This window comes from Bos javanicus, chromosome 13, assembly GCF_032452875.1.
Source record: "Bos javanicus breed banteng chromosome 13, ARS-OSU_banteng_1.0, whole genome shotgun sequence".
NCBI lineage: Eukaryota > Metazoa > Chordata > Mammalia > Artiodactyla > Bovidae > Bos > Bos javanicus.
Window position 1 is genome coordinate 77,123,037 of NC_083880.1, and position 136,123 is coordinate 77,259,159.

A 136,123-nucleotide genomic window follows, 5' to 3' on the forward strand; every position below is an offset into this window, starting at 1 on the left:
GGGTGTGGAGAACAGTATGGAGGTTCCTTTAAAAAACTAAAGACAGAATTACCACACCATCCAGCAGTCCCACTCCTGGGCATATATCCAGAAAAGACAAAAATTCTCATTCAAAAAGATACATACACCCCAATGATCATAGCAGCATGATCTGTAATAGCCAAGACATGGAAGCAACCTAAGTGTCAACAGTTGAATGGATAAAGAAGATGTGGTATGTTGTTTGTTTGTTGTTTAGTCGCTCAGTCGGGTCTGACTCTTTGAAACCCCACAGACTGTAGCCTAGCAGGCTCCTCTGTCCACGAGATTTCCCAAGCAAGAATACTGGAGCAGGTTGCCATTTCCTTCTCCAATTCCTTCCAACCCAGGGATTGAACCTGGGTCCCCTGAGTGTCTCCTGCAGGTGGATTCTTTTACTACTGAGCCACTGGGGAAGCTGGGTAAAGAAGGTGTGGTATACACACACACACACACACACACACACACACACACACACACAGGAATATTAGCCATTAAAAAGAATGATATAATGCCATTTGCAGCAACATGGATGAACCTAGAGATTATCATCCTAAATGAAGTAATAAACTTAGAGTTATCAAAGGGAAAGGAAAGGGGAAGAAGGGATAATTTAGGAGTTTGGGATTAACATATACACATTACTGTATATAAAACATTAAACAACAAGGACCTACTGTATAGGAAGTGTGCTCGTTGGCCCCGCGGATCTGTCTCTTGCTTCAACAGTGCTTGGACGGAACAGACCCAGGGATGCCCCTTGCTCCAGCCTCCGACCACCGTCCAACCTTTTTTCCAGTCGCAACTTCCGGAGTCAGCCACTGAGCTGTCCGCGATCACCGGGACCAGCCACCATTTTTTAACTCCTTATTATTACCGACCAATCATGAGCTCCCAGATTCGTGGGAATTATTCTACCGAGGTGGAGGCGGCTGTCAACCACCTGGTTAACATGCAACTGCGGGCCTCCTACACTTCCCTCTGTCTGGGCTTCTATTTCGACCGCGACGATGTGGCCCTGGAGGGTGTGGGTCACTTTTTCCGCGAATTGGCCAAGGAGAAGCGCGAGGGCGCGGAGTGACTCTTGAAACTGCAAAACCAGTATGGCGGCCGCGCCCTCTTCCTGGACGTACAGAAGCCATCTCAAGATGAGTGGGGTAAAACCCAGGACGCTATGGAAGCCGCCCTTCTCGTAGAGAAGAACCTGAGTCAAGCCCTGTTGGATCTGCATGGCCTGGCTTCTGCCCGCGGAGACCCCCACATCTGTGACTTCCTGGAGAACCACTTCCTAGATGAGGAAGTGAAACTCATCAAGAAGATGGGTGACCACCTGACCAACCTCCGCAGGCTGGCTGGCCCCCAGGCTGGGTTGGGCGAGTATCTCTTCGAAAGGCTCACCCTCAAGCACGACTAGGAGCTTCTGGAGACCAGTGGCCATTGAAGAACCCACCTAACATCAGGGCTGCCTGAAGCCCCTCTCTGCAGCCACTAGGCAGCTTTTTAACACCCTGGAGCCCTCTCTCAAGCCTTGGACCAAATGGAAACAATAAAGCTTTTTGCAGCAAAAACAAAACCAAACAAAAAAAGGACCTACTGTATAGCACAGGGAACTATATTCAATATCTTGTAATTACTTACAATGGAAGAGAATCTGAAAAAAATATATATATATACATAAATCACTTTGCTGTACACCTGAAGCTAACACAACATTGTAAATCAAATATGAAAGTGAAAGTGAGAGTCGCTCAGTCGTGTCCGACTCTTTGCAACTCCTTGGACTGTACAGCCCATGGAATTCTCCAGGCCAGAATACTGGAATGGGTAGTCTTTCCCTTCTCGAGGGGATCTTCCCAACCGAGGGATAGAACCCAGGTCTCTCACATTGCAGGCAGATTCTTTACCAGTGAGCCACCAAGGAAGCCTCTACACTTCAATTTTTTTCTTTAAAGGCACAAATTTGTGACTTCTTTAGAGTTCCACACTTGCTCCTGCCTCCGAGCCTTTGGTCCTGCTATTTCTCTTCCTGGATGTGTTTTCTCTGAACTTAATGGCTAGTTCCTCCTCCTGGATTCCAACTCAAAAGCTAACTTCTTGGAAAAAAAAGAACAAACCTCACCTCCTGTTTGCCTACCTAGTCCCTGTCTGCATCCCTCACCTCCATTCATCCCACCCACCCACCCCTTTTTTTTTTGGCCATACTGCATAGCAGAGATTTCCCTCCACCTGCAGCCTTGGTGTTCCCTTCAGGCCTTCCCTGAACAGGGATCTCACACAAGGGAAGGGCTATTTAATGCGTTGGAAAGTGAAGTGAAAGTTGCTCAGTGGTGTCCAACTCTTTGCGACCCCATGGACTATACAATCCATGGAATTCTCCAGGCCAGAGTACTGGAGTGGGTCGCCTTTCCCTTCTCCAGGGGATCTTCCCAACCCGGGGCTGGAGAGCAACTGAATGAATATAGCTCCCTGGGGCAGTGGCTCGGGAGGGCGCACATAGCCCACTACTGACATCTGGTGGCTCTGGGCCAGAAATACAACCACCACGGGCTCATGCAGTTGGCCCTGTCACGTCCTACTCTGCAACCGCATGGACTGCAGCACGCCAGGCTTCCCTGTCTTTCAGTGTCTCCTGGAGTTCACTCAAACTCAAGTCTATCGAGTCGGTGATGCCATCCAACCATCTCATCCTCTGTCGTCCCCTATTGCCCTCAATCTTTCCCAGCATCAGGGTCCTTTACTTTACCAATGAGTCAGCTCTTCGCATCAGGTGGCCAAAGTATTGGACCTTCAGCTTCAGGATCAGTCCTTCCAATGAATATTCAGGGTTGATTTCCTTTAGCATTGACTGATTTTATTTTCTTGCTGTCCAAGGGATTCTCAGAGTCTTCTCCAGCACTACAGTTCAAAAGCATCAATTCTTGGGTGCTCAGCCTTCTTTATATGCTTCCCTGGTGGCTTGGAGGTTAAAGCATCTGCCTGCAATGCGGGAGACTTGGGTTCGATCCCTGGGTCGGGAAGATCCCCTGGAGAAGGAAATGGCAACCCACTCCAGTATTCTTGCCTGGATAATCCTATGGACGTAGAAACCTGGTGGGCTGGGGTCGCAAAGAGTCAGACACGACTGAGTGACTTCACTCACCCAGCCTTCTTTATGGTCCAACTCTCACATCTATACATGACTACTGGAAAAACCATAGCTTTGACTACACACATGCAGTGAGTCTAAATATTTCAAAGTCAAATATCAAGGTATGAGCTTTCAAATAAAACTCATCCTAACCTCCTTTGTTGATGCTGGGAAAGATTGAAGGCAGGAGGAGAAGGGGACAAGAGAGGATGAGATGGTTGGATGGCATCACCAACTTGATGGACATGAGTTTGAATAGGCTCTGGGAGTTGGTGATGGGCAGGGAAGCCTGGCATGCTGCAGTCCGTGGGGTTGCAAAGAGTTGGGCACGACTGAGCAAATGAACTGAACTGAACCTACTTCCTCCATAAATACTTTTATAATACCTGCAAGTCTCGGTTCAAAAGTTGCATTTTCAGGCTCCCCAGCGTTCCGTGCCAGAACAGAGCAGGGCAGGGAGAACTGGCCTTTGTCCTGCACCCTGTCTCCTCCTCAGGCCACAGGCAGCACCACAGGGCTTTGAACTTGTGTATAGATACTCAGCTCCGTCCAAACCCGCTGCGAACTCGTTTGCCTCTGTCACACTTCCAGCTTTGGGGCACTCCCATTGGCTGTACATTTGCTCTCAGAACTGACCCAGGCAAGAGATTTCTACAGATATTGGAAAAGGACTCAGGGCCTAAGGCTGGGGACTTCCAGGGTGTTGGGCGACTGGAACATGACCTGAAAGGGAATGGCACAGGTTCTGGGGGAGCACAGAAGCTCCCGCACTTGGTCCGTGGACAGGGAGTGGTTGGAGGAGGGCCAGTGTGGAGCCTCTAAAATACAGGGGCCAAGGGAAGGGTCCAAAGGCTTGCCCAGGTCTAAAGCAGCACCACCTGAGAAAAGCCGAGGGCGGGGACAATGGGAGGGCGTCAGGAATACTCTCCCGGGACTTCCCTGGCACCCAGTGGTTAAGACTTCACCTTCCAAAGCAGGGGATGCAGGTTCAATCCCTCTCAGAGATAAGATCCCACATGCCTCTCAGTCAAAAAAAACATAAAACAGAAGCGATATTGTAATAAATTCAATAAATACTTTTAAAATGGTCCACATCAAAAAACAACTTTTTTTTTTCAAACTTTAAACTTTTTATTTTGATTGGGGTGTAGCCGGTTAACAATGTTGTGACGGTTTCAGGTGAACAGTGAAGGGACTCAGCTGTACATGTGTATGTATCCATTCTCCCCAAACCCCCACCCATCCAAGCTGCCACATACCATCCAGTCGAGTTCCCTGTGCTGTAAAATAGGTCCTTGTTGATGGTATCCATTTTGAATATAGCAGTGGGTACATGACCTTCGCAAACTCCCTAACTATTAATATCCCTTCCCTACCCCCGGCAACCATAAATTCATCTTCTAAGTCTGTGAATCTCTTTCTATTTTGTAAGTAAGCTCATGTGTATCATTTCTTCTTAGATTCCACATATAAGGGATGTGGTTGCTGTTGTTGTTCAGTCGTCAAGTCGTGTTGGACTCTTCACGACGCCATGGACTGCAGCACACCAAGGGATGTGGTATGATATTTGAAAAAAAAATACACTTCAACTGGTCATAAGAAATGGTCATAACAGCTAACACTGTTGGGTACTGTTTCCCAGTTGCTTTTTCATGGGCCTCATACATATCATTTTTTCATACTTATCATTTCTTCATACATATCATTCTTTATCTTTACAACCACCGTAAGAGGAAGAATCATATTATTACCCCTGTTTTAGAGATTAGGCAACCAAGTTATAAGTAACTTACCCAGTGTTACACAGATGGCATTGGGGTCTGAACCTGGGTAGTCTGGCTCAAGTTCACGCTCTTAACTACTATGATATACAAAAGGATTAAAGAATTCTGGCAACAAAGAGAGGCTGAAAAGGATGTCCATTATACTTCAATAAAACGGGGAGGAGAAGACCCAGGAAACTCTTGCAGAAAGAAAGCAGGTCCAACAGTGTTGATATCAGACAAGACTGAATTGGAAGAGGAAAGCTCTGAAAGGGCCAAAGAGGTATATTTCACATTATAAGATGGTAGACATCATCAAGAAGAAACAGCAGGAACCCTGTATTGACCTAATAGCTTCAAAATATAAATCAGAAGCTGACGTACCATTTAACACTGACAAAGTCAGAATCACGATGGGAGACTCGTATACCATTCAGAGAACATTGATAAAGAATATTTAAAAATAAGAAATAAAGAACTTAAATATTCAATAAAGTACCTACAGCTAATGTCCTACTGTGGCCACAGGACTGGAAAAGGTCAGTTTTCATTCCAAAGAAAGGCAATGCCAAAGAATGCTCAAACTACTGCACAATTACACTCATCTCACGCGCTAGTAAAGTAATGCTCAAAATTCTCCAAGCCAGGCTTCAACAGTACATGAACCGTGAACTTCCAGATGTTCAAGCTGGATTTAGACAAGGCAGAGGAACCAGAGATCAAATTGCCAATATCCGTTGGATCATCGAAAAAGCAAGAGAGTTCCAGAGAAACATCTATTTCTGCTTTATTGACTATGCCAAAGCCTTTGATTGTGTGGACCACAACAAACTCTGGAAAATTCTTAAAGAGATGGGAATATCAGACCACCTGACCTGCCTCTTGAGAAATCTGTGTGCAGATCAGGAAGCAACAGTCAGAACTGGGCATGGAACAACAGACTGGTTCCAAATAGGAAAAGGAGTACGTCAAGGCTGTATGTTGTCACCCTACCTATTTAACTTATATGCAGAGTACATCATGAGAAACGCTGGGCTGGAGGAAGCACAACCTGGAATCAAGAGTGCCAGGAGAAGTATCAATAACCTCAGATATGCAGATGACACCACTCTTATGGCAGAAAGCAAAGAACTAAAGAGCCTCTTGATGAAAGTGAAAAGAGGAGAGTGAAAAAGTTGGCTTAAAACTCAACATTCAGAAAACGAAGATCATGGCATCTGGTCCATCACTTCATGGCAAATAGATGGGGAAATAGCGACAGACTTTATTTTTTGGGCTCCAAAATCACTGCAGATGGTAACTGCAGCCATGAAATTAAAAGACGCTTGCTCCTTGGAAGAAAAGTTATGACCAACCTAGACAGCATATTAAAAAGCAGAGACATTACCAACAAAGGTCCATCTAGTCAAAGCTATGGTTTTTCCAGGAGCCATGTATGGATGTGAGAGTTGGACTGTAAAGAAAGCTGAGTGCCAAAGAATTGATGCTTTTGAACTGTGGTGTTGGAGAAAACTCTTGAGAGTCCCTTGGACTGCAAGGACATCCAACCAGTCCATCCTAAAGGAAATCAGTCCTAAATATTCATTGGAAGGACTGATGCTGAAACTGAAACTCCAATATTTTGGCCACCTGATGTGAAGAACTGACTCATTGGAAAAGATTCTGATGCTGGGAAAGATTGAAGGCAAGAGGAGAAGGGGACAACAGAGGACGAGATGGTTGGATGGCATCACCGACTCAATGGACATGAGTTTGAGTAAAGTCCGGGAGTTGGTGATGGACAGGGAGGCCTGGCGTGCTGCAGTCCATGGGGTCAAAAAAAGTCAGACACAACTGAGTAACTGAACTGAACAGAATGTTCTACCTGGGCTTCCCTTGTGCCTCAGTGGTAAAGAATCCACCTGCAGTACAGGATATGCGGGTTCCATCCCTGGGCCAGGAAGCTCCCCTGGAGAAGGAAATGGCAATGCACTCCAGTATTCTTGTCAGGAAAATCCCATGGACAGAGGAGCCTGGAGGACTGCAGTCCATGGGGTCACAAAAGTCGGACATGACTTAGCGAGTAAACAACAATATCCCAGTTAGTGAAAGACCAAAGGCTATTTGTACCATGTGAATATTCCACCGTGTGCCCAAGAAAGGAAGTTGCCTTCATTAAAAAAAAAGTGAGAGAGATTTCCCTGGTGGCACAGTGGTTGACTCCCGTCTTCCACTGCAGGGGGCACAGGTGCAGTCCCTGGCGGGGGAACTAAGATCCCACATGCCATGCAGCACACCAAAAGAAAAAAGATGCTAACATTAAAAATATAATCAATAAAATAAAAGGTAAGAAGCAATCAGACCTGTCTCAACTTTAGATATCAACACTCTTCTGGATCTCAACTGGACTTTTTAAAAGTGAGACAAAATCAAACTTAGACTTGTTTTCCAAGCACAGTCAGATGTGTCCATGCTTTTCTGAATCCAAATCAAATGGAAGTGTCTTCCACTTTCAGAAAGTCTTTCCATAGAGTATACATATAATGTATGTACTATTTTATCAGGATTCGGAAGGAAAGACGACTACATGCGTACTGACTTCGTGCTCCTGAAAATGGCTGAACTGTTTTCTTTGGTTTTCAACACAGCAGCAGTTGTAGCAAACCTAAGAGTGTGTGCATGTGGTGAGCGAGCAGGATGAGAATTCCCAGGGAATTTTCACGGGTCACCTGGGCCCCACAGAGAGTAGAGAGGGAGGACAAGCCTTTCCATGGCCCTCACCTGCATGGTTCCTCTGGCTGCTAAGGGCGAGGGGAGATGGCCCTGCTGGAGCCACTTCCACAGACTTAATAAAAGTGGCACAGCCTGCGGGCTTCCTATGTGTGTGCTAAGTCACCCCAGTTGTGACCGACTCTTTGTGACCCCCATGGACTGTATAGCCCACGAGGCTCCTCTGACCATGGGATTCTTCAGGAAGAAGACTGGAGTGGATTGCCATGCCCTTCTCCAGGGGATCTTCCTGACTCAGGGATTGAACCTGAGTCTCCAGCATTGGCAGGCAGGTTCTTCACTATTAGCGCCACCTGGGAAGTGTGGGGCTTCCTACAAAACCTGGTAATCATGCTAGACAGACACAAGATGCCAGCCAGCTTCCTTCCTGATTGGCGTTCAGGGATGAAAAACTGTTAAGTCACCAGGGTTGCTCTCACCCGTACTAGAGGAAAATGTCCAGAAAAGCGAACTAGTATGACCAAGATGATTGCTTGTACTACTGCTGCAATGGTAGAAATACATCTTTTCCACCAGTGTTCTAATAATGTACACTTTTCGCAATGGACTTCACCTATTTATATACGGCATTTAATTCAACATTCAGCAAATATTTATTGAAGTTACCTTGTGTTAGGTGCTGGGATACAGCTGTAAAGAGAATGCCCTTGTTTGAACAGAGTCCTTAGGTATACAGTTGGGGGACAGTTTAAAAAAGAGACAATTAATTGCAAGGAGTGATAAATGCTGTGAAGAAAATATAATGGAGATAGGACCACCAAATAAAATATTGGACACCTGGTTCTATGTGAATTTCAGATAGACAGTTTTTGTTTTGTTTTAGTGTATGTTCCATGCAATATAGGCCTACATCATCTGGCCCCTGCAGATCTAACTCCTCCTGTCATGCTCCACTTTATTTTTTAAGCCCCAGTGTAGCCGGGTCCTGTCTCAGAGCCTTTGCTATTAGCATCCCCTCTTCCTGGAAAGCTCTGCAGGCTAATCCATAGCTGTCTTCTTGTTGAACTTCAGGTCACTTGTTTAGAGATCTCCTCTGGCCATCCCCTTGACAATCTACGTCACTTATCAAATCTGAAAAGATCTTGTTTATTCCTTTCCTCTCTTTAAAACAAGCTCCACGAGGGGCAGAAAAGTTCTCTTCTATCGGAGATGCTTTGGCCATGACTTTGGACAGTTCCTTCGATAGTTGTATAAGACCCACTAGATGCCTGACCCTAGCCCTAACATCAAAAGAGGACACAATTCAGCGGACACGCGCCTCATGTGTGCCCTTCTCAGAACCGCGAGAGGGATGCCCACTAGCGCGGTCAAAGACCATTGCCGCGCATGACGTCAGCCCCCTCAGAGCGGGGCCGTGATTGGTGATTGGAATCTGGGTGGAGCCGAGCGCCCTTGGCCCCGCCCCTTACCCGGCCCCTTGTACGCATGCGCCCCGGCCGCAGCCTCCCTGCCGCGCCATTTTGCCGGGGTTTGAATGTGAGGTGTGGAGTGGCGGTAGGAGTGGAGAGTGCCGGCTACGGTCCGTGACTGGGCTTCCCTTCTCCGTTCCCGCGTCCCCACGAGGTGAGGCGCAGGCCTGCACGGCCTAGTGTCGGGGCTTCTCGGGACCCGGCTGGGGGAGGGTGGAAGCGCTCCTTGCGCTTCCGAACGTTGGGAAGCCAGGACCGCACCTCCGGGCGAGAGCGGAACATTGGCCCATGTCTGGGGAAGCGTCCGGGGGCAGGGGCTTCGCTTTCGCGTCTCGCCTGTCCTGGCGGCATCCCAGGTCTGAGGTGCAGGCTCGGGTAAGCAACCCCACCCCCGCCTGGGCCTGTGAGGAGCGAGGACGGCCCGGGCTAGGCCTGGCCCGTGCGGCGCGAGCGCCCGCCTCTTCCTCCTTAGCGCCGCGCTGATTGGCCGCGCTCTCGGGGCGGCCTGCTCTCATTGGTCGCACCCGTGCGTCCGTTCTCGGCGCACCCGGCCGCCCGCATCGTGAGGCGAGTGCGGCTGCGGGGCCTGGCCGGCTGCGGAGCGGGCGTACGAGCCGCCGCCCCGGCCGCCGCTGCTATCCTGGGCCTGCCTTTCCCGTTAGGGCGGCGGCGGTGGTGGCGGAGCGCCACACCGCCGAGGGCTTTGGTCTCCGCGGCTGTGAAACGGGCCCGGTGATCTCACTTTGCTGAGTTGCTCGTGAGGGTTAGACTGTGGTCTGTGTCCCCGAGGAGGTCCGTGCACCTGTCGGGTTACCAGGGTCCACCTCTTGAGGGAACACCTACAATGTTCGGAGCTTTGGGATTCAGCTTAGGAACGAGAAGGCCTGGATTCGTTTTCAGATTTAACCCCTCCTTAGGGCTGGCCACTTCATCTCTCCGAGTCTCCACTTCCTCATCTGGAAAAGCGGGGTTGAAAACATTTACCTCATAAAGTGGCTGCGGGTCCCCTGAGTTACTACCCTGGTTTACCAAGCCCCATCTGGGGTGACCGTTGTCCACCTCTCCCACCCACCTCTTCTCCTTGACCACTGTAGCCACGCTGCTTACGTTTTCTTTTTATTACGTGTTCCGAGCGCATGTCCTCCAGAAAGCGTTCGGACGCGCCTTTCGTTTGCTTGGACATGCCAACAGCAGATCTTTGCAAGGCTGGTTCCCTGTCCTTCAGGTTTCACTCACGTTACGCCTCTTTTTGACCAACCTTTCAAAGGATCTCTTTCAACTGATCATATCACTCTAGTTTTATTTACTTCATAGTTTTTTTTTATCATGTTCTAGAACCACTAATAGTTTACTTGGTTATTGTCTTTTTCAAATTTCAAAGGCTGATACCTTACCTGTCTTGTTGCTGCTGTAAGCAGATGGCCAGTGCTTGCCACATGGTAGATGCACAATTATTATTCCTCGGAAGAGTCATGCATGAAAAGGGACTTTTTACTTTTGGATCCTGCCAGTGCTCTTTTTCGTCTCCTCTTGGACCACCACAGTGAAGATTTTGGCCCTTTTTTGTGTGTCTGCATTTTTCACATAATTCGTGGGACTGGATCTACCCAGCCTCTTACTTCTTAAGACCCTATATCTTTCATTTCTTTACACCAGTGCAGGGGAATTCTTTATTCCCCTCTGTTTACTTTGATTTTTGCTATGAGAGCTAGGATAGAGGAGAACCATTTTCTGTACAGTATTAGATAGGTTTGGGGGCAGTGCTGTACCTTTGGTATTAATTTGTTCCTTTATTCATTTAATAACTTGGTAAATAACTTCATTTAATCCACTTAATCTCTTTGAATACAGTGAAATTTATCTTCTTTTGTCTCAAACAAAATGGACAGAGTTCCTTCCCTTGGGGAGCCTATATTCTAGAGGGGGAAAGAGACAAGGTTACAAATAAATGGCTTAAATAATTCCAGACAAATGACAGATGAAGGCGACTTCTCTGAGGAGGTGGCATTTGAGCTGAGACCAGCTATGGAAAGATGAGGGAACAGAACATTCCAGGCAGAGCGAATAGAAAGTACAAAGGGTTCGAGGAAAATCTAGCTTTCACAGAGTAGTATGTGAAGGAACAGGTGTCTGGAGGTCAGATCACATTGGGCTTTGTAGACAATGTAAAAAGTTTGGCTCTGCATCTCAGTGGTACGTTCCTGTGATGAGAAAGCAGAAGGTGGACTGAGGTGCTGCAGTGTGTTCTTAATGTGTGTGTGCCAGATGGTTTTCATTTATTGGATCTCTCTCCCTTCCCCCAGATGTAGGGCCTCTGGAGTGGTTCTCTAATGCAGAGGAAATATCTTAAGGAAAAGGCATACATCTTGGGTCAACTTACGTCACAGATTTCTGTGTGGTGGCCTTGGAAAGCAAAGCTTTTATTCCAAATGTCTTCATCTGTAATTGAGGACCTTTGAGAAGAGGCTAGACTTAGGTCCAGCCAGTCTTTCAACAAAAAGTCTGGCATAATTGATTTATTGTGGTACATAAAGCAAAAGTCACTCATTTGTGTCCAACTCTTTGCAACCCCGTGGACTGTAGAGTCCATGGAATTCTCCAGGCCAGAGTACTGGAGTGGGTAGCTGTTCCCTTCTTCAGGGGATCTTCTCAACCCAGGGATTGAACCCAGGTCTCCTGCATTGCAGGCAGATTCTTTACCAGCTGAGCCACCAGGGAAGCCCATTGTGGTACATGTTTTTCATGTATTTTTGGGTAGAGATTTCCAAAAATAGCTCAGTGGAGAAGTAAAGTATCAGCCTTCATTTAAAGGCAAAAGAGTGAATTTTTTCATTTCTAGTTTGTCTTTAAAGTCAGTAATGCTTTTTACATTTATATATTGCACATATTTCAGAATGTCAGTGTACCTCCACCTCTGGCAAATAAAGATAACTAGACCTTAATCTTGCTGCCTCTGGAGTATTCTCTAAAATTACCTGATGTGTCATATTTTCACAAATCAGGACTTAAGCTTACAATTTGGGTTTATAGACACTGTCACTGAGGAGACAGAAAAGGGATTTTTGGACAAACGTTTAGTCCCTTAACATTAAAAATATAAGATTTATAAAGTATTTTAACTTTTGGGGGTTGTAGCATGCGTGCTTATATTCCTCCACCAGCACCACCACCACTGCACACACACACACAGTTTCCCGCCATACACTTTTTTTTAACCTGGCCCTTCAGCTTCGCCGTTTTGTGGGGGTCACTTTCGTGTCTCCTACAGTCGGTTGGCTCCAGCCCTTCTGTCTCACAGGCAATTAACTGAATAAATGCGAAGCATGACTGCTTTTTGATGGGGGAAAAAAGATCAATAAAGGGTATGTAGCTTTTGAAAATAGGGCACAAATACACAGTAGGTGCTCTTCACTGTTTTAAGAATCGAGGGAGAGTGCAGTGAACAAAACACAAAGTCCTTGCTCCCATGTTGCTGACAGTCTAATGGAGGGGAAAGCATAGTAAACAAGAAAGCAGTTTATAGGCCTGATAAAATTGGAAAAGCAGAACCAGAGAATGGAGAGTGACTGAGCTGGGTGCTGTTTTAGATAGGATGGTCCAGGACAGCAGCTCAAAACAGAAGTGACATTTGAAAAGAGACCTGAATGAAGCAGGGAGTGAACTACAAAGCTCTCCAGGGGCAGAGCCGTCTAGGTGGAGGAGACAGTGAGTCCTGACCCCCGAAATAAGCACTGGCAAGTATGAACAATATACAGGATAAAGTTCAAACTCCCATCTTCTTTGAAGCATTTTTGAATGAACGGAAACCAATTATGTCAGTATGTTGGTCACTATTTATCTGACAGATATAATTGAGTTCCTACATTATGTCATGCTTGCTAATAACTGATGCTCAGAGGATAGTCTCCAATCCAGACTGGATCCATGTTTTAGCCGCTTGACTGACATATTAGCTTATCCATTAGTTCATGCGGCAAATGCTTAGTGAATACTGTGTGCCAGGCAATGTTGAAGGTCCTGGGCTACAGAGGTGAGCAAGACCTACAAAGTCCCTGCCCCAGGGAGCTTACAAATAAGAGATGACAAGTCAAAGATACCTCAGATGAGAATAAGTGCTGTGAACAGTGCAATAGGGATGAGGTGGATGATGATTGTGGAAGGCTTTTTTGAGGAGTTGACAGTGGGCTGGATGATGCCTGATGTCAAATTAGAAGGAAGGGTTATTACAGTCAGGGAGAACTCTTGTCTGGTTTGAGGAACAGAAAGAAGGCTTTGGTGGCTGGACAGCAAGAAGGTCAGAGATAAGGTTGACAGGTGCCAGCTTGCATGGGACTCTGTCATGAAGAAAGTTAGTAAAATGCAAATTTATTAAGGAGTGTATTTAAAATTTAAACTCAACAAAATAGGTTCAGTTACCTTCTGTAATCCCCCAAACACACATGCTGCCTTGTGTAAATCCCAAAAGGTAGAATAATTTGCATGTAGTAAAGACTTTTTTTTTTTATTTCATATATACTGGTGTAAATGGTTTTCCTTGGCAACAGCAAACTTTCATGTTTTCATAACAGATTCAGCATTTCAACACAGAAAAAAGAATGGGAAATAAATTGATTAAATCACTGCTTTCCGGCCTGTGTTCCATAATAAAATGGTTCTGTGGCCAGGCTCTGGGTTCTTGAAGCTTTAAAGCGCATCTCCAAAAGAGGGTGAATATGATGCATAGCATTTTCCAAACCTTTGGTGTAAAAAACAGGAAGAGTTGCTTCTCAGTGAATTGTGTGTGTGGTTGAGTGGAACTCCATAGAGTGGTTTGCCCTGTATCAAAGGAAGTAATATATATAAGTGGTGGAGTCTACCAAATCAGCCATCATGTTGGCTTCCCTTGTGGTAAAAACGAGCATGTTGAGGAGAATACAGATAGCTTCAAAGATTGGTCTCCTTAGAAGGCTGTGGTTTCTGGCTCTGGAGGAGTACTCTTCACAACCTCAGCATTAGCTGTAGCCCTTTATAAAGCCTATTAATCATTTGTAATATATTAGATGTGGATTTTTTTGGTCAGTCATAGCATATTCTGTGATTTATATTTAGTTTTAAGCTTTAAATATTAGAAAAGTTGCTTTTTATTGAGATATAATTAAGATGTAACATTAATTTCAGGTGCACAACATAATGGTGTATATATTGTGAAATGATCACAATAAACCTAGTTAATTAACGTTCATCATCACACATAATTACAAATATATTTGCCTTTTTTGTTCTGAACTTTTAGGATTTACTGTCCTAATAACTTTCAAATATACAGCACGCTGCTATTAACTGGAGTCTCTGTGTCGGACATTACATCCTCCTGATTTATATATTTATTTTGTAACTGGAGATTTGTACCTTTCTACCCACCTTCATCCATTTGCCCCTGCCATGCAGTCAACCACCAATCTGTTTGTTTTTTTTAACCAATCTGTTTGTTGTTGTTTTGCCATGCCCACCAATCTGTTTTTTTTGTTATTGTTTTGCCGCATACCACAGTATGTGGGACAGATAGAAGCCATGCCCCCTGCATTGGTAGGCAGAGTCTTAGTCACTGGACCACTGAGGAAGTTCCCTAATCTGCTCTTTTTATCTATGAATTTTTGTTTTTAAGATTCCACATAGAAACATGATCATGTGGTATTTCAGTTCAGTCCTGTCTTAACTCTTTGTGACCCCATGGACTGTAGCATGCCGGGCTTCCCTGTCCATCACTAACTCCTGGAGCTTACTCAAACTCATGTCTGTCGCGTCAGTGATGCCATCCAACCATCTCATCCTCTGCCATCCTCTTCTGCCTTCAGTCTTTGCTAGCATCAGGGTCTTTTCCAGTGAGTCAGTTCTTCGCATCAGGTGGCCAAAGTATTGGAGTTTCAGCTTCAACATCACTCCTTCCAATGGATATTCAGGACTGATTTCCTTTAGGATGGACTAGTTGGATCTCCTTGCAGTCCAAGGGACTCTCAAGAGTCTTCTCCAACACCACAGTTCAAAAGCATCAGTTCTTCAGTGCTCAGCTTTCTTTATAGTCCAACTCTCACATCCATACATGACTACTGGAAAAACAATAGCTTTGACTTGATAGACCTTTGTTGGTAAAGTAATGTCTCTGCTCTTTAATATGCTGTCTAGGTTGGTCATAGCTTTTCTTCCAAGAAGCAAGCATCTTTTAATTTAATGGCTGCAGTGATTTAGGAGCCCACAAAAATAAATTCTGTCACTGTTTCCACTGTTTCCCCATCTATTTGCCATGAAGTGATGGACCAGATGCCATGATCTTAGTTTTCTGAATGTTGTGTTTTAAGCCAGCTTTTTCACTCTTCTCTTTGACTTTCACTAAGAGGTTCTTTAGTTCTTCTTTGCTTTCTGCCATAAAGGTGGTGTCATCTGCGTATCTGAGGTTATTGATACTTCTCCTGGCAATCTTGATTTTAGTGTGTGCTTCATCCAGCCCAGCATTTTACATGATGTACTCTGCATATAAGTTAAATAAGCAGGGTGACAATATATAGCCTTGACATAACTCCTTTCCTGATTTGGAACCAGTCTGTTGTTCCATGTCCAGTTCTAACTTTTGCTTCTTGACCTGCATACAGATTTCTCAAGAGGCAGGTCAGGTGGTCTGGTATTCCTATCTTTTGAAGAATTTTCCACAGTTTGTTGTGATCCACACAGTCAGAGCCTTTGGCATAGTCAATAAAGCAGAAGTAGATGTTTCTCTGGAACTCTTTTGCTTTTTTGATGATCCAGCGGATGTTGGCAATTTGATCTCTGGTTCCTCTGCCTTTTCTAAATCCAGCTTGAACATCTGGAAGTTGATGGTTCATATTCTATTGAAGCCTGGCTTGGAGAATGTTGAGCATTATTTTGCTAGCGTGTGAGATGAGTGCAATTGTGTGGTAGTTTGAACGTTCTTTGGCATTGCCTTTCTTTGGGATTGGAATGAAAACTGACCTTTTCCAGTCCTGTGGCCACTGCTGAATTTTCCAAATTTGCTGGCATATTGAGTGCAGCACTTTCACAGCATCATCTTTTAGGATTTGAAATAGCTCAACTGGAATTCCATCACCTCCACTAGTTTTGTTCGTAGTATTTTTGCTTCCTAAGGCCCCTCCAGGATGTCTGGCTCTAGGTGAGTGATCACACCATCATGATTATCTGGGTCATGAAGATCTTTTCTGTACACTTCTTTTGTGTATTCTTGTCACCTGTTCTTAATACTTTCTGCTTCTGTTAGGTCCATACCGTTTCTGTCTTTTATTGTGCCCGTCTTGGCATGAAATGGTCCCTTGGTATCTCTGATTTTCTTGAAGAGATCTCTGCTGCTGCTAAGTTGCTTCAGTCATGTCCGACTCTGTGCAACCCCATAGACAGCCTCCCAACCAGGCTTCCCTGTCCCTGGGATTCTCCAGGCAAGAACACTGGAGTGGGTTGCCATTTCCTTCTCCAATGCATGAAAGCGAAGACTGAAAGTGAAGTCGCTCAGTCGTGTCTGACTCTTAGCGAGCCCATGGACTGTAGCCCACCAGGCTCCTCCGTCCATAGGATTTTCCAGGCAAGAGTACTGGAGTGGGGTGCCATTGCCTTCTCCGAAGAGATCTCTAGTCTGTGGTATTTATGTATCATTTATTTCACTTGGTATACTGCCCTTAGGATCCATCTATGTTGTCACAAATGGCAGGGGTTTCCCTTTTTGTGTGTGGCTGGATAATCCTCCATTCTGTGTGTATACTACGTTGCGTTATCCATCGATGGATGCTTAGGTTGCTTCCATGTGTTGACTGTTGTTAATAGCGCTGCAGTGAACAGCAGACAGTGGGAGTACAAGTATCTCTTCTAGTTAGAATTTTCATTTCCTTCAGATAAATACCTAGAAGTGGAATAGCTGGAGCATGTGGTAATTCTGTTTTTAATTTTTTGAGGAACCTCCATACTTACTTCCAGAGTGGTTGTACCAGTTTACATTCCCACCAACAGGTACCAGGGTTTCCTTTTCTCCCCATGCTCGCCAAATGCCTGTTATTTCTTGTCTTTTTTATTATAGTCGTTCTAACAGGTACGGGGTGCTAATCTCATTGTGGTTTTGATTTGCATTCCCTTGTGTTTAGTGATGTTGAGCACCTTTTCATATTGTCTTTGGGAAAATGTCTGTTTAGTTCCTCTGCCCATTTTTCAGCTGGACCCTTTTTTTCTGAGTTGTATGAGTTTTTTTTTTTTTTTTTTTATGTTTTGGATATTAATTCTTTATCAGATATGATTTGTGAATATTTTCTCCTATTTAGTATGTTGCCTTTTCATTTTGTTGATGGTTTGCTTTGCTGCGCAGACATTTTTAGTTTGATGTCATTCTGCTTGTTTATTTTTGCTTTGACTTAGCTTTTGTGTGGAAAGTTGCTTTTTAATTACAACTGCAGCTGTCATCTTAGGAACCCAAAATTATCTTCCCAGGTGCAAATTCTCAGTATATAGTGTGTTGTCAATACCTATGGCTGCATGTTGTACACAAAAGAATTTACTCTAGTTTCTTTAATCTCAGAACTCAATGGGATCCTTATTTTATTGTGGGTTTTTAAAAAAATCTAATAATTCATATTTTTAACCTTTAGTTTGTGATATGTTTTTTCTTCTGTATCTCAAAATTGTCTCATCACTGATTCAAAAAAGCCCGTCTTCTGGAACCTTGTCTTGGCTAAGAATAAAGCTTATAGGTGATACCCAGAGCATATCAAGTAGATGACTTTCAGAGAGGGGGACATCCAAAATGTAAAATGATTCTCTTCTGTACATCCCTGTGTCCTCATGTGATCAATTACTCAAACCTCATTTTTGTTTTAGGCTCAATGGCAATGGAGCTCAGTGATGCAAATTTGCAAACACTAACAGAATATTTAAAGAAGACTCTTGATCCTGATCCTGCCATCAGGCGTCCAGGTAAAGTGAATAAATACTCTCTTGTGGTTGATTTATTCTTAAAGGACAGATGAGAGAAACCTTCGTGCAATCTGTTTGTAAAATTTTAAAAAGAGATTAACACTTGAATTCTTAGGCATAGTTTATTTTTCATTTATAACATATGGCAGTGGGTTTTTTCCTTCTTTGTTTGTTGTGTTTTTGTTTCTTGAGTAAAATAACTTTTATCCCTTTTGGAATAAAAAGGACTAGTAAGTTTAGGATGCTTTGTTCATTGACCTTCCTGAAAATCCCTACACCTTCCTGTTTTAGAGATACAATAATCAGAGCATAGAGGTAAGAGTTAACTGCCTTAAAAGTGATTAAGTGAATGAAACTAGGTAATCCCCATGTTGGGTTTAATTAATATTTTAAGACCTAGGGTTCCTCCCCTTCTCCTCCTCCCAGATTTGACCAATTTTCATTAGAGATTTAGTGTAAGCTTAAAATTGCAAACTTGAATGCCTGTAGGAGTTGCACATGAAGGTAAAAGCCGGGGGTGAGGGGGCAGGCTGCGGGGTTAACTGCCTTGGTTAAGGGACAGATATTATTAATATTTGGAACCATCTAACTCGGGGGGATTCAAACCAGTCTTGCAAGATCAGATTTCCAGCTTTGCTTGAAAAATAAGGATACTTATATGAAGCGTTCTCATTTTTAAATGATAGTGATTAACATCAAAAACTTTTGAAATAACACGCAAACCAACAAACTACTTCTGGGGGCCACATGTGTCTTGTGGGTAGTACGCTAATGATCCTTGTTGTAAGCCATATTAACCAGAAATGCTCTTAATCTACTTCTTCAGAATTTACTGATGTGCATTCTCATAAAGAGGATTTTGGAAGCATTCCATGAAGACCCAGATGAATGTGTGCACATATGTGTTGTATATTATATATAGTATATATTATATTGTTGTATATTATACATGTTGTATATAATATGTTGTATATTATATATAGTAAATAGAATTATTTGTTTATTATTTACATGTTAATGCATCCATCCTAGTCTAGAAAGGCTTTTGTGATTTCTGTGAGGGAAAATTGTGATTTTCCTGTTAGTGCTTAAAGAAGTAATTTATTCTTGGATAAAAGGAAATTAATGGTTCTAAGACTTCCCCAGAAAGCCTCTGCCAACACTGTTTAATGAAAATTATTTTTAATAACTGTGTCTTTGTAAGGTGGAGGTGCTGTTGTTTTATGAATCCAGGACAAAATGTAGGAATAAATTGATGTTCTGATAAGAGTTGCAACCATACATTTCACAGGGATTGCCGGATATGAAATATTGACCAACCAAATATTGAAGCAACCAAAGCTTTCTATAAAACCATGTAAACCATAGTGTGTCCCCTCTTGAAAAATTTTTTTCAGTTCAGCATTCTTTATCTTTCAAGAAACACATGGTAGACACAAAGCAGGGAGGGTTTGAGGGTGGAAGTTAAACTCGGGACTTAATTTGGAAAGAAGGTGTTAAATCATACTAAATTGTAGAATAATAGATGCTAACCGCTGACCTTTTCAGTAAATATTGAAACCTTGGACTGGATGCTGCCTTAAGAAGCTTAAGATAGGGAAAAATTGGAAGTGCTATAAATCATCATGGTCTGATCTGTAACCCAGGAGATTTATTATCCCTAACTGTAGTATGAGTTTAAAATATACGAGTAAAATCTTTGTATAAGGTTATTGCTGATATTAGAAATGTTTAGTTTGAAAGGAATACTCAGAGCTAGTAGGATAGAATAAGGACTGGACTAAAACTTTTTCAGTGATGAAATCCGCTAGCTGTGTGATCTTTGACAAGCTTACTTAACCTCAGTGGCCTTGTCCTTAAAGTGAGGGTAATACTACCTACTTCTCTGGGCAGTAGTGACAACGTAACAGATGGGAGTCAAACATCAGACCCATATGGTTAATAATAATATACATTAAAATGAATCAACAAATTTAATCTTAGTCACAGTCCTATAAAAGAAATGTTACTACCATTACTAATAGTACTCATAATAATCCTTCTGGAACAAGACAGGGTATATGACTTTTTTGCCCTAAGGTCACTTACTGTCTCTGAAAAGCAGATTCTCCTTCACATGAGGTGATCATCTGATCAGGCCACTTCATAGGTTTGTGAGATGAGTTAATGGATGGTAAAGTGATCTGAAAACTGAGATACTATGTAAATTTAATGTAACATCATGTACAATCCTAATCTTTCCATTTGTTGATGCTTCAGTCAGAAATATACATAGTTCACATATACATACAGTCTTAAGATTTGGTTTTAATAACATATCTTCTAACATGGGTATTGTTTTCCAGCTGAGAAGTTTCTTGAATCTGTAGAAGGAAATCAGAACTACCCATTGTTGCTGTTAACATTATTAGAAAAGTCCCAGGATAATGTTATTAAAGTGTGTGCCTCTGTAACATTCAAGAACTATATTAAAAGAAATTGGAGAATTGTAAGTATTTTATGAGTGCCTAGTTTAAGACCCTGCATGTTTAAAAGATTTATATGTGCAGTGTTCCTGAGTGATTCGGACACAGATTAAAGATAAAAAACAGGACCCTCCTCACCAAATATTAAAAAGTCAAACCCAAAAACATACAAAAAGTATAAAAATACCATAACCAAGTGAGATTTATCCCAAATATGCATGGCTGTTTCAGCATTCAAAAACCTATAGACTGAGAAAACGTAAATCATATTATTATTTCAATAGGTGCAGAAAAAGCCTATGTCAAAGTCCAACATCTGTTCATGGTTAAAAACAGTAAATTTGAAATAGTGGGGTCTTTCTCAGCATGATAAAGACTGTGAAAAAGCCATAACTAATATACATAATGGTGAGAAACTTGAAACCTTCCCACTAAGGTCAGGTGCAAAACAAGGCCACTCTCGCCACTCCTTTGCAATATTTTGTTGGAGGTCCTTGATAATGCAGTAGGTAAAGGAGTATGCCATTTGGGAAGAAAGATATTTTTAAAACTGTCTTTGCTCACAGAGAGTTCCCGTTTTATTTAAACTCATATTGAGTCAGCTTCATAACCTGGGCTGCTCGAGAGAGTGAGACTTTGCTTTAACCTCCAATTTGTGTTCTGTTGTTGTTGTTTTGGTTTGTTTTTTTGTTTGGTCGCGCCCTGTAGCATGTGGGATCTTAGGGATCAAACCCGTGCCTCCTGTATTGCGAGCATGGAGTCTTAACTACTGGACCGAGAGGGAAGTCCCATGGTTGAAATTTAACTTTAGCTCTCTGCTGAAGAGACATTATGTGGAAAGTTACACAGTCTAAATGAATAATTGAAGCAGTTTCTATTGTGGACAAAGAAAAATTACATAAAGCTGGAAAAACCACATTTTAAATATATATATATATATATATATAATATGTATAATGCACTTGAAGTTTTTGGTAAGGGATTTGTCCTCTGTCTTGGATATGGAAATATTTTCTAATTATAAGGTGAATCTTAATATGCTGCAAGTTTAATGGGGGCTTTCCAAGTGGCTCAGTGGTAAAGAATCTGCCTGCTGAGCAGGAGATGTGGGTTCGATCCCTGGATCAGAAAGATCCCCTGGAGAAGGAAATGGCAGCCCATTGCAGTATTCTTGCCTGGGAAATCCCATGGACAGGAGCCTGGCTGGCTACAATCCATGGGGTCACAAAGAGTCAGACATTACTTCGTGACTAAACTGCCACCACTCCAAGGTGAATCTTACTGTGCTATAAGTTTAATGATCAGTATAAAATTATACATTGAGAAACAGAAATGGGTATTTTCCCTAGCTTAGCTTTTGACAGAGATTCTAAAATTGGGGGTGGTTTTGCCCATCCGGGGGTATTTAGAGATTTTTTGGTTGTCACGGAGGATGGGGGGTGTTTCTGACAACTCGTGGGAAGAAGCCAAGGATACTGGTAACCATCCTACAATGCACAAGAAAGACCCCCACAACCAAGATTTATCTGACCCAAAATGTCAGTAATGGCACGGCTGAGGTAAACCTGGGTTAGGATAAAGAAAAAGGGAATGTTTTTAGTAATAATCACATTTAGAAGGATATTAAAGTTGACAGAAATGGTCAGTTTTTCTAAAAAATCAACCTGACATCTGCTTATTCACTGAGTCTCTTTTCTTCATTCCGTAGAAGAATTTAAAAATAGTAAAAACTGTTCTTAAACTTGTGTAGTCAAGTGTTCTCACATGTAGTGAAGAAATGAGTTGGTGAATTTTAGAATGTTTAAAAATCCACGCGTCTACGTGTAGACATTCAAGCCCCCTCTGTCTTGATTTATAAAACTAGTGAGACTCAGAATCTCTTTGGGTGATGTAGTCCTGGTTGCATTTGAACTGGTAACGGTCAAGAAGTTTTCACTGACTAGACCTTTCTTTAACTTAAGGTAATGATCAAATTGAGGATGAATATGGGCTGAGTAGCATATATCTATGAAGATTTTAACCACATTTTGGTTAATTATCATATAGAACTGAGATTCTCAATTGACATCAGAGAGTCAGAGAAGCTGATTATTAAAGAAATCTGTGACCCGTTCATACAGAAGAAAGGCCCTGTCTTCTTCTGTTTTTCTTAGGAAACCAGGAAATAAGAAATGGTTCTGTTTTATCTACAAATGCGTACAGTCATGGCTATGAATTTATGTTACTTGCTCATTAATGTTTTGCTTTTAGGTTGAAGATGAACCAAATAAAATTTGTGAAGCCGACAGAGTAGCCATTAAAGCTAACATAGTGCACTTGATGCTTAGCAGCCCGGAGCAAATTCAGAAGCAGGTATGTGAGGCCCTGCTTGTTAGGGGGCTTGTTTGTAGAGGTTTCATCTAATTAGTCTCTTTCCTGCCCCCAGTTAAGTGATGCTATTAGCATTATTGGCAGAGAAGATTTCCCTCAGAAATGGCCTGACTTGTTGACGGAAATGGTGAATCGCTTTCAGAGTGGAGATTTCCATGTTATTAACGGAGTCCTTCGTACAGCACATTCTTTATTTAAAAGGTATTGATGTGTAAATTGGTATTTTAAAAATATTTTTTTCAGGTGTTTTTCCTTGTGTGTATTTTTGTGACTGTTGTCATTCTTTTATGATAATTCTAGAATAAGAACAGAAGCCTCTCAATTCATTATCATGTTTATTTCTTACTAAGTGTAGGGTTTTAATTTCATGTTGCCCTATTACTTGCAAAATACCTGGTCTTGATAAACTGTGCTTGAATTCCCTTTTTATTTCAGAAAGCTGTCTAGCCATAGATTTTTGTCTAATCTAGCCTTGAAAACCTAAAGTCAGTTAACAAAAATTTGTGGATTTACCTATTTTACATTGATTTTTTAGATATCGCCATGAATTTAAGTCAAACGAGTTATGGACTGAAATTAAACTTGTTCTGGATGCCTTTGCTTTGCCTTTGACGAATCTATTTAAGGTATACAATAACATTTTGGTGGTATTTTTTAGTTAACATTTTAGAGCACTTTAATATTTGTATACATTTTAAGAGATTGCTTTGAAAGCTTATTTGATAGGTCATGGTTTAGAGCAACATTTCTTTTGAAAATTTTCAAACCTATATCTAAATAGAGAAGATGGTATAGTGAATTCCTGTGTATTGACTGCACAGGTTTAACAAGTTGCTAGCATTTTGTTTCTTTTTACTTTGTTTTATCTTTTGATTTTGTATGAATAGTTAAAAGCAAATTCCAGGCATCATAGTATTTCACTCAAGTATTTGTGTATCTCTAAAGGAATAGGTTTATATTTTGATTTTACTGTTTATGAAATTTAATTTATATACACCATTGTATAGTACATAAGCAACTTCCCTAAACATGTTCTTCATCTTTCTGAGAATCCTTTAAGATTGAAAAAGAAGTAATGTCAACCTTTTTTTTTCCCCCCGATAAGGAAAGAGGAGTGTTTAGTCTCACAAACAATAAAAAGAACCATGCCTCAGTAGTTTTTCTAACTCAAGAAAAGCTGCTCATTTCCAGTTTTCAAAAAGGAAAGGTTGTGTGATTGTCACAGCTTCTAAATTATAGAGTATGCACAGAATTTTTCATGGTTAGGATATCTTACTGATGGTACATTCTTATTTTCAAAAATAAAATTGGACAAATGTGATCATTTTTTTCACCTGTTGGATTGGCAGAGATTTTTTATTTCTTTTCAGTGACGTTAAAAGTTTTAGCCAGGAACAGGTAGAACTGGTGGGGGGCATCTTTTAGCCAGAGTGCACTGAAATGAACACTCGTGTCCTCCCCGTCAGATTATAAATGGTACTAGCTTTCTGGAGTTTGACACTTCAGTGAGAAAACCATAAGATTCGTATTTCCTGACTCCAGGATATAGTTAGCAACATTTGTTGTGTATGTTTTACATAATAGACGTGCACAAATTACCAAGACCTTTTATGTATATCTTCGCATTTGATATATATTAGATAGGTATTATGCTTAATTACAGATAAGGAGATGGGGGCTCTAAAATAACTCAGAGTCATGCTCATTGTGAGTAAGAGTCTGGGTTGTATCTAGATCTGTCTGGCTTCCAAAACCCTTACTCACAGCATACCATTCTGCATTGGTAATAGTTCTAGAATCTCAAACTCAGAAAACTAGAAGTATGTGCACAAAGTTTTGTAGATAAACTTGTTTATTGCAGTTAGAATAACAAATAGTTGCAAACAACCTAAAGGCCAGGTTGCAGGAAATTATTTAATGAACACATATGAAGACATTTAATAGTTACATATATACACAGAGGAGAATAGAAGGATCTAGTCCAAAATATTAACATTGGACTTTGCAGTAGTGTTATTATGGACAGTTTAAAAATATATCCTTTAAAGTATTTTTCAAAAATCTTAAATGAGTGCACACTACTATTTAAAAGCCAAATTTTGGAGAAGATATATAAATATTGAGTTGGCCAAGGGGTTCAGCATAGTACAAGGCTTTTTCGCTAAGGTTTATGATACACTAAAGCCATCTTCCTAAATTCTTTTCCAAGGCCACTATTGAACTCTGCAGCACCCATGCAAATGATGCCTCTGCTCTGAGGATTCTATTTTCTTCCCTGATCCTAATCTCAAAATTGTTCTACAGTTTAAACTTTCAGGTAAGTTTTATTTCTTGGTTTTGGTTCTTATTCTTTGATGTCAAATGTAAAGTTTTTCACTTGATAAAGACTTCTTTGCTAGCACTGATTTCACCTCCCGCCCAAAGAATAAGTATTAGTTGTTTTGTTTTCTCATTCCCTCCACTTTTAACTACAAATTGTGTTCTATTTTATAGTAGTTCCTAGACATGCTAGTGGGTGGATATATAGAAAAGTAGCATTCTCTTAGTCTGGTAAGTTAGGGAAACCCCACATCCTAAATGACTGTTGGAGTGTCTTCCTATATTCTGTTTTACTGAAGACACAGCACATTTCCAAGCCTTCCTCTAGTTCGTTTAAGTGGGTGTTTACGCTGGGGGAACCATGTTTTGATTAGAGGCCTCTAGGTAGGTAATACCAAAAAAAGCTTATAGCTTTTAATGAAAGCTTATCTGGGAGACAAAACAGTGAAGAAGCAGGCTTGGGAAAGTGTAAGAACCAGAACCTCTGTGTTTCATAGGAAACACAGCTACAATCTTCGAGTAGAAAATGCCTGGTCACTCTGTTGCTAGTGAGGTAGTGGCTCCAGTCTTTGTTTCTGTTCTTGCGTCATTACTTTAAATAAGAGTTGGGGCTTCAGGACAAGAAGGAAGTCTTACTGGTACAGATTCCTATACTGAGATTTAAGAGGAAGGATGTGGCCTTTTCGTTGACTTTAGCCAGAGCCAAGTACCAGACTTGATCCTCCCAACATTACTCTCTCACAGTGGTAGGGACAGCGTTCCTGAAGAGAATAGATAGAATGAATAGGAGACAAATAGCCCAAAATGGCATACCTTCATCCGTGTCCAGCTGGACAGCAGTTTGAGAAATTCTTAAAGGATATCACTGGGTTTTTGGTTGGTTTGTTTTTTTTTTAACACCTTTGAATTCTGCTTCCTAGAAGTCGGGTAGAATGAGGTGCTTAATAATTTGTTAGTCACGGAAGCCTAAGTAGGAAGGAGGCATAATCTTTACCCTTGGGGGATTATTCCTCATTAAGAGGGCAGTTCTGTGCCATAGGAAATCAGTAACTATCAGCCAGGAAGCCTGACTTAGTGGTCATCTTAAAAAAAAATTGCAGTAATTCAGAAAGGAAAAGAAATGTATTGGTAATCACTGTGTTGTGTAAGGAAAGTCTTTAGCCTTAGCTTGACCTTAAAGGAATAAGTAGATTTACATTGGGACAGGAAACAGGCGGCATCATTTGTGATTGAAAGCTTACGGAGACGGTCAGAATAGTTTACTCAGCTGCCAGACCCAGCTGGAGCAGCGAATTCTTGTCAAAGTAGATATTGGTTGACACAGCTGAGAAATGTGGACTTGAATCTATAGGCATGTGGAAAACATTTGCTGTTGCGGGGAAAACTTACTGAAATATAATTATTTCAACCCGGAGTCTCAAGTCACCATTTATTCTTTAGGATCTCCCTGAGTTTTTTGAAGATAATATGGAAACTTGGATGAACAATTTTCATACCCTCTTAACATTAGATAATAAGCTTCTACAAACTGATGTGAGTACTATTTATTTCCTAAGTAGGCTTTTTTAAACTAAGAGTTATTTGGAATACAATATTAAATGTCAGTTGTATCTCAGTATTTTTAAATGTTGAAAGAACTATTTGAGTACCTCTGAGAATATTGGAGGGAGGATAGTTAATTCTTCAGAAAAATGAAAGTTATTTGAGAACATTTAGCATTGTGGTTCCTTATAATTTATTTACTCTTGCATCGTTAATAGATAAAATTCTAAGAATGCAAGTGAAATTTGATTATGTGGGGTGTTCCACATTTGATTATTTATAATGTGCAGAATTACTCTTATAATACTGACTTATGTCACAATTTATAGGTAAGGCTATTTTATTACATTATTGAAAGTAAGTCTTCAAGAATATTCACATTGTGAGCATTTTATGAAATAGAAAATCACTTGTCATTGAAGATACTAAGAAAACTTCAACCTTTGTAATAACAGCCTCTCTTGAAAAAGTCATCTACAGTGCGGGAAAGAGGGTATATGAAAGTTTGTAATGTGTGTAAGTTTCTGATCTGGGTTTTGTAAAAAGTGATTTTCAACATAATAACGCTTCTTCTGTGTTACTTATTTGCTTGTTTATTATTATATTTATGATTTACCTCTTTCTCAAGAAACAAAAAAAAATGTAAAAGGTGATATAGTAAGAATACTTCAACACCAGATAAAAGTTACAACTGATGATGCAGATCTGTTTGGGGAGTGGTATACAGAGGAAGAATATTACTGTGGGTATACAGCACGTTTTACCTGAGATTTACAGAGGATGCAACCAAGAAAAATAATTCCTTCAGTCCACTAGGGAGAAACCAGTCCCTCAGAAAACAAGCTTGTCTTTACACTTAAGTCTAAAGGAAGTTTCTCACACAGGATTCTTAAGGGAGCTGTTTGCCCATTTAACTGTGTGTCATAGGTGTGTAGCATCCCTGATATTTATGCTTTGAGGAGCTGTACTTTTTATCTCTTCTCAATTTGAGTTCTTTGGCACATAATATAGCTCAGAAAGTATTTGTGGATTGCTGCTGTATGTCTTAAGGATTATTCTGTTAGCCACTGTCATGGTTGCGAGTGGGGCTGGCAGACTTTCCTGTAAAGGTCCAGGTACTTTGGACTTGGGCACTATGTGCTCAGCTCTGCAGTTGTAGTTGAAAGCGGCCATGGGCAATACTATAAGTTGTATAAATGAAAACAAAGGATGAGTGTAGCTGGGTTTTAATAAAACTGTGCTTCAGAAATTAGGCAGCAGGTCGACCCCTGCTTTAGGTGGTTGTTTAACATTTTACAGTAAACGTGAAGTGTTAGTCACTCAGTCACGTCCGACTCTTTGCGACCTTCTCCAACATTTTATAGGGCTTCCCTGGTGGCTCAGACAGTAAAGCGTCTACCTGCAATGCAGGAGACCCAGGTTCGATCCCCGGGTTGGGAAGATCCTCTGGAGAAAGAAATGGCAACCCACTCCAGTATTCTTGCCTGGAAAATTCCATGGACTGAGGAGACTGGTAGGCTACAGTCCATGGGGTCGCAAAGAGTCAGACACGACTGAGCAACTTCACTTTCAGGTGGCACCGTAGTAAAGAATCTGCATGCCGATGTAGGAGACCTGGGTTTGATCCCAGGGTCAGGAAGGATCCCCTGAAGTAGAAAATGAAAACCCATTTCAGTACTCTTGCCTGGGAAATCCCCTGGACACAGGAGCAAACCTATTATTTGTGAGAATGTTATAGTATTAACTTATGGGGAAGAGAACACATTTTAATATATTTGAAAATGAGAACCTTTTGAGAGATAGTAAGACTATGTTAGAAGTGGAAGTGTGAAATGATTGATGTTTATTACTCAGGTTTTTTAAGGAATATATTATTTTCAATTTAATACATAAATATTTTGTAATTCAGCAACCAGAAGAAAGGGCTTTAACTTGAAAACTTTTGATAACTGTTCTCATTGATGAATAAATAAGAAGCATTTTCATATTTTATTTATTTGAAAGACCAGGTGAACACATTTGCAGTGGCATAGATGTGTTTACAGCACTTTGAATTTATAATTTTTGAAGACTCTGGCGACTCTCCATGTTTATGGTAGCATTGAAGTTGTATGTTTGAGTTTTCTGTTTTCTCTTATGTGAGGATGAAGAGGAAGCAGGCTTACTGGAGCTCTTAAAATCCCAGATTTGTGATAATGCTGCACTTTATGCACAAAAATACGATGAAGAATTTCAACGGTACCTGCCTCGTTTTGTCACAGCCATCTGGAATTTACTAGTTACAACAGGTCAAGAGGTTAAATACGACTTGGTAAGATGATGGTGGAGACAAGTAATTAAGGCATCCCCTCCCTCCCCCATGAAGCAAATGGTTCAGTTTGCTCTTAAATATGCTTATTTTTGTGTTTTATTCCAGTTGGTAAGTAATGCAATTCAGTTTCTGGCTTCAGTTTGTGAGAGACCTCACTATAAGAATCTCTTTGAGGACCAGAACACGCTGACAAGTATCTGTGAAAAGGTTATTGTGCCTAACATGGAATTTAGAGGTAATTGTAAAAAGCTTTTTCAGGAGATTAATTAAAAGCTCATTTTTTAAAAGAGTGTATTTAAGAAGTCTTCTCTGTGTTGCTTTTAGTAACAAATTCAGTCTACATTTTATTGGATTTAGTATTTAACCAAGGCAAAAGCTATTTTTGAATAGCTGACTTGAGACTAGAAGTGACTGATAACTTTTAAATACAGAATTGAAGCCCACCTAGTTCGTGCTTTAAGGTTAAAATAGTCCTAAGAGACTATTTGTACAGAATGTCTTTCTTATGAGTAGGAAGAGCAGACATTAGATCATTCAGTCTGGAACAGAATGAGGAAATAAAAGTGTAACATGGGGTTCTATTTCCTTTCCTTTTCATAAAACCATATTTAAAGGACAGATCTTTATTCTGATACTGTCCTCCTTATTTTGGTGTTGAAGTGACTTTTCTGAAATAATGGTGATGGTAGTGGTTAGGCTGTTGTTTATTGTCTTTACTTGTCAGAATAAAGAGCTGGCCTCCCTGTATTGATCTCCAGCACTTGTGAAAGTTGGTGATAAAGTGCAGTTCTGTGGACGCTCACATTAAAACAGTGAGCCTGTCTCACAGTTGTGTAAATTACCTGTTACCTATGCTTTCAGGGTAGCATTTACTGCTCTAAGAACAATTAATAAGAATATGTGAAATAGTCATTGGTTGGGAAAGAACACTTTGCTGCAAAACACAGTGGTTCCACTTGCTCTTCTGCATACCCAACTGTAAAGCTAGAATGACTTGCCATGTCTTGTAAGAGGTGATCTGAATGTCATCTTGCTTTTGCAGCTGCTGATGAAGAAGCCTTTGAAGATAATTCTGAGGAGTACATAAGAAGAGATCTGGAAGGATCTGGTATGTTGATTTTTAACTGTTGGTCTCTTAGGAGCCAGTGTTAAAGTTGCGCTTTTTTTGAAAGATTCGGGGAAGTAAGGGAGTCAGGGTAAGCGGGTCATTTCAGTTGTCTTTTTCTGGAGAACTGTTTTCCTTCTTTAACTTGTGCGTGGTAGAAAGCAGCCCTTATATGAGCTATATCAAAGTATCAGATGGTGAATCATTTGTCTTCTCTTTTTTTATATACTTATTAGTATTTATCATACTATGATCTTTTAGTTTCATTATCATTTTTTTGTTTGTGGGGAGAGAATTTTTTTTCATTGTTTTTTGTTGCTTATAGCTATCAGATGGCAATTTGTTTTCTTATAAACTTAATCAGTTGGTTGGTGGTTGCTTCTTTCTCCCATGATGTATTTCCCTTTGATTTTGTAGATATTGATACTAGACGCAGGGCTGCTTGTGATCTAGTTCGAGGATTATGCAAGTTTTTTGAGGGACCCGTGACAGGAATCTTCTCTGGTTATGTTAATTCCATGCTGCAGGAATATGCCAAAAATCCATCTGTCAACTGGAAACACAAAGATGCAGCCATTTACCTGGTGACATCTTTGGCATCGAAAGCCCAAACACAGAAGGTAACTCTTTTCAGTTTATTTTTGTTTCCAAAACATAGTTGTCCTTTAGCACAGAAGTCAAAAAGAAGTGATATATTTCTGGTTATATAGCCTACTCTGCTAGATAATGTGTTCTGATTAGAATTCATAGTCTCCAGAAATGACTTTATATTGATTTATTAGTTACATGTTTCTCATAGACCAAAGTATAGATGGTACATTTGTTTCTTTAGGTGAGACTCAGTATAAGAAACTTGCTAAGCTTAAGTTTAGCTGTTCTTTAATTTAGGGAAGTTTCTTTATTATCTTTTAAACCAGTCTTATTTTATATGTAAGTAGTTTATGTTTTGAAGTATTTATCTCCATCTTTAACCTGGTTTTCTAAAGCTGCCTAAATTTCCATTGTGGTAGATTTATACAGGTAGTTCATGTTACTGTTATGAATTTGTTTTTTAGCATGGGATTACACAAGCAAATGAGCTTGTAAACCTCACTGAATTCTTCGTGAATCACATTCTCCCTGACTTAAAATCAGCCAATGGTGAGTTGTGAAATGTTTTTAATACAACTTACAGTGTACCTGTAATTCTTACGTGCACTGTTATTTTAAACTACCAAATGAGTGCTGTCGTGGCTCTGTATCATTCATGATACTGAAAACAGTGGCTCCTATCCTTGCAGTTACTTCTGTCGGATAAAATTTCTAATGGGTGCCTTCAATCTTGCCCAGGTGAAATTAACTTTGCCTAAAGAAAATGTTGTTTATATAGAAGGAAAATAGAAACAAGTGAGACTGAATTGTCATTCAGCTTTGTTACCCGAATAATTTCACACTAGAAATCATACTTTGGTTTTTGTTTTCCTTCTTTCTCATTAAAAAAAAAAAAAGAACTCTTGGGAATTCCCTGGCGGTCAAGTGGTTGGTACTCTGTGCTTCACTGCTGACGTCCTGGGTTCAGTATCTGGTCAGGGAATTAAGAGCTCACAACATGGCCAAAAATAAAATAAAACTTGAAAAAAAATGAACTCATAAAAATGGAAGTAAGTTTAAAGCAGTTGAGACTAATAGATGCTCAGGATACTTCCATGTGTTTATGAAAGTATGTTAATCAAGACAGACAGACATGTAAAGTTGTGGAGACTTAAAATCACTGCACAGCGGGCATAACATAGAGGACTCCCTCGTCACCGTCACTTCAAGAGCTTTGACAACTGCCCGATACTCTGTCCCTTTCACTAGTCAGCGTGCTTCCCACTGCTCGTGTAAGCTCATCTGGAGAGGCCTGCTCCTGATTCAGAATAGCTTCGGTTCTGGGAAGAGATACTGTCATTATTTCCTGTGGCCCAAATCATTTTTGTTCAATTACATAAGTAACGTATGTTCCTTTGTAGTGAAAATTAAAGGTAAAGGTGAAAAAACAGAATTATTCATAAACTTACCCAAGTTAATAGTTGTGTGGTGGATCGTTATATAATTAACTTGACATTATATAACTTAAATATAACTTGATGTTATATAATTACTTGACATTTGCTTCCCAGAACCATGTTTTTAAAATCTGATAATATTGTGACTGATTTGAGAGTAGCAGTTAAATAACTGTGACTTTTTATTTCTTTTAATAGTAAATGAGTTTCCTGTTCTTAAAGCTGATGGCATCAAATACATTATGATTTTTAGGAATCAAGTAAGTAGCTTTTCATTTATATGTTACATGCCACTTACTCTCTTAAGAGCTTTATTGTATGCCAGCTTCTCTTCCCTTCTACTGTGCAGTCATATTTGATATCCACATCTAACAAAATTAATAATATCTTCTTAAGAACTTAGGATACTAGGCCTTGATTAATTTTTCTCAGCTTCTCAAAAATACTGTTTACACATTGCTTACGGTTGATATGTCTCATGTCCCTTAGTTTATAACAGAGGGGTCCTTCTTCCCCTTTCCTACGCACCCTCCCCTTTTTTTGTAAAGAAACCAGTCATTTATCTTGTAGAGTTTCTCATTCTACCTTTGGCTGATTGCATCCTCAGTGGTATAATTTACCCCTGTTCCTCTGTTCCCTGTATTTCTAATGTGAGGTTAAGAGTGATGATCACATTTTTTGAGATATAGGTAACCTTAATATAGAATTCACCATTTTTAAATGTATACTTGTGTAGTTTTTTAATACGTTTATTCTTTTGCACAACCAACATTACTGCCTCATAGGTTAATTACCAGTTTGAATAGGGAAAACGGGATACATGTTTGTGTGTTTTTCCCCTTTATAAGTTCAGAGTAGTGAGTTTGGTGCCTTACCAACCTCCAGAGGACAAATGGAATTTATTTTTTGACTCTCTAGTGTCATCTTCCGGAGAAGGCAATGGCAGCCCACTCCAGTACTCTTGCCTGGAAAATCCCATGGACGGAGGAGCCTGGTAGGCTGCAGTCCATGGGGTCGCTAAGAGTCGGACACGACTGAGCGACTTCACTTTCACTTTTCACTTTCATGCATTGGAGAAAGAAATGGCAACCCACGCCAGTGTTCTTGCCTGGAGAATCCCAGGGACAGAGGAGCCTGGTGGGCTGCCATCTATGGGGTCACAGAGAGTCGGACACGACTGAAGTGACTTAACAGCAGCAGTGTCATCTTTGGCCAGTAGGGGTACCATTATGTAGGGTTTCGTTTCTTCTTTTTTTTTTTTAATTGGAGGATAATTGCTTTATAGTATTGTGTTGGTTTCTGATGTACATCAACATAAATCAGCCATAGGTATACATACGTCCTTTCCTGTGTCTTCTTGACATAAATTTAGTAACTTTTTAGCAGCTTATTTTCTTTCATATATGGCAATATTTCAGGTTCATCTTGTATATTTCCTGTCCCAGACCTGAGTTTGCTACCCTTATAGGTGGGAAATGTTATTTAGAGACCATAATCTAGATGCTGGGGAAACTGATTCTAGGCTTTTTCATGAAGATACCTGGGAAATAAGTAAAACCAATATTATCACCAAAGTAATACTGCTGAGTGCCGTTTGATTTCTTTGTGCATCTTATATCCTTAGCATATTATCCTATTGGATGGATAGTCAAGAAATAACTGTTTAAAACAACTTGAAATTATTCTGCATTTTTGCCACTAACTTGATAAATAATTAGATTCCCACTTTGTGGGGTTTTGTTTTTTGGCGGGAGGCCTGAGAAAGGTTACTGTCCATGCCTCCAGAGTCAGGCGGGCTACATTCAGAAAGGTCTAGCTTTCCTCCCTGTTCCTTCTCTCTTCCTGAAGGTAACCATTTTTTACTGAGTTTTGGTTTATGTTTCCATTATTTAATTTTGAAAATATAACCTAAAATTGTCCTATATCTGTTTATATATTTCCTGCTCTCCTACACAGGGGAGTATGCTAAACAGTTTTTCTCCGTTTTTTTCTTTTTTGGCTATACCACATGGCTTGTGGGATCTTAGATATTCCAAAGTTTTAGAGGTTTTTAACGAAGAGTAGTATGCTTATGTTTATGCCTCCCTTCTCCACTTTGTTTTTTGAAGAAGAGAAAGTGAGGCACAAAGAGCTTGATTTTTCTAAGAAACTTCCTAGTGGGAAGTATAGTTCCTAAGAGGAGTTAAATCAGTCTGCTTCTCCATGATTTTTTTTTTACCCTTAAGTCATAGTTTCATGCTCAGAGCAAGAGAATTGATTGGAAAAGTGAATGTGAGTTGAACCGTTGTGTGGAGGAAGAAGTTTTGATTTCTCACCCATATCATATCATCTCCAATATAATAGTAGCTGGAAATTAGAATCAGATTCTGATTTCTAAAATTAGGTTCTGACTTTTTAGAGTCAGCAAAGCACTCTCTTCCAGTTGGCTTTACTCAAAGATGGCATCAGTAAGTTATGGCATATATTGTTGGCATGTATATGGCATATATATTGTTGTTTTTTTCAGGTACCAAAAGAGCATCTTTTAGTCTCTATTCCCCTCTTAATCAATCATCTTCAGGCTGAAAGCATTGTTGTTCATACTTATGCAGCACATGCTCTTGAGAGACTGTTTACTATGAGAGGGCCTAACAGCGCCACTCTGTAAGTATTTGATGTGTGTATTTTTTCATCTTGGGGTGTAGACCATCAGTACTGGTTAGAGATAGCTCAGTGTATTCATAATTTCATTAGAAGTTAGAAAAATAAATGTGAATATTTCACTCATTTATACTGTGTCTCATTCCGAAAGGATTTGAGACTGCATGCCAGAGTAGCTGTGTTACGACAGTAAAGTTAAGTGGAGGCAATTGGAGCAAAGGAAAATAACTGAGGTGTGAGGTTAATAAAGAGAGGTTTGTCAGAGGATCCTGTATAGTAAAGAAAGTCAGGAGTTTTATGTGGAATCCTCTAGCAGCCAAGGCAAAGAGAGAAACGTGGTGAGTTAAAATGTCCATAATGTCTATGAGATTAAAATTAAAATGGTTTCTCAGAAGGCATCTCAGAAGTAGACCTTGATTAAGGGAATACTGTGTAGTACCCCTTAGACCTGGCTGTTCTTGTCATCTTACTTAGTGCTGAGACAAGAGACAGCTGAGTGAAAGTAATTCTCTGGGGTTCAAGGTAGTGGCTCTTGAGGCCTATTACAAGGATAAAAAGAAGGGGGGATTGGATGGTCTGCGTGCCTTTCAGGCCTTTCTTCAACAGTGTTATTTCTTGAGAACTGAGATGGAAAGCATTCTGGGTTCTTTTCTTCATCAAGAACTTGAATTCCAGATATACTCAGTGGCTAGTTAAGGGTTAAAAGGTTATCCTTCGAGGTAAGTTAAGACAGTACTGTCTTCAGGCTCAGAATTTATGCAGAAAAGAGTTCTGAACTTGCTCCACCCCCTGGAAAGCTAGATGATTGAGAGTCCAAGTTCCATTCTCAGCGTTGACAAATGTAAACTAGTTATGGCCTCAGCAGTTTAGACAGTGTTGGGTTTGCCTTGTTTGGGGTTTGTTTAATTGTGTTTGGTCTCAGACATGCCTTCTTAGGAACTTAACTTGAGCATATATAAAAGAAACCTTTTCCTAAGTTGTGTGCCAGTTGTCTGTGGTGGGAGATGGCTCGCTTTATGCCAAGAAGTGTGATTCCGTAGTTGCCAAGGGTATTCCAGAGTGACCGTCAAGAGTTGGTGGTGACTGAAAGCTGTTTTTTCATCTATAGTTTTACAGCTGCAGAAATCGCACCGTTTGTTGAGATTCTGCTAACAAACCTTTTCAAAGCTCTCACACTTCCTGGCTCTTCAGAAAATGAATATATTATGAAAGGTAGGCCATTTCCCTGGTATACAGACTCTAAGTATCTAATCTCGTAGACTGCAGGGGTGGTCAACACTGAGTTGTAGTTCAGGTTATATTGAGAATTTGATAGGTTTAGATATTTTTAAGTGAAAAATACTACTGTTAACAGTGTTTTCGGAGAAAGGTTTACCCTAACTTGATACAGAACTCCTCTTATTAAAGAAAAGGTATCAAACTCTTTTTTTCTTTTCCTTGACTGACATTCTCGAGGGCAGAGATGAGCTGGGACTACATTTATTGACAGCATGCTCTGCTAGGTCTGGGTGTGAAACCTGGGTGTGTCTAATGGACCCCACACAGATCTGCCTTCATAGACAGCACTGCCGAGGAAGCAGGCAGCTAGCTGTAGGCATCTGTGCTGTGTTAGGGGAGTGTCTTAGTAACAGTTCTGGGACATTCCAAGAGTCCAGCACAGTTTATATGACACATAGGAAATGTTCTCGAGAAGGAAATGGCAACCCACTCCAGTATTCTTGCCTAGGGAATCCCGTGGACAGAGGAGCCTGGTGGGCTCCTGTCCATAGGATCGCACAGAGTCAGACAGGACTGAAGCGATTGAGCAGCAGCAGCAGGAAATGCTTTTCGAAGAAACTGTTCCCAGTGCCTCTGGCTTGGTTGGTCAGAACCCTTAGGTGGATGGGTGGGTGTGTGTGCATGTGTTTCTGTTTGTAAGTGTGTATCTAGGTGTATTTGTGTTTTCAGCACTGTATTTCTCCCTACAGTGATGTGTAACTACTGTTGTTTAATGTCCATTTTTTTGAGGCAGCTGACTGGTCTGTGGCCTTCATTGCTGTGTTCCTAGGGTGTGCAGGAGCGTGTATGTAGTATGTAGCAGCTTCCCAGTAAAGACTGTTGCATGAGTGAATGCAGGGATTCTCTGCCAGCCCAGTGGAGGGACGCTGATCCATCCTGTAACCTCAGCTTTCTAGCAAGTGGTGTCTAAGCTGAGCTGCAGGATAGGGAGCACTTAGCTACTTGGAGGATGAGCCTTGGGCATCACAGCAAAGTTTAGGAGGAAAGAGCATAGCTTTCTGTTCTGTGCACCTGGCATATCATAGATGCTCTACTCGGTAAACGTCTATTCCATTTGTGTAGAAAGAGCCATCATATAATTTTAGCCTAATAATGTATTTATCTCCAATGCCCAGTGTGTTTTGGGTGTCTGTTAATGAACAGTTAATTTCACAACATGGACCCTCTATCTCTTGATGTGTATTTCTGGATTTTTCTCAGGCTCCTAGTCTCTCTCTTGTGGGAAGATGGGCAGGTGGCCTTATGTTTCAGCTTGTGGTGGGCTGTGATATTTCCAGTAGACTGCGGGTAAAATCCCACGGCCCTGATTGCTGATGGAGGGAGCTCCCTCCCCACTGCTGCTCCGTGTCCACCTCCTGTTTCACTCGCCTCCTCTCTACCTGCCCCTGTAGTCACTTCCGTGTTTCTTACAGTCCCTTAAGCCTTCTGGAAATAACATAAATACATTTTGTTGTCGGATTTTAAAAGGAAGGGAAATTTTAGATTATTTTTAAATGTAGAGAGCTATCTGAGGGTTGTTTCAGAGTCTTAAAATTTTATTTTATGAATCAAAAGACTTTTTTCTCCCCCTAACAAGTGTTATTCTGAGGTTTAACTAAACTGTTTATTTCTGCTCTTATATTTTACAGCTATCATGAGAAGTTTTTCCCTCCTACAGGAAGCCATAATCCCCTACATCCCTACTCTCATCACTCAGCTCACACAGAAGCTATTAGCTGTTAGTAAGGTAACAGAGCCAGTTTTGAAAGTGCGGTTGCTTTTTAACCTAAATGCTTCAAACTGTTTGAGCCTCAGAACTCCTTGGCAATCAGTCGGACAGGGAAAGATGTATGAATTCTTCCTGACCAGCAGTTAATATATGATTCTGAAAGTGTGGGGTGACATAGATTGGAGACATGGCAGCAGTCACCTTTAAGTGTAAGCTTGGAAACTTTAAAATGTTTTATTCTCACTTTAAAAAGTAACGTGTTCATTGAAGAGAATTGAGAAAGTACAAACAATCTGAAATAATCTTAGATGGAAGAAGTGGGCTTTGCCCCAAATGGACACAAAAGAGGCTATTCAGATTAATGTCCTTTTGTGTCTCTTCTTTCTGACTCATTTCCTCAAAAATAAAGTTTACTCCTTCTTTGGTCAAAAATGTTACAGATATTTTGATCTGTATTTAAATATAAATACCAAGTTTTAGAAAAGAAAAATTGGTTTAAAGCCAATAAAATTCTTGTGTTATTGTTAATTATTCTATTAAAAGTCATAGGAAGTATAAGGGAGACTTTGAGAATAGTGATTATTTTTCCACTGAATCCTGGGTAAGCCTCTAGGGCCTACTTGGGTTTTGGGGAATTGAAAGAAAAGAGACGTAAGGTCTCTCCACTTTGACCTGGCCCTGTGATACACGCTCATCTTCAGTTCATCAACTTTGTATGGCACCCTTCAAAGGATTGTGGTTGAAAGAGAAAATTGAAAAACGCTGGTTTGAAGGATAGCTACTGCAGGTGTAGGCATACTGAGGCCTGCAGAGGTTAAGATTTGCCTGAGGTCCCACACCAGGCCAGAGGCAGGGTCGGGCCCCGCACGTCCCTGTCCATCTCCTCCATCACTATTACAGTGACGGCTCTGGGGGAGCACTCAGGCGTGAAAAAGCTCCTTAGAAACACTGGGAACTGAGGTTCGTGCAGTCACCTTCCGGTGCCTCTGAAGTATTTTTCATAAGTAGACATTTGCCCATTAAAAATAAAGTCCAAACTGGCATTAGTATTACTATTTCATGTTCTGAATTTTCAAGTCACTATAAAATTTTAACATCTAGGCTTTTTCGTATAATTGGTGTTTTTTTCTTAATAGTGTTTTCAGTAAGGTTAAATGTATTTTAGGTAGTGAATTAGATTATTAGACATAAGCTTTTTCTTTTTTTTTTTAAATTTCAGAACCCAAGCAAACCTCACTTTAATCACTATATGTTTGAGGCAATATGTTTATCCATAAGAATAACTTGCAAGTCTAACCCTGCTGCTGTTGTAAATTTTGAGGAGGCTTTGTTTCTGGTGTTTACTGAAATTTTACAAAATGATGTACAAGGTAAGTGAAGAAAGTTATTTTCTTTCTGGTTGATTAAAAATTATTCAAGTGATTATAAAATGCAATCTGCCTAAGAGATATGTGTCTTTTGTGTCAGAGCCATTAATTCTGAAGCTGAAAGCTCTGTTTTTACTTCTATCAACAGAATTTATTCCGTATGTCTTTCAAGTGATGTCTTTGCTTCTGGAAACACACAAAAATGACATCCCGTCATCCTACATGGCCTTATTTCCTCATCTCCTTCAGCCAGTGCTTTGGGAAAGAACAGGAAATATTCCTGCTCTAGTGAGGCTTCTCCAGGCATTCTTAGAACGAGGTTCAAATACAATAGCAAGTGCTGCAGCTGACAAAATTGTGAGTCAGATTTATTTTGATATAACTAATTTTTAAGATAACTGGGAAACTAGAGATGGCAGATTCTTTTTAATTTTTTAAAAATTTCTTAAAATGAACGTACTCTAAGGGGAATTCATTAGTAGAAAATGTTAACATACATTTTGTTAGAACTAGGTATCCTTTAGTTATTTGTCTCTTTGGTAGAAACTTAACATTGCGGGCTTATTATTTGGGATTTTTTCCCCCCTCTATACTTCAACAGACAGACGGAGAAAATGCTATTTAGATAATTACAACATGCACTCTTTTCTAAAACAGATCACCTGTTTTACTTTTAGAAAAATTAATCCTTGCCTCTTTAACTAATTATTATTTAATCTAATTTGTTGTAGCCTGGGTTACTAGGTGTCTTCCAGAAGCTGATTGCATCCAAAGCCAATGACCACCAAGGTTTTTATCTTCTAAATAGTATAATAGAGCACATGCCCCCGTGAGTATGAATACAGCTTCATTGTACGTTTAATTGAGGATTCTGTTCAGGACTCAGAAAAATGCTGGATTTATTTTGTTGCTTTTTTCTTCAATTCTTTAGTGAGTCAGTTGACCAATACAGAAAGCAAATCTTCATTCTTCTATTCCAAAGACTTCAGAATTCCAAAACAACAAAGTTTATCAAGAGTAAGTAAAGTCATTTAAGTTTTCCTACAGAAATTTTTTAATCATTTATAAATTTTATATATAAAATATTTTAAGACGGTTCTATTCTCTAAACGAAATCATTTTCAATATACTATGCTCCAAAGGTTAGTTTCTAAGTTTAAATATCAAAATATTTTTAATAGAAAAATCATAAAGAAATATAAATCAGAGAGAGACCATATGTAAACCTTTTGTCCCTGGTGGCTCAGATAGTAAAGAATCCACCTGCAAATGCAGGAGGTGTGGGTTCGATGCCTTGATCAGGAAGATCCCCTGGAAAAGGAAATGGCAACCCACAGCAGTATTCTTGCCTGGGAAATCCATGAACAGAGGAGCCTGGTGGGCTACAGTCCATGGGGTTGCACAGAGTCAGACATGACTGAGCAACTAATGCTAAGTTGTATTAAAAGGCCAGTATTGGGGGGGAAAAAAAAAGGCCAGTATTGATGCCAAACTATTTGTCAGACTTTGACTAAATTGCTTATTCAGTGCAGTCCTCTATATTGATACTCTGCATCTCCTTTCGACAGGTTTCTTAGTCTTTATTAATTTGTACTGTATAAAATACGGGGCGCTGGCACTGCAGGAAATATTCGATGGTATACAACCAAAGTAAGTCTGCTTTTATTATTTATCATCCTGTTTTTAAAAACAAAACATCTGACCTCTCAGTCTCTGTTTTACAGATGACTGTGGAGTTCTTGATGCAGTGATAGTATCTTTGTGGTTTCCAAAATATTCTTGGGTGGAGGGCGGTGGTTGGGCTGTAAAGAAGAAAATACCTGCAAACATTTTTCTAATTCCTAAAGGTCCCTGCCCCTACCCGCTGTACTCTTTACAGCCAGGGCTCTGTGTTGTGTTAGATGTCTGACGTGTCTCCAGGAGCCTCCCTCTGTTAAGGCCGACAGTGGTTTTTCAAGTGAGAATAGTTTGGATCAGTGAAATTTTGCTCTTGACTTAGTGTATATGCATTAAGAATACAGTTAAGCAGCATTACCCGTTTACTAGGGAAGGAAGGCAGTAAAGTAATGATAGAGAATAACTTCTTGGAGAAAAACTTTATAGATATCTGTAGTAAATCAAAAATAATTCCTGATTCAAATGTGAAAAATGAATTAACCTGAGAAGTACCAGAAAATGTTTTCTAGCTATAGGAAGTCATGAAGAAAGGAGCAGTTTGACTCAGTGCTCATGGCGCCTAAATTAGCATGGTCTTTCCACAGAGCAAAAAATACGCACTTGTCCAGAGATCAGAATGTCCACGTGCCTTGTTATTTACCATTTCCACTTCAAAGAATTTAATAAGATAAATTCTTAATAACAGGAGTATATATATAAACTTAAGAATTTATACCATGTAGAATTATGGAAAACTTTAATTCCAGGATGTTTGCAACAGTATTGATTAGCCAAATCATTTTTTTAAAAGACAGCCTTTAACATTCACATACTGAGAGTTATGTAAGCATAGAAAGTTGGAAAGTTTATAATCCAAAAATGTTAAAACTGGTCATTGCTGGATGGTGAGGTGATAGTGATTCTTTTTTCTTCTTGCTTATCTGTGCTCTGATTGTTAGTTTTTTAAAGATTTCTTGAGTAATTAAAAAAAAACATGCAAGACCAAAAAATGGCTCTAAAGAATTTCCTTGAGCATGGCTTAAGGTGGAGTATTCACAAAAGATGGTGACAGTTGGTCAGAGTGGCGGTTTGATTTTTTAGGTCTCTTTCTGTTGACCAAAATTAGCAGCCTTTTTTGGTATTTTATTATATTCCTAAGGAGTCACTGAGTGTAAATAATTTAGACTACTGTAATTAAATAGTGAGTGAATTTATTTTGATTTAATTAACAGAATGTTTGGAATGGTTTTGGAAAAAATCATTATTCCTGAAATTCAGAAAGTATCTGGAAATGTAGAGAAAAAGATTTGTGCTGTTGGGATAACCAAATTACTAACAGAATGTCCCCCAATGATGGACACAGAGTACACCAAACTGTGGTAAGTACTCCATTCTGGAGTTTGGGGAAATTAGTTTCCTTCCCCTGTGATGGCAAAATTAACCAAGCTTATTCTCTTGGGGGCCAAGAGAATGGGTTTTGACCTTAGCCTCCTCTGTAGCTACCATCAAATCCAAGACATGACTTGTGGATTCTTCGGGCCCTAGAAAGATTTTGTTTCCTGATTATTTTTATTTCTTTTGGCCATGCTTAGCAGCATGTAAGATCCTAGTTCCCCCAACCAGTGATCAAAATTGTGCCCCCTGCGGTGGAAGCGCAGTTGTAACCACTGGACCGCCAGGGAAGTTTGTGGGGGATTCATGGACCCCTTAGAGAGACTGCTGAGAGTGCCTGGTCTACACAGTCACTCCGTTAAACTGGCCTAAGTCTTTAGAAGGAGACACTGAGTAGGCAGAAGATCCTACGTGTGTGCTTGATGTTGGCCTCCATGACGACCTAGCTTTCTTGACCTCTTGCTTCTCCCTTACGGTTTCAGTCATGATCTGACAACTGGAAGCTTATTTCTTCTAACTTAAAACCATTGAATCTCAATTTGACTTCACACACATGGCCTCCTAAGTAGCCTGGGTCACACAGCCAGCACAGAGTTCTGGGCAAAGGACATCAGCATGCTGTGGCCCAAAGAATTGAGGAATGCTTTCCAGTTAGACAAAATCACTGGTGTCCATCTTAATCTCAAGGATCCCTTCCTCCTCCTGAGACCACGTGTCTATAGTTTTGTGTCTCTGAAGACATTGCTCCTTTATTAATAATTTAAATCTTCTAAGAGCTTACTTAAATCTTGTCATTTTCCAATCCAGGACTCCTTTATTACAGTCTCTGATTGGCCTATTCGAGTTACCCGAGGATGATACCATTCCTGACGAAGAACATTTTATTGATATAGAAGATACCCCAGGATACCAGACTGCCTTCTCACAGTTGGCATTTGCTGGGAAAAAGGAGCACGACCCTGTTGGTCAGATGGTGAACAACCCCAAAATCCACCTGGCTCAGTCACTGCACAAGCTGTCCACTGCCTGTCCAGGAAGGGTACGTGTCTCTGTTACCTCGGAGAACTCTAGTCTTCTCTGAATCACTCTGATTGGTTCCCAGGCCCCCATGGGACGGCGCTGAGGGTAGCTGCTCTGGTGCCTGTCTTCCTTGCTCAGCACAGTCACCCTCAGGCAGTTGCATTCAAGGTCTCTTTAAGTGATAAGACTCTTTTTTTCCTTTATGATGATGTTCAAGTAACTTTAGGAGTAAAGACAAAATGGAGGATAAAACCCTTGACTAGAAATGTATTTATTTCCCAGAATGAAATAATCCTGCCATTTTTAAAATGGAGGTATTAATGTTTTTAAGTGCAACATATTCAGAAATAACGAACCATAGAGTAAATCTAATAATAATGGCTTTATATTGCGTTAGCCAGAAACAGTCTTAGAAATTTTGTCAGAAAATCTATATTTTTGATTGTTTTATTATGGAAAATTTAGAACATAACTTAGAAACTGTAATAAATACTTATATTTATTACAGACCTTTACTAAGTAATTGGAGAACAAGCCTTAGGCATCATGTATTCACCATGAGTACTTCATTAGGTTTCGGTAACCAACGGGACATGATTTAAGCAACCATAACACCACTACCACACTGAACAATAGAACAGTAATTCCTGTGGGCCCACGTTTTAGACCTGTCATCTGTTTCCCATCTGTAGGTCCCCTCAATGGTGAGCACCAGCCTCAATGCAGAAGCGCTCCAGTATCTCCAGGGGTACCTTCAGGCGGCTAGTGTGACGCTGCTTTGAACTGCCTTTTTTGAATTGTCTTAGTCCAGAATGGTTTCTGAGGACATCATGTAGACATCTGAGCACAGCTGCATTAAAACAAAAGGTGTTCGTTTTGAACTTGTCTATTAAATGTTGTTTTAAGCTGAACCTTGAGCAGATTAGTTTGTGTGATCATAAATATAAGTGAGTGACTTTTTCAGTTTGCAGCTACAAAGACAAGTATTACTACTAGCTTAGTGTATGACATTGATTGGAGCATTTGCACTGTTTTGGCAATTCTAAAGTTTTGACGGACACTGACTGTGGAGACATTTTTTCTGTTACCAAGTCCTTTTGTTTCGAGGCTGCTGCCGTTCCTGTTTGTCCTGTCCTTTGTGGTTTTGTCCGTTTCCTTAAGCTTTTACTGGAAATGTGAATAAGCAAAGAAATCACTTGTGTAACTTGCCAAGAAATGCACATTTCATAGTTTTAAATCTGTAATGAGCAATAAAAAAGAAAAAGCCCTAAAATATGTATCTAAGAACATCTTAAGGACAGGTTTTTGGTGCTGCTATTTTTATAATGAAGAATTTCTTTCAGTTTTTCCTCTCCTGGACTCCATAAAATCCTAATTTCTAAACAATTCCAATTCAGATTACCTAGTCTTTTTTTAAGAAGGGAAAGGGAACCATCACTGCAGGTTTGCGGCTTGTGTGTTAGAACTTTCAGTTAGCCCAGGTCCTGGGTGGCACCGTGAACTGTGGGAAATGGTTTCCTCTGAATTGGGAAGAAATGCTTGGCCTGGCTTCACAAGGCTGGTGGGACTGCTTTAGCTGGTGCAGGCGTTTGCCCGTTACAGTGTCTTCTCTGCAGATCACAGGCTCCTTGGAACTTTTTGAACCATGGCATCCATCTTGGCAAAGGCTGCCAGCCCGGCTCCTCCTTGGCAGAGTCCAGGGTTCCGTGGCCTCTGTCTTTAGAGGATAAAGAATCAGACTATCGACGTGGGGAGGTGCAGTTTTTACAGAGGATGTGGGGATTGTCTGTTTAGTGCAGTGAGACCGAAATCTGATTCTGTACAGATATGTCTGTACAGATTATGTGGTGTTTTTTTTCCCACCTGACTTGAATGCTTTATTTTCTTCATGTTGGTTTTGTTGTGTTGCTTGAGAGATTTCCAGTTTACTCTAGTGTACTCATACCTACCAACCTAATAATTATTTTTGATTTGAATAGTAATGGAAGCATTAAATCATATTTACTATGTGGCTTAAGTCGTCACTGGCAGATGAATATTGAGATAGCACTGAGATGTTTTTGAACTATGAACATGATCTGATACGGGTGAAACGTCTGGAATGGCAAACAGTTGGTGCTGCTTTGGCACTCGGCGGAGCTCTGGTCCTGAGCTTGCTAAAGCTGCTGGGTAACAGCTGAGGGGGGCAGGCAGGCCACTGTTCTGGAGGACCCTGGGCTTAGCATCCTCATCAGTCTTCTGAGTTCGAGTTCTGAATTTTTTCCTTTTTCGGTTAAAACGAATGAGAAACCATTTCACTTTGTAACTGCACCTCTTAAAATAGTTTCTGAACAGGAAGGCTGGTTACTTGCATTCTTTTACTCTAGCATAATTCATGAATATTTTGTTAAATTTTGTTTTAATGTTTAAAATTGAGATTTCCTACTGCATCCAAGATAGTTTTTGTATCTATCTTATAAAGAGTTTAAAGATGGGAGGCTGGAGTTGCTATGGTGTGTTTTCAAGACTTCTCAGTGACTGTTCCTCGGTGGGGCCAGCTCTCTGTGTGTATGACGAGCTGGGTTCATACTTTGGGATCAGGCCAACCTGGGTTTAAATCACATGTCTGCCACTGAGGCCTTGACCTCCACGGTTCTATTTCCTCTTCTGAAAAAGGAGAATACCACTACTTACCGTCAGGATGGTTTTAACAAAACACTGAAGTACTTAGGAGAACCTGTGGAGGACAAATCAGTACAAAGCTGTTGGTTGAGTTGTTTAGGCCGGGGTGTGGACATGCCTGGGAGGCGGTGTTTGCCTGCACAGCAGCCCCGTAGACGGGAAGACGGGGCGTCCTGGCCCAGGCAAGGCCCTCTCTCAGGACGGTTCTAGACACGGCGGCCATTGTCACTGCAGAGTCCTTCGTTAGAGTCTCCTGCTGGACCCATTGAGTCTCCCTGCTGTCTGACTGTATCTTTCTCTTTTATAAATGTTTTCCTTGTAGCAAATACAGGAAAATATTTTAACAATTAAAAATCATTCATATTCCTAACTTCAAGCATTTTTATTCTCTTTCTAAGCAAAGTTTAGATCATTCACAAATAAAATTTTATATGCTTTTTAGAAAAACCTTTTACCATTTAAAACATTTACTTGGCAAATAAAATTTTCAGTGGTTGTAGTTTTATCATTTGGATATATCAGTCCCAAATTATACAATCATTGTTAGGTATGTAGAGTTTTTATTTTATAAATCTTGAAGTAGACAACCTTTTAGGTCAATCTTCATCTCTTTTTTTCCTAAAGGTGGAATTATTGGGCCAGTTCTCCTGTGGGAAAGGTTGTGCCAATTTCTGTCACACGTCCCTACCCACACTGGGCATTACTTCATTATTTGTGGGGCACAACAAATCTGGCATTCAGTCAGAATATTAGCTGCATGTGGTAAAAGTCTAATAAATAGGGCGTCTAGCTCAGCTGGTTAAGAATCTGCCTGCAGTGTGGGAGACCTGGGTTGGGAAGATCTGCTGGAGGGCATGGCAGCCCACCCCAGGATTCTTGCCTGGAGAATCCCATGGACAGAGGAGCCTAGCGGGCTACAGTCCGGGGTCGCAAAGAGTCGGACACAACTGAGCGACTAAGATGGAGCTGAGCGGTGCGTCTCTGCCCTCCCAGAGGCAACACCTTTCAACTCACACTGCCTGTAATTCTTTAATCTTTACAGTTTAATTATCAACCATAAGGCCTCATCCTTCCCTGCTGTGACAGATAAGAACGTAGCTCACACCACTACTTCCAGCCTACACTTTGTAGTTCTCCTCTCTCTCTAGTAGTCCTAACTCTCGTCCCCATCAGCTGTGGCCTTCATCTCTGTACTGTCCTCTGGATTGATGTCTCCCTACCCTCCACCTCTGACTTCGTTTTCACACTGTTAACAGCAGCTCGCATTTCATCCTGTGCAGTAGCCCTTTTCTGTGCTTCGTCTGTAGGGCTCTTTTAAAAGGTAGAAATGGATAATCAGTAAGTGAACTATTATAATGGTATAAACAGTGTTCAGAACTGGACTTGGCAGTGTGTAGAGATTGTTTTTTCCTCCCAAGGTCCAGTGTTTGTTTTCCCTCAAAAGAGGCCATTCTTAGAGTCAAGGTCAAATGGATTATTTTTCCTTCATATTCCATGAGTTGCTCAGAGCAAGCCATGCCCCATTTTATCTTGTGATATACTTGGATCCTGATGGGTTTTTATTAGCCTTCTTCATTCTGAGGGTTACATGGAATCCTTTCCACTCTTCTCTGAGATGTTCTTTATACAACTCACTGGCTCTTGTGGGTCATGCAGGTTCTTTAGGCGAATTGCTAGGAGTTCCAGTTGTGCCTCCTTCATCCAGTGTCTTCATGGAAACTTGAGAAGCAGGTGTGAGGCTTTGGTCTGAGAGGCCACACAGCTGGCTGGCACTGGGACTGAAACCCGTGGCTTCACGAAAGTTAGAAACAAGGCTTCCCAGGCGGTGCTGGTGGTAAAGAACTCACATGCCAATGCAGGAGACACAGGTGACGCATGATCCCTGGGTTGGGAAGACACCCTGGAAGGGACGTGGCAACCCACTCCTTGCCTGGAGAATCCCATGGACAGAGGAGCCTGGCGGGTTACATCCATGGGTCACAGAGTAACACGACTAAAGCATTGTAGCACACGTGCAATCTGTTAATACAGGTGTGACTGCGAGGCAAACACCAGGAATGTTGTTGGCGGTCTCTCCCCTCTGTTGGGTTGTGATCTTTCACTCCATTTCAGAAAACCTGAGTGTTGGCTCTGTAACCCAACTCATTATGCTCCCTGCTCCCTGGTTGAGAAACATGACCTACATGTGCAACAAGGCAAGATACAGCTTTGGGTCCACCCTGGCATATTCTTGGTAGGAGTATTGAAATCCAGTGAAAAGAATGTACAAGGCAGTTTCCTGTGGATCTTATGAGCTAAGAATGCGATAACAGACGAACACGCTGCCCCTGGGCAGGCAGCCGCCCTCATCCACCCACCCTTCTCTGGGGTTGCTGTGTGACAGACTTTTTTAAAAGTTAGAAAAGTCCACTTTCTCCCTCAAAGTGGATGATGTGAGAGCAAAACGTGGCAACATGGAAGGAAGAGCAGAGCAGCCACTGTAGACAGGGAGAAGCTGCTCAGACCTGATGTGAAAGGGAGGAGGACTGGAGAGGTAGGGAGCGAAAGGAGGGGTTTACCTTGTGTTGGGAAGAGGGTCCGGCTCCTTGCAAGCAGTTGAGTTAACCTTTCAGAGTCTAGAGAGGGAAATGCTCCAGGAAGCTGGGTTTCTCAGGAGATGTCCCCTAAGGAGACAGATCCTAAAGGGTCTCCAGGTGGGTCCGCAGAGCAGCGGGGAGGAACCTTGCTCCCACCAGGTCCCGCCACTCAAGAAAGCAGAGCTGGGTGTCCTCGGAAGGCCGACAGTCCCACTGAGCCATGGCTGAGCTGAGGCCACCCCCACTGTCCTGACTGCAGGTCTCAGGCTGGAAGAAGTCCCTGCAGAGAAACCTTCCCAACAAGAGCCGGGGGTGAGGGCTGGGGATGACAAACGAAAGAAGCCAACTGCAGCAGGCTGAACATTCCAAACCCCTGTCCTAACAGGCAGCTGAGAACACTGCCTCCAGTCGCTGGGACAGTGGCCTGCGGAGCCCCCAACAGTGAGGCCAAAGTCATCTTTCCTGTTTAGTCAAAGGTACCACGTCTTGCCATAATTTGCAGAATTTGGGGGTGCCATCCAAAGAATCATCCATCATTTAGAGTTGTATTTTTTATCAGAATAAAAATCACTAGCAATGTCGTGGTCTTGCTGCACAGGACACTAGTTCTAGAAGTACATGTACAATACCTGGGACCTTATTAGAAACGCGTTCTCGAACCCAGACCTACTGAGACAGAACCTCTGAGAATGGCACCCAGCAGCCTCAACACAGTCTCCCCGGGGAGTGGATGCTCGTGCTCAAGCAGCTGAACAAGGACTGGATGAAGTAAAAGTGAATTGGAAAGACAAGTGGGCATGGCAGAAGCTGTGAACACGGTCAGTCTCAACGTTGTATGGGCTCAAAAGGGAGAAGGGATCGTACTTCAAAGATACGGAATGAACGGCTTCAGTTTTGCATAAAGGGTGGCACACATCACAGCTGTGGGCCGACAGAGCCGCAGGCCTCAGGGCCTCTTCAGAAGTCATCCATTCTCTCCCACCGAGCTGAAACGGACAGGAACTCTTGCTTTCGTGGCCCTGTTTCTTGGGAGAGTCTCAGGAGTAAACGAGGGTCTGCGTCCCTGAGAGGAAAGCCCTGAGCACGGGACAGGAGGACAGAATGAGGGCGTGCCTCAGCCCCCAAGAGGGGGGACTATGAAATGGCATCCGCCTGGGCTGCAGAACGGTGGAAGGTGCTGACTAAGCCGTACCAGCCCTGCACGCTGCGGAGCTGCTTCTGGAGCAGCGTCCACCCGTTAAAACATCTGGGCCCTTCACCAGGCGATCTAGTTACAGGCGCTCTTCACAGCACAGAAGATATGGCCACACACAACCACCATCTACCGGGCTGTCCCGCCTCCGGGGCCTCGGGAAAACGCTGCCTGGCTGCGGGGAGCGATGACAAACCACTGCAGAGAGAACCAGGCCGGGTCTGGGCCCACTCTGGCATTGGGGATCTCGGACACGCTTACCTGGCTGCCCACACAGTCTAGGCTTAACCCCCACTTAGCCACCCACTGTTCCGGAAGTCACGGTCCCTGGGCCGTGGGAGGTCTGAGTGTTCCCAGGTTTCTTAGCTGGATTCAGCCTGGTTTACACTATTCTTATCCGTGAACCCAAGGAGCCAGTCGACAAAATTATTACAATCCAGAGAAGCGTTTTCAGGTACGCATTCTGAATCCACCCAGTGAGCATATGCTTGGCATACAGGACAGACAGGCAGACGTACCTGGACCGGGGGACACGCACAGAAAAACGAAGGCCCAGGGGAATCTTAGGTCATTTCCCGCGTAAGACTTTGGCAGCTGGAGCCAATACACAGTTGAAAAATTAGCCAAGGGACTTAACTGGCGGTCCAGTGGTTAAGACTCCAACTTGCCGTGTAGGGGACACAGGTTCGATCCCTGATTGGGGAACTAAGCCCACAACTGAGCTCGCACCAGAGAGTCCAAACGCCACAGTGAAAGATCCTGCACGACCCAACGCAGCCAAATAAAAACACGCAGCAGGGAAGGCTGAAGAATGCCGAGGTGCCGGAGGCATCAGCAGGCGTGTGTACATATAGACAGGTGTGTACATATAGACAGATACAGATGCTCTTCCCCAACAGCCCACTAGCAACAAGCTCCACGCGCCCCTTGCTGGCAGCTCCGCCCCCAGCACCATACTTCATACCCTCACATCTTCCCTTCTTCAGTTACTGCTCGACAGGACCACACGTTCATTAGTAGCTGTTTATTGATCAATGGTTTGATATAAAGTTATTTCAGATCTTCAGAATTTTGCCCAAATGGAATCACAAGCATTACAAAGTTTTTCTCTTAAAAATAAAAAAGGGGTCAGGGGCAGGTTGGGAAGGACCAACCTAGCAGTAGTGGCATTTGAGAATAAATTAACAAAAAAAAAAATTTAGTATTACCATTTATTGGTGACAAACACTAAGTTTTACTTACATTCCATGGGGAGAAAAAATTCAGCATAAACAACGAGTCCAAGCAGTGCTTAACTCGCCAGGCTGCCGTGCTTGTCATCTGGGCTGTTACGCGGGACCTCGCCGCACACATCGCTGTGCACAGCAACACGACTTCAGAAGCAACAGTTAGAGAGAGAAACATGGGCTATTCTTTCCAGCCCTCATGGAGATGTAATCAACAGTATAAAGCACTCAAGGAAGATCAATCTGCAGTTGTATATGTGCTACATGGAGACCATATCCTGTAGTGTAGTGAGAGCGGTGTGTCCTCAAGAGTTGTATTATATACACACAATTTGTTTACTAATCTTTAAAACAAAGACCAAAGTTCATTTAAATCCTGCTGCATTAACAAAAAAATAAAATAGAAAAGGAACCAAATGATCGGTTAAAGTTTAAAATTCCTAAGTTGTCCAATTTATACCACTGTGGGAGACTTCATCAAGGTTTCATCAAGGCCAGGACTGTTTCAGCTAAACCAGAGGGCACACAATTTGCATCACTGAAATGGTCCTGGGTTAAGTCCAATGAAATAAAAGTGTATAACCACACACACACGGATATGATCTTTGCCGGTTAGATTACTGATAAAGTCCGTCTCAGACAAGTTTCTGAACTGTGCTATGTAACTAGATACAACTGAGAAACTCTCGAATGAAAATTTATATAGTGTCATTTCAATCAAAAGAAAATAATGAAACTATAAGAATACATATCTCTCCTGGAAGAGAGCAGTGGCGACAGTGTGGGTACCGCGGGAGGCGTGGGCCAGAGCGTGCCGAGCTCAGCTGCGGCCCAGCAGGAAGCGTATGTGATTTTCTCTGGGGCTTTCAGCCCTCTCTCTCCAGCGCGGGTGTCCAGGGTTTGTCCCAAAGTGTTCCGAGTGAGCCAGTCTGAGAAGAGGCGGTGCTTTCTGTTTCTTCTTTCGCACAGCAAGAAAAAAAAAAAAACACCCAAAACAAACAAACAAAAAAACCCCACCAAAACCAACACTAGGCTGCCTGGGGCACAGGCCTGCGGTTTCCCAAGGGAGCCAGGGGCGGCTGCAGACCGCCCGGCCCCCAGCAGCCACAGCCACGCGCCCCCATCCACGCCGCTGCCTCCTCCGGCCCCGCCGTCTTCACCACTGCCATCTCCAGGCCTTTACCCATCGTGTCTCTCGGCCCACTGGAGGTATCAGAAATTCCAAATGTTCAAAGCAGTTTCAGCATATTCAGTATACATGTTGGGATTTTTCAATGATTCACGGCCAGATAAAGTTCAGCACCTCCCACACCTTTAAGGAAGAAAAACATGAAAATGATCTAAGTTTTAAAATTTAAGAGAATTAAGCCATGTTAAAAATGGAACGAGCAGACATCAAGAAGCCTGCTATTCAGGCCCCAGTTTATGATAGCTGATGCACACTGGGGGCTGGAGGGCGCTTCCCTGCTAGCTCAGCTGGTAAAGAATCTGCCTGCAATGCCAGAGACCTGGGTTCAATTCCTGGGTCAGGAAGATCCGCTGGAGAAGGCATAGGCTACCCACTCCAGTGTTCCTGGGCTTTCCTTGTGGCTCAGCTGGTAAAGAATCTGCCTGCAATGCAGGAGACCCAGGTTTGATCCCTGGGTTGGGAAGATTCCCTGGAGAAGCTATAGGCTGCCCACTCCAGTGTTCTGACCTGGAGAAGTCCATGGACGGAGGAGCCTGGTGGGCTATGTAATCCATGGGGTCACCGAGAATCGGATATGACTGAGCACCCAACACATACAATCAAGAGACAACAGCAAAGAAGAGAATGGGTAGATAGTCTGTTATCTCCAGGGGGGAAAGGAAGAAAATAAGGAAAGAAATGTATTTGCATTAAAAACAAAACATAGGAAAGGTGCACAAGGAACTGGCACAGACGGGCCCTGGCGGGGGCCCTGGCAAGCAGAGCGCACGGGCCGCGTGAGGGCGGGGCTCGCCGCCTTGTACATGGTTGTGACTCGCACCCTGTGACTGTGCTACCTAGTCACACATTTCTTTTCTTTAAAGGTGGCACCTCTGCCCGAAACCTGGAAACTTTCAGGGGAAAGGGACAGAAAGTGGCTAAATCAGCAAGTGTTTCCCAGGAAGTTGAGCAGACAATTTGAATTTAATGCAAATGAGGAAGAGAACTGCCTTTCCAAGTAAATCAGCTCACTCACACAGACATTGGTCCATTTCCTGTTCTTGGCATCTCTGTATTCTGTTGGTCCAACTCAGACAGCAACTTTAAAATGTTCAGTGCAGCCTGGTGAGAATGAAAAGTCAAAGTCAAACCGTGGCCACCGCTCAGGACTCGAGTACACGACATTGCACAGCGACCCGAGGCTTCTCCTGCCCAAGAAAATACACGGGCCACTGAATAACCCTCTCACGCGTGCATCTTTAATTAAAAATATAAATGTACAAAGTTATCCAGGGTTACCTCACTGAATCATACCCTCTGTTAATTTTATTATGTATCACATTACAGTATTTTCATCCTGTGGTCACCAGACTACAAATTTTATATCCCCACTTTAATGTAAAACCTCTGTTTCTGTGTTAGCATTAGAATACATTCCCTCAGTGACATATCATGAATGCATTATATTCCATTAGATGAATATACCATAGTTTATGTCTATTAATTTAATCAATTCCTTTTCTTGGTTTTAATATTTCTTAACAGTAACAATTTCATCTGAACAGAACATTAAAATGAGAGTCTAAGCTGCTAGAACTTGGGGCTGCAATTCCTTGTTCTGGTCAGAGGTGAAATGAATTCAGTATCTGGAGCCTTTCAAGATTCGGGTCCCCCTCAGGTCAGCAAGGAAAGGCAGGAGAGGGTTGGCCAAAGCCCCTGAGTTCTGACAGAATGAGACATCGTGCCAGTAATCTAGGAGCAGTCTTCAGAAATATGACATCCACAGAACAGCCAACTGTCCCCACAGTCCGCGGACAACCCTCTCCCTGTCTCTGAGGCCAGCAGCAAGCTGGGGCCGGGCCCCGCGTGGGGGACGCACCATGTCGTGGCAGGACTCCACGTCCTTCCCGATACCGTGGCTGATCAGGGGCGGCTGAGAGGAGCAGTTGATAAGAGATACAAATTCGTTCTTGTTGTTTTTGGGGAAGTCTTTGTATTCAACCTACAAGGGAAAAGAGAGCTGAGGCGAGGGACTGGGAGAGGAGGCGAGGTCGAGGGGGCGCAGGGCTGTGGCTCTGGGTCTGTGCCCCTGTCTCAGCCCAGCGTGTCTACACCAGCTCCTGCTCTGCAGGCACGAAAGGCCATCCGTGGGGCCTGCTGTGAAGGGGCAGGCATGATACCAGAGCCTCAGCTTCCAGAATCTCCGAAGAATCTAGACATCTACTCAAAAACCCTGGTCTGGAAGAACCCGTGTCCCTTCCTAGCCCTGGAAAGGGCCAGCACAACACATCTGTTCTCACTAAAGTCTAAATTTGTAATGACCACTGGATTAGAGGCTTCATTATTATGGTTGCCCTGGAATTTTAAAATTCACCAAAGATTGAGGATATTCTTACTGTCCAGGGTTCTAACACTTCCCATGCCTCCTCCGTTCCTCAGAATCCCCCTTCACCAGGCATCCCCCAACCATCCACCTAGACCAAGAGCTTGCTTTAAAAAACAAGGTACTTGATTCTCAGAGAAACCAGAGAGGACCACAGAGGTACAGACCGCACAGCTCGGGCTGAACGGTTACCTGGAATCCCTGGACTGTGCACAGATAGTCCAGCTGCTCAGAGGGTCTCGTCAGAGGTCCGTGGGGTGCGTGGCCTGAAGAGATGTTACTCTTTAAAATGGTCTCGGCTGTAGGCGAGGTGCCCCCATACAACAATTCTCGGGCTATCATGGCAGTTACCGTGGCCTTGGCAGGATTCGGAGCTACCCTGGCGAAATCTTTGGTGTGATGTCCTTGACTGACTCCTACTGCCTGGGCAACCTCGGGCACCATGGGAAGGATTCCAGCAGGCAGCTGCTGATGACTAAGATAAGGCATCCTAAACTCATCTTCTTTATTGCCTGCAGAGGGACAAGGACAAATCAACTGCCTGGAAAAATGTTACATAGCCCCACCCTGGCCCGCCCTCAGCACAGCACAGGGACAAGGCGGAGCCCAACACCAAACTCTGTACCTCGCTCACCAGGTACCTGCTACCACCGGGAACCACGCAAAGGCCAGAAGCACAATCAGATCAGGACAGTGTTAACATCACACTTACTAGTCCCATTTTCATCCCCAGAGCCAGGTTCAAAAAAGGTTACTTTTCTTCCATCCCCTGGTTTCTTTATAGGTGTCTTAAAAAAAAAAAAAAAAGGCCATGAGCATCAATGAAACCGTTCAAAAATTAGTTCCTGCTGTTCAAAACTACACAAACTCCAACCAACAACTCTTGGTTTATTAACTTTTAAATAAGAGGGCACAGGCAGGAAGGCCTGTGCAACGTGCCCCCCAGCAGAGCCCCTGTCTCCTCCCCAGGCACACATGCAGCCACGTCAGCCTGTCCGTGAACAGCATCTAACAGAGGGGCCTCTGCTCTGTGCTCAAGAGAGGAGAGGGGAACGTTTAACGGGAAAGAGCCAGAAGATATGAGACTGATAGAGCTGACCAAGAAAGAAACTTTTAGGTTGATGCTAAACAATTAAATAAAGACTATTTCCTGAAGCAAATGTCCAACTAAAGGATAAGGTGACAAATCAAAGGTTAACAAATAGAGGGGGAAAATATTACACAATAAAAATTATGCCAAACACAGCAGTCTCCTTTCTGGGAAGACAAAGGTGCCTGTGATGCCCTGCAAGATTTTGGAATGAAAGCCCCCAAAGCCAAGTCCAGGATCTCTACAGGTTCTCTGGTGAGTGCTTGGGATCCCCGTTATTAACTATGTGGCCACAGCTGATGCCATCCATCTGTCTCTGCTGACAGCACTGGCCGACAGAACTCAATCAGTCCTGGTATTTTCAAGTTTATCCCAAAAGGACCATCCAGTGTCTGGAAACAAGGTCAGCCACAGCTTTCGTTGCAGGTCCTGCTTACCAACCTCGGCAGAAGTGCAATTTTCAACATGGGATCATTTCTATCTAATGTTCAATTCATAATGAAAAAGAAACCGCAGGCTGAGACTATGATCTGGCCCTGGATCTAACATCTCGCTATCCCCATGTCCCAGGAAAACTAAAGCCTGCTCTACAACAAAAGCCTAAGGTTGATGAGTCCTTTATGGAGGCCTCATTCTAGGAGCACAAATGACAGAATCATACACTGGTTTGGAGCAAGCTGCCCTCCAGCAAAGCGTCCCACAGCACGAAGACACTGGCGCAGTAACGACCTAACCCAGCGCCATGCCTGGAGCCGTGGACACGCACCTCCCCTCCCGGGCACCCTGCAGAGGTGCAACGGCCAAGACCCTGCTCAGCACGGCGGCTCTGCAGCCAGAGGAGGCGGCCGTGCCCCAAAGCGCTGCCCTGGAGGAGCCAGAGGCCCCGCAGATGAGCTGAGCAGGTCATCCTGCAGTTAGAAGGACACAGAGCCCGAGCGCACCTTCTCCTCTGACTTGAGGGCAGGTTTGGAGGGCTGGGCCTGCGGGACTTTGAAACCGAGGATCTCCAGCATGTTCTCGGCCGCGTTGCGTTTGGCCACCTTCTTGTTGGTGCCTGAGCCTTCTGCCGTGTGGTTTCCCACCTTGACCTGCATACGGAAGGCAGGACTCGGATCAGTGCTCAAACCTTCAGAATAAAGACCCGCCAGGAACGGAAGAGAAGCCACAATGATCAGAACCCGTATGGCTTCACAGTGCTGCCCTGGAGCTGGTTTGCACCAGCCCGCAAGAGCGCATCATGAAACACTGAGGAATTGGTTGGAGGGCTGGTGGTTAAAGGTAGTTATTATTAAACTAACTGCCTCCCCTAACAGCGGCCGTTACGTTAAACACACCAGCACACCACAGCTCAGCATCCCCTTCCAAGCTGGTCTTGTTGCTGCTGTGTGTGAGTCACTCAGCCGTGTCTGACTCTGTGACCCCACGGGCTGTAGCCTGCCAGGGGTCCTCTCCATGGGACTGTCTAGGTGAGACTAGTGGAGTGGGTTGCCATTTCCTTCTCCAGAGACTCTTCCCGACCCAGGGATTGAACCTGTGTCTCCTGCATTGGCAAGCGGGTTCTTTACCACCGGGCCACCTGGGAAGCGGGTCTTGACGACAGACCAAAACCAAAAGCCCCGTGTCACAAACGTTAAGGAAACCCTGGCCTGTGAGGAGAGCTATGAGGTTGAATCCCAACCTGGCATCCACCAGCCATCTGACTCTGGGCAAATTACTGAGCATGCTGCAGTTGTCTCTTGTATGTGGAAGGATCATTCCTCTTCTTGCCCTGACAGTGGAGTGAGACACCAGGCTAACTGCTGGTGCTCTATGAGCTCTAAACTGCTGCACAGAGTTTTCTGTTTTTCTCCAGAAAACACTATGAAATTCCCATCACAAATTCAGCTGCCTGTAAGAGTAACTGTTCCCTCTGCACAATCTGAAGTGTAACCCCAGTCCATGGATTCCAGATCCTACGGAAGGATCAGGAGGAGCGGGAATAGATCCTTTACACAGTTTATAAGACAATATAAACCTCTGAGGGGTAACAAAGAAGAAACAGGCGCCTTCCTGCTGACACAGCAGCACGTGTGCTGTGCAGCAGGTGTTAAGGCATCAAGTTACGGCAAGCAGTGATCTTAGAAACACTGGGTGGCAGGGCGACGCGCTGGGCCCGGCCTCCTGGGGGAGGGGCCCGGCCCTGGACCGCTTCCGGCCGAGACGGGAGGACGCCCACAGCCCGGCTGGCCCACCTGCATGACAAACTCCCTGCGTCGCGGAAGGCCCCGCTCGGCGAGCAGCAGGTACTCCGGCTCCTTCTCCTTCTTCGCCTGCTGGATCTGGGCCAGTCTGCTGATCGGGTTCATCCCCTGGCCACACTCGGGGCCGCCCTGTAGCTGAGAAACAGTCCGGGTAGAAACCATGTGCTGAGTTAGTCACAGAGAAGACCCTGCCGATTCAGAGACTGGGACACGACAGCTGAACACCTCTATGTTGATCTAATGGCTGAGAATTAATCACATTAAAAAAAAAATTTTTTTTTCATTGAAAGATACCTCAATGATTTTGATTGCTCTGAGGTGATTTTAGGTCTTCTTAGCAAACCAATGTCACCATTCATCATGAGTAGGCAAGCATCGTTGTAATGTGTGCTTTTGAACAGTAAGTCAATGGATGATAATAAATGAAGAGGTAAAAAAACTTAACAAACACTCCCTAAAACTACCCCAAAGCCTACATTATAAGGATGGGTTTCCAGCTTTCTTAACAATGACTCAAACTCCAGAGATCATTTATATTTATATAAAATATATATATATTCCTAACGTTCCTACGCAAAGAATGCTAAGTCGTGTGTGAGAAAAACTTGTATTCTGACACAACGTGAGACTGTACGGACAATGACAGCAAAACGGACCCTGGCATTCCTAAACGCCCCACAGGGACCCTCCCTTCCCTGGGAGGCTGGGGGACAGTGCAATGCTTGAATGGCTCACGAGCATGACTCAAAAGCCTAGCAGAAGGTACTGTACTGTACGCGTCTGACTCCTGGCCGCCCCGGACACCCCTCTGCCCAGGAGTCTCCCGCTCACGCAGAACCGTGCAGCGGGCACAAGACAAGCAGCCGTGTTTCCTCTCCCCGCAGATGACCACAGCTGCTCGCGGGGTCCACACCCAGGGCCTCCGCCGAGCCTGGCACTGCGAGACCCGGGGCTCCTGAGCGCGGCACCAGGCGGCCCCAGAAGGACTCGCGAGGCGGGCGTGTGCAGGCCGGTGCCCTGCCTCTCTCACCAGCCTTGCAAACCCCCAGCTGTCTTCAGGCAATGGAAACGCCCTCTTCTTTCAGGCACATTCTTACCCTGACTATGGATTTTGTTTTCTTTTTGATTCTAGGCTTCACCCGCTCCACTGTAGGCAGGGGTGGTAACTTCTTCAGCTCCTCGAGAACAGCTATAGCAGCATTTTTCTTTGAAATCTTCTTGCTCTTCCCTTCACCTTCCCCCACAAACTCCCCAACCGACACCCTGGTCACAAAGCTCTTCATGTGGGGTGGGCCGCTCTCCCGGGCAACCTGTGTTGGAGGGAAAGACTGAGTGAAAGCGTGACAGACACGCATTACCGGCTGCGAGGCACACTGCTCAGCGTGGCAGCCGGGAAAGGGCGCGTAAGGACAAGACTCACTAAATGAAGGCAGTGTCAACGTGGAGAATTCTGAATGCTTTTTTCCCCATTTCTTTTACCCCCCCTACTTGTTAAAGTTCTCAGGTCTGATGAGTCCAAAAGAACCATGGAACAGGGCACCATTTTCTACCTCCACCACCCAGGATCACAGACGGTCCTGAGTTTAGCGTGCTCCCCTGCAAATGGCAGCAAGGCAGCTAGCCCAGCAAAGCCCAGAAATAAACGCAGCACTGAGAGTTCAAGTTTAATGTTTGCGCTGAGCCACCAGCCAAGACCAAGCTTATTAAATACTGGCTGCTCTGAGCTATAAAAAGGAATGAGAAAATCTCCAAACACGTAAAGTGATTTCTAGCACTTGGTAAGTAAAGAAAGCAAACTGCAAAGAGTGTTTAAAAAAAAAAAGGTGCGGCGTATTAAATCTATATATACATACACACACATAAATAGACATACGTATGTGTTTATATGCTTCTTTTTTTGCAAAAGGAAACTCAGGAAGGATAAAGCACAAACCAGTGGAATTAAACAGTTTCCTACAGTAGGTGGGGGGACGGACTGGGGTAGGCGAACAAGAGGACACTTTTGAGAATCTTTTTGTGTAGTTTTGACACTTTGGACCATTTACTGTTACACATATTAAAAATGTAAGCCAAGAGAAATGGGGGAAAATACTAAAATGGATTATGAACAGAAACCTAACTTTATATTAAAGTGATTACATAATCACACAGAAGGAAGATAAAAATCAAATCCAACCTACATTAGGAAAGATACCCTTGAAAAGAACAACTGAGTTATCAGACTTACAATGCCAAACGTCAAGACGTCCTGTAGTTACAGAATCTGTGACATCATGGTATTGTTTAGCGATAAACCAATAGATCAATAAACCAGAATGCAGAAAGAGACCTGCACATATACAGCCTCTTGATGTTCAGCAAACACGAACCAAAGCAAAAGCAAAGTCCCTCTCTTTTTTTAATGCCACTGGAGCAACTAGATAACCAAGATCTCAAATTCTACCCAAAACAAAAATTAAGCTAAAACAGACACAAATATGAAAGTTAAAACTATAAAATAGCTTTCAGAAGAAAACATAAGAGAAAACTTCATGACCATGAGGCTGGCAAAGAATTCTTGGACACAAACCATAAAGTAAAATTAGAATTCCTCAAAATTAAAATACTGCTCATCAAAAGATAATATTTAAAAAGTAAAAAAGGGGGAGTTTGGGGAAGAATGGATACATGCATATGTATGGCTGAGTCCCTTTGCTGTCTACCTGAAACAACCACAACATTGTTAACTGCCTACATACCCCAATATAAAATAAAAAGTTTAAAATCTTGGGCGGGGGGGGGGAAGAGGTAAAAAGGGGAACTCAGAGTATGGGAGAGAATATTTGCAATATATGTACCAAACAAAAGAATTATACCCAGAACACTGAAAGAAATCCTACAAGTCAATAATAAAAAGACAAATACTCAATTAAAAAAATACTTCAACAGGCACTCTTGGCAAGGACAGGGAGCCAGTGGTAGAAGTGTATCACTTTGGGAAATAGTTTGATAATTTTTACATGAACACCTGCCCTCTGACCTAGCAGCTCTGGCTGCACATGCACCCAGGACGACTCAGCAGCCTCATTCACAGCAGTTCCCAACGATCCAGTGTCCACCAACAGAGCAACGGACACGCTGCACTCCATTCATACAGGGGAACAGCACTTGGCATCAAACTACTGAAACATGTGGATGGGACCTAACAGCAAACAATCCGTACTGTACTCGAAGTCTAAGAACACAGAAAACACGGCTACAGAGACTGCAGAAAGCAGCTGTTTCTGGGTGGAATGGGGCACAGGGACTTACAGAGGTTATGATAAAGTTCCATATCTTGATCTGGGTAATGAACTTTTTTTTTTTTAACACACACTAAAATGTAGTAGGCTGTGCACTTAAGATACCTACATTCACTATATAATAGACTTTAGCATAGAGGAAGAATAGTCAAGTCACGAAAGCAATGCTCTGAAGACACGTTCAGTGTGCAGATAAAAAGCTCAGATAACTTGGACTTTACTTAGGACGCTTGCGGGTGAGGGTGTGGATAAATATATTGATGTTGTTGGGAGCCCGAGTCTCATGATGGGAAAAGATCCAAACGTGGAGGAATGAAACCGAGGAAGAGCCCTGTGATGATGGACTGAAAGCAGAGGGATGAACCTGTGGTTCTGTCAACAGCGTACCTATCTCCTAGTGCCATCTTCTGCTAACAGGGTCTGGAAGCAATGACTTGCAGCAGCAACAAGCTAACCTCCCCTCAGTCCAGCCCTTACATGCCACTCTGTTAAAGGGAACCAGAACTCCTTGGAAGAACAGTTGAGACCATTTGTATTCGAATTTCCATTTCTGCCAGGGCCAAAGTTAGAACAGGGAAAGTTCCAAGTAAGGCGAAAACACTGTTGTATCACAAAGGAATGAAGGTCTCTCAAAGTCGGAAAAGGGGAGTTGAGAGCCAGCACACACGGACACTAAGACCTCCAAATACAAAACACAAAAGAAAAAAAAACCTTGCCTATTACCTCACGGTACACATAAAAATTATAACTCAAAATGAACCATAAATCTAAACTTAAGAGACAAAACTTCTAGAAGAAAACAAAGGAGAAGGACCTTAGATTTGGCAAATTATCTCAGATGGATCACAACCACCATGAGCCATAAAAGAAAAATTTAGCAAACTAGACTGCTCCAAAATTAAATTATTTTTGCTTTTTGGGAAAATACTGTTTAAAAATGAAAAGACAAGCCACAGACTGGGAGAAAATACTTGGAAAATACCTATCTGAGAAAAGAACTGTATTCAGAATATATAAAGAACATATAAAATCCAATAATAAAAGATAACTCAAAACCCTGACAAAAGATAAGAACAGACACTTCTCCAAAGAAGATGTACAGATGGTAAACAGGCGTATGAAAAACATGCTCAATACTGCTAGTATGCAGGGAGATAAAAATTAAAACCGTAAGTTACGACTACACACCAACTAGAAACGGACCACACTGAGTGTGAGAGAGGGCACAGAACCACCAAAGCCCCCACACACGGACAGTGCTGTGCTTTCAAGTAGCTCAGTCGTGTCCGACTCTCTGCAACCCCATGGACTGTAGCCCACCAGGCTCCTCTGTCCACGGGGATTCTCCAGCCAAGAATATTGGAATGGGTTGCCATACCCTCCTCCAGAGACTCTTCCTGACCCAGGGATTGAACTCAGGTCTCCCGCATTGCAGGTGGATTCTTTACCAGCTGAGCCACAAGGGAAGCCCAAGAATACTGGAGTGGGTAGCCTATCTCTTTTCCAACAGATCTTCCCAACCCAGGAATCGAACTGGGGTCTCCTCCATTGCAGATGGATTCTTTACCAACTGAGCTGTCACGAAAGCCCATGTATACAAGTATCTTGTTGCCCTTTATGTGGCTTCTTTAATGTAGTGCAGATTCTGAGTCCATATGTTGTATGAATCAGTAGCTCATCTTATTTCTGAGTAGTATTCTACTGTCTGGATTCACCACAACTTATTCACTCCACGTTCAAGGTCAGAAGGGGCGGCGGCGAGGAGATACCCCTCGTCCAAGGTAAGGAGCAGTGGCTGCGCTTTGCTGGAGCAGCCGTGAAGAGATACCCCATGTCCAAGGTAGGAGAAACCCAAGTAAGACGGTAGGGGTTGCGAGAGGCTTCAGAGGGCAGACACACTGAAACCATACTCACAGAAAACTAGTCAATCTAATCACACTAGGACCACAGCCTTGTCTAACTCCATGAAACTAAGCCATGCCCGTGGGGCCACCCAAGACAGGTGGGTCATGGTGGAGAGGTCTGACAGAATGTGGTCCTCTGGACAAGGGAATGGCAAACCACTTCAGTATTCTTGCCTTGAGAACCCCATGAATAGTATGAAAAGGCAAAATGATAGGATACGGAAAGAGGAACTCCCCAGGTCAATAGGTGCCCAATATGCTACTGGAGATCAGTGGAGAAATAACTCCAGAAAGAATGAAGGGATGGAGCCAAAGCAAAAAGAATACCCAGCTGTGGATGTGACTGGTGATAGAAGCAAGGTCCGATGCTGTAAAGAGCAATATTGCATAGGAACCTGGAATGTCAGGTCCATGAATCAAGGCAAATTGGAAGTGGTCAAACAAGAGATGGCAAGAGTGAATGTCGACATTCTAGGAATCAGCGAACTGAAATGGACTGGAATGGGTGAATTTAACTCAGATGACCATTGTATCTACTACTGCAGGCAGGAACCCCTCAGAAGAAATGGAGTGGCCATCATGGTCAACAAGAGAGTCCGAAATCCAGTACTTGGATGCAATCTCAAAAATGACGGAATGATCTCTGTTCGTGTCCAAGGCAACCATTCAATATCACAGTAATCCGAGTCTCTGCCCCAACCAGTAACGCTGAAGAAGCTAAAGTTGAACGGTTCTATGAAGACCTACAAGACCTTTTAGAACTAACACCCAAAAAAGATGTCCTTTTCATTATGGGGGACTGGAATGCAAAAGTAGGAAGTCAAGAAACACCTGGAGTAACAGGCAAATTTGGCCTTGGAATACAGAATGAAGCAGGGCAAAGACTAATACAGTTTTGCCAAGAGAACGCACTGGTCATAGCAAACACCCTCTTCCAACAACACAAAAGAAGACTCTACACATGGACATCACCAGAAGGTCAACACCGAAATCAGACTGATTATATTCTTTGCAGCCAAAGATGGAGAAGGTCTATACAGTCAGCAAAAACAAGACGGGGAGCTGACTGTGGCTCAGACCATGAACTCATTGCCAAATTCAGACTTAAATTGAAGAAAGTAGGGAAAACCACTAGACCATTCAGGTATGACCTAAATCAAATCCCTTATGATTATACAGTGGAAGTGACAAATAGATTTAAGGGACTAGATCTGATAGATAGAGTGCCTGATGAACTATGGACAGAGGTTCGTAACATTGTACAGGAGACAGGGATCAAGACCATCCCCATGGAAAAGAAATGCAAAAAAGCAAAATGGCTGTCTGAGGAGGCCTTACAAATAGCTTTGAAAAGAAGAGAAACCAAAAGCAAAGGAGAAAAGAAAAGATTTACCTTTTGAATGCAGAGTTCCAAAGAGTAGCAAGGAGAGATAAGAAAGCCTTCCTCAGCGATCAATGCAAAGATATAGAGAAAAACAACAGATGGGAGAGACTGGAGATCTCTTCAAGAAAATTAGAGATACCAAGAGAACATTTCATGCAAAGATGGGCTCGATAAAGGACAGAAATGGTATGGACCTAACAGAAGCAGATGATATTAAGAAGAGGTGGCAAGAACATACAGAAGAACTATACAAAGATCTTCACAACCAAGATAATCACGATGGTGTGATCACTGACCTAGAGCCAGACATCCTGGAATGTGAAGTCAAGTGGGCCTTAGAAAGCATCACTACGAACAAAGCTAGTGGAGGTGAGGGAATTCCAGTGGAGCTCTTTCAAATCTTGAAAGATGATGCTGTGAAAGTGCTGCACTCAATATGCCAGCAAATTTGGAAAACTCAGCAGTGGCCACAGGACTGGAGAAGGTCAGTGTTCATTCCAATCCCAAAGAAAGGCAATGCCAAAGAATGATCAAACTATCGCACAATTGCACTCATCTCTCACGCTAGTAAAGTGATGCTCAAAATTCTCCAAGCCAGGCTTCAGAAATACGTGAACCGTGAACTTCCAGATGTTCAAGCTGGTTTTAGAAAAGGCAGAGGAACCAGAGATCAAACTGCCAACATCTGCTGGATCATCGAAAAAGCAAGATAGTTCCAGAAAAACATCTATTTCTGCTTTACTGACTATGCCAAAGTCTTTGACTGTGCGGATCACAATAAACTGTGGAAAATTCTGAAAGAGAGGGAAATACCTGACCATCTGACCTGCCTCTCGAGAAATTGGTATGCAGGTCAGGAAGCAACAGTTAGAACTGGACATGGAACAACAGACTGGTTCCAAATAGGAAAAGGAGTTCGTCAAGGCTGTATATTGTCACCCTGCTTATTTCACTTACATGCAGAGTACATCATGAGAAACGCCGGGCTGAAGAAACACAAGCTGGAATCAAGATTGCTGGGAGAAATATCAATAACCTCAGATATGCAGATGACACCACCCTTATAACAGGAGAGTGAAAAAGTTGGCTTAAAGCTCAACATTCAGAAAACGAAGATCATGGCATCCAGTCCCATCACTTCATGGCAAATAGATGGGGAAACAGTGGAAACAGTGGCAGACTTTATTTTTGGGGGCTCCAAAATCACTGCAGATGGTGACTGCAGCCATGAAATTAAAAGACGCTTACTCCTTGGAAGGAAAGTTATGACCAACCTAGACAGCATATTAAAAAGCAGAGACGTTACTTTGCCAACAAAGGTCCATCTAGTCAAGGCTATGGTTCTGTGGTCATGTATGGATGTGAGAGTTGGACTGTGAAGAAGGCTGAGCGCCGAAGAATTGATGCTTTTGAACTGTGGTGTTGAGAAGACTCTTGAGAGTCCCTTGGACTGCAAGGAGATCCAACCAGTCCATTCTAAAGGAGATCAGCCCTGGGACTGATCTAAAGCTGAAGCTCCAGTACTTTGGTCACCTCATGCAAAGAGCTGACTCATTGGAAAAGACTCTGATGCTGGGAGGGATTGGGGGCAGGAGGAGAAGGGGACGAAAGAGGATGAGATGGCTGGATGGCATCACTTACTCAATGGACATGAATTTGAGTGAACTCTGGGAGTTGGTGATGGACAGGGAGGCCTGGCGTGCTGTGATTCATGGGGTCATAAAGAATCGGACACAACTGAGCAACTGAACTGAACTGAATTCATCCATTTCTCTGCTGAAGAGCATCTTCATGGTTTTCAGTTGTTGGTGATTATGAGATGATACATGTACGTGATCGCTTTAATCATAATCACTAAAAACCATGAAAATGTTCTTCAGCTGGGAAATGGATGAGTAAGTTGTGGTGAATTCAGACAATGGAATACTACTCAGAAATAAGAAATAAACTACTGATACATACAATGCATGGACTCAAAGTCTACACTACATTAAAGAAGCTGCGTAATAGGCAATAAGATACTCTTGCCAGGAGATCTGTAATCTTTTCAGATTATAACTTTCTAAAGGGACAACACTGAACACACTGTACCTGGTGGACCATCTGTTACAACATGAGAGGCCTGAGGGCAGGAACAGAACAAGGGACGATGGCCTTTCTTATCATGATTTACAATATAATTACAGAAAAAGGTCATGTCTGGGTTGTGTTTTCTAAGACGGCTTTATATTTTTACGTGCTCTTTCCAGGCTTCTCAAAATGTTATTACCCATTCCTGTTAAATAAACAGACAAAGGGAAAGCCCCAAAAGACCAAAAAAAGGCAGTATATTCAATAACTCCATGTATGTAATATTTTGGAAACAAGCAAAAGGTATGGACAGACATCAGATGGATGCCTGCCCAAGGGTGAGGATGGAGGGAAAGGGACTGACCGCTAGGGGACTAGGGGAAACTTAACGGCGTGAAAGACGTTCTTTATCACAGTGGTGGCAGCAGTTACACAACTGCACTATCAAAACACATCAAATCAGACACATAAACAGGACCAATTTTACTTCATGTAAATTATACTCAAGAAGTCTGACCTCTCATCCCCTCACCCCCCAAAAATAACCTAATAGAGGCATGTCAAAGGATACCGGAGCTAGTCTGAAGGGCAATCTGAACATTAAAATGACAAGCGAGAATAATGGAGTAACATGTAGAATTAATCTATACTAATATAAATTAACGCATTCCCTGGTGGCTCAGTCAGTAAAGAATCCACCTGCAGTGTGGGAGACTTGGCTTCGAGCCCTGGGTTGAGAAGATTCCCTGGAGGAAGGCATGGCAACCCACTCCAGTATTCTTGCCTGGAAAATCCCCATGGACAGAGGAGCCTGGGGGGCTGCAGTCCATGGGGCTGCAAAGAGGCAGACACAACTGAGCGACTACGCACATTAACAATATAAGGCAGGAGGAGATTTTCTTTGGACATGCAGAAGATGAACATTTGACATCCACCGCAGTGATACCTGGTGCTGGAAAGAACCATCAATGACTGCTACAAACACTGAGGAACTCTGTAAGGACATACACAGCCTTCAAGCATCTTCCCACAGGCTGTGGGTGAACTACAAAGGGAAAGAAAGTCTCCTTGGAGGGGCGCACATCTGGTGCAGACAACGGAATTAGCGTCACTAACTCAGGTAAAACGACACCATGCAATGCTGAGAAGAACTGACGTCAGTTCTTCAGTGCTCCTGTTTAAAAAAAAAAAAAAGCATAAACTGAAACTAATCATGAGGCAAAAAATCCAACCAACCCAAATTTAGGGCCATTACATAAAACTGACTTTTAAAAATACCAATGTCATAAAAGACCAAAAAAAAGCCGAGTGACAAATTAAAGGAGACTAAAGAGATGCACCAGCTAAACGCAATGTGTGATCCTATACCAGGCTCAAGACCAGGAAAATAAAGGAACACCATGGGGACGATGCCAGTATGTGAATCTGGGACGCACATTAGGAAACAGTACTACAGCAGTGTTACGCTTCCTGTGTGGACAATTAGATGATAGTTATTTAAGATCATGTCCTTGCTCTTAAGAAACACATACTGAAATATTTGGAGTCAAAGATCTGCTTCTTGCTCTCAAATGATTCAGCTAAATAAACTGTAGAAAAACATGTAGGTTTAGAGAACAGAAGAGCAAAGGTACTAAAACGTGGAGCGCTGGTGACCCTGGTGAAGGCCACAGTCACAGCCCTAGCCTTACAACTTGCCACTGGCCACAGTCACAGCCCTAGCCTTACAACTTGCCACTGGCCTGAAAAACTGCAAAGTAAAAAGTGGAAAAGGCGATGAGGGAAAGCGTGTGAGCCCACATGTGCTGTGCTCCCGAGGGGAGAGCAGGAGCACCTCAGCTCAGGGAGCGGCTGGCTGCCCTATGAAGGAGGCTGCGGAAAAGAGCCTCGCTCCATGGCACCCGCAGGCTGACCTCGGCAAGCCGGCTGGCTGCCCCCCACCCCGACAGCCCACCTGCCGAGCGCTACCTCCCTGAGCAAGGTTCTCACGTCCTCAGACGAGACCCGAGAATTAACAGTATCCACCCCGATGCTCACGTCAAATCCACGCCCATCCTGGGCCCACTCTCACTGCCTGCTCACATCATAGCCCCGCCACCGAGCCCATTTGAATTCAGTGGGATCAAGTCACGACTGCCTCCCAGAGACTTGTCAATCAGCACAATACTTTTAACTACAACGATTTTATCAAAAAGCAAGCGGTCTCTACTTTTCTGAAAAATTATACGAGTGGTTCTTGTTTTCTCCTATTGCTTCCAACATGACATATCTTGCTGTCGAAAAACGAAAAAACAAAAAAAAACTATTCTTTTCATTTATTTAGTAACTGTTCCCTGAGCATCCAATATCCAATATTTGCCAACTAATCTTCCAGGTGCCAGAGACAGAACTGTGGGGAAAAAATGCAAGCTCCTGCCCAACCTAATAATGGAAGCTAACATTTGACTTTTGATGAACATTTGCTCCGTGAGAGCTAATTAATAATAAAAGCACTCATACTAACAAACTCAATGCTACACGTACACACAAACTGTCATGTTTTAAAATAATTACCTTAAGAGACTCAGTCACCACCAGAGGGAATTCCCACAATTTCTTTTGTGACTACTTGACAAATCCCTGCTGTATGTTATTTATTCCTGAACAGCAAAGTCTGAAAGCCAAATCTAAAACCTAAACACAAGTAGAGGTGGGGCAGAGGCAATCTCATTCCAAATTCCAAAGCAAAAACAGAAACTGGCAATCCCTTACTGAGGTCCAAGGAGCTCGGGGACCCTCAGGCAGAGCAGAGGTTAGTGTGAGCAGGCGAGACACATCACCAGGGTCTCGGGCCCTGGCCAGCAGTCATCTCTGTGACCTTTGTCTGACCTGAGAAGGCAGGCCTCTCCCACCCCACAGTCTTCGGATCCCTCCCTCCGGTCTTTAAACAGCCACTCGTGTGCCACACTAATTCTTCAGCAGGGATTAGTGTGGGGAAAAGTGTTTCTTCCCTTTTCCACAACAGGTTCCCAGGGAGACCTTGTGGCTTCCTTGGGTGGAGCGCCCACCTGGTTCCCACCCAGCAACAGCCTTGTTATTCTGAATGTCCTGTCTCATTGCCTCCCTCCCAGAACAGAGAAAGGCTGGAAGGGATGCAGGGCCAGGGAGGAAGATGCCAGCCCCATCTGGCATGCTGTGCTCTGGAAGCGGGGAAAAGACACTGGTCCTGCCTGCTGCGACAGGGCGGGGTACTGCCGCAGGATGCAGGGTGGCCCTGTGACCCAAGGGCAGCTCCCCAGCCCCATCTGGGCCTCATGGCAGCAGGTGAGCACGGCCAGCTAGGTCAGAAATCATCTCTATTCGAATGAGAGAGTAAGGACTGAACTCAGGAGCCAGCTTAGGGTACTAGTACATAACAGGAGATATCCTATAAAAGTCATATAACTCAGACATGAAATCTGGGGATTACCTAAAACTACAGAGCTAAAGTATTTTACAGGATAATAAATTTCAGGTAGGCTTTTTAAAACAGAAAAAGGCCAAAAGAACTTATGAACCACTTAAAATTGTTTTAAGCAGATGTGCTGTGCTTAGTCGCTCAGTTGGGTCTGACTCTGTGACCCCATGGACTGGTAGACCACCAGGCTTCTCTGTCCATGGGATTTCCCAGGCAAGAATACTGGAGTGGGTTGCCATTTCCTTCTCCATTTAAGCAGATGTCCCACCTCAAATTTCATTTGTCTCAAGTAACTAGTATGTTGAGCTTAAAGCTCTTTGGAAAACTAGATATATACATACTTTATAATTTTGAAAAACCAAATAATTGATTAAAAAAACTATTAAAATACAACCCTGCATAGCCAAGCACAGAACTCAAATGAAAGAATTTACAAAGAATTTTCAAAACCTAGGGAAACCTAAAATAAAAAAAATTCCCCCAACCTGCCTAATCTATCTGGACTCACTGTGCCTTTGAAGGAAACATACACTAAATGATCTTATTTTCCATTTTGAACTGGTAATTGTTAATTACTGTTTTTAGACCACAAAGTCTCCAATAACAGACTGAGGTTACTAAATGGGCGAACTGGGAGGCACACACCACACAATGACAAAACCTAAGTTCTTTTAACAACTACTTGGACACTTGAGCAGAGTCTTGATATTGGGGGGTTGCATATGCTTCTGAGACTCTTATGAAGGCAATGGACCCTCCCTCCAGAAGAAAACGCATGGGAACATAAACACGATCCCCTTCAGACCATTTTAGGAGGTTCACAGACATACTGAGGCCACCTACGGACTGTCTGGAGATTCATGGCTGCCCTAGGACCAAATACTGCTTTGCTAAATATGAAGTCTGAATCTTAGATGTGAAGATTTGCATATATGTGATCATCATTCCAATGTTATTTAGGAAAAATACTATTCTGATGATGAACACTAGGAGTATAACAGATGCGTAAAATAAGCTTACCTCAAAATTCACAGGCAAGTTCCGTTTAAGTGCAATCTCAAACACTTGACTTATTTCAGATTTATTGAGATTTTCTTCTTCTGACTCTCTTCCATTTACCTAAAGGAAGAATAACCGGTTAGAGTTAACTCATGTTAAAGCTGTCAATATCCCAGCTGCAATGATAAACCTTAAAATCAAAAGCACTGAACCAAGGCTCTATGGACTGAGCACTAACCCCATGAACACAGCAGCACATGGACTGTGCATCAGTGAAATTTAAAAGGTTTTAAAAAACGTCCTATCAAATTCTGGTCAGTTTACACCTCATAAATCCACCATAAGCAATCTACACATAGCAGGGCTCTACATATAATCAGCCTGACGGTGAGAGCCACTGCCACTCAGGAGCGGCGCTCCCGAAGCCCCCTGGATTTGTCCCCCCGCCCCCGAAGGACAGGCAAGCCACACTCTAGAAACAAGCAGTCAGTCTATGTGGGCCACAGCAAGGACAAATGGACGTCTCTCCACCTGGGTATGTGGGTTTCTGATTTGGACGAAAAGTCGCTGGAAACCACTTTAAAAAAAAAGCTGCAGTGGAACAGTTATAAAACCACTATGGGTCTCACACTTCACTGCTGCTGGTGAAAACGCAAGATGCAAACCAACAAAACTGCCTGCCGGCTTAGTTGCTTCAGTCGTGTCCAACTCTTTGTGACCCCATGGACTGCAGCCCCCCAGGCCCCTCTGTCCACGGGGTGCTCCAGGCAAGAACACTGGAGTGGGCTGCCATGCCCTCCTCCAGGGATCTTCCCAACCCAGGGATCAAACACATGACTTTTATGTCTCCTGAACAGGTAGGCAGGTTCTTTACCACTAGCACCACTAGCCTTGAACAAAAGCTGCCTCCAGCTCTGTAACAAGGTCCATTTACAACCTGCAGGGGCTGGACTAAGAGGGGCAGAGATCTCTGTGCACGTGGCCCACAAGGATTCTACACTGTGCAGGGGTGGTAATATGAGAAACAAGATCAGCAGTGATCCTAAACAGGGCAATGCACCGTGCTTTTCTTATTCCTGGGGATTCTTTAATCAAAGAACTTGTAAAATCTTAGTTTCAAGATCAGGATTTCTCTGACAGGAACCTGTGGCTGAAATTACTGAACAGGCAATGTGTAGCCAAATCCAGGATTCGATCTGTTGTGTATTTCCTGAGGTAGAGTCTAACCCTAACCTAGGATCCATATTTCAAGCTACAAACAAAAGAAAGTTCTAAATTAAAAAAAAAATTAAGAATTAAGAATAGGATCCTATAAACACAAATTTAACCAGACAATGTAATTTCGTCTCTCCTTTCATGATAAAATTTTCTTTCCATCTGGTTTCATTTTACCCCTGCCTGGTGATATACTGTTTACATAGCAATTTCTGATGGTTTAATAAGCTGAACACATTTTTACACTTGTTGTTTAAATCCTAAAGAGAAAGAGGGCCTGCCGTTTTATGAGTGAATCTTTAAAGCCATAAATCTCCAAGCAAGGTATCTTAGAATTCTAGGTTTCCACAGAGGTTTGGTTTGAAATTTATTTTTTAAATAGGTTTAAACAAACCTATTAAAAAGCATTTTTAAAAGTAATCCTGTTCAACAAATAGTGCTGGGAAAATCAGATATCTACACACAGAAAAAATGAAGTTGGACTCTTACCTCATACCACATTCACAAATTAACTCAAAATGGATCAAAGACCTAAATGTAAGGGCAAAAAGTATAAAACTCTTAGAAGAAAACACAGGGGGAAAGCTTCATGACACTGGATTTCGCAATGATTTCTTGGATAGAACACCAGAAGCATACGTAAATTCTGACATCATCAAAATTTCAAACTTTAGTACAAAAAAACTACCCAAAAAACGCTGGTACATTAAAGGACACAAGAGAACAAAGACAACCCATAGAATGGAAGAAAATACTCACAAAGCACATATTTGATGAAGAATTAATGTCCAGAATACATAAAGAACTGTAACAACAACAAATAATGCAATTCAAAAATGGACAAAGGATTTGAACAGACATTTCTCCAAAGGAGACATGCAAATACACAACATCACTACTCAAAGAGATCAGATCAGTCGCTCAGTCGTGTCCGACTCTTTGTGATCCCATGAATCGCAGCACGCCAGGCCTCCCTGTCCCTCACCAACTCCCGGAGTTCACTCAGACTCACGTCCATCGAGTCAGTGATGCCATCCACCCATCTCATCCTCTGTCATCCCCTTCTCCTCCTGCCCCCAATCCCTCCCAGCATCAGAGTCTTTTCCAATGAGTCAACTCTTCGCATGAGGTGGCCAAAGTACTGGAGCTTCAGCTTGAGCATCATTCCTTCCAAAGAAATCCCAGGGCTGATCGCCTTCAGAATGGACTGGTTGGATCTCCTTGCAGTCCAAGGGACTCTCAAGAGTCTTCTCCAACACCACAGTTCAAAAGCATCAATTCTTCGGCACTCAGCCTTCTTCACAGTCCAACTCTCACATCCATATATGACCACAGGAAAAATCATAGCCTTGACTAGACGCAACTTTGTTGGCAAAGTAATGTTTCTGCTTTTGAATATGCTATCTAGGTTGGTCATAACTTTCCTTCCAAGGAGCAAGCGTCTTTTAATTTCATGGCTGCAGTCACCATCTGTAGTGATTTTGGAGCCCAGAAAAATAAAGTCTGACACTGTTTCCACTGTTTTCCCATCTATTTCCCATGAAGTGGTGGGACCGGATGCCATGATCTTCGTTTTCTGAATGTTGAGCTTTAAGCCAACTTTTTCACTCTCCACTTTCACTTTCATCAAGAGGCTTTTGAGTTCCTCTTCACTTTCTGCCATAAGGGTGGTGTCATCTGCATATCTAAGGTTACTGATATTTCTCCCGGCAATCTTGATTCCAGCTTGTGTTTCTTCCAGTCTAGCGTTTCTCATGATGTACTCTGTATATAAGTTAAATACACAGGGTGACAATATACAGCCTTGACGAACTCCTTTTCCTATTTGGAACCAGTCTGTTGTTCCATGTCCAGTTCTAACTGTTGCTTCCTGACCTGCATACCAATTTCTCGAGAGGCAGATCAGATGGTCTGGTATTCCCATCTCTTTCAGAATTTTCCACAGTTTATTGTGAGCCACACAGTCAAAGGCTTTGGCATAGTCAGTAAAGCAGAAATAGATGTTTTTCTGGAACTTTCTTGCTTTTTCGATGATCCAGCGGATGCTGGCAATTTGATCTCTGGTTCCTCTGCCTTTTCTAAAACCAGCTTGAACATCTGGAAGTTCACGGTTCACATATTGCTGAAGCCTGGCTTGGAGAATTTTGAGCATCACTTTACTAGCGTGTGAGATGAGTGCAATTGTGCGGTAGTTTGATCATTCTTTGGCATTGCCTTTCTTTGGGATTGGAATGAACACTGACCTTCTCCAGTCCTGTGGCCACTGCTGAGTTTTCCAAATTTGCTGGCATATTGAGTGCAGCACTTTCACAGCATCATCTTTCAGGATTTGGAATAGCTCAACTGGAATTCCATCACCTCCACTAGCTTTGTTCATAGTGATGCTTTCTAAGGCCCACTTGACTTCACATTCCAGGATGTCTGGCTCTAGGTCAGTGATCACACCATCATGATTATCTGGGTCGTGAGGATCTTTTTTATACAGTTCTTCTGTGTATTCTTGCCATCTCTTCTTAATATCATCTGCTTCTGTTAGGTCCATACCATTTCTGTCCTTTATCGAGCCCATCTTTGCATGAAACGTTCCTTTGGTATCTCTGGTTTTCTTGAAGAGATCCCTAGTCTTTCCCATTCTGTTGTTTTCCTCTATTTCTTTGCATTGATCGCTGAAGAAGGCTTTCTTATCTCTTCTAGCTATTCTTTGGAACTCTGCATTCAGATGTTTAAATCTTTCCTTTTCTCCTTTACTTTTAGCCTCTCTTCTTTTCACAGCTATTTGTAAGGTCTCCCCAGACAGCCATTTTGCGTTTTTGCATTTCTTTTCTATGGGAATGGTCTGGATCCCTGTCTCCTGTACAGTGTCACGAACCTCATTCCATAGTTCATCAGGCACTCTATCTATCAGATCTAGTCCCTTAAATCTATTTCTCACTTCCACTGTATAATCATAAGGGATTTGATTTAAGTCATACCTGAATGGTCTAGTGGGTTTCCCTACTTTCTTCAATTTAAGTCTGAATTTGGCAATAAGGAGTTCATGGTCTGAGCCACAGTCAGCTCCCCGTCTTGTTTTTGCTGACTGTATAGAGCTTCTCCATCTTTGGCTGCAAAGAATATAATCAATCTGATTTCGGTGTTGACCATCTGGTGATGTCCATGTATAGAGTCTTCTCTTGTGTTGTTGGAAGAGGGTGTTTGTTACGACCAGTGCATTTTCTTGGCAAAACTCTATTAGCCTTTGCCCTGCTTCATTCCGTATTCCAAGGCCAAATTTGCCTGTTACTCCAGGTGTTTCTTGACTTCCTACTTTCGCATTCCAGTCCCCTATAATGAAAAGGACATCTTTTTTGGGTGTTAGTTCTAAAAGGTCTTGTAGGCCTTCATAGAACCGTTCAACTTTAGCTTCTTCAGCGTTACTGGTTGGGGCAGAGACTCGGATTACTGTGATATTGAATGGTTTGCCTTGGACACGAACAGAGATCATTCCGTCATTTTTGAGATTGCATCCAAGTACTGGATTTCGGACTCTTTTGTTGACCATGATGGCCACTCCATTTCTTCTGAGGGATTCCTGCCTGCAGTAGTAGATATAATGGTCATCTGAGTTAAATTCACCCATTCCAGTCCATTTCAGTTCGCTGATTCCTAGAATGTCGACATTCACTCTTGCCATCTCCTGTTTGACCACTTCCAATTTGCCTTGATTCATGGACCTGACATTCCAGGTTCCTATGCAATACTGCTCTTTACAGCATCGGACCTTGCTTCTATCACCAGTCACATCCACAGCTGAGTATTGTTTTTGCTTTGGCTCCATCCCTTCATTCTTTCTGGAGTTATTTCTCCACTGATCTCCAGTAGCATACTGGGCACTTATTGACCTGGGGAGTTCCTCTTTCAGTATCCTATCATTTTGCCTTTTCATACTATTCATGGGGTTCTCAAGGCAAGAATACTGAAGTGGTTTGCCATTCCCTTCTCCAGTGGACCACAATCTGTCAAATGTGGTCCACTGGAGAAGGGAATGGCAAAGAGAAACGCAAATCAAAACCACAGTGAGATAAACCTCACACCCATAAGGACAGCCACAGAAAATGGTAGTGTTGTCAAGGTTGTGTAGAAATTGCAATCTTTCTGTTGAAAGAAACTGCACATTTCTGTTGAAAATGTAAGATGGTATGGCCTCTGTGGAGAACAGTATGGTGCGTTTCTGAAAAATTTAAACATAGAATTACAATATGATCCAGCAATTTCACTGCTAAACAGATACTCAAAAGAATTAAAAGTAGGCATTCAGATACTTGTACATCAATGTTCACAGCAGTATTATTCACAATAGCCAGAAGATGATAATCACACAAATGTCCATCGACAGATGAATGGATGAAAAAAATGTACAGATACAACGGTCAGTCTTAAAAAGTAATGGGGTGCGGGAGGGAGACTGGAATTATAAAACAAGCTACAACACAGAGGAACCTTGAAAACATTATGATAAATGAAGTCAGTCAGACACAGAAGACAAATGTGCACTGACACAAGGTATCTCCAATAGTAAGCACAGAGACAGACGCAGGACAGAGGTTCACCACGGGCCTAGGACAGCGGGTGTCCGTCAGTCCTGCAGTTTGGGTGTGACGTGGAGAAAGGGTCTTGAAAATGGACAGTGGTGATGGAGGCACGCACCGAGAATGTATTTAAGGCCACTTTTTGTGCATAACCACGTCTGTTGATAGCTGTTTATTTGAAGAGTTCAGAGATTTTTACAATACATGAGCTATTCACACACTCTCATGATACATAACTGTCAATGAGAATGTTTTCCTCAGGTGCAACCAGAACCAAATCTGGAAACAAACCAGGTGCTGCTGACACAAGACTTGCACCCCAATTTTCCATTTTTTTTATTTGTTCATTATACCAGTTCAATTCCTTTTAATTTTTACTTCTAGTTATGACCTGTTTCAAACATACAGAAAAGTACAGATAATAATGTAACCCACAACTCTACTGGATATAACAAACGGCAACACTAAACACCACTGACATTATTTTTTTCCTTTGATAAGGAAAACAATTAAGTCCTTCTCACACTCCTTCCCACAGGAGAGTTAACCACTACTCTAAAATGGGACCGGATCTTTCCCAGCCATGTGGGTTTTTTGTTGTTGTTTTTTAATGGACAAAAACAATATATAGGGTAATTTGGTGTTGTGAAAATTCACATAAATCATTCTCACTGACTGCCTTTATAAATACTCTAAAATTCAAACTGACAAGTTCTACTAATGAACTTACTTTTCTACTCTGCATATTGAGGTTCCACCTAAATCCATCAGGAACTACCTAAGTCTACTACTGAATTCTAAACTCTCAGCCAGTGTTTCTCAAGCATAGCAGCATCAGGGTTACTTGGGAGCTGTACAAACACAGATGCCAGAGCCCCGCTCCAGATACGTGAACTCAAATTTCCTCAGGTAGGGCCTGGATATCCATTTTATATATGGTTTCTTTTAAATCCCCTAGCGACCAGAGTTGAGATTCACAGCTCGAAGCTACTGCTTCAAACAGAACTGCAGATTGGACAAAGCAGCCAGTAAAATAAAAATGCAAAACAGAAAACAAAGATATAAGACAGACTATATTGCTCTTTTACATAAATAATTTTAATATTATCTGGACTGGACAAAATGTTGCAATGGGGGAAGCAGCAAATGACTCAAAAAAAAGAAAAAAAATCCACAAATACCATTCCCAGTGAGATGAAGAAACTGTAGCGGGCTCTCAGTCTTACCTTCAGGAAGTGGGAATTATTGTTAACATCAATCCCATAGTGCATGGTTCAGCAATAAAATCTAGGCAACATTAAGGAAAAAAAACAAAAACACTGAACCATGCTTAACCCTCAACATGCCAGGGAAAAACAATCATGACCATTTACCATCTGGCTCCAATGGACCCTCTAGATTTTTCTATATTTAAAGTCATTTTACAAGTAACATACAGAATAAAAGGACAACAAAAAATCATTCCATTATAGATTTTCATAAAAAAAAATAACAAACTTAACTTTTTATTCCAGGTTTGTGGTCAGGAATGAAGGCAAATATACCCAAAACAGGCAAAGACACTAAACACAGCTAACAGCTCTCCAGCTGCCACGCCTGAACCTCAGAGCACAGCCCACAGTAACGCCGCCAGACTGCAAGCCCACTCCCGTGGGTGCCAGCCTATCGTGATTCCAATTCTTCTTGTACTCGTATTGTCAAAACATATTACTTTTGAAAATGACTCATAACTGTTGAAGGGAGAACAGCCTTCTCCTTTGCTCCATAACTACAAAATGCTTTCATTTCCAGGTTTATAAACACCAAGAGAAGGATCAGCCTAATGATCTTTTTGTCATTATTGTATCATCAATTTCCTTCTAATACACACACCTCCTTCTGCATGATCCAGTTATTTTGTAGATATTAAGTGGCAAGAAAATTCTGGTGGCTAAGCATCATATGCAAGAAATCTGTCATACAAATATTTTTAGAAAGTCAAAACAGGATGGTTCAGTTCTTGGAAAATACTGCGTGGTAAAAGTCCTTCCTGTTGAATGAGTGACCAGGAGAGAATGCACATCTCTTTTTCATATACCACAGAAACACAGTCCCCTCGCAGACTCCTGAGTCTGGGCAAACTTATCTAAGGTATCATCTGAAGACCCCCAGTCCGAGTCACATCCACACTCAATCTCCCTGTCCCCCTGAGAGGCCAGAGTGCTGCTGTCTGTCTCTCTGCATTCATCTTCCAATTGGTCTAACAAGGAAAATGTCTTCCTCCATCAGTTTTCTTTTGTTTGCCAATAGGGATGGAAAAAAAAAATTCTGAATTCTCACCTGGGTTCAACAAAAGCTAAAAGCAGAGTAAAAAGACAGGTGTCTCCAGTCTTCCTTTGTATCTTCTTGAAAGATAACATGATACATTAGGCAATGCAATAAGAGCATTAAAGATGATGCAACAGTGACAGTTATTTCACAACCATATCATCCATTGAGGGATTTCATCATTCTGCCACTTCCTTATTATTTTAGTCTTGTTTATTGCAGATTTGGGAATACATAATAGTGCTGAAATAGAATGTAGGATGACAAGCAGCAAAATGTTTCAAAACAAAAGAAAATTAAGAGTCCATAATGTTAAGATTTATAAAAGGGTCCAAAGGACCCTCATGATTGTAAGACAAATTATCATTCTACTTTCAAAATTAAGTATATTTTTACCTTGTTCTTTTAAACCTCTAGAAAAAGAATAAGTCACGTAATATCAACTCTTACAGAACTAGAAAAAAGCTCAAAAATAAAAATTGGGTTCAATGGACCTTGAGTGTATAGTGAAATATAGATAGTATAATGAAAAATAAGGTCTCCAATTTAGTTTATTCCTACTTAAACACATCCCTGGCTCAAGTGAAGATAAGAACTCAAGAACAGGAAGAGCTACATTTATGTATTTTTACAGAAGTAGTATTTAAAAACCAGGGCTTCCCTGGTAGCTCAGCTGGTAAAGAATCTGCCTGTAATGCAGGAGACCCCAGTTTGATTCCTGGGTCTGGAAGTTCCTCTGGAGAAGGGATAGGCTTACCCACTCCAGTATTCTTGGGCTTCCCTGGTGGCTCAAACAGTAAAGAATCCTCCTGCAACACGGGAGACCTGGGTTGGGGAGATCCCCTGGAGGAGGGCATGGCCACCCATTCTAGTATTCTTGCCTGGAGAATTCCATGAACAGAGGAGCCTGGCGGGCGACAGTCCATGGGGTTGCAAAGAGTCAGACACAACTGAGTGACTAAGCACGGCATGGTATTTAAAAAAAGAAAACTTTAAACAGTACAATTTTAAGAAGTCTGTCTTCTAACACTACCACCAAGAGAAAACTAATTTTAAAGTTTGATATAACCTTCAAGATAGAAACTGCTGCTGCTGCTAAGTCGCTTCAGTCGTGTCCGACTCTGTGCGACCCCAGAGACGGCAGGCCACCAGGCTCCCCCATCCCTGGGATTCTCCAGGCAAGAACACTGGAGTGGGTTGCCATTTCCTTCTCCAGTGCATGAAAGTGAAAAGTGAAAGTGAAGTCGCTCAGTTGTCTCCGACTCCTAGCGACCCTGTGGACTGCAGCCTACCAGGCTCCTCCGTCCATGGGATTTTCCAGGCAAGAGTGCTGGAGTGGGGTGCCATTGCCTTCTCCAAAGACAGAAACTATGCACATCCAAATATACAGAGATACACACACACACAGCTGGCGCCTGCATTTACTTAACTCAAACAACAGCACTATACTTGCAATAATAGCTCTGCATCATGGCTCCCCCGCCCATTCAATAGATTATACGCCTTCTTTTAGGTCTGCGTAAATAGATCTACCACACTCTGGTAGTCTTAGGATAAATGTATTCATTTATTATATTTAACCATTTCCCTAAGAATGGCTATATGAGGCTAGCTCCTGTTTTTCCCTATCACAGACACTGTCGCTATGACCATCTTACTCCTAACACCTCAACACTAAGTCATCTTTTATTAGTACAAGCCATAGAGGGAAAAGAAAAGAAAGGAATAGAATAGATAGAACAGAAAAGAACCGCTTTCCCAACTCAGGACCTTTGCACAAGCTGCTCCCTCTGCTGGGAATGTACTTGTCCTGTTCTCTTATTCATCTTCACCCTGAGCTTAAATGGCTCGTCCCTCAGGGCGCCATCAGTACTCCAACCTGAACAGACACTCTATGCTCTCGTGATACGTGCTACCTTCATCCAAGCACTCGCTGCACTTTTTGGTGACACTCCATCCAACCAAGCTCCACATGGGGAGGGGCACTGCAGGGCTGGCCAAGCTCAGGGCCTGTTGTCAAGGGGTCAGACTACACCTGTCTTACAGAGGGAAACTGCTGGCTTTATTGGCTATGCTCTAGAGAAGATGAACTGATCCACCACACAATCACAAATGCTAAAATTATCAAGAACAATTATGTAAAGTTTAAAAATAAAATAAAATTTAAAAAAAATAAAAATAAAAAAATAAAATTATCAAGAACAAAACAGACTATTTACAATGAGAACTTCCAACGCAGCCAGGCTGTGGGCAGACAGGCTCCTCGGGCCCTGTTGGCAGAGGCCTAAACAGGTACCATCTTCCTGGTGGGGAACCTGGCCACATACATTACCAGGCAATTCCACTTTGAGGACTATGGCTCACAAAAATAACCACAGACATACACAAAGGTTTCATGACAACAATGTTCTTCACTACCTATTTTATAACAGGAAAAATTGCAAACAACCCAAAAATCAAGCCTCTTTTGTTGAAAAACTAAACTGGTATGCTCACAATGTGGAGCACTCTGCAGCCCTTGAAGATGGCTTAGAGGCATGCTGAATTTGAGTCCTCCATGGAATTTTAAGTAAATAGCATCAACACATCATAATAAGCACTTCAGTGGGGAAAAAAAAAAAGCGGTTATTATACAATATCATCCCATTTGTGTGAAATAGATAGGAGTGTGTGCTTACTTACATATGCCCTGATATACACAAAAATGTTTACAGTGACTACCTACAAGTGGGAAATTTATTTTTTCTTTTTTTGAAGTTAAAAATTGTTATAGTTTACAGGCATTCCTTGTTGAGAACAAAAAATTAAAGCTATCTTTTAAAACTGTCTTTCTTCCTTGCCCTGCTGCCCACTCTCCGGAGGGCCTGGTAGACCAGCGACAGCTCAGTCAGGTGGAAAGCCAAGCGTGTTTCACTTACAACTTCAAAGAAAATGTCATTTCTGAAGCACTGTTTGGGCCAGTCTTTGCACCATTTCTTAAGGGAACTGTCTCTACTTCAAATCACACAGAACTAGAAAACGGGCAAAGAGGAGGAAACAAGGGGACAAATGATGCCCGTGACTCCCATCCAAGCTGCCTACAGAAGTCATATGAGCCGAGGAAAGGGCGTCCGCTGCTCTAGCCTCTGCCCTCAGGCTTGAGGCAACCAACTGCTCCAGTGGGCGATGGGTCACTCTAAGGCTCTGACAGGCACTTTCCCTTTGCAGCAATACAGTGAGTTCAAACTTCCAAGCAGGATTCAAAGGCCGAAAACTGCCTAAGAACCACTGACAATATTTAGGACCTGTGATTCCCAAACCCTGACTGTTTCAGTTACTCTAAGAGCTTGTTAAAAAGGAAAAAATAAAATAAAAAGTCAGACTTCCCTGGCAGTTCAGTGGTTAAGACTCTGTGCTCCCAATGCAGGTGGCATGGGTTCAATTTCTGGTTAGGGAACTAAGATCCCACATGCCACGTGGCATGGCCAGGAAAAAAAAGAAAAAAAAAGCCAGATTCATGGGTCTTAGCCTACTGCATTAGAATCTAGAATCGTGTGGGTTAGGCCAAGGAATTTTTTTTTTTTTAATTCTCAAGTGATTCCGAAGCAGACGGCCCACATACCAGTGTTCAGTAATCGTTTAACAACTGCTGGCTAGAAGGAACCAAGAAATACCCACTCCATCTGATTCCAATTAGATTAGCACCAAAGTCAACTCAACAAATGCAATGCCTCCAAAAATGACTCAGATTTCACTACCTTCAGTACTTTAACAAATTTCACCACTAAGGGCCTCATCCTTTCACTTCAATAAACCTTCCTAAGTTATAGTCCATTCCTTTCTATTTGGTCCTCAGTGAACTCTGGAAATAGAACATCTCTGTGAAAATGCACCGAAACAAAAGGAAAATAAACCTTCCCATGCGGCTAGCCACGAAGCCACAGAGCACCGCCCTGAGCTGGGTCGCCCTAGGGGACAGCTGGACACAACAGACCTCTGCAAGCACCCCGCCAAGGGCCCCCCGACTTCATACCTATCATCACCCATTTGGCTCAACGTTCTGTGCAAGATCTTCTGGTTGTTTGAGAACTTGTTTCTCGAGCAAGAAAAGTAAAATGCTTCCAAGGGATGTGTTCAGGAGGCATTTCCCGCTGTGATAAACAGAACCATGAAATCACAACGTTTTCTACTCAGTGGGCTCTCCTGGACCTTTGGTGATCCAACTGCTTTATCAGAGCCAGCCACTAATGCTCTGGCCGCTCAATAGCATGGAGTCATTTTAGTGATGACTTAGTGATGTTCTAAGACCTATATTCCTATTTAGTCACAACATCCTATACCTATCATGATCATTTTAAAACACAGCCCCCAGGGGAGTCCCCTGGGGGTCCAGTGGACGGGGCTCCACAGTCTCACTGCCCAGGGCCTGGGCTGGATCCCTGGTTGGGGAACAGTTCCACAAGCTGCACGCTGTAACCAAAAATAAAAAAAATAAGTCCCCAATTCTTTGATACTCCTCTCATCCACAAGTGGGGTTCTAAACATTGTGAACGTACCAATGGTCACTGACCTGTATACTTACAACGGTTAAAACTATGAAATTACGTGAATTTTGTCTCAATACAAAAATAAACCAATAAATAAAAGTGAGCTCCTGTAGCCCCTTCTTGAGTCTGGGGTCCCTGACTGTTTGACCTACAAGATACGGCAGAAGTGGTGCTGGGCTGAATTCTAAGCCAGGGCCCTGAGACACTGGCAGCGGCTTCCACCTCCTGTCTTCCAGAACGCGCCCTCCTGGGACCAAGCCACCATACCGTGAGGGTGTATAGAGAGTCTCTGCTCAGGCCACAGAGGAGGGGAACTGAGGTCGCGGGACCGAGGCCCCCTCTTTGATCGCAGATGACAGCACAGCCAACTGGCTAGAGCGCTGCCTTGGAACAGACCCTCCAGCCCCGCAGCGCCACATCGGCGCAAGCTGCGCAGCAGAAATGAGGTCTCCACGCCACTCTCTCCCTAGACCGCAGGCTTGTGAGCAGGATAAAGGCCTGGAGGTATCTAAGCCACGAAGTCTTGGGACAGTTCGTTAAGCACAAATGGTTAACAGGCATTTCAAGATAATAAAGAAAACATCTGGTCAAAATGGCTTCAGAAAATTCCCTGATACCATAAAACAGATTCCGACAAGAATAATGTTCAACACGGAAGAGTTCATCGCATGCTCTTCACCACTCAAGTGAGGCACAATCTTTCTAACGCGTTCAGAACTACGCCACTGAGTGCACAAGAAGGCACCTGACGTTCCTGCGAAAGTTCCTGAGGTGGGAGGAGGGCAAAAAGGCAAGGAACCTACAGGGCACAGAACTTGTACGTTATCTAACAACAAATATTAAGCACAGCTCTCAATGCATCCTCTTAGAAAAACCAACCTGAAGCGATGTCTTCCTACCACCCTCCCACTCCACCCCAAGCTCCAGGGGCCCCGGCTCGGCCTTCGCCTCACCTCCAGCCTCTCAGAGGGGGGCTCGCTCTGCAGGATCCTCAGGGCTTTCGCAGCAGCATCGTGTTTTGCAGCCTGTCTCGTCTTTCCTTTCCCATTAAATTGCTGTCCTCCCACAGAAAGTTCAACTTGATAAAGTAAAGGTGGGACTGGAAATGGGTAAAAGTACCTAAAAATAGAAGGGGATGAGGAAAATTAGTCTCAGATAAGTCACCATACCATCTCTGACAAATTCCAGGTATTTCCTTCATCACAGGTCCTAATTACAGCAGTGTTTGCTCGCCAATAATGAGTCCTCATCAGCACATCCAGAGATTTCATACGTTTATGCTAGATTAGAACTGCCACACAGTATGAGCAAATACTGTTTACATTTCACAAAATAAACTGCCTTACAAATTACATGAGTTCAATGTATAAAGCTAGCCCATACTTACAAAATCTAAACTGGATTAGACTTTGGTTAGCAAAGAAAACTTAACTTGCTCTACTTTCTCATACCTGAAATTCACACTTTCGTGTCTCCAGAAAAGAATGGGAAGTTTTTAACCAAAGTCTTTTAGTCTTTATTTTGTCTGACATAAATATAGCTATTTCTTCTTTCTTTCAGTTTCCATTTGTATGGAATATCTTTTTCTCTGCCTTCACCTTTGAGTTTGTGTGTTCCTGAAACTGCAGTCTCTTATAGACTGCATACAACTGGGTCTTTTGTTTCTTTAAATTCAGTCGTCCACTCTTGTGTCTTTCAATTAGACAACTGGATCCATTTATATTTAAAGTAACTATTGATTAGACCCGCATTTCTAGAAATCCCAACAGCCTAGAGCCTGGCAGAGGCTGGTTTCTATTTTTAAAATGGCTTTGGCCTCCACCTCACTCCCACCCCAAAGTAGGGCAGGGAAATGAAGACCTCCAGTTTGATCATCAATCTCTCCACTAGTGTCTTAAGACCTCGAGCAGAAGGTTTTAAATGCATGGCACTTTCAGATTTCAACTAATGTTGCACTGCACCTGTATACCAAGGCTATTTACAAAGCACATAAGTAAGTTCAAAAGTAAAAAAGTACCCAGTAAAAATAATCAAGAAATCGATGAGGGCTGAGAACTGTGGTGTCACAGGAATTATGTTCAAATATGACTCAGCTGCACAAAGCAGTTACACGCGGGTGACCTTTAACCAGACTGCTTGGGGCACGAGCCGCACTGCTTGTGAGGAATGTGCCCAAGACCTTTCCAATGACAGGAGTTCAAAGAGCATCAACATGCAGTTCCAGTGACAGCAGGACAATTCAGACTGACGGTAGCCTTTGGCAGGCAAAGAGGGCCAGACCATTACGCACGCTGCAATCTATACATCTCACCATTCTACATGAAAGAGCAAATATATTTTCACCTGGATTTAAAACAAAACAGACACGTACCTTGGGGGATAAGCACCTCCTCTCATGTTGTAGTTATAGGTGGACTGCATCCGAGAGTAAGGGTCGACAGGCTTATACATTGGTTTTTTCCCAAGTTTCATGCACAGTGCATTTAGCTCTACAGTAGGGGTTATGCTTTCTGCAACACAGAATCAAAACAAAGAACTTTTTTTCCGATATGAGAATGACACTGACTAAAATCAAAGAGAACAGGATGCTTTCTACTAATGGACTCATGATGCATTTCGTGAAAGGCTCTAAGTACTTCACTGCTAGGCATCAGGTCAGGAAATCCAAGAATCTGCTGTGATTTCTAGGTATTAATACAAAATCAACAGCACAAAATATATGGTAACAGCTATTGAGGAGCAGCAATATAACACAAGATGTTAGCAGTGAGAATCAGTTGTCAGAAATAGGTTTCAATACACATCAAATTTCATGATTAAAAAATCCCACAGGACTGTCCAAATCATTTGTTTGGCAGTACTCAACCAATATAACTCTGGTTGTACTGACTGACTGCCTTACACTTAGAAGGACGTCCATACACATTATTTCATAGGACAATGCATTTATTCAGTACTAACTGGAGGCAAAGCACTGTGCTGAGCTTGAGAAACACAATTCTTGTCCCAGAGGAGTCCAGAGAACACAAGACACACTCAAGAACTCTGATACAACATTATGTGTGCTGTAAGGAAAGGTGCAGAATCGCCGAGGAGAAGACTGTAAATTCTATCTGGAGAAGTCAGATGAGATCCACAAAATACTTAGATGCTTTCTTTCTTAATATTTATAATTGGATTTGATTTGTGGTAATACTTGTTAGAAAAATGAGTTCTGTTTCCATATACAACAGGAACAAGTATATCTTAGGTTATCTCAAAATTATCAATTTTAGAAAATACTCATCATTCTTCCTTCTCTTTTTTCCCCTCTAAGTTCATCCAATTCATAAACCTTTAAAAATCATTTTAAAGGAAAACCAACCTGGAAAGATTAGCATCAGTGCACAATCACATTTAAAATCAACAGCTTCATATCAAACACAGAACAACACTAGCAATGGCAAAGTTCAATTGAAACGCACACAAAAATCCACTTGAAAATGCATCTTTAGGATGTAGGTAGAGGAAAATAAAAATGACTTGATTCTGTACCGTAACTGGTTTCATTAATCTAGTGCATAAATCAAACTTATAAGAATATCTTTAAGTCTGCAAAGTCAGAGGGTCACATAAGTAATTAGGCTCTCTCTTTTTCTTTCTTAGCTAACATATGAACTATACTTTTTACACAATTCAAATAGTTGTGTTTTAAGTAAGAGCATCTCTGACCCATAAAATTTATCTGCAGCAGAAGATAAATGTCGGAGAAGGCAATGGCACCCCACTCCAGTACTTTTGCCTAGAAAATCTCATGGACGGAGGAGCCTGATGGGCTGCAGTCCATGGGGTCGCTAGAGTTGGACACGACCGAGCAACTTCACTTTCACTTTCCACTTTCATGCACTGGAGAAGGAAATGGCAACCCACTCCAGTGTTCTTGCCTGGAGAATCCCAGGGACGGGGGAGCCTGGTTGGCTGCCATCTATGGGGTCGCACAGACTCGGACACGACTGAAGTGACTTAGCAGCAGCAGCAGAGGATAAATGTGAAGCAAAGATCCCACAGAGAAAGCAAAAGGACAAGAAAGGCGTGGCCGAGGCCTTCCCGGATCATTCCTGCATGCGAAGGGCCTGGGTGACTTCACACACTTGAGGGTGACTCTCCTCAAACAGCCACTACTACCTACAGCTGCCAGGTCAGTGGTCCCCAAGCTTTCACAGGACACTCCTCTTTAACAGTATTCTCCCCAACTGGGACCCTTGCCTGAAGAGATATCTATTAATCTGAATTTAAGAAATAAATATCTATTTTCTCATTCTTGCTAATTATCAAGAGACATAAAACCGACAATTGGGGTTACGATCAACATGTTATAATCAATATTACCACACAAAGTTGAAGTGATTTTAGTTAAAACCCACATTCTCATAATCTATAGAACCCTTATCAAAAGAAAAAAAAAATTCCTTTCATTAAGCTTTTCTGAAAGTCTCCGAAATCGTTTGGTGACATTCCCCACCTCCCGTGACCACCTCTCCAGATCATCAAGCATCAAGGGGCTGAAGACTGGGAACCACTGCTTTAGAGTAAGGTTAAGATTCCTAAAAGATAAGCATTTGCCACTGGTAGTGCAGACTCTGTGCTTTCAAAATCAACAAGTGAGTTAAGAAAGAATTCATATACATACTAAACGGATACCTCTAGACACACTTTTGAAAGGAACCTGTCTTGGCCCACGCATAATACCTGGATTTCTTCCTTCGCTACGAAAAGGGCGGACTATAGGTTTAGGAAATTTTGCTCCTTCCAAAGCTTTGGCAGCAGCTGTGTGTTGGGCCTTTTTAATACTAGTTCCTTCAGCTTCCCAGTGCTGATCTCCAAGTGTTAGCTGTACTGTAAACACCTACAAATGAAAATTGTGAGCTCTCAATTCAGGAAACCTGATATTGACTAAAATATGTCACTTGGACCTTGAACATAATTTACGGTCATGGTTTAAAAGGCCTGTCATCATCTTTGTAATTTATCCCTTCACCCCCTTTTCACTGTTTCTAGAAACATGAAAAGATACAAACATCATCAACTTGTACTGCACAGCACTCCATGAAAAAACATCTTTTGAAAGATGGGTATAAGTACAGAAATTAAAAACTGTTCTCTTATATATTAAAATATTAAATGCTAATTATCTGGAAGCCATCCAAACAAAAATTGTCTTCCCATTTCTTCTCATGGAAGAAGTTTAGCAAGCTTAATTTAGACACGTAATAGTACCTCATACAAATGAAGACAGCATTTGTTGTAATTTGTTCACTGATTCTTGTCTGAAAATACAATCTCATTAGGCCAAAACCTCAAATGAATTTGGGAATGTCATTCAGGTAGTGCAATGCTACCTTCTACTTTTCTAAGACTGTGCTATTCAGACACTGCCCCCTCTTTCAGAAGATGAGATTCACTGCAAGCAAAGATCTAACATTTCTGAACTCAATTCTAAGGAGGCATTCAAAAGAGCTAATTTTGCCCTTAACAACTGCGGACAATGACAAGCCTCTTTTTTCCTTTTTAAGTATAAAGGGAACTTGTGTGCACTCTCCATTCGTAAAGTTAGGTTATGTTAATCCCATCAGAATTGGACAAATAATTCATCCAAAAAACACTAGGACCCACCACAGCACAGTGATTCTTTAACACTTGTGTGCATCTGAAGAATAACCCAGGAAGCCTGGTAAAATACACGTGCCAGGAGTTTTGACTGAAAAGAACAGCATGAAGGGAGGCCTGAGCCTGTGTATTTTCAATAAGCTCCCAAAGTCATTCTGATGCACTTCAATGGTTGAGATTCACTGCTCTGGAGCTTTTATTCTTCTGATTTTCTTTATCACGGAATCTATCACTTTATTTAACTTACAAATAATTCACATGAGAAATGGTGATTTGAGTATGTCCAGGTCATTTAACGGAGAGGGCAATGGCACCCCATCCCAGTACTCCTGCCTGGAAAACCCCATGGACGGAGGAGCCTGGTGGGCTGCAGTCCATGGGGTCTCTGAGGGTCGGACACAACTGAGCACTTCACTTTCACTTTTCACTTTCATACATCGGAGAAGGAAATGGCAACCCGCTCTTGCCTGGAGAATCCCAGGGACGGGGGAGCCTGGTGGGCTGCCGTCTATGGGGTCACACAGAGTCTGACACGACTGAAGTGACTTAGCAGTAGCAGTAGCAGTAGGTCATTTAAATTTGGTGCCTCTAGGGATGGGGGCAACTTGCCTTTACAGCTGATTTTTCTTGTAGGTCTTAACTTCAGGATTCCCTCAGTGCACAGTTTCCACTACAGGGCGAAAAATTAAAGAATCCTTCACCCTCCTTGAAATATTAGGGGTCTCCTGTATTTATGTTGCAGTTTATAAAGTTACTCATTAAAGCACCGTAGCATGAACTCAAAACCCTGGCTGGTACGAGAAGTCAAACAGCAGAAGCAGCCTGCAATGCTGTGCAACCCCTCAGTCATTTTCGTGATCCTTTCACAGAAACACATCGAAGGGGTAAAACGCTATAAGACAGAAAAGAGTTAATTTCACGGTCAGTCTTGCCTTTCTCCACGACCGTCCCGATGGTGCTGCTGCCATGCTGCTGCCTTCTGTGTGGGGGGCAGTGGTGAGGTTAGATCTCAGTTCAGACAGAATTAAAAGTACACCAGACCTCTGACTTTTTAAATAGTCTAATAATCATCTAGGAGGGAATAAAATTTTCTCTTTGAACTTGTAGGCAAAAAAAAAAAAGCAGCTACAGACTGAACACACAGCCAAATTACCTAAAAGGTACCAAAGTTCAAGTGAGACAGTACGTATTTCCAAAAATACCAAAAACAGTTAATAAAGGGAATCCCAAAGTTAAGATCTGCAAAAAAAATCCTGTAGAAGAAACAGAACAGTTACCAAAAAATTGGCTAATTGCCTTTTAAAAGTAAAGAAATATTTCAAATATAATTATGCTTTAGAATAATATTAAAACTACCTTCATGAGAGTGGGAAATTTCTGTTTTTCTTAAATGTATAATTGCTTAATTGTAATAGCTACCATTTCTCAAGCATTTACTATGTGCCAGACACTGCACTCCACACTTTGACATATATTCTCACAATAGACCTATCAGGTAGGTACTATTATCTCCATTTTACAGATGAGGAAACAGAGTTTCAAAAAAAGTAGTAACCTGCACAAGGTCACCCAGTTAGTAAGAAGCTAAGATTCAAACCCAGATCTGCCTGACTCCAAAGGCAACTAACCAAAATGTGCTACCCTATGGGGCCTGTTCATAATTGTGGTCAATGCTACTTTTAGTCCAAGAAAAAAGAGAAACTTGGTATCATTCAAGGCTTGAGGTTTGCATGTCAGGAAAACTGAGGCACAAAGAGACAAACAACTCATCCTTATAAAACTGTATTATCTTACTTCAAGGCTAGAATCAGAAATAGGCCTAATTCCTTCTCTCTCATACTGTAGTTGCAAAAGATAAAACCAGATACACAAACATTTAGGGTCCAAGCACATTAGCACAGATATCAAGCAAGCTTAAAAGTCTGAACTCCTGAATAACAAATAGTAAAAATTCAAATTGCAGTCAGTCTTTCATCCTTTAAGGTGACAGTGACAAGGGAACCTGAAATCAGAGATAATCCCATGTACTCACAAGGAGATTAATTTCCACCTCTCACATTCAAACCTTGTATCTGAATCTGAACAAGAAGCAACACTGATTTCCCATTCACCTCCTCTCCCTGCCCGGACCTAAGGTACCTATGCATGTGCAAACGAACAGGAAAGGAGCCAGACGGAGGCTGCAGCCAGGAGGCCCAGAGCCCGGAAAACTCACAGGAAACCATTCACAGGTGCTTGGGACTTGTCTTGATTCAGAATCCTAAACAACTACATGCTAACTGAAGTTTTAAAAGCCAAATATCCCCCAGAGAAGCATCTCTTTTGTTTGACCCACTCTGCAAGGATGGAAAAAAGAAGTGACTCGCCCAAAATCTATACTTCTGCATCTCTTTAAAACCACCTCAGCAGTTTCAAATATGTGTTTTGAATCACTGCATCACTTGCAACTGTATGAAAAGAAAGAAAACATTCCTAGTGGGTTATAAATGCACAAGCAGTATGGACAATATTTACCTTACAGTGAGCTGGACCTTGCTCACGCAAAAGCTTATACTCAGGCTGAATCTTGTTGAAACGGGCTAACTCATTCACAAGACACATTGGGGTTTTCTCTTTAGGGTGTGCCATGTTAGAAGCAACTGAAAAATAATGTGAGAGCGTTGACGTCAACTAGCAGTGTTAGAGACGGCGGCTCTCCAGGGCTATGAAGAGAGGGAAAACAAACGCAACGTCTAATGATTTAGAGCCAACAGCAATGCAAAACTGCAAACCACACTGAGGGCACGTATCTGAAGACACAGCTGGGATCCTTTCTGAACCAGTTGAAGTCAGGTAACCTAGGAGGGGGTGTGTCTTCAAAAGAGAGAGAACAGAAAACACAGGAATAACTAAACCATGGCAAGCACACAAGATTTGAAATCGGATGAGGGACTGCTATTATAACCAAGGGAATAACAATGAGGTCTTTTGAGCAGAGACACATACACACACTGGTTACTACAACAGTTGTCAGCTGTACCCTGTTCATTATTTCACAAAACGCAATATGCCAATACCATTTCTCAAACGACTGTCTTTTTCCAAATAGTTAACTTCTCCTTCCTGGGACATCTTCTCGTCTTATCTCCAGAGGCTGCCATCCTCAGACTTTACCTATCTTTAATAATTATGTAAGTAAAATAAAATGGTCTTGGAGGGCGGGAGTTTTATAAAGTCAACAAAATGTGGATATAAGAACACATTAGAAGAGATAGCAGTTAAATCCCAGAGGACTGAACTAGTCCGTGCCATTGCCTATTAAGATGGTTTTCAAATGGCAAACAGGGGGAACCCTGAGCCTCTAGGGGACTGTGACAAGTCAGGAACGCCATCTGGGGAGCTGGTCCAAGAAGTCCAGAGGCAGCAGCGTGACCGAGTCTGTGCAGCTGAGAGTGGGACGAGCTGAAACCCTAAGGAGAGAGGTACAAAGGAAGGAAGCGAGAGGATGGAGGAGGAAATGCAAGGGAGGTGTCAGGCATCAAGGGCCGCGAAGAGCTTATTATAAGGCGACTCCAGTACAGAGACACCTGTGTGGACACCCCCGTTAACTAGCTTTGCAACTTGGGATGAGGAGAGGGGGAGATATGGGGAGCAGAATATTGTTTTTAAGGGTTATTTCCCCAGGGGTTCCAAGTCTTTTCCAATCCATGGATATTTTTATTTCATTTTTGTTTTCCTAATATTCAAATTTGAGGCCTTCCTTTTTAAACATCTCTGCTGCTTTGTTCAATTTCTCTTTGGCCCTCACTGTGATTTCTCAACCACCTCTGGATGGCAATTTAAACTTAGTCAAAATAAAAATTAGCAAATGCCAACACATTCTTCTGTATCCCAAAATCTGGCTGTCCCCTTGCTTGGGATAAATCTTACAGACCTCCAAAAAGGGTACTTACAGCTACAAATCAGTTCTGGGAAATCATTTTAACAGCAGAATTTTCCCATATAACAATGAATATCCCAAGTGGTATTTATTGCTCAATTTTTTTCTGCCAGCTACCAGTTTATAACAGAGTAGGCTTTACAGTTTGGTTTCCAATTTTCTCCTTACACTTTGAAATAGTCTGTAAAAGGCCTCTATTGAGCCAGTATATTATCAAGTGTGTTTTATATCTGATATAAAGAAGTGTGGGCAGTATACTTTCTCCTGCTTCTTGAAGGTAAATGTGCAAGAGCTCCCTGTATCTGCAATCTACTTATCAGGTCAGCAAACAGGCTAAGAAAACATTTGAAACAGAAGACACTTGGATCACACGCTTACCTGCAGCTGCACTGGTGGAGGTAAGAGATGCAGAGGGTAAAGCAGAGTTTTGAATAGGTCTACCTGCATTTTCAGAGGGCAGAGAGCTAGCAGTAGAAGGAATACTCATCAAAGGCTGTGAGAGAAGAGACTGGTTCTTGTTCAGTATTTGGCTCCCTGAGAGAGCAGCAGATGGGTTCTGAACTTGCACTTGAACTTGAGACATGGTCACTTTCAACAAAAGTGAACAACTGCAGGTAAACAGCTTTCAGTGCAGGTTAATTCAGTGCTATGAAGTCTAAAGTTCTACCTGAAAGTTGTAAGGGAAAGAAAATAAAAAGATAAATTATAGAAGAGATATGTAATTGCCAATATTCAGTCAAAAACTGGTGTCACCTACTCAAGTATGAAAACAGCCCGTTCAGTCTGTAACTGTGATGTACAGTAAGATTCACTAGCTTTGTGAATTTCTCATAGTGTTTTTTCCCCCAGAGTGTTTTAAAATTACTTACAACACCCACATACCCTGCACGCTCATTTTACAAAGACTATCGGCAGGGTACAATAATACTTATTGTTGAATACTAAGAATTATAAACTATAGCCTGCATTAAAAAATCAAATTAAAAACATGAAGAGCTTTTCCACTGAATATGGGATATGGTAAAGGTTTCTGGGCTCAAAATGATAAGAAACTGAAAGTAAACTGGGTTTGTAACACCATTACTGGTGAACGTAAACACGGCTTCCATTTTTTGGCCATGTGCTCAGAATGGCACCTCTGGAGCTCTCCTTTAAGTTGACTGAAGAAAGAGAATTAATTCCTCCTTTTTGCCATTTCTTTTTCCTTATGATGATAAAAGACCTTTTTGTTCTCCTGTAAGGTTTGTTTGAGATAGTCTCATTTATTTACAGATTCCAAACAAGAATTGTTGCACCCACAACCATGCTCATGGATCCTCAGAATAGCAAAGAACATTCTATAGTATGTTTATTATTAAAAGCAAAAGTGGAGAAGATGCAGAAGAGAGGAACAGATTTCAGGCTGACAATTTTACTAGTGTGGCTTGTGAAGGGAACAGAGAAGATTTTTATTGTATCTTGTAAGTTCCAAAGGTATTAATTCTAAATACATTTAAATTTCTGCACCAGTCAAAAATAAGGACAGTTCTGCTCATTTTCATGGCCATCGTTCAAAAAGCTGAAAATGTTTAAGCAAATCAAAAGTACTCAAAAATAACCATTAAGCAACAAAGAACAGAAAAAGCCAAGCAAGGCAGAAACCAGCAAACTAACAAATTAGAAGTTCTACTATAAAGTAATTTGTTACTTTCGTTTTTTGTTAAGTCTCAAAATGATTTTTAATTAAAGCCAAACCTCTACAAACAGATGAATGACCAAAGCACGTAAGTTACTTGAAGTCTTAGAACACCCTCCCTTGTGGAGAGCAAAGTGAAAAAGTGAAGTTGCTCAGTCGTGTCTCCACGGACTGTATGGACTGTGTGACCCCATGGACTGTAGCCTGCCAGGCTCCTGTGCGTGGGACTTTCCAGGCAAGAATACTGAAGCAGGTTGCTCCTGCTCTTCTCCAGGAGATCTTCCTAACCCAGGGATCAAATCCTGGTCTCCCCCCGCACTGCAGGCAGACTCTTTACCATCTAAGCCACCAGGGAAGCCCTTTGCAGAGAGCAAAAAGGACTACAAAACTCAAAACAAGGCAAAAATCAGAAACAAAAGCACCTTGGCTAAACTACGACTTTGGTTAGTAACAGGCATAAATACTACCTTACACGACACAATTCTCCAACATTACAGTTGTTTCCTGTCTACTTTTGAAATCAGAACAAAATAACAGAGGAGATGCACTGAAGATTTGGGTACTGGTCTTAGCAGACAAGTTGCCAGTGTCAAGCAACAAGTCCAAAACCTTTTAGAAGGCAGCTATGACCTCCTTTCATTGTTCAATCAGCTGCCAAAATATAAATATTTCTCTCTCAATCTTCCCCTCCTGCTCTTATTCATTCTCTCCCTCTCTCTCAACTCTGTCCTGACGGCATTTTTCTACCCTCCCGTGCAAAAAAAAAAAAAAAAAACCACTGAGAGTTGTACTCACAACTTCACAACACCAACCACAGATCACAGGTCCAAACATAAGCCAAAAGCACAGTGTTTGCTCCAGAGTCTACCCCGCTTCCCAGAAAGTGAAAGTGAAGTCGCTCAGTCGTGTCTGACTCTTTGAGACCCCGTGGACTGTAGCCCACCAGGCTCCTCCGTCCATGGGATTCTCCAGCCAAGAATATTGGAGTGGGTTGCCATTTCCTTCTCCAGGGAATCTTCCCGACCCAGGGAAGCAACCCAACTCTGCCCTGGGTGGCTCTTGAGAGTCTGAGACTGAATGAACTAAATTTAGAAAGGGTGGGGCCCAAAGGGATCTTTGTTGGCTAGCTTCTTTACAGCAGGCCCACTGCCAGCATTTCCAATGACAGGCATAAATTCATAGGTTTGCTAGAAGTTGAGAAATGAAACAAACAGGATATTAATTAAGACTGCCCCAAAAATGCTAACCTCATGTACACCTGGAGGAGTTTTATCTTTCAAACAACTGGTTGAAATAAGTAGTTCAAAACTGCAGACAGAAAATATTTTAAACCCTAATAAGGCTCTATATTTTATAATTTTTTAGTTTGCAATATGGCCAATAAAAATTCAGCACAGTACTCCTTTTAAGTCATTTACTAATTTAACTTTCCTATGTGTTTTTAAGCCTGAAAATAGAATCTAAAGAAATAGTTTTAAAGAGGCAATTTTGCTCCCCAAGGACACCTGACAGTATCTGGAGACATCATTTGGCCGTCACGTCCGGGAAATGGGAGAACCTACTGGTGACCCAGTGGGGAGAGGAGCACGGGTGCCATTTCTAGCACATACATATGCATTCACAGAGCAGAACCCTACTCATGTATGAAGGAGCTCATATTCTCAGAGAGGAAAGAAAACCCCTTTTCATCTCAAAAGGCCCTGAAATACTGATGCTAATATGTTACCCAAACAGATGCTCTTCCCCTAAGAGAAGTCAGGCAGCTACAAATAAAGCTTTTCACTACTGCCATCTATATAGTTCATGGAAGCATTCAGGGGAATCACAGAATTTCAGAGATATTATTTCCGCATAAATTAAGAACCTTTTGCTCAACCATACTGAGATTAAATCCTTAAATGAAAACTTACACTTTCCTTTATACTTGTCTTTAAGCATTGTTTTCCATCAGATAAATTAGGGACTTAAAAGAGATGTAAATGCTTTATTAGAGTCTTCTTACAGAAGAAGAGTATTTCACACACAGGAAAATTAGGTTGAAAAGTTTAAAACACAAAGACTCCAGTTGTCCCTGAGGCTGGAAACACTTTTGACTGTGAAGCCTGTGTTGCGCTGTTTCCCTGCCTCCTGCCTCCAGCACAGATGAGAACCGTTCATCTACTGATTTTTTCCTCTAATTGGGGAGCTTGAGATACCAACTCAAGAAACCATTTTCATCCTGTTCTCAAATCCTAAATTTACGGAATGCAAATAAAGGACTACAACATTGTGAGTGGTGAGATGACAAGAGTTATGGGTACCTCTTTTTAAAAGATTCCTAATTCCAAGTCCCCCCAGATCCTAACTTGGGCCTAGCGACATAAAAATCTCATAAAAAACAGTCTCACCTGGCAATTTCCACTTTACAAGTGTCAAGTACTTTTTAATGGGTTGCAGTAAGGGGAATATGGGCACATTATAAAAGCATTTTGAAAAATTGTACATGATGTGCTAAAAAGTGATCAGGCACAAAATGCACATTCCTAACTCAGCCAATGAATCTACCAAAACTGGGCCATACTGAGTGCACAGCCTGAGTGACTTAATACACAAAAAGGCAGATCCTTCTAGAAACAGTTTACAGAACCACCTACAGTACTGCTTAGTACCAATCCCTTTCAACTAACAGACTGCTAAACTGCGCAGTATGAAACATCAACTTCAGCAATTATGGGAAAACATCATTTCTATTACTAATACCCATTTTTTAACAGCGTTAACACGTAAGTGTCCATACTTTTGTGCAATCTACACATCATTCCCTTTTGTAATAAGTGATGTTTCCAAACAAGATGTATTTTTTAAAAAAAGGAAGGAAGGAAAGAAAAAGAAAAGAAAAAAGTCATCCCAATTCTGGACAAGCTTTTAAAAGCCAAAACACCGCACTAAGTATTTCCCCTTCTTGCCTTTATTATTAGGTTAGTGCAAAAGTAATTGCAATTTTGCCCTGTTAAACCCTGCCATTTGATACTGGAAATGCATCCTTAAATGTGGTTATGTTGTATTAATATATCATTTTAATGCACATTTCTCACTTTTTTTTTGCGAACGACATTATTTGCTATTTATTTTATATTTAGACTATGGAAATGATGTTAGACAAACAGCAAATTCGAGCAAGTTTTAATTCAAGTTCAAAGTGAGTTGTAAAGCAGTGGAGACAACTCACATCAACAACACATTTGGCCCAGGAATTGCTAATGAACATACAGTGCAGTGATGGTTCAAGAAGTTTTGCAAAGGAGATGAGAGCTTTGAAGATGAGTGTAGTGGACGGCCATCAAAAGCTGACGATGACCAACTGAGAGCAATCATCAGAGCTGATACTCTTACAACTACACAAGAGGCTGCAAAGAACTCAACGTCTACCATCTACAGCCGTTCAGCATTTGAAGCAAATTGGAAGGGTGAAAAAACTCAGTAAGTGGGTGCCTTGTGGGCTGACCAGAAAAAAAAAAAAAAAATCGTTCGGAAGTGTCATCTTCTCTTGCTCTACGCCAACAACAAACCATTTCTCGATCAGATTGTGACATGCGACGAAAAGTGTCATTAAAAAAAGTTGTCATTTTATATGACAACTGGCGACGACCAGCTCAGTGGCTGGACTGAGAAGCAGCTCCAAATCACTTCCTAAAGCCAAAGCTGCACCAGAGAAAGGTCATGGTCACTGTTTGGTGGTCTGCTGCCTGTCTGATCCACTACAGCTTTCTGTCTGTTCAGCAAATTGATGAGATGCACCAAAAACTACAATGCCTGCAGCTGGTATTGGTCAACAGAAGGGCCCAATTCTCTTCCACAACATCCAATCGCACGTCGCACAACACTTCAAAAGTTGAATGAATTGGGCTACAAAGTTTTGCCTCCTCCATCATATTCACCTGACCTCTCACCAAACGACTACCACTTCTTCAAGCATCTCGAGAACTTTTTGCAGGAAAAACGCTTCCACAACCAGCAGGAGGCAGAAAATGCTTTCCATGAGTTCGTTGAATCCTGAAGCACAGATTTTTATGCTACAGGAATAAACTAACTTATTTCTCATTGACAAAAATATGTTGATTGTAATGATCCCTACTTTAAGTAACAAAGATGTGTTTGAGCCTAGTTATAGTGATTTAAAATTCACGATCCGAAAAAACCACAATTACTTCTGTGCCAACTTAATAAATCTTACATAGTATGGGTACACAGATATGAAGGATCTGTGCTTCACCATAACACAGCTTTAGCAGTACCAACGGCAATTTTAGGATACATTTATTCACTATTCAACAAAATCTATTAAGCCTCTACTACATGTGAACTCTTCTATGGCAGACTGTACATTCTCAAGTGCTAGAACTACTTGTTAAACTTTTCCTCAAAGACACAAGAAGAGCTCTTTAAGCAACCAACTGTACATCTATTAATCTGTTCTCTACAGCTTCTGAGAGGCTTTACTTAGAGCAACTTCGTCAACAACAACAAAAAGTTAAGCAACAAACCACTTTTCCTATAAAAGTCTTGAAATATACCTAAAATACCCACATCATTCCCTTACATCCAACAGGTTACTTCCAAGATCCTTCTCCCAGACATCTTTCTAGCTGCAATGAGGTTATACAGTTTTCTGCAAGTGAACTCACTCCCCCAACCACCACTTCACCCTACCTTCACCTCCCCTCCAGCAGCATCCTCCACCCCCTACCCCCCCAAAGACAGCACTTCACTGACTCCAAAGGTTATCCAAACACCCGTAGGCAGAGCACCAGAAGCACAGAAACACGGCAGTCATTATCATCCTACATAATCATTTCCAAAAAGACAATGTCAATGTCGAGCAAATAATGTTCAACAACAGGCCCATATACCAAATCACACAATAATAAAAGGTTCTTCAAAAGAAATATGACTGAACTACTTAAGAGGAAAAAGAAAGAGAGACAGCAATGTACTTGGTGCCCAGGAGAAAGACAGGACAAACAGCCATGCTGAGGCACAATCACTTGCAAGGCAATAAAGTGAGCCAAAAATAACACCTGGAAACCCAGACTCGTCAAGACCTTTGCACCCAATACAAGAGCCTGACTGCAGCCCTCACACAGTTGGCCCAATGCCATGTGGGCAGTGGGCAACTCTCTTTCCACACAAATGTAACCACTGGGTAGTCCATTTAAAGAAATACTTCCTAAAAAAGAATTCATTATTAATTGTTTATCACAGAAAAGCTATCACACCATACCGTAGGCTAAAGTGAAAAAAAAAAAAAAGATTTCGTTCTGCAGCCTAGCAAGTTGCAAATCTTTCTTTTCTAGGCTTGAAACCTTATCAAGAGCTCCCCGCCCCGCCAATCTCCCTTCTTCTAGAAGAAACTCTTAAAAATAACACAAATACATTATTTTTGTAAATACGGAAGTGGGTTTGAGAGGTTGGTATGTTTTTTTGGCTACGCAGCACAACTTGTGGGATCTTCTATAATTCACTGACCAGCAACTGAACCGGACCCTCGGTAGTGAAAGCAAGGAGTTCTAACCACTGGACCACCAGGGCATTCCCAAAATGGAAATGTTTTTAAATCAAAATATCCATCTGTGATTCGCTGGAGATTTTTAAGAGTAGTACCATATCTTGTGTACCATATCTTGAATAAGAAGGGGCTTGGTTCAACTCCGTTAACTGGCTTTTCCTTTCAGAGAAGAGAAATGGTAGACTGTAGCCCTGTGCCATCTACCTAGAAACACAACAGCATTTACCACCATCTTCAGGCAAAACGGACCAGTGCCAAGACTTACGTTTCTAAGAAACCGGCCTTGCTGTTAAGGCTGTGTGCTCAGTTGTGTCCAACTCCTTGTAACTTTATAGACTGCAGCCCACCAGACTTCTCTGACCATGTAATTTTCCAGGCAAGAATACTGAAGTGGGTTGCCATTTCCTTCTCCAGGGGGCCTTCCCGACCCAGGGATTGAACCCGAGTCTCCTGCATTGGTAGGTGGATTCTTTACCACTGAGCCACCTGGGAAGCCCTTTGTTGCTAAGTAGCAACCAACAATGTTAAATCAGATCAAACTTTTGAGTTGTAGCTTTCAGTTCTACTCCCACCTCAGACCGCAATTCTATGTCCAGCTCCTGGCAATCCACTGCTTGCTTGCCTCAGTTTGCCCAAAGCGCCACGTAAAGGCTCTCTGACAAAGCCTCAGCTGTAGTGATCTGAAAGCTACAACCCTGACGGGATCCTGAGGCACTGTAGCAGTTACTCAGTTCTTTGAAAAGAAAAGTATTTTACAAATTCAGTGTGTTGAGTGCATATATATCCATTTCCCTGGGCTTTGTATAACAGTTTCTTTTGCATCAATTTCCTCATTCCCAAGGAAAGCAAGGGCTCACTTGTCTCCTAATCGCCACCTCAGAGACAGGGTGTTGATGATGGGCTTCCAGCTCTTAGAGGGAGACTGCTACAGAGCACAGAGCAGGGCCAGTGCTTGCAGTGTGTTTTGCAGTCTCCTCATCAAGGACTGTAAAATCCTGAACACGCTTACTGTAAACCTTTTTTGGTTGAGACAATCAAAAGCAGCCAGTGGGAAATGGAATTTGTTTTCATTCACAATAGAAAATGATGCTGAATTATTCCCACCAGCTTAAAAACCAAGTTTAGCAAAAATCAAAGGCAAATCTCTAAATAAATCTCTAAATCAAAGGCAAACTAAATAAAGTTTCTATAACCAAGATGCTATGTTTAATGCCGCTTCAGTGGTCAATTTTCATGTCTCTACATTTAAAGTACATGGTAGGGCTGGCTAGAAGGTTTTACATTATTTCAACAATTTCCCCTGTATTTACTTTCAAATTAAATCCTAAAAGTAAAAAGAAATCAAACTACATAAAGTTTCTTCTGTTTCTCTAATATTATAGCCAGAAGTAAAAGCCATTTGCCATATAAATCACTGAAGAATTCAAAAACATTATAGATTATGAACAAGCCTGAAATTATAGAGCCAAACTATGCATACCTTAAAAACAAGTGCTTCAGCAACAATGTCGTTTTGGTTCAGTTCTGAGAGGTTAGTTACGTGGTTAGGAAACTCCTGGAAAATAAGAAAGCATGGTACTTTACTAGAGTCAATCTTTTTCTGAAAACAAAGATATATATTGCTGAATTTACCAGGAAGCTTCTGAAAGCGTGAAGTCAAGGCTTGCAGCAGCACACTGTAGCGTCTATTAGAAGACACACCTGCCTGGGAGCCGACTGGGTGCAAAGCGCGTCGCAGACACAGACATAAGGGACAACAGAAATGTCCTTCTTAAGCCTTAATTACTTCCTGCTAAGCGAACTATGAATACCTCGGAAATTAATTTTTTAAAAGGAACTCAAGGGAACTCCCTGGTGGTCCAGCAGTTGGGGCTCCACTGTTTCAGCGCCTAGGGCACGGGCTCAATCGATTGCTCACTGGGGATGTAAGATCCTTCAAGCTGCATGGTGTGGCCGAAAAGGGAAAAAAGGATCCAGACATAAAATATTTTCCAACCACACAAGTCTGATTTTTAAATTTGCAGCCCCCCTCTTTTAACTACTGGTTAAATACTTTAGGGCATAAATGTCCTTACCATACGCTTGATGATGCAAATGCAATTACATGGGAAAATTTACAAAAAGGCACTCTGTACACAAGTATTCTTATATTAAACTGCAAAATATGAAAAAACACATTACCTCTAGTAAATCTAAAACCATAATCATTCTTTAGGACTGGATTTCAGGTAACATAAGAGTTTAACTCTCAAACTCCCAAGTCTCATTTACCTAGCGGCTCCTCCTCTTTAAATGGCCAATAGTAACAAACAGAATTCCTTACCTTGAGATGCTTTTTGCATTCTTACAACATAAAATAATTTTAATGTTGCTCATTTCAATTACACACTGCTACTGTGATTAATAAGCAATAAAAAGTAGCTTTGCTGTCCAACTAATTTCAGAAATAAAATCATGAGTTCTAATGTTCTACAGTATTTTAACAACCCAAGTTCTTCCTGTAAATAGTATACTACACTAACAATTTTCCAATCTAGAACCCTACTGTTCCACAATCTTGCCCATTCAAAGACTAGCATGAATGGAACTGAAAAGGCCTGTGCAGAGCCCAAACAGGTGTCTAAGGCCACCTAACAGAGCCTGTGCCTTTGATCAATGGGGCTTTCCTCAATCCAAGCCCATCTAAATCTATGCTGAATGCTTTTGGTAGGTTTGGTTTTCCAGCCCAAACCTGAAGTTAAAAAACTAAAATGGGGGATTTCCCTGGTGGTCCAGTGGCTGGGACTCCGTGCTCCCGATGCAAGAGCCCTGGGTTTGATCCCTGGTTGGAGAACTAGATCCCACATGCCTCCACTAAGAATTCACACATTTCAACGAAAGGTCCCGCATGCTGCAACTAACACTTAGCACAGCCAAATAAATTAATTAATTTTTAAAAAATTCAAATGGAATAAAGCAGCTGCTATTAATAGATTCAGAAAACAGTGAGAAACAACTGCCAGCAACTTAACAGCAAGGAAAATAGGGGTGGGGGGAGGGCAGTCTACAACCACCTGGATTTCAAATGTCTCAACACATGTAAGTGATAGCTGAGATTCACATACACATTCACATTTCCATGAGCAAACTTTTTCTTTAAATCCCCAACCATTTCCAAAGCCAACATGGTTATTATCCGTGTATGTTTATAGCATTCACGCCAAGAAGCAGCAGAGAAGACTATAGGTTAAGCCCAACTCCCTTTCTTTCCCACTCAAGAAACACACTAGAATGCAAGACAGTGAATTAAACTCACTGTTGTGTTCAACTCAACAAGTACTTCCTGAACACCCACTACATTGTAGGCACTATTCTGGGCACTAGGGAGAGAGGAGTACACAAGTTCTTGTCCTCATGGACTCCACATTTGTATAGGAACAACCTTGAACCCACACAAATTTAAATAAATAATTTACTGCTGCTAAGTCGCTTCAGTCGTGTCCGACTCTGTGCGACCCCATAGACGGCAGCCCACCAGGCTCTGCTGTCCCTGGGATTCTCCAGGCAAGAACACCGGAGTGGGTTGCCGTTTCCTTCCCCAATGCATGAAAGGGAAAAGTAAAAGTGAAGTCGCTCAGTCGTGTCCGACTCTTAGCGACCCCATGGACTGCAGCCTAACAGGCTCCTCCGTCCATGGGATTTGCCAGGCAAGAGTACTGGAGTGGGCTGCCATTGCCTTCTCCAAATAATTTACAGTAGCATTTTAATTAGTAGTAACATCATTTGTAATACACATTACCTCATCACTAAAGAAGACACAACAAAACATAAAAGGCACTTTGGCTGCAAGACACTGATGTAGGATAAGGCAGACTAGCTATTACAGGGCTGTTTGGGTGAGGTACAGAAACCTGTTTTTTTTTAACAGCTTGATTACAGCTCAGAATTTTATTTGGTAAACAAAGGATAGTGCACCCTCAAAGCGTTGAGGGCAGGACAACCCAGAAGGAGTGGCCGAGAAAGCTCTCGACTGGGGATCTGAGGCTGGGTCCCAATTTTGGTGCTCAGCTGAATCATCCTGAGCAACTTACTCTGTAGGCTCAACCTTTTAATATGTTAAATAGAGTTACTGCCACCAATTTCACATGATTAATAAACCATAATCATATTATTCCTGGGTGGATTAACTGGTAATGTAGGTGAAATGCTTGTAAATGATGACATGTCACACCAAAGTCAGCTGTTAAACATCACTTTCTTAGGGTACACAGTAACCAACATTATAATACTAATAAATTATGCTTAAGATACATTATTTGAGAAAGAAAAAAATATATAGGACTTTCCTGGGGGTCCAGGGGTTAAGAGTCCACACTTCCACTGCAGGGGGCGTGGATTTGATCCCTGGTTGGGGAACTAAGCTCTCACATGCCTTGTAAACAGGCAAAAAAAGACTGTAACAAACTTAAAAACAACCTCATCCCCTCCAAAAAATTTTTTTACTTTATTCTTTTTTGTTTGGTGTTTAATAAATTCTGAGTTAACAGGGAAAAATAGTTCCCTGAGGCAGTCATCCTCTAACTGTTCCAGACTCTAAAGGTTCATTCTACGACAAACCAAAAGGAAACTTATTTACCTAACCATATTTGACTGTCATCTAGGTAAAGTGTCATGGAGCTTCAAGGAGCAGGTTAAACTGTGCAACAAAGAACATGAGCATCCAAGAATAATCAGACTTATTATTACATATAAATTCTCTGCTAACAGAGGAAAGGACCACCTAGCATTTTATACCAAATCACAATGGCAACGGCAGACAGTGGCCCTATCTGTATCAGGATGGAATCTGCAAGGGTAGAAAATTCATGCCTCAGTTAATTTTAATCTATAGAAAGCATGGACTTCAAAAAGGAAAAAAATGTGCGAGAATTAGACAAGATCTAATGGCACCCCACTCCAGTACTCCTGCCTGGAAAATCCCATGGACGGAGGAGCCTGGAAGGCTGCAGTCCATGGGGTCACTGAGGGTCGGACACAACTGAGCGACTTCACTTTCACTTTTCACTTTCAAGCATTGGAGAAGGAAATGGCAACCCACCCCAGTGTTCTTGCCTGGAGAATCCCAGGGACGGGGGAGCCTGGTGGGCTGCCGTCTATGGGGTTGCACAGAGTCGGACATGACTGACGTGACTTAGCAGCAGGTAGATCCCAAAGCTCCTGCCTGAGAGGAGCTAATACAGTAGCCACTTAAGAAGCATTATCTGCTCACTCCCTTCCCAGAAAAGACCTATTTCCAACACCTTTTCCTGATTAATGAGACACACTTACAACACCTTGGTTGAGATTAAACACAGAATGGAAACTCAAATACCATCTCACTAAAACGCCAAAACCAAAGGCACACTTAGTTTCACTGATCTAGCCTTTTAAGATTAGCCATAAGAGATGACGACTGCAGAGTTGGGGAACCAAAGAGGCTTCTCATTCAGGGGATCATCGATTCAAAGAAAGTAAAAAAAAACTGTTTAAGAGGCAGTCCAATACCAAATAGAAAGTTACATTAAATATTCTGAGTACCGTCAGCCAGGAAATGAATGTTAGAGATGGCTGGGAACCAAAGAGGGCGACAGCTCTATAAGTTAGAGGCTCAGTTAACTCATTTCCAATAAAGCGGAGTAACGCGACTCCAAAGAAACCAGTTTTCTTAGCAACAATCTTGTCTATAGTTAACCAATCATTTATAATAAACTTCATGAAGGGAGATTATAGCAATAATTTAGGGAAAGGCTAAGGAAACTTCCTCCTCCCCGTTTACTTCTAAGCCCTACCCTCAACCTTTGAATCAGCCTAACAGTTGATAAGTTGACTGGAGCAATCTATCACAACAAATAAAAGGAAACTGTAAATCCAAGCTACTTCAAGGAAATGACACAGCATTCATTTAAAAGACTGAGTATTACTGAGCCAAACTTTTTCCCGGATTGGTCTAAAGCCTTAGTGAACAAAATTCATCCTAACTGCCCTGGGTGGGAAAACTGGGAAGAAAGCACTGTTGACCGGCAGAATCAATCATCCTAAACAAAAAGCACCTGAGAATAATTAGAGACGGCGTGCTCAGTAGGAGGAGCTCAGGACCCGCTCCAGTACCGGGCCTCCTGGATGGACCTCAGCTATTACAACCCTTCACTGCAAAGGCAGCTCAGGAGGATCAGAAATACAACATAAAGTGTCCACTTCAACCTCTAGCACAAAGGAAGAGCTCAATCAACAGCAGCTTTTATATTATTAAATAAATTCAATCTGACCTTTCAGATTCCTTTGCTGCATCAAGTAACTCTCACCCTGTAATCCTAACCTGGCACATGGTAAGAGCTCAATAAATAGTAGCAAAAATTGTCCAGCAAATTCACTGATCCTGTCCTCAGTCATAAAACATCTATAAATATAAACTTACAGTTACACACCACTTGTAAAAAAAAATTTTTTTTAATGGAAGTAGAGAACATGCTGATTAAAATCAACCCACACTCACTGGGTAACCAACTGTACCGATACCTCAGGTAGACACACAATCTGATGAGCAACCATTTCATTTTGGGAAAAGACCCCAGGGCATTTAAATAGGTTTTCTTAGACTTTGTAGTTCAGCAGACATTTCAAAAGGCCTCTAGGATAATTATGACCTCTATTATATGATAAAACAATTTTCTGTTTTGCTTTCATTACTGTTAAAAACTCACAAAGTCATCACACTTTTCCAAATTAGATTCCAGTTTAAACAGAAGCAGATGGGCTACAGATTTAATATTTAGAAGACCAATTTTTAATTGAAAGCAAATACATTCTTGGATAGATTTTCCTACTTTTGTTTTCAGTAAATATACTTTGAGGGAGTCCCCTGAATACACTCCTTTAACAACATGTGTTATTTCAGAAAATATAATTAAGTCTGAAGAGAGTTTGCTTCTACCTCCATTTATCTGGTGACACAAATCACTTTACATCAGCCTTATTCACTTCTATGGAAATGTACATATTTAAAATAAACAAGCTATTGGCAGTAATTTCCTCATTCTACCATTTTATTAAAATAAATAATTATCTTTGATAGTTCAGAGAATTTTTTAGTTCAGAGCATGAAGCTGTCAGCAAAATATATCCAAGCCATCCATCTGGCAGCATTTGTTAAGATCAACATAGCTGCATATTTATAATCTTACTATCTCCTTATGTGAGAAGAAAAGGATCTGATCAACATTACTCAAACTTTGTAATACTTGATACATGGATAAGCACATCTTCATGCAAAAAGTTCTTAAAACAATTCCCTTTAGAAAGCAAAGTTCTGGGACTTCCCTGGTGGTCCAGAGGTTAAGATTCTGGTTTTCTTCTTCAGAGGGCACGGGTTCAGTCCCTGGTCAGGGAAGTTCTACATGCTGCACAGTGCAGCCAAAAAAATAAAGCAAAGAGTTCTGTAACTAAAATAAAATTTGGAAACAAAAGTCAACAAAGCTCTTGGCTTTCAGGATTAAGGAATACCTTGTAGAATTGTCTCAATTAAGATTAACTCTGGTAGATAATCATGCTGTGTGCTGATATTATAATTTACTTGGAAATGTACTGAAAATAAAGCAGATTAATGAATTAAAAGAGATGGACAGACAGAAATGGCACATGATAAAGCAAATATAGTAAAATAATGGCAGAAAGTAGGTGGTAAATACAGAGGTGTACACTGAAATTCTTGAAACTGTTACATGTGTGAAAAATTTCATAACAAAATGTTAGGGAAAAATAACCATAGCAACTAAAATGTCTTCTCATGGTTAAATGTATAAATTATATTTTTTGGATAAAACCTGGTCAAAACCAAGCATTTAAGGAAAAGCCTATGCAGAAAATTCACCAGAAGCATTTTAACTACAAAGGTCTCTGTCACAAGAAGTTAATCTGAAACAATCTGTTACAGATCTAATGTGAAAAAAAATATGCTATAAAATTCTCTAAACTTTTTTTTTAGGTGAATCTGCACCAATATATGGAGAAGGAATTGGCAACCCACTCCAGTCTTCCTGCCTGGAGAATCCCAGGGACGGGGAAGCCTGGTGGGCTGCTGTCTCTGGGGTCGCACAGAGCTGGACACGACTGAAGTGACTTAGCAGCAGCAACAGCAGCAGCAGCACCAATATAACTTAACAATAGTAGCTTGTGAACTTTACTGATTGAAAAAATAATTTTACACAACAACTCAATGAACACACATATATAATACGTACACATACATAAGGGAAACAAAAGTTCTCTAAATAATTTTGAAGGCGCCAAATCCTATTCTGAGAGAAATAAAGCAACTCCAAAAGCTCTCATTTGAGGGAGAGAAATTAATATTTCCCCAAACTGAGCAATTCTTTGTTACTAAGTAGGACATCAAATATGATCCAGTTTGGAGACTCATAAACTAGGCTTCTAGTATTGATATACGACATCCTACAGAAAGATACCTTTTTCATGAAAGTTTCATCTTTCTGCTGGTGAATTTCACTCTTTCTCACTCCATCCAGTCAAAGCACATCAGAGAAAACTGCCCCATAAGCTGAGACCCACTCTATGCCTCCGCCCACGGTCAAGTCTTATTGGAGAGAAACTCTGGATAAAGCAGCACGCTATAGCCCATGTTTAATAATTATATCCAGAATGTTAATGGCTTAGACTTCAGAATCGCAGAGGGGGAAGTTCCATGAGTCATGCTCATCTCTAAACTTAAGATAATCTGTATATAAATAGGCTTTCTGGCCGAATCTTAAAAGTGAGCACTTTAGTCTGAACTAACAGTAACAATTCCAAATATTTAAAAGTTTTACTTAACGCCTACTGGGAAACACTGTGCATTTTTTAAAAATAAACTATGTTTTGTGTCCTTTCTTAGATATCAAAATGGTTGGGTTTCCCCCCTCCCTAATTTTAAGAGGCAGGCATATTCCTGCTCATCTCCCAGGTTGTAGTAACTAACAAGTAAATTACCTGATTAAGCTCAAAAGTAAATCTGAACAATTGAAATAATGATATGACAGGTCTACAAGTTGAAAACTGTTCATAACCAGAAATTTCAAAAGTAACAGTAACAAACACAATATTCCTGTCAACCTCCATTCTAAGAGAGATCTCTTTTTAGATGAGAAGGAAAAACATGAATATTCATGCTGTGAATTCATTCTTATTTACAAAATTGGTTTATAAATACAGCAGATTGTGGGGAGTGGCCATCTTTAAAATACATCTTTGAAATAAAATATCCTTTGCTTAATTCTTACCCTAAGGTGATAGTGTATTTACACAACTACTGTAAAGAAACTTTGGAGGTTTCATAATGAATTATTAACTGTACTTTAACTTTGACACAAAGCTTTTCTCCATTAAAAGTGGTTTAACAGGTAGGCCTCCACCAAAACAAGATTAGGGATATATGTATTTATGATTGCTTTTCAATTACAGTGAATAGCTCAAGAACTGTTGATATTGTACACAAAGAAGCAGGGCAGCATTTTGGATAGGTCTTTGAGGGTGGTTAAGTACCCCCCCCCCCCCGATATACAGTAATCATGTATAAACAGAGATAAGAAGCCCAACAAACAAAATAAGAACTATGATTCCACTAAAAGTAAACCTTGTGACAGATTAAGAGTCTGGGGCAATCTGGTAAAATTGTATGATATTCAGGATTTATTTCAAAATAACCTAGTTTGGGGGAGGGGGCACTACATGAAACAAGACTGACCTTGGCTATGAGTTAATAATTATCAAATGTGAATGATCAATTCAGGGGGTTCTCTGTACTATTCGACTTTTGTATGTTTTCCATAATAAAATGTTTTTTTAAAAATTAGATTATCAACTGCAGAGTTAAAGTCATTTCCCTAATACTACAATTTTGAATATGGCAGAAGACATGCTTTGTATTGCCTGTATAGCTGTTTTTAGAGAGTCATCCAAAGACTTTAAACTATTTCTTGGATGTAAGACTGTGTCAAAAAATTCTAGGAAAACGTCAAAATCCAGGAGGCCACTTTGCATCCAGTGTGTTACTGAGAGATGGGTGTAAATCAAAGTTTAAGTTCAGAAGGAAATGTACTACCTAAAACAACCCTATGATATAGGAGGGTCAGTCAGCAGAGCAAACACACCTTCCTCACTCTTCCATAAGTTAGAACCCCCATAAACTGAGTTTCCTTAATGAAGGGGACAACTGGACAACTGAAAACAGAATTAAAAGAAACTCAGTATCTTCAAATCAAGCTGCTGTGTAAAAATCCCACTTGTTGGAAGGGAGGCTAAGAAGGGAAGGGATATAGACACACATACAGCTGATTCACAAGGTTGTATGGCAGAAACTAACACAACCGCTGGAAAGCAATTATGCTCCAACTAAATAATCACCACCAACAAAAGAAATAAAAATTAAAAACTAAAAATCTCACCCGTGACCAGGATGACTGAAGCTCCCTCCACCACCCCACTGTATTTTTAGTTTTGACTTCAACAAGCTGCAGTGCAATCTACCTTTGGTAAGCACACTGATTCCTGAAAAGTCCAAAATCAACCAAAAATCTGGTCTCTTTTTCCACCACCCTCTAAACGATGAAAGCGACAAGCAAAAGGGCAAGAGTGACCTTAAAAACGTCCCACAGCCAGAGAACAGAGGCAGAACAGACGGAAGCACACATCTTCGCCGAACAGAAGGAAACGTCCACATAAGCAACACTGCAACACGGAGGTGGGGCAAGGGCTTAAAAGCAAGGCCGGCCCGCGGGGACAGAGGGGACTTAAAAGCAAAGCTGCGGTGAGGGGAAAAAAAAGTCAGAAGTTAGAGATGCAGCGGCAAGAAAAGACAAGACATTTTTCCAGCTCCGGACACGGACACCCTCCCTCCAGAGCCTGACAAACACAGCAAGTGCTCCAGAATGGTTTGCTAAACTCAAGGAAACTTTCCCAGAAATGGAATGACAACAAGAAGCCGGATGATGGGCAGGGGGAAAGAAAAAAAAAGGACAGGTTGCTCATAGACTTGAGGGAACTGGTGAAAATCCTGCAGTTGACTCAGCGGAGGAGATGGAAATAACAACACTTATCTTTCACAGACTGCCGGCTCAGGGTGTCCCCATGAAACAGACGCCCCTTTCAGATGCTGACCACCCCAAAACAATGCCCCGGCGCTGGCGGTGGGCACGAAGCTGAAACGTTTCCGCCTCTAAGGAAACCCAAAACGGGTAGGTAGGTCAACTCTGGTCCAATCTCTCTACCCATTAAGTTTGACCCTAATATCACGCTAATAAACTGCAGGCGGTGTACTGGGACACGCTGTGGGTCTGGCACCCTGATAAGCGCTTCCCACGCCCCGTTTCACTGAACCCTACCAGCCTTCGGAGGCAGGGACGGCATTCGCCCCCTTTTTTTTTTAGTAACCAAAACACAAAAGACTTCCAGCGACTTGCCGAAGGGGGGGGACAGTGCTGGGATCTGCCCCCCAACCCCCGCGTCGGACACCTGGGCCAGGCTCGTATCACGCTCCATACCCGGCTGAGGTGATCTGGGTGTCCCGGACCCCCAGGGACTGGAAGCGGGGGGACCCCCCCGCACCCCTCCCGCCCCGGCCCCGAGAATAACTTCGGCAACGCCGCGCGAGGAAAAGGAATGAAGCAAGGCGGCGTGGCACCTGTTTTCTGGGCCGCCCAGCGCGGGACGGAGTGGCTGGGGGCGCCCCGGGGTCCAGGCCGCGCGGGGCGCCCGGGGGCTGGGGGGCGCGGAAGAGCCCGCCTCCTCCGGGAAGGCCCCGCGGGCGGGAGAGAGAGGCCCGGGCGGGGGGTGGAGAGGGGGCGCCGAGCAAGGCCGAGAGCGCGCAGGCCCGCCGCGGCCTAAGCCCCAGGCGCGCGGCCCACCGGCCCCCGCGGCCCCGTCAGGCCCGGCCGTCTCACCTGGCTGCTGCCCCGGGCTCGTCCCCCGGCCGGCGGTCCTGGGCGGCGGCGAGGAGGGGAAGGAGGAAGGGGCAGAAGGAAGGGACGTCGGGTTGGGAGAGGCGGAGTGGCCGCAAAGGAGGCGGGCGCCGCCGGGCCGGGGGGGGTCTGAGGGAGGCGGGGAGCCGAGCCAGACGCGGCCGCCGCCGGCGCAAACGCTGAAGAGCCGCCCCGGCGCCCGCAGCCCCGCAGGAAGTGACGGGGGAGGGGCCTGCGCCCGCCCTCCCGGCCCCCGCCCGTCTCCGTGCCCAACCCCACCCCCACCTGCGGCCCAGACTACAGGTCCCGGCGGGCGCTGCGGCAGCCGCCGTCACATGAGGCGCGACGGGAACCGGGCTGGCTGGAGCCGGGCCGGCCCCGCCTGTGCTTCCTCGGCCAGCCCTAGGCGCCCGGGGCCTGCTGGGAGTTGTAGTCCTCTGGGGGTCGGGGGGGGAGGTGTGGGTTGCCCGCTGGAGAGGAACGGAGGCTGGGCCTTCCTTCTTTCCTCCTTCCGCTTCGTTCTTCCCTTTTCCCCTTTCCGTCATCGTCTCCTCCGACCTGCGTTACTCCTTTCTCGCCTCTCAATTCTTCATTTCGTAAATGTTTATGAAACGCCGGCTACGTGCAGAACACTGCTCCGAGGGCTGAGAATATAGTGGTGATCAGACAAAACCCCTCCCCTCATGGAACTTACGTTCTAAGGAGAGTAAAACACAATAAAAGCCCCAACTTTTATAATGAGTTAAAAGGCAAGAAGGGCCGGGTTTTTAGTTCTTTCGCCGAGTTTTAGATGAACTAAGTAGTGTTTTGCAGCCCTCATATAAGAGATTGAGGTCTGCGCATGGGGAACGTTGAATCAGCCACAGTTAAGAACCGCACACGTTGTTGGAGGTTGAGGGAACAGTAAACGAAGGGGCTGCTGATGTCCAGGCACTTTCTCTCTTGCTTATTCTAGGATTGCGTCCTTACTCTTTAAAAATAGTTTCTCTATCTCTTTCTCGGGATCTCTCAATCTAACTATTGCTCAATCTCTCTTGCCAGGGCAATATAGTTTAATTTGCATGAGTTCATAATATCAAGTGTCTGATGGGGCTGCTCCAAACAGTGCTTTGGGACCTTGCCCCAGGCATAGAGGACTCCCTTTTCCGGATCGGGCAAGCCTCCTGACTTTGCTCCTTATGAAATACAAGGAAGGACCTACGTATGGAATTCCATGTATAGCACATGGAATTCTACTCAATGTTATTTGCCAGCCTGGATGAGAACAGGGTTTGGAGGAGAATGGATACATGTATATATGGCTGAGTCCCTTCACTGTTGGCCTGAAACTACCACAAAATTGTTAAATCCGCTATGTCCCAATACAAAATAAAAAGTTTAAAGTTAGGGGAAAAAAAGAAAATAATTAAAAAACAATTGAAATAACAGCTTGTTGATGAGAAAGTAATATTGAGTTAAAGATTTTATTATTTTCCCCCATTGATCTAAAAAAGATTTTTTATTTTCCTTACTTATGATCTGTATATAAAATAATAAATTAGCTAAATTAAAAGGCACTTTTATGTAGTCTTTAAAAAAAAATACAAGAAACCTGAATTTTAGGACACCAAAAACAGTCAAAGGAACCTCACTGTCCATTTAGTACCCATGTAAGACAGTACTACAGAGAAGGCAATGGCACCCCACTCCAGTACTCCTGCCTGAAAAATCCCATGGACGGAGGAGCCTGGTAGGCTGCAGTCCATGGGGTCGGGAAAAATAGGACATGACTGAGCAACTTCACTTTCACTTTTCACTTTCATGCATTGGAGAAGGAAATGGCAACCCACTCCAGTGTTCTTGCCTGGAGAATCCCAGGGACGGGGGAGCCTGGTGGGCTGCCGTCTATGGGGTCACACAGAGTCGGACACAACTGAAGTGGCTTAGCAGCAGCAGTACTCTTGCCTGGAAAATCCCGTGGACGGAGGGGCCTGGTAGGCTGCAGTCCATGGGGTCGCTAGGAGTCGGACATGACTGAGAGACTTCACTTTCACTTTTCACTTTCATGCATTGGAGAAGGAAATGGCAACCCACTCCAGTGTTCTTGCCTGGAGAATCCCAGGGACCGGGGAGCCTGGTGGGCTGCTGTCTATGGGGTCGCACAGAGTCAGACACAACTGAAGTGACTTAGCAGCAGCAGTAGCAAGACAGTACTAAGCAACATTCTGCCCAGCCCTCTGCTAAAGGTTAATTTTATTTTTCTTTCTAACTTTCAAGCAATCTAGATCCTATAGTTCACTTGGGTAAAGGAGCACAGAAAGGTTTCCCTAAACCCAGTGCTGAGGTCTCTGCACAATCAGACAATCTCTTCAAAGGTTTGAAAGTAGAAGGTAGCGTTTTGACCCATTTCACTGTCACCCCTGGTGACCCAGCTGATGGGCCTGTGACTTCCAGTCTCAGCTTTCTTCCCTCCTTCTATATATTGAGGGGGTATTTCTCTTCCCCATCCCGCAGCCCCAACACAATCCTTGGAGGTTATCTTATGCCTTGGGCATCAATACAGCTGGGCCTCAGTTTTCCTCTTAGTTAAATAGGAACAAGTTCCCATTTGACCTAGGGGTCATGAGAATTAGTAGTTTGAAGACACCCTTTCTCAGCTTCCCCATCTAAAGACTCGTAGGACTCGCCTTAGTGTTGTAAAGAATTAAGTATGCTGCTCTGATCAGCGAAGGTGACCAACTGCTCTTTGTTTCTTTTTGGCTGTGCTGTGTAACTTCGAGATCTTAGTTCCCTAGCCAGGGATTGAACCCGGGGCACTGCAGTGAAAGCACAGAGTTCTAACCACTGGACAGCCAGGAAGTCCATCCTCCTTGATTCCTTGAAAAGATATCAAGCCATATCTTTTCATGGCTTGATAGCTCATTTCTCTATTTTCTAACCGATACGTGAAATCATAGGTATGATCTTTAGATAAATATCAACCTCTCACAGGACCTTCATGAGCTCTGTGAGTTCCCATTCCTTATTATAAATACATATAATGTAAATTCTGGGAAGGAATGCACAGAATTTAGTGTAACTTAATGGTCACAATTCCTCATTTCCACCTCTTCCTAAGGAAAAATAAGTAATTCCTAAAAATAATTTTTTTTTAATAATTAGGCAAGAGTCAAGTCTTCTGGCCCTTGGAAGAGAATTTGACTGACAGTCTCTAGGTATAAATAGAGAAAAACAAATCCAAGTGACCTACTCCTGAACCTCAGCCAGCCCACGGCTAACCTGTGCCTCAGTTAAATACAGTTCCTTGGTTATACAAAGTGAGAGTTCAAAGTTGTTCTAAAAAAATAAGGAGTATTAAATCTTCAGGTGATTGTTGTTTTTCTTTTCTCTCCTTTTCTTTCTTCTAGGTTTTTAGTTTTAATTTGTTGCTGTCATTGCGAAGTCGATCAGTCCTGTCTGACTCTTTGCAACCCCACGGACTGTAGCCTACCAGACTCCTCCATCCGTGCAATATTCCAGGGAAGAGTACTGGAGTGGGTGGCCATTTCCTTCTCCTGGGGATCTTCCCGACCCAGGGATCGAACCTGGGTCTCCCGTATTGCAGGCAGACGCTTTACCATCTGAGCCACCAGGGAAGCTGTCATTGTAACATTCACATAATAATCTGGGTTTGTATCATTTCCTTAAAGAGGCAGATTTGGGACTTCCCTAGTGATCCAGTAGGCTAAGATTCCACACACTCTATACAGGGGCCTGAGTTCCATCCCTGGTGGAGGAACTAGATCCTACATGTGGCAACTAAAGATTCCAAGTGTCTCAACTAAGACCCGGTGCAGCCAAATAATGATAAATTTTTAAAAAGGAGGCAGTTTTGGCTGCATAGAGCCTGCTGAGTGGCAACTGTGTCCTAGAGATGAGTACTTTTATTTCACCACAACCTCTGCCTTCCCCGCATCTCTCATTTATGTTACTCTCCTGTTCCTGTTGATGTTTGAGTTTACAGTGCCTGGCCTACATAACTGCATGGACTGAATGCTGGTCTATGGAGCTGAAGACTTGTGAAAAAGACGAGCGAAAGTATCTCTAAGTACAGCTGTGACAAGTACCAGAGATGCCTGGTGTTATGAGGGCATTATGAAATCCCAGTTTCAAGGTTTGGAGAGTGAAGCCTCCAGAAGCTTTGTAGCTTTACCAAGATCCAAGGAGACACGTAGGCGGTAACTAGGCAAAAGCAGTGCAAGTGTTTCAAGTAGGAGGGAAAGCATGTGCAAAGCCCTGTGTTGGGACACGTGGCCCAGGTCTCATTACTACACTGCCAGACGAACTGATCCCAAATTTAGTAGCTTGAAAGAACAGCAATCATTTTATTATCTCTAGTAGATCTGTGGGTCTGGAATTTGGAAGGAGCTTGACAAGGATCTTCTAATTTGGGATCTCTAGTGTGGAATGGAGGAGAAGGCAATGGCACCCCACTCCAGTACTCTTGCCTGGACAATCCCATGGACAGAGGAGCCTGGTGGGCTGCAGTCCATGGGGTCACGAAGAGTCGGACACGACTGAGCGACTTCACTTTCACTTTTCACTTTCATGCATTGGAGAAGGAAATGGCAACCCACTCCAGTGTTCTTGCCTGGAGAATCCCAGGGATGGGGGAGCCTGGTGGGCTGCCGTCTATGGGGTCACACAGAGTCGGACACGACTGAAGCGACTTAGCATACCATAGCATAGTGTGGAATGGACCACTGGGGGATAGAGTGCCTGGGTGCCGGCTGGGCCTCTGGAAAGCCTATCCGTGTGATCTCTCAATGGGCTACTTTGAGCTTCCTCACAGCATGGCAGCCTCAGGGTGATCAAATTGTTTACTTGGCAGCTGAAGGCTTAAGGAGAGAATCCCACAGAGCAAGGCAGGGCTCTGAACAACAACAGCAAGGCAGACATACACTCTTCATCTGACTGAGCCTTGGACGGCACACAGAGCCACATCTGCTGTCGTTCACTTGCTGTTGTTCAGTCGCTCAGTCCTGTCCGACTCTCTACAACCCCCATGGAATGCAGCAAGCCAGGCGTCCCTGTCTTTCACCATCTCCCAGAGCTGGTTCAGACTCATGGCCACTGAGTCAGTGATGCCGTCCAACCATCTCGTCTTCTGTCGTTGCCTTCTCCTCCTGCCTTCAATCTTTCCCAGCATCAGGCTCTTTTCCAATGCGTCGGCTCTTCACATCAGGTGGCCAAAGTACAGGAGCTTCAGCTTCAGCATCAGTCTTTCCAATGAATATTCAGGGTTGGTTTTCTTTAGGATTGACTGGTTTGATCTCCTTGCTGTCCAAGGAACTCTCAAGAGTTCTCCAGCACCATAGTTCAAAAGCATCAATTCCTCGGCACTCATTCAGTTCAGTTCAGTCACTCAGTCATGTCCGACTCTTTGCGACCCTGTGAACTGCAGCACACCAGGCCTCCCTGTCCATCACCAACTCCCAGAGTTTACCCAAACTCATGTCCATTGAGTTGGTGATGCCATCCAACCATCTCATCCTCCATTGTCCCCTTCTCCTCCTGCCCTCAATCTTTCCCAGCATCAGGCTCTTTTCAAATGAGTCAGCTCTTCACATCAGGTGGCCAAAGTATTGGAGTTTCAGCTTCAACATCAGTCCTTCCAATGAATACCCAGGACTGATCTCCTTTAGGATGGACTGGTTGGATCTCCTTGCAGTCCAAGGGACTCTCAAGAGTCTTCTCCAACATCACAGTTCAAAAGCATCAATTCTTCGGTGCTCAGCTTTCTTTATAGTCCAACTCTCACATCCATACATGACTATTGGAAAAACCATAGCCTTGACTAGATGAATCTTTGTTGACAAAGTAATGTCTCTGTTTTTTAATAGCATATCTAGGTTGGTCATAACTTTCCTTCCAAGGAGTAAGCGGCTTTTAATTTTATGGCTGCAATCACCATCTGCAGTAATTTTGGAGCCCCCAAAAATAGAGTCAGCCACTGTCTCCACTGTTTCCCCATCTATTTGCCATGAAATGATGGGACTGGATGCCATGATCTTAGTTTTCTGAATGTTGAGCTTTAAGCCACTCATTGGCCCACTCACTAGGCACTCACTGGGTACAAGCAAAACACAAGCCAGTCCAGACTGGGTTAGGGCGATTACACTCTACCTCATGAGGGAGAAGTGGAAATGGAGTTTAAAGGAAAGTCAGGACTGGAGATATGGCAGGTGAGTGAGCAGCATTTGCGAGGTAATTGAAGCTTTCAGTGTGGGTGTTAATTGATGTTAACACCTGACAATTATCACTGCTCCAATCTCATAGCCCCTTGGCAGAACTTTGCATCTTTATAATTACTCCATTATTTGCTGAGTTTGTTCTGTTTGGCTAGGACTATGTGATCAGCTTTCATGAGGGCGGGGACTCAGGTCACCATGGTATCCCTAACTGTCAACACAATAGCTGATACATATAAATTTTCATCAACTGCTAAAGAACCAGAGCCTTTCTTTCTCTGCCGGAGTCTCTAAAAAACAAGGAACACCTGTAGGATTGAATGGCGTATGTCAAGGTCACCTATACTACACGTTGCAAGGGGAAAGTGCTTGAGAACTACTTGCCAGTCAGAGTGATTATTAATGGTAGACCGATTTCCTAGGGCTATTTCAGACATCTTAGGGATGCAACAAAAGATATAATGAAAGACCCCATTTCCAAAGCAAGAATTATTTAATTCCTAGGAATAAACATTACAACAAAAATTCACAACCTATGTGAAGAAAAAATTTAATAGATTGACACAGGAAAAACTTCAACAAATAGAAATATAAGCTATGTTCATGGCCAGCAAGACTCTACATTATTAAGATACCAGATAGTTCAGTTCAGTTCAGTCGCTCAGTCGTGTCTGACTCTTTGCGACCCCGTGAATCACAGCTCTCAAGGCCTCCCTGTCCATCACCAACTCCCGAAGTTTACTCAAACTCATGTCCATCGAGTCGGTGATACCATCCAGCCATCTCATCCTCTGTCGTCCCCTTCTCCTCCTGCCCCCAATCCCTCCCAGCATCAGGGTCTTTTCCAATGAGTCAACTCTTCACATGAGGTGGCCAAAGTATTGGAGTTTCAGCTTTAGCATCAGTCCTTCCAATGAACACCCAGGACTGATCTCCTTTAGAACGGACTGGTTGGATCTCCTTGCAGTCCAAGGGACTCTCAAGAGTTTTCTCCAACACCATAGTTCAAAAGCATCAATTCTTCACTGCTCAGCTTTCTTCACAGTCCAACTCTCACATCCATACATGACTACTGGAAAAACCATAGCCTTGACTAGACGAACCTTTGTTGGCAAAGTAATGTCTCTGCTTTTGAATATGCTATCTAGGTTGGTCATAACTTTCCTTCCAAGGAGTAAGTGTCTTTTAATTTCATGGCTGCACTCACCATCTGCAGTGATTTTGGAGCCCCTAAAAATAAAGTCTGACACTGTTTCCACTGTTTCCCCATCTATTTCCCATGAAGTGATGGGACCAGATGCCATGATCTTAGTTTTCTGAATGTTGAGCTTTAGGCCAACTTTTTCACTCTCCTCTTTCACTTACATCAAAAGGCTCTTTAGTTCCTCTTCACTTTCTGCCATAAGGGTGGTTAATGAGATATAAAATAGACATTTAATGAGAGCCCAAGAACAACACAAACAGGGTTTTGTTTTAGAACTAGATGAACCATGTCTAAAATTCCTATGGAAAAATCAACAAGAAAACATTTCTGAAAATGCCTGACCATGTAGTGAATGTATCATAAAGCCTTTACTATTATAATTAAGACTATTAGGTACTAGTATCTAATAAGTTCCATGAATCAGTGGAGGAGAAAGGAAATTCCCAGATAGACCCAAACTCATGTAGGCATTTAATATTCAATAAAGGTGGTATTTCAAACTGGTTAAGATGGATGTCATTCAATAAGTGGTTTGAGAAAACTGCTATGTAGCATCTTCAAGAAAAAAATAGAGTTAAATCCATACTTCAGGGACTTCCCTGATGATCAGGTGGCTAAGGCCAGGTCACATTGTGAGGAGACAGAACCCAGACCCCTACTTGGGGAACCTGACATGTGTTGTCTGAGGAGTCTTTACAAATAGCTGAGAAAAAAAGAGAAACAAAAGGCAAAGGAGAAAGGGAAAGGTATGCCCAACTGCAAGGAGAGAAAAGAAAGCCTTCTTATGTGACCAATGCAAAGAAATAGAGGAAAACAATAGAATGTGAAAGAGCAGCAATCTCTTCAAGAAAACTGGAGATATAAAGGGAACATCTCATGCAAGGATGGGCAGGGTAAAGGACAGGAACGATAAAGACCTAACAGAAGCAGAAGCGATTAAAAAGAGGTGGCAAAAATACACAGAACTATACAAAAAAGGTCTTAATGACCCAGATAACCTCAATGGTGTGGTCATTCACCTAGAACCAGACATCCTGGATTGTGAAGTCAAGTAGGCCTTAGGAAGCATTAGTATGAACAAAGTTAGTGGAGGTGATGGAATTCCAGCTGAGCTATTTCAAATCCTAAAAGATGATGTTGTTAAAGTGCTGCAGTCAATATGTCAGCAACTTTGGAAAACTCGGCAGTGGCCACAGGACTGGAAAAGGTCAGTTTTCATTCCAATCCCAAAGATGGGTAATGCCAAAGAATGTTCAAATTCCCATACAATTGTGCTTATTTCACATGCTCGTAAGGTTATGCTCAAAATCTTTCAAGTTAGGCTTAAGCAGTACGTGAACTGAGAACTTTCAGATGTACAAGCTGGGTTTAGAAAGGCAGAGGAACCAGAGATAAAATGGCCAACATTCACTGGATCATGCAGAAAGCAAGGGAATTCCAGAAAAAACATCTACTTCTGCTTCATTAACTACCCTAAGCCTTTGACTGTGAGGATCACAACAAACTTTGGAAAATTCTTAAAGAGACGGGAATACCAGACCACCTTACCTGTCTCCTATAAGCAGGTCAAGAAGCAACCATTTGAACCAGACATAGAACAAGGGACTGGTTCAAAATTGGAAAAGGAGTATGTCGAGGCTGTATATTATCACCCTTCTTATTTAATTTATATGCAGAGTACATCATGTGAAATGCCAGGCTGGATGAATCACAAGCTGGAATCAAGATTTCCAGGAGAAATATCAACAACCTCAGATATGCAGATGATACAACCTAATGGTAGAAAGAGAAGAGGAACTAAAGAACCTCTTGATGAGGGTGAAAGAGGAGCGTGAAAAAGCTGGCTTGAAATTCAACATTAAAAAATGAAGACCATGGCATCTGGTCCCATCACTTCATGGCAAATAGAAGGGGAAAAGTGGAAGCAGTGACAGATTTTATTTTCTTCAAAATCACTGCAGATGGTGACTGCAAACATTAAATTAGAAGATACCTGTTCCTTAGAAGGAAAGTTATGACAGAACTAGATAGCATACTAAAAAGCAGAGACACCACTTTGCCAACCAAGGTCCATATAGTCAAAGCTACGGTTTTTCCAGTAGTCATGTATGAATGTGACAGTTGAACCACAAAGAAGGCTGATGGGAGGGAGGTTCAAGAGGGAGGGGATGTACGTATACTACGGCTGATTCATGTTGATGTATGGCAGAAACAAACCAAGTATTGTAAAGTAATTATCTTCCAATTTAAAATTGAAAAAAATGTTTTTAAAGAGGGCTGAATGCTGAAGAATTGATTCTTTCAAATTATAGCACTGGAGAAGACTCTCTTGAGAGTCCCTTGGACTGCACGGAGATCAAACTAGTCAATCCTAAAAGAAATCAACCCTGAATTGGGAGGACAAATCTTGAAGCTGAAGCTCCAATACTTTGGCCACTTGATGCGATGAGCCGACTCGTTGGAAAAGATTCTGATGCTGGGAAAGATTGAAGGCAGGAGGAAGAGGAGGCGGCAGAGGATGAGATGGTTAGATAGCAATACTGACTCAACGGACGTGAATTTGAGCAAACTCCTGGAGATGGTGGAAGATAGGGAAGCCTGGCACACTGCAGTCTAAGGGGTCACAAAGAGACAGGACTTAGTGACTGAACAACAACAGGGAACTGGATCCCACATGCCACAACTGAAGATCTTGAGTGCTACAACTGAGACACAGTGCAGCTGAATAAATAAACAAATGTATTAATAACTAAGTCCGTACTTCACATCTATACCTGGAAAAGCACTGAAAGGATAAAAGTGTATTTTTTGTTTTCTTTTTGCCCATGTGTGATCTTAGTTCCCAGCCCAGGGATGAAACCCATACCCCCTACAGTGGAAGGATTAATTCTTAACCATTGGACCACCAGGGAAATCCCCAGGATCAAAGATTTAAATGGAAAGAACGAAGCCATGTGCGTACCAGCAGAATCCTTGGGAGAATTCTTTTATAACCTTGAAGTGGAGAAGACCCTTTTAAGTATAACACAAAATTCAGAAGCCTGAGGGGGAGAGATCAATGTATTTGACTTCAAGAAGATACAAAACGTAATCATGTGAGGTAAAAAGGCAAATGACAAACTGGAGGAAGACTTGCATCTCAATTACAGAAAAGGCGAATTTCAGGAATTCCCTGGTAGGCCAGTGGTTAGGACTGCATTCTCAATGCCAATGGCTTGGATTCCATCCCTGTTTGGGGAACTGAGATCACATAAGCTGCAGCATAGTGTGGCAAATTTTATTTATAACATGTAAAGAGGACCTAAGACGTAGGGGGAGGGGAATTAGGTCAAGGTCATCAATAGGTACAAACTTTTGGTTAATTATAAGGTAAATAAGTACTGTTGCTTCTGCTGCTAAGTCGATTCAGTCATGTCCGACTCTGTGCGACCCCATAGACGGCAGCCCACCAGGCTCCCATCCCTGTGATTCTCCAGGCAAGAACACTGGAGTGGGTTGCCATTTCCTTCTCCAATGCATGAAGTGAAAAGTGAAAGTGAAGTCGCTCAATCATGTCCGATTTTTCCCGACCCCATGGACTGCAGCCTACCAGGCTCCTCTGTCCATGGGATTTTCCAGGCAAGAGTACTGGAGTGGGGTGCCATTGCCTTCTCCAAAATAAGTACTAGAGATGTAATATACAACATGATAAAGATGATCAACACTGTTGCCTGTTACAAATAAAAGTTGTTAAAAGACTACATCCTAAGGATTATCACATGAAAAAAAATTTTTTCCTATTTCTTAAATGTATCAATATGAAATGACGGATGCTCATTCACCTCTTGTGGTCATCAGTGCACGACATGTATGTGAGGCACATCATTATGTTGTATACCCTAAACTCACACAGCGCTGTAGGTCAGCTACATCTGAATAAAACTGGGGAAAGAAGAGTTTCTGTGAATAACAAAATGATTACTAACCCAAAATAAGAATGGATAGGAGAATTCCCTGGCAGTCAGTGGTTAAAACTCTGAGGTTCACTGCAGAGGGCCTGGGTTCAATCCCTGATGGGGGAACTAAGATCCCATAAGCTACATGGTGCAGCTAAAAAATAAAAAAAATAAAAAAAATGAATTAAAGGATAGCATCAAACAGTTCATGGGACATGAAAAACAAATTGTTCTTAGAAATAACAACATGAGTCCAAGAAAATACAGATTTTAATAGCAAGAGTTTGGAAATAATATCAATGTCAATCAACCAAAGACCGGTTAAATGAATTATGACAAATTTATACAATGGAATAATAATCAGGGATTTCTTTTTTTAAAAAGGAATGATGAAAAACACCATAAAGAAAATGAAAACATAAGACAGACATGGAGAAAGTATTTGCAAGTCACAATGATAAAGGATTTGTATCTAGAATACATAAGAACTCTTAAAACTCAATGATAAGAAAATAAAACCTGAGCGAAAAAAATGGTCAAAAGAACTGAGACACATGAACACATATAAACACATGAAAATATGTCACTAGGGAAATGCTAATAGAACACACGCACACACACACACAATGAGATACTATTACACACACAACACCACCAAATAGAAGAATGCGGAGCAACAGGAACGCTTATTCATTGCTGACGGGAATGTAAAACAGTATAGCCACCGGGAAGACAGCTTGCAGTTTCTTACAAAGTTAAACATACTTATCCTGCAACCCAGCAGTCCTAGTTCTAGGTATTTATACAAGTGAATTAAAAAGACATTAAAACCTTACACTAATGTTTACTGTAACTTTATTCGTAACAGTCAATCCTGGGTAAAGCCAGGATGTCCTTCAACAGGTGAATGGACAAACAGCAGTCCCTCCATGCACAGCAATAACAAGGAACAGGAGCCAAGTGTGTGAAATAACACGATGAAACTAGATTGTATCTCTTTAGATGAGAAAAACAAAACCCAAGAGCCTACAGATGTTTGCTTCCGTCCTATGACATTCTGAGAATGGCAACATTATAGGGACAGAAACCAGATCAATGGTTTCCGGGGTTGGGGGAAGGGGACATAGTTGACCAAAAGGCTACAGAGAACATCTAGGTGTTTCAGTGATTGAACTGGTCTGCAGGCTACTGAAGTGGTGGATCCATGACTCTGCATTTTCCAAAACCATTACAGAATGACCTTTATCATATGGAAATGTTTAAAAATCAACAAAGATTCCAAGATGGAATGAAGACTATAACAAATGGATCTCACTGATGGCGTGAGATAAAAAAGCAGCTGACCTAAATAACATTGGAAAATGGTGTTTGGACTGGTAACTGTAAAGTTAAATGCAAAAACAACTGCATAAAAACACTCGCTTTAAAGTAAAATTGAAAAAATAAAAAACACTCATTCTAGTTGGTAAATCTGTTTCTCATAGGAATGAGAAATCTAGAAGTATTTTAAACTGAATGAAAATGCAATTATAACACATCAAAAAATTTGGAAATGCAATTAAAGCAATACTTAGAGGAAAATTCTTCAGGTACTCTGTCTATCTGACTGTGTGGATCACAACAAAATAGGAAAAATTCTTAAACAGATGGGAACACCAGACCACCTGACCTGCCTCCTGAGAAATCTGTATGCAGGTCAAGAAGCAAGTTAGAACTGGACGTGGAACAACAGACTGGTTCCAAATCAGGAAAGGAGTACGTCAAGGCTGTATATTGTCACCCTGCTTATTTAACTTATATGCAGGGTACATCATGAGAAATGCCAGGCTGGATGAAGCACAAGCTGGAATTAAGATTGCTGGGAGAAATACCAATAACTTCAGATATGCAGATGATACCACGCTTATGGCAGAAAGCGAAGAACTAAAGAGCCTCTTGATGAAAGTGAAAGAGGAGAGTGAAAAAGTTGACTTAAAACTCAGCATTCAGAAAACTAAGATCATGGCATCTGGTCCATCACTTCATGGCAAAGAGATGGGAAAACAGTGGAAACGGTGACAGACTTTATTTTTTTGAGCTCCAAAATCACTGCAGATGGTGAGTGCAGCCCTGAAATTAAAAGACGCTTGCTCCTTGGAAGAAAAGCTATGACCAACCTAGGCAGCGTATTAAGAAACAGACATTACTTTGCTGACAAAGGTCTGTCTAGTCAAAACTATGGTTTTTCCAGTGGTCATGTATGGATGTGAGAGTTGGACTATAAAGAAAGCTGAGCACCAAGAAATTGATGCTTTTGAACTGTGGTGTTGGAGAAGACTCTTGAGATTCTCTTGGATTCCAAGGAGATCAAACCAGTCCATCCTAAAGGAAATCAGTCCCGAATATTCATTGGAAGGACCGATGCTGAAGCTGAAACTCCAATACTTTGGCCACCTGATGTGAAGAACTGACTCATTGGAAAAGACCCTGATTCTGGGAAATATTGATGGCAGGAGAAGGGGACGGCAGAGGATGAGATGATTGGATGGCATCATTGACTCGATGGACATGAGTTTGAGTAGGCTCTGGGAGTTGCTGATGGACAGGGAAGCCTGGCATGCTGCAGGCCATGGGGTCGCAAAGAGTGGCACACAACTGAGCAACTGAATTGAACTAAGAGGAGAATTTGTAGTGTTGAATGCTTATCTCAGCACAGCATAAAAGTCTCAATCCTAGTCTCTTAAGATACTTTCTTAAGTCTCTACTTAAGATAGAAAAAGATCAAATTAAATCCAAAGCAGGCAGAAGGAAAGAAATAACAAAGATAAGAGCAGATAGCAATAAAATTGAAAGCAGGGGGCACAGGTTCATTCATTCAACATTTAGTATTTCTTATATCCATGCATTTTTGGGGCTACTGTGGTGGCTCAGCAGTAATGAATCTTCCAGCCAATGCAGGAGAGGGGGGTTTGATCCCTGGGTCAGGAAGATCCTCTGGAGAAGGAAATTGCAATCTCTAGTATTCTTGCCTGGGAAATCCCATGGGCAGAGGAGCCTGGCAGGTGACAGTCCATGGGGTCACAAAGGAGTTGGCCATGACTTACCAACTAAACACCAACAGCTGCATTTTTATACTTACACTGCAAATGAAGGCTTGGGAAACAATATTCTTTGGTATATTTAAAAATCTTATATAAATGGCATCATACTATTTGAATTCTTCTATGAGTTGCTTTTGTTCCCTTCAACATTACATTTTTCGGTGGTTCATCTATACCTATATGCATAGCTTTAGTCTGTTCATTGTCACTGCTATAGAGTAAGGCGTCAAATGAGGATACCATCTTGTATTTACCCAGGCTTCTCTCGATGGACTTTTAGGTTAGTGCCATTTCCTGCTATTGTAACCAATACTAGCGTCAACATCCTCACGTATCTCCTCACGCACTTGGTAGATTTTACGTTTCCAATATTTGTAATGGGCTGTTTCACAAAACATCCAGTGAGATACCCTTATCTAAGGCCTCTTGCCTGTTGACTTTTCTAGATTTATGGTAGATATAACTTTCTCCCAATGCACCTAGACCTTGGGAAAATTGGGGAAGTAGGGTCACTCGTTGATTTGTTCATTCAATAAATAAATAAACAAAATTAGATATTTACTGAGCAATAACTATGGGCCAGACACTGAGAATACTGAAATGAACAAGACAGACCCCTGTTCTCATGGAGGTTACATGAAGAACGTCCCTCTCTTTTTCATTTTTTGGTCATATTCTCTTCCCATTTGTCCGAAAAAATCTTTTTTAAAAAATTTATTTATTTGACTGTGCTGCATGCAGGGTCTTTAGTTGCACCGTGTGGGATCTAATTCTCTGACCAGGGACTGAACTCTGCATTGGGAGCATGGAGTCTTAGTATTGGACTTCCCCTGTCCTAAAAAATCTTGCTTGAGTTTCATTATAGGGATACGTTATAGGCTCCAGGATAAGTGAGGTGAGAAGTAGTGATCATGAGTTACTTCTAGGGCAATGAGGTGGCCCTTGTTGGCTTAGCCAACCTGTTTATCTCTCAAATTTATTACTAAGTAATCCAGTAGGGAAAACAGATCCTTCACGATATAAGTTTAAGTTGATCCTGTAGGAGAATCCACTGCTTATCTCAAAGTTATTTGGAAATAAGATGATGTATTTTTACATTATCCTACAAGCAGAAAGCTACAGGGAGCAATTTTCTCTGTAACACTAGAAAGCTTTCTGGTCATGCAAAATAACTTTTGGCTTCGTGCAAATAATTTCTCATTAAGGGCACTTTTCTTTTTGGCTGCAATGCTCAACTTCTGGGATCTTATTTCTCTGACCAGGGATTGAACTCCGGGCCCACGGCAGTGAATGCTCCGAATCTTAACCACTGGACCACCAGGGGATTCCCACAAGTGCTCTTGTTATACTCAAATATTACGTAGTCTCTAGAGAGCTTTTGTATTTTATTACCGTTTTTAAAATTAAATCGCTTGAAAGGAAAGCAAAAGTGAAAGCGAAAGTCGCTCTGTTGCGTCCGACTCTTTGCGACCCCATGGACTGCACAGTCCATGGAATTCTCCAGGCCAAAATACTGGAGTGGGTAGCCTTTCCTTTCTTCAGGGGATCTTCTCAACCCAGGGATCGAACCCAGGTCTTCCGCATTGTGGGCAGATTCTTTACCAGCTGAGCCACAAGGGAAGCCCTATATTTTATTACAGTTTTTAAAATTAAATTGCTTACTCAATGTAATATGTTCATAGTTTTGAGAGTCAAATAGTTTTAAGAAGCTTATCATGAAACAACACCCCAACCCACTCACTGTGAACTCTTTCAGCTCTTCTGGTATCTTCTTTTGTCTGTCTTTCTTTCTTTCATTTTGCTGGGCCGGATCTTAGTTGTGGCACTTGGGATCTTTCATTGCTGTGGTCAGGACTTTTAGCTGAGGCAAGTAGGATTTGGTTTCCTGACCAGGGATTGAATCTCAGTCCTCTGCATTAGGAGCATGGAGGCAGTCACTGGACCACCAGGAAAGTCTCTTCCTGTGTATTTCTAAATGACATGCCTGTACAGATAGTTCTTGATTCTTCCATTTAGACGTCTACTGTTGCTCGCTTATTATGGTATAGAGAATTTTGTTCTCTTAGTCCTATTCCAACCCACTCCACAACACAGATTTCTCCTTTTCTCATCCTTCCAATATGTTTCTATCACAATTCTAGACTCAATATTTATATTGACTGTATAAGTAATGGTATTCACCACTGATTATATAGAGTATTATGGTTCAATTGCATTTCTTACATACATTTCCTTCCCTGAAGTTATTATTTGCCTTGATTTTTCATTTCCTCATATAACAGGATGTAATAGAGAACTATTTCAGTCTCAGTTTCAGCTGATGCTTCCCCATTCCAAAGTTAAATCCACCCAGGCGGGACTTGTAAAAGAGGTGATTAAAAACTGGTTACAGCAGCTTTATCCGTGATTGCCAAAATGTGGAAGCATGTCCTCCAGTAAGTGAAGAGAGAAACTGTGGTACGTTCAAACAATGGACTGTTATTCTACACTAACAAGAAATGAGGCATCAATCCATGAAAAGACATGACGAAAACTTAAATGCAAATTACTGAGAAAAAGCCAATCTGGAAAGATTACATACCATGTGATTTCAACTGTATGACATTCTGGAAAACGCAAAACTATGGAGACTGTTAGAAGAAGATTAATGGTTGCCTGGGGCTTGGAGGGAAAAAGGATGAATAAAAAGAGCACAGAGGATTTTTCAGGCAGTGAAACTATTCTGCACGACACTATAATGGTGGATGCGTGCGTGCTCAGTTGCTTCAGGCATGTCTGACTCTTTGTGACCCCATGGACTGTAGCCTGCCAGGCTCCTCTGTCCATGGGATTTTCCAAGCAGGAACACTGGAGTGGATTGCCATGCCTCCTCCAGGGGATCCTCCCAGGGATTGAATTCACATCTCCTGTAGCTCCTGTATTGCAGGCAGATTCTTTACAGCTGAGCCACTAGGGAAGCCCCATAATGGTGGCTACATGCCATTATATATCTTTTCAAATAGATACCATGTGATACCATGTGGTATTATATAGAATATATAACACCAAGAGTGAATCCTAGTGTAAATTATGGACTTTGATAATAATGGCTGTGTAGGTTTTTGTTGTTGTTTTGGTCACTACAAGTGGCGTGAGGGATCTTAGTTCCCCAACTAGGATTGAACCCATGCCTCCTACATTGGAAGCGTAGAGTCCTAACCACTGGACTGCCTGGGAAATCCCCGAGTAGGTTCATGATTGTAACACATGTACCAGTCTGGTACAGGAGGTTGACAGTGGAGGAAGCTATGGATCTGTTCAGTCAGAGCATACACAGAACATTTCTCTACCTTTTGATCAATGTTACTGTGAACCTAAAACTGCTCTAAAAAAATAATAAATTAAACCTACTAAATTAAAAAAAAAACAAACTGATTTTTATCTTTGGTCCCTTACCCATTCAAGAGCATGAAAGGGCTGAGGTTGAAATTTCCAGAGATTATTAAAAAAAAAAAGTTTGGAGAGAATGAGATGTGATAATACACCTGCTCGTTTGTGGGGAGGGGAGGAGAAAGGTGTTTTTTCTTTGTGCCTAAAGAAAGGCACTTCGGTAAGACCTCTTGAAGAGCTTGCTGAGTCTCAGGAAGCCCAGGTGACACAGTGAGTGCTCTCTGACTCATGCCGAGAGGCGTAGACAAAAGGCACCGAGGCTGGCTAATTGCTTTGACGGAGGCAGAGGGCACGGGGAGGTGGCGTTCAAGGGTGCAGGACAGTGTCCCGAGGACCAGATTGGGCTGTGCTGGGCAAACACCAGCTTGCATCTTTCCTGAGAGGTTTGCCCTGTGGTGTGAGGTGACCCCATCAAAAGAGGTTGGATGGCTGGGGGCTAAAGGCAGAATTGTAAGCAGTCATCAACTCGAGGGGTCTTCAGGTTGACCAAGGCCCCACCCATGGAGTAGACTGCAGGCTGGTAGGTGGGGTGGGGTGGGGTGGAGGAGTGTCTCTGGAGCCTCACAGATTGAAGAGGTAGAGTTCTTTGTGAACGCCTGCCAAGGTCACAGAGCACCCACATCGCCTCTTCTCTTTTGCCTCCACAGCCCGCTTCATTCCTGGAGGCACCACAGGCTGACTCCTGAGTGGAGGAGGGTGGTGGAAGGCCTGGGTGGGGAAACAGAGAAGCCCACCAGGCTAACCCTTCTCACCTCAGGTGACCAGTCCAAAGAGACAGAAGGGAAGATGATTTTATTTTAAATAAATTGGAAAGTTTTGACTCATTAGAGCGAATCAAGTGAAACTGCCAGTATTCAACCACCTATGTTCACAAGAATGACAAGTTCATGTGATTCAGCAGAATGCATAAGAGGGGACATTATAATTACTGAACTGAGACTGTCTGGGGGTTTTAAGTGATGAGAGTTTTATTACCTCAGAGTGAGGTTTGCCCTAGACTTTATCAAATGGGTATGAGGGAAGAACTGTCTTCCCAGAGACAATCTGAAGATGCGAAGAATAAACTTTGCATCCAAGAATAAACTTCTTTTTTGCCTACACCTCATAGGTCCCATCTGTTCAACAAATTGGCTACACTTCATTTTCTACGTGCTTATCACCAGTCAACCCACAGAGTCGCTGACAGGAATAGAAACCTCTCAATAGGTTCAAATCCATAAGATAGCCTATTAGTATTTTTCTTTTTCTCTGTCTTGGAGACTTCCCCCGTGCTTCTCTGTTCTCTTGCTCTGATTGGGACTGATTCCTCTCTAGCCTGCTAGAAGGGGCAGCACTAACCCTTCCTTTTGCCTCTTTCCTGAGCTGGATCTCCTGTTTCCTGGATTCCCTAAGTTCCTTTTTTCATGGCTCTCTCCCTCATGCTCCATTCACTTTCTGAGAAAGAGAAGATTTTGCGAGATTACATTTCTGGAAATGTCTTCATTCTATCCTCACAGTTCATGGATAATTTGGCTGGGTATAGAACTTTAGGTTAGAAAACACTGTCCCTTCAGAACACAGAATTTTTCTATCTTATTCTGGCAGAGGGGATGGGGGGAGTGGAAATCTGTTCCTTAGAACCTTACACTTAGATGGGGAACCAACTTTTCTCTTATTTCTTCCCTTTCTCTCTCTTTCTTTGCCTCCCCCTCCTCCTCTTTCTTCTTCTTGCTGTTGGTGGTGGGGGAAAATTCTATATTGTCAGGTTCTCAAACTCTAGAGCTATCAGAAAGCACACAACCGTTTTCCTATCATAGAATTGTATTTACAAAGCAGAGAATTTTGGTTCTTACGCCTTCTGTTGTGTTCGAACTACTGCTGTAGCAAGACCACAGGTATATCATGTAGATGAAATGCACTTTGGCTGACTAACTGCTTTTGTCAATTAAAAGACCTTGAAAAATTACTTCTCTATCATTCCTAATATTACACTTAGCCTTGGGATGATGTAGGGTAGGGGAAATGTTGGTTTGCTGAGTGTATTGACTTGATGAGTGAGTTAGATAAGGAGGTGATTAGAGTTACAGCCTAGAGATTCATTGGCTTGTGTATGAAAGATGTGCTCTGAGCTGAGCCCTTTGCTATCTCTAAGGATTGAGCAGCCCTGGGAGGAGCAGTCTCTTCCCCATCAACAAGTTTTTTTTTTTTTGGGGGGGGGGTTGCTGCACTGGGTCTTGGTCACTGTGTGCAGGCTTTGTCTAGTTGTGGTGAGTTGGGGCTACTCTTTATTGCAGGGCATGGGCTTCTCATTGCAGTGGCTTCTGTCATTGCAGAGCACAGGCTCTAGGCTCACAGGCTTCATTGGCTGCAGCACATGGACTCAGCTGTTGCGGTTTGCAGGCTCTAGAGTGCGGGTTCCGTAGCTGTGGCACATGGACTTGGTTGCTCTGTGCCATATGGGATCTTCCTGGATCAGGGATTGAACTCATGTCCCCACATCGGCAGGCAGATTCTTAATCCCTGGACCATGAGGCAGTTGTGTTTTTAAAATATCAAAACATCAGAAAAATACAGAAAATTTAAAACATGATTGATACTACACCTTCCAGGGAATTACATTACTCTTTCAGATGCTAACCTGATACTTCCCATCAAATCTGAGAAAGAAGGGGCTTCCCGGGTGGCACTAGTGGTAAAAAAATCCACCTGCCAATGCAGGAGACATAAGGGCTGTGGGTTCAGTCCCTGGATCAGGAAGATTTCCTGGAGGAGGAAATGGCAACCCACTCCAGTATTCTTGCTTGGAGAATCCCATGGACAGAGGAGACTGGTGGACTACAGTCCACAGGGTTTCGGAGAGTCAGACATGACTGGACCGACTTAGCACACACGCATGAGAAGGAAGAGTAATAGATAGACATTGCATGAAGCAAGTTTGTTACTCATAGCTGTACTGTTGCAGCCCTAGATCAAAGATCATGAACAGTATTACTTAGATTAAATGTCCTCCATACTTTAAAGAATAACATTACCCAAGGCAAACAAAGGCTTACCTGGTGGCTCAGAGGTTAAAGTGTCTGCCTGCAATGCGGGAGACCTGGGTTCGATCCCTGGGTCGGGAAAATCCCCTGGAGAAGGAAATGGCAACCCACTCCAGTATTCTTGCCTGGAGAATCCCATGGACGGAGGAACCTGGTGGGCTACAGTCCACAGGGTTGCAAAGAGTCGGACACGACTGAGTGACTTCACTTTCACTTTCAAGGCAAACAAAGTGTACCAGGGAAGCAAAAGTTTCTGGAGGGTGTGGACACAGACAGAGCTTCTGAAAGGGTGGAGCTGGCTTGACAAGTTTTTGTTTATCAGTGCTTAGGAGAATGCAAAAGGAAGTAACTGCTTCTGGGGCGGAAGAAGGAACATCCTTCAGTTTGCATCAAGGTTTAGGAGAAGAGAGGGGGAACCATGGCTCGGTTGATGTTGGGACAAAGTGTCTCTGGTAAGTTCAGGTTTTGGTTTCCAATGGACTTCAGTTCAAGTCCTGCACTGGCCACTCACTGGTTTCTTTGGACAAGTCAGGTAACGATAATAAATACTATTTATGGAGGAACACTATGTGTCAGGTACTCTTTTAAGTGCTTTACGTGTCCTAATTAACTCCCGACAACAATCTTACGAGGTAGGTACTATAATTTCTTCCATTTTATGGATGCAGAAACTGAGGCAGAGTAGTTAAGTCACTTGCCCAAGATCAACAAACTTTTATTAAGTGGAGGAGCTATTTCCAACAGAGCCTGCCATATATCTCACATCCTTCCAGTCAATTCCTTTTCTTACTTAAGTTAGAGCAGGTTTCTGAACTCTATGTGATATGATAAATTATAGGGTTTTCATGCGTGTTGTCACACATGTATAAAGAATTTAATGCTATATAAATGGTAGATGTTATTAATATTCAATGAGATATGAGATTATAAAATGAAGATTAATGTTAAAATAATTCAGAAAGTATGAAACCACATTGGAAAATGGCGTACAAATTTTTTTTAACAGTATGGATGGATGATTTTCTTTCTTCTTTTTTAAAAATTTATTTATTTTTATCTTTTTTTATTTTTGACTGTGCTGGGTCTTTGTTGCTGCAGGGGCTTTTCTCTACTTGCAGCACATGGGCTCTGGGTGCCCGGGCTTCAGCAGTTGTGGCGTGTAGGGTCAGTGGAAACTGGTGTATGGATTTTTAAAAACAATATGATTTGCAGAGAAAAAGTTGCAAATATGGTTCAGATATTTTGTCCTGAACCATTTGAGGGTAAAGGATAACTTGATACCTCATCATCCCAAACACTTTAGTGCGTATTTCCTACAATAAGGACTTCCTGCTATGTGATACACACATCCAAATAAAATTAATATGATACAGAACTATAATCTAATCCTCAGACCCCCTTCAGATTTGCCAATATGCCAAATAATGTAACTTCCAGCTATAACATCTTTGCATTCGGATTGTTCTCTTTCTTTCCATGTGGAACAGTTCGTCAGTCTTTCCTCAACTTTCTTGTCCTTGACACGTTTGAAGATTGCAGGGCAACTGTTTTGTGACATGTTCCTCCATCTGGGTTTAATTGAGGTTTCCTCATGATTCTATTCAGGTTTTTGGCAGGAAAATGAAACACCAACAATGGAATGTTCTCACTGACATCTGGCCAGGTGACAAGGGACTGTGATTTGTCCCCTCGCAGTCCATTCTGAAGGAGATCAGCCCTGGGATTTCTTTGGAAGGAATGATGCTAAAGCTGAAACTCCAGTACTTTGGCCACCTCATGCGAAGAGTTGACTCATTGGAAAAGACTCTGATGCTGGGAGGGATTGGGGGCAGGAGGAAAAGGGGATGACAGAGGATGAGATGGCTGGATGGCATCACTGACTCGATGGACGTGAGTCTGAGTGAACTCCGGGAGTTGGTGATGGACAGGGATGCCTGGCGTGCTGCGATTCATGGGGTCGCAAAGAGTCAGACACGACTGAGCGACTGAACTGAACTGAACTGATGGTGTTCACTCTGCACGCTTGATTCAGGTGGCATCTGCTGGGCTTCACATCTGTATAGTTACTCTTTTTTCCTTTTTATTATGTATTTTGTAGAGAGGCACTTTGAAGTTAGGTAAATATCAGATTCCTCATCGGACTTTTCTTTCTTTAAAAAATTTTTTTCATTGAGGTATAGTTAATGTACAATATTTCATGTTTCAGGTGTAAAACACAGTGTTTCAGAATTTTTAAAGATTATACTCCATTTACAATTATTATAAAATATTGGCTACAGCCCTTGTGCTGTACAATATATCCTTGTACCTTATTTATTTTATGCACAGTAGTTTGTACAGATAAAGACTTTCAATTTATTTTTCTCTTGTATTGAACAGGTTATAATCTATTGCTTTATTTTCAACTGAGATGTAATTCACATACCATTAAAATCACCCTACAAAAACAGATAATAAATGAAACCTGGCATATCTATACAGTGGATTATTGAGCTGTGTATAAAAGAATGAAGTAATGATACATGCCTCAACATGGATGAACCTGGGGGAAAAAACTAATGAAAGGAGCCAGTCAAAATATCATACAATTACATGAATTTTCCAGAAGAGGCAAATCCATAGAGACAGAAAGTAGATTAGTAGGTGCCTAGGGCTGGGGTGGGTGGGGAGGATTTCCAAGAAAGCTTCATTTGGTGCCTTTCTTCACCTTCAGTTCTCTGCTTTGGAACAGTCCCCGTATCAACCTCCCTTGGTTTCTTCATCTTACTTATAACCTGTTTTTACTGGACTATAAAGAAAGCTGAGCACTGAAGAATTGATGCTTTTGAACTGTGGTGTTGGAGAAGACTCTTGAGAGTCTCTTGGACTGCAAGGAGATCCAACCAGTCCATCCAAAGGAAATCAGTCCTGAATGTTCATTGGAAGGACTGATGTTGAAGCTGAAACTCCAATACTTCAGGCTCCTGATGCAAAGAGCTGACTCATTTGAAAAGACCCTGATGCTGGGAAAGATTGAAGGTGG

At 42.3% G+C, this 136,123-nt stretch overlaps 2 protein-coding genes and 1 pseudogene across 17 annotated transcripts; 2 read left to right on the plus strand and 1 right to left on the minus strand.

Annotated features, from left to right (window-relative positions):
* Positions 1 to 819: 819 nt before the first annotated feature.
* On the plus strand, positions 820 to 1,527 carry LOC133258872 (ferritin light chain-like; annotated as a pseudogene).
* Positions 1,528 to 9,084: 7,557 nt separating this feature from the next.
* Positions 9,085 to 44,158, plus strand: CSE1L (chromosome segregation 1 like). Its single transcript, XM_061437893.1, has 25 exons — positions 9,085 to 9,240; positions 17,952 to 18,047; positions 20,393 to 20,535; positions 22,763 to 22,864; positions 22,938 to 23,083; positions 23,418 to 23,508; positions 25,092 to 25,199; positions 26,642 to 26,734; positions 28,887 to 29,054; positions 29,160 to 29,289; positions 30,097 to 30,162; positions 30,577 to 30,779; positions 31,215 to 31,299; positions 32,385 to 32,446; positions 34,693 to 34,829; positions 35,935 to 36,038; positions 37,733 to 37,830; positions 39,032 to 39,182; positions 39,328 to 39,536; positions 39,911 to 40,008; positions 40,111 to 40,196; positions 40,748 to 40,829; positions 42,068 to 42,214; positions 43,035 to 43,266; positions 43,940 to 44,158. The coding sequence occupies exons 2-25, from the start codon at positions 17,957 to 17,959 to the stop codon at positions 44,027 to 44,029; spliced, it is 2,922 nt and encodes a 973-aa protein (XP_061293877.1). The 5' UTR covers positions 9,085 to 9,240; positions 17,952 to 17,956; the 3' UTR covers positions 44,030 to 44,158.
* Positions 44,159 to 50,685: 6,527 nt separating this feature from the next.
* STAU1 (staufen double-stranded RNA binding protein 1) lies at positions 50,686 to 112,297 on the minus strand. Of its 16 annotated transcripts, none has more exons than XM_061437898.1 (17): positions 112,207 to 112,296; positions 102,070 to 102,198; positions 101,739 to 101,813; positions 93,417 to 93,705; positions 91,634 to 91,758; positions 88,202 to 88,358; positions 85,845 to 85,983; positions 84,427 to 84,592; positions 70,879 to 70,977; positions 58,881 to 59,093; positions 57,775 to 57,918; positions 56,485 to 56,631; positions 55,166 to 55,241; positions 54,646 to 54,965; positions 53,950 to 54,072; positions 53,107 to 53,192; positions 50,686 to 52,214 (listed from the first exon to the last, which is right to left on the minus strand). In XM_061437898.1, exons 4-17 carry the CDS (start codon positions 93,619 to 93,621, stop codon positions 52,199 to 52,201), a joined length of 2,016 nt encoding a protein of 671 aa, XP_061293882.1. In that variant the 5' UTR covers positions 93,622 to 93,705; positions 101,739 to 101,813; positions 102,070 to 102,198; positions 112,207 to 112,296; the 3' UTR covers positions 50,686 to 52,198. The 16 variants fall into 16 exon arrangements, 15 of the variants coding, with proteins under 15 accessions (XP_061293882.1, XP_061293878.1, XP_061293880.1 ...); XM_061437894.1 differs by having other exon boundaries at positions 58,881 to 59,111; XM_061437896.1 differs by lacking the exon at positions 102,070 to 102,198 and having other exon boundaries at positions 58,881 to 59,111; positions 112,207 to 112,297.
* Between the last annotated feature and the right edge of the window lie 23,826 nt (positions 112,298 to 136,123).

Coding starts and splice junctions, on each gene's coding strand:
- CSE1L (XM_061437893.1), top strand. CDS start 17,957: ATGGCAATGGAGCTCAGTGATGCAAATTTGCAAACACTAACAGAATAT. Junction 29,055..29,159: donor AAGAGGTTAAATACGACTTG/GTAAGATGATGG, acceptor GTTTTATTCCAG/TTGGTAAGTAATGCAATTCA. Junction 40,197..40,747: donor AACAACAAAGTTTATCAAGA/GTAAGTAAAGTC, acceptor TCCTTTCGACAG/GTTTCTTAGTCTTTATTAAT.
- STAU1 (XM_061437896.1), bottom strand. CDS start 93,621: ATGTCTCAAGTTCAAGTGCAAGTTCAGAACCCATCTGCTGCTCTCTCA. Junction 57,919..58,880: donor AAACAAAATCCATAGTCAGG/GTAAGAATGTGC, acceptor ACTGTTTCTCAG/CTACAGGGCGGCCCCGAGTG. Junction 53,193..53,949: donor TGGAGTCCTGCCACGACATG/GTGCGTCCCCCA, acceptor CATTCTCACCAG/GCTGCACTGAACATTTTAAA.